The sequence below is a fragment of the Pecten maximus genome, chromosome 4 (assembly GCF_902652985.1).
Source record: "Pecten maximus chromosome 4, xPecMax1.1, whole genome shotgun sequence".
In the NCBI taxonomy this organism is placed as follows: domain Eukaryota; kingdom Metazoa; phylum Mollusca; class Bivalvia; order Pectinida; family Pectinidae; genus Pecten; species Pecten maximus.
Genome location: NC_047018.1, coordinates 10,204,486 through 10,316,851, shown reverse-complemented (window position 1 = coordinate 10,316,851; position 112,366 = coordinate 10,204,486). Strand labels below are relative to the sequence as shown.

At 38.5% G+C, this 112,366-nt stretch overlaps 1 protein-coding gene and 1 long non-coding RNA gene across 4 annotated transcripts; both read right to left on the bottom strand.

The window, feature by feature from the left end:
- Positions 1 to 25,900: 25,900 nt before the first annotated feature.
- On the bottom strand, positions 25,901 to 31,100 carry LOC117325195. 2 transcript variants are annotated; one of them, XR_004532212.1, is made up of 2 exons: positions 29,722 to 31,100; positions 25,901 to 29,690 (listed from the first exon to the last, which is right to left on the bottom strand). It is a non-coding gene; the product is annotated as an uncharacterized LOC117325195 (long non-coding RNA). The 2 variants fall into 2 exon arrangements; XR_004532211.1 differs by having other exon boundaries at positions 25,901 to 29,669.
- Positions 31,101 to 33,809: 2,709 nt separating this feature from the next.
- Positions 33,810 to 110,153, bottom strand: LOC117325193 (muscle, skeletal receptor tyrosine protein kinase-like). 2 transcript variants are annotated; one of them, XM_033881217.1, is made up of 9 exons: positions 109,676 to 110,153; positions 79,183 to 79,482; positions 74,499 to 74,626; positions 73,461 to 73,680; positions 66,554 to 66,590; positions 53,736 to 53,996; positions 44,550 to 44,725; positions 35,591 to 35,833; positions 33,810 to 35,423 (listed from the first exon to the last, which is right to left on the bottom strand). In XM_033881217.1, exons 1-9 carry the CDS (start codon positions 109,731 to 109,733, stop codon positions 34,249 to 34,251), a joined length of 2,598 nt encoding a protein of 865 aa, XP_033737108.1. In that variant the 5' UTR covers positions 109,734 to 110,153; the 3' UTR covers positions 33,810 to 34,248. The 2 variants fall into 2 exon arrangements, with proteins under 2 accessions (XP_033737108.1, XP_033737109.1); XM_033881218.1 differs by having other exon boundaries at positions 66,554 to 66,587.
- Between the last annotated feature and the right edge of the window lie 2,213 nt (positions 110,154 to 112,366).

The window sequence follows — 112,366 nt, the reverse complement described above, 5'->3', positions numbered from 1 at the left end:
CAGGAGTTGTCTTTCTTGCATCATTTTCACTGGCAAACTTTGTTATTGTTTGTAAAAAAAAATCCAACATATATATTAATATTCTATAAATATGTATAGGTTGTGCCCTTGACAATGACCTGTGTATCAATTTGTAAAATCACCGAGAAGACATGTTCTATAATATGATTTGTCGTTATCACCAGATTAAGGCTTATCATGTAAACATACCCTAAATTATCATACTTCATAGATATAATGTAACAGAATTAACTTTGTTTGTGACATGATGTGGTGAGATTCCTCCCGATAACTTCAAAATACAACGGCTACCTTAGTTTACACTCGCCAGTGCAGTTAGTAGTGTAGACATATAATTAGGTGGTGTAGCCTACTAGTAAAACGAAAGTATCATTTTATATACAAATAATGACTGTTTACTGGGTAGGTTTTATGTTCACTCTATGATTACTAAGCGCGGTGGTTACTGCAGTCTCTGGTAGCTTGACAGACTTCGACATTAACGTCTGACGAAATGTGGTAATCTAAAACGCTGTGCACGTTTTCAATAGAAGATTTATATAACCGAACAGCAAAGTCTTGTTTACTAATTATCCAGAACCTTGTAAAAATTAAAGTTTAAAATGACATTTAAATGTGCAAAAAGCTAAACACACTGCCTACTCAACCTGATAGACGTGAGGTGTATTTGTCGGGTATGACATCTGTCGGGTATGACACTCACTTATCACAGGTATAATCACAGCTCTGGCACGCCAGGTTTTCTACAATCAAATACTTGCACTGAATAATTGAAGAGTTTTGCTTCAGCAAAATGCATTTATTCTAATTTTACTAACAATGCAAGTGAAGGATTTCTTTTTTTTAATTTTTACATTAAAATGCAGTGTTTGTTAGCGATATCTTGCGGTTCTATTAATGCACATTCCATTGTTAATGGTTTAGTGAAGCGATGTATTTGTTCCGTATAGTTTGCTTTGCTGTCCCTCCCCCAGTCTCTCTGGGTCCCTAGGGTTACCTCCGGGGCGGGGCAGTCTGCAAACTGACATTGTCATAGGAAACCCGATCCCTCTGTGTCTGTCCGGGCGGGGAATGGGTAATTACTATAATGGGTCTGAAGTAGCCTTGTGTTTTAGGGAAACATTAGTAGGCAACAAACATTGTATTATTATGTAATAAAATTATCCTTAGTGGTTCTCTCATTGAAATTATTGTTTTATTACATAATTACAGAGTTTATCGTTGTATCTAACTCTCCGGAGGCGATACTCGTGCTTTTGTCGACAGAACTGCATAATGATGTATTAGTGATGCTATTGGTCGACTTTACAATGGTTTTATTTTAATCCGAAACAGCTGATGTGATCTCATTAATCAATGCTTTACTAATTACACGCCCAATAAATTACCATGATTAATGACAAGTTGACACGCTTTCTTACTTTGAAGGTTCTCTATAGAACACTGTAGCGTCATATTTTCAATATCAAAAGCTTGAATAAATTCAATCTTGGTGTACGTACCCGAAATGAAATAGCTCTTCTGTGGTTAATGTCACGTGGATTAAAAACCATTCAGCTGTAGCTGTTCCAACGCTGTGAAGTCTGAGTGTCGAATCTGTTTTATTGTATTTTAATGCATCTAAATAAATATTAATTAGATAAGGAATATACCAACAGATAGACATCCAGGCCGGTCAGGTCACGAGTCAGAAATTATCTCCCGACATCGTGTTACTATGTTAAAAACCTAATTATCAAACTTACGTAACAGGTTAAATATCTGAATTGACATTGCTATCCAGGTGTTCTTCGATATCAGATTCGTGAATTTCGACTGGCTAGACCCGATCAGGCCACGAGTTGTCTCCCGCCTCATCAGTAGATTAGATTATTATTGTGACAGTTCTTAAACATTCAGCATATTTTTATGAGGGACTTCAGGATGAAGTATACTATTCACATCACCTAAAATTGCATAAAACAAAGTATGAAGCAACCGAACTGTTTTGAAACCAAAGAAGGCAAAACCGGTTGGGCTGGTGCTGGTCAAATGCTAGTTATGTCAAACTAGTAAGAACTTAGGGAGAAGAAAGGAAAAGGAGAGAGGGGGTGCTGGGGTCAGCTATGGTCAGTTCTCCCGGGAATACCCGGAAAGAGGGAGGGGGGGGGGGGGGGTCAGCTATGGTCACACAGTTCTCCAGGAAATACCCGGAAAGGGGAATACCCGGAAAAAAGGGGGGGGGCAGCTATGGTCACACAGTTCTCCCGGGAATACCCGGAAAGGGGGGGGGGGGGGGGGGGGGGGGGGGTCAGCTATGGTCACACAGTTCTCCCGGAAATACCCGGAAAGGGAGGGGGGTCAGCTATGGTCACACAGTTCTCCCGGAAATCCCCGGAAAAAGGGGGTGGGGGTCAGCTATGGTCACACAGTTCCCGGAAATATTATTGGTCGTCTTGCTTCCTTATTTATAAGTAGGAGTGTAAAGTGTTTAAAACTATTCATATTCAGAACTCTAATTGCCAATGATATCATAAGTTGACTCTTACAGCAAATACACGTGTATCTAATAAAAAACAAGTGATGCAGGTCAATCTTTGGTATGTTGATTTCTGTCACCTTGTTCCTTTCCTTCCATCAATCCTCTTCCGCCCCCATTCCTTCCCCATCCTATTTTCCAGGAAATACCCGGAAAGGGGGGGGGGGGGGGTAGCTATGGTCACTCAGTTCTCCCGGGAATACCCGGAAAGAGGGGGGGGGGGGGGTCAGTTATGGTCACACAGTTCTCCCGGGAATACCCGGAAAAAAGGGGGGGGGGGCAGCTATGGTCACACAGTTCTCCAGGAAATACCCGGAAAGGGGGGGGGGTCAGCTATGGTCACACAGTTCTCCCGGGAATACCCGGAAAGGGGGGGGGGGGGTAGCTATGGTCACTCAGTTCTCCCGGGAATACCCGGAAAGAGGGGGGGGGGGTCAGTTATGGTCACACAGTTCTCCCGGGAATACCCGGAAAGGGGGGGTGGGGTCAGCTATGGTCACACAGTTCTCCCGGGAATACCCGGAAAAAAGGGGGGGGGGCAGCTATGGTCACACAGTTCTCCAGGAAATACCCGGAAAGGGGGGGGGGTCAGCTATAGTCACACAGTTCTCCCGGGAATACCCGGAAAGGGGGGGGGGTCAGCTATGGTCACACAGTTCTCCAGGAAATACCCGGAAAGGGGGGGGGGGGTCAGCTATGGTCACACAGTTCTCCCGGGAATACCAGGAAAGGGGGGGGGGGGGGTCAGCTATGGTCACACAGTTCTCCCGGGAATACCCGGAAAGGGGGGGGGGGGTCAGCTATGGTCACACAGTTCTCCAGGAAATACCCGGAAAGGGGGGGGGGGTCAGCTATGGTCACACAGTTCTCCCGGGAATACCCGGAAAGGGGGGGGGGGGGGGGGGGTCAGCTATGGTCACACAGTTCTCCCGGAAATACCCGGAAAAAGGGGGTGGGGGTCAGCTATGGTCACACAGTTCCCGGAAATATTATTGGTCGTCTTGCTTCCTTATTTATAAGTAGGAGTGTAAAGTGTTTAAAACTATTCATATTCAGAACTCTAATTGCCAATGATATCATAAGTTGACTCTTACAGCAAATACACGTGTATCTAATAAAAAACAAGTGATGCAGGTCAATCTTTGGTATGTTGATTTCTGTCACCTTGTTCCTTTCCTTCCATCAATCCTCTTCCGCCCCCATTCCTTCCCCATCCTATTTTCTCTTCCTATTAACCATTTCCACCTCTTCTAGTATAAGGCATCGGCCATTTTATTACTGAAGCAAGGTGGAGCCGGGAGGCTGGTATTAAAAAATATAACCCCCGTCTTTGCTGAAGATAAACTGATTGTTCATCTTAAGTAACAAAAACATTTAACAAGTTTTAAAAAAATGCACTGTTGAATTTCTGATCCTGTCGATTCACGGTGGAATTAAGGTCTCCTTTTCTATTCTCTGTGGTATTGAACCCCTGTGTGGATACAAAGAAATATTTCTATTGTTTTCTCCATTGGTCACATAAAATGGAACTTGAAGGCCTAGAATGATATGGTGACAGTCTCGATATGAAGGGTTTTGCACCATTTTTTCAAGACCTTGGGCTTACGCGGTATTTGGCGCTGTCCCACGTCCCTCCATGCAAGTCCTGAGCTGATGGGTGGGGCCAAAAAGGGTCAATAAATTAATTTAAATGCTTCAAAACCAAGATGACCATTGACCTCTTGTTGTTTGATACATTTTACGTTCTTAATTGATATATTCACAATCCACAATTTCCGTCTCAGATTAACTATAATTGTCAAGAACAGCGGGTAATGACACAGATTTAGGAGTAGTGACGTGGTCGAATGTTCTATAGGAACTGTACGCCTCAGCCGCTTGTTCACTCATTTCCGCAATCTCTAGTTAAGTTTCTAACAACGTACTCACTTGACATTAGCTTTTTATACAGAGAACATCGGGTAACAGGAGAATACGCTAAAATTGCGTTGATCAGTCCTTTGAAAATGGCACCGTCTAGTTGACGTTCCGGTAACGTCACAAGGAGACGACGTCATGATTATGTTACCGATTCCCGCACTTGCCGTGTATTAATCCGCTGGACCTTTTTTCACCGCGTTTGTGTGACCAAATAATCTCGGCTAGGGAACGACCGTATACTCGTAAAGCTGTTTGTCTAAAGAAAATTTTCTCCATATTTTCAGTTTTGTGCTAGGTAATTTTAATGAGCGGAAACTAAATGGCCTTTCAGAATCTAATACTTATCAGGAATCACACAATATCAAATTCGCAAGCTGAAAATCTAGCAGATTTGTAAACTAGTGTCAATTTCTGTCGCCAGATCATGCCGTTCTTTGAGCATGGAATCGCGAAATGCCGGCGCTTTGTCGAATAATAGACATGATAAAAATGATATGATGGAGATTGAACTCGCTCTGAAAGTTAAATCTAACGCAGCATTGTCTTCGCTTATTCCTGTTCTGGTCTTGTCAGTACACGGGGTTCAACCTTCGGATCGCTTCATAGATAAATCTGTCGTGACATTGTATAATGATACAATAAGACCATTAAATATCACGTGTACCGTTAGATCATAGTTCACGAAAGAATATACCAAAGAAGGATTATTATAAAAAAAATCTAGAGAATTCTCTGATAACTCGAAATCGATAAATTAAGACAAAGTATATATTAACATGGAGACCATTGAATTATTCGACGATATCCGCACGGAAAGCGGGGTCCGGAAGAGTAAGCGTTGTATGTATCTGGGTCAAATTCTCGCTCTCGCTTACGTTGTCCTAATTCTCGCTCTCTCTTACGTTGCCCTAATTATCGTTCTCGCTTACGTTGTCCTAATTCTCGCCCTCGCTTACGTTGTCCTAATTCTCGCTCTCGCTTCCGTTGTCCTAATTCTCGCTCTCGCTTACGTTGCCCTAATTCTCGCTTACGTTGTCCTAATTCTCGCTTACGTTGTCCTAATTCTCGCTTATGTTGTCCTAATTCTCGCTCTCGCTTGCGTTGTGCTAATTCTCGCTCTCGCTTACGTTGTCCTAATTCTCGCTCTCGCTTACGTTGCCCTAATTCTCGCTTACGTTGTCCTAATTCTCGCTTACGTTGTCCTAATTCTCGCCCTCGCTTACGTTGTCCTAATTCTCGCTTACGTTGTCCTAATTCTCGCTTACGTTGCCCTAATTCTCGTTCTCGCTTACGTTGTCCTAATTCTAGCTCTCGCTTACGTTGTCCTAATTCTCGTTCTCGCTTACGTTGTCCTAATTCTCGCTCTCGCTTACGTTGTCCTAATTCTCGCTCTCGCTTACGTTGTCCTAATTCTCGCTCTCGCTTACGTTGCCCTAATTCTCGCTTACGTTGTCCTAATTCTCGCCCTCGCTTACGTTGTCCTAATTCTCGCTTACGTTGTCCTAATTCTCGCTCTCGCTTACGTTGTCCTAAGGTCTTATCAATTCACTTGTGGCTGGTTTCTGGCAATTGAAAAGTTTGGATGCATTGATACTGCAGGACATTTTTGTATAGATAGTACGGTTTATGTAAGTTTGGCAGACTTGTTTAGGATATGACTTTAGCCTATATGCATAAAGTGTCTAGTTGTTGGAGAGTTGTGGCTATTCATACGTTCAGACATAATAGGCCAAGTCATCAAAACATCGGCTGATTTAGAGTGATATACATGTAATACAAGAAATTGTTGGATAGAGTTTGAAAGTGAAGACTAGTGTTGATAGCGATGTCAATGCCATATCGATCGCCGAGTTATCAGTGCCCCATGACTATCCATACGAACAGTAGTTCTTAAATTACTATGTTAACCTTAAACGATATAAAACAGGTGGCAACAGTCGATTCTGCAAAATCCATTTCTAAATAGTTTCCATAAGGGTGCCTAACCTTGATGAAATGTTGAGTTGAATTGATAAGTTCCAGTATAATCCAGATAGTATATAAGTTGTGTATGTTAGTCTGGATACTCAATTGACCCATTTGCTTTAGAGAAACATATTTTTTGAATCGGCAAATTTACAGCCGCATACAGAAGTGTATAAGATGTATCATCTCGCAATAAAACACTGTTGACTGAGCGACTGTGATGCCTTTTTTACGACTTGTGATATGTGTATAATGTACGTTGTCTGACCTATCGTTTGATTGGTCTGTCAGTAACAATGGGAATCAGACATTGATAGGGAATTGAGGGGTTTATGTTTTGGCCTTAGTGCTAGGGGGGATGTTTGACTTGTCAGACCTGGGGGGTATATAAATCACTTATACAGGGTCAGTGTACACACACGGTGCTTGTTTAATATCCACGATTGACTGTTTAGTTATTTGCCCATGCTTGTTTTTATTAGGTTTTGCAGTTGACTCCATTGACGGGCGTCTGTTTGTACGATTCGTCATCATGTTTTGGTTGATGTTAGTGCGGACTTTTTAAGATGTGTATTTTATTTGGGATTCAATTTCTGTCTGACTTAACTTATTAATCATCTCCTCTGTCTTGGCCTCATTTACTCTGGTAGAGAATCATTGCGTCAGGTCTTCCCCAGTAGCCAGCATAAACCTGATGTGTGTTGTGCCATGCAGCGAGCTTTAACGGCCGGCGTGCCTACAGACTCAACACTACCTTTGATGCCGCGTCTGTCCTTTCTAATTTGCGACAATCATATTCCTAATTACGTATCTCAAAGTTGATGTCGGGAATGTTTTCCTCACTTGGTGGGTCTGTTTGTTTATTTTTCTTGGCCAGCCTGAGATAACAAAATCTTAAATGTTTAGTTTTCATCAGCTGAGTCAAACGGATTGTTATTTCTCTTCCTGTCAAGGTCATTTGATAATTTGTATCTGATTATATACCCAGCTGTTCCTAATATCCAACGTCTCTGATTGGCCCGTATATATCCGTATACATCATTTCAGTCGGGCTCAGTCAATCTAAACTGACCACGTTTCAAATGAATTTAGAAAAACATAAAATGTTAATCTGTTTTCTAATTACTATGGTATTTTAAGAACAAGTACAAACGTCCTTTTGTATTTCATATTGCTTAAAATCTATTTATGTCCAAAGTTTACGAAATGGATTAGATCATCAATCAGATTGATTAACTTCCGTTTTATCTTTAACCTTTGGGATGTTTCTGACTTTCCTTCTGGGATTCCATAGTTCTGTTTCCTGTCGTCAATGATGAGGCCTTCCTTCTAAGATTCCATACTTTTGGTCAAAGCCCCTGTCGTCAGTGACTAGTCCTAGGCAGTGGCGTAGGAAGTCGTCAAAAAGTGGGGGGGCAAAATTTTTTTTAACCTTAATTTTTACGCACTAAACAAATCGTATGCCATCTTCGCAAAATTAGCCAATAATTATCATTTCAACATCCCATGATAATTTTGATAATTTATGTAGTACAAAATAAGTTATTTACGCAAATCAGGATATATTATTTATAGCAAAACATGAATCACCAGGCCCGGCCAGGATTTTCGAAAGGGCGGGGGGTCCAATAATTTAGTGATAATGCGAGCGCCGTAGGCGCGAGCCGATTTTTTTTTTGCTTTTTTTTTTTTTTACGAGGGGTCTGAGGGGCCGCCCAGCGGGTCCAGGGCAGCGCCCTGATAGGGGGTTCAAGGGGGTCTAAGCCCTCCGCGGAAAATGAAATATAACACATTTCCAATAATTCGGAATCAGGCGCGGATCCAGGAGTTTTCGAAAGGGGGGTGCAGTAATTAAGTGATCATGCTCGCGCCCGATTTTTTTCCCCTTTTTGCGAGAGGTCTGGGGGCCGCCCAGCGGGTCCCAGGGTGGCGAAGCCCCCCTGTGGATCTGCAATCGAAAGGGGGGACAGTAATTTAGTGATAAAGCGAGCGCCATAGGCGCGAGTCGAATTTTTTTTGTATTTCCTCGTACCTGTCGGTAATTAGTATCACTCTATTCACGTTAAAACCGCGCATTCTTATTCATGTTGTGTTTCTGTCTGGTTCTCATTATGAACTCAATTAACTTCACAAATTATCATCAACTTATTGAATCTATGTGATGAAGTTAACCAAAATTTCGTATTAAGATATAAATATTGACTTACCAGGCTAGTGCAGACGACCGACACACAGGTCTGAGGATTGATATACTAGTATAAAAGTCGGAATGTTCCGGATGTACAAGATAAAGTTTTTATCGTTGCCTTCAAGAAAACATTATCGGTTCGAAAATATACAGATATTTATCGAAATGAATATAGAAATTTGTGTTTTTTCCCCTTTTTTAGATTTTGGATGTCAAAAAGTGGGGGGGCAAAAAGATATGTTTGCCCCCCCACTGTAAAAAGTGGGGGGGGGGCAATTGCCCCCCCTGCCCCCCCGCTTCCTACGCCACTGCTAGGAGGACAAAACTGCTGTTTGATGTCCCTGTCGTCAGTGACGAGTCCTAGGAGGACCAATCATCTGTTTGATGTCCCTGTCGTCAATGGCGAGTCCTAGAAGGACAAAGTAGCTGTAGGATGTCCCTGTCGTCAGAGTGACGAGTCCTAGGAGGACAAAACAGCTGTATGATGTCCCTGTCGTCAATGACGTGTCATAGGAGGACAAGCAGCTGTTTTATGTCCCTGTCGTCAATGACGAGTCCTAGGAGGACAAGCAGCTGTTTGCTGTCCCTGTCGTCAATGACGAGTCCTAGGAGGACAAGCAGCTGTTTGCTGTCCCTGTCGTCAATGACGAGTCCTAGGAGATCAAAGCAGCTGTTTTATGTCCCTGTCGTCAATGACGAGTCCTAGGAGGACAAGCAGCTGTTTTATGTCCCTGTCGTCAATGACGAGTCCTAGGAGGACAAGCAGCTGTTTTATGTCCCTGTCGTCAATGACGAGTCCTAGGAGATCAAATCAGCTGTTTTATGTCCCTGTCGTCAGAGAGACGAGTCCTAGGAGGACAAGCAGCTGTTTTATGTCCCTGTCGTCAATGACGAGTCCTAGGAGGACAAACAGCTGTATGATGTCCCTGTCGTCAGAGTGACGAGTCCTAGGAGGACAAACAGCTGTTTTATGTCCCTGTCGTCAATGACGAGTCCTAGGAGGACAAGCAGCTGTTTGCTGTCCCTGTCGTCAATGACGAGTCCTAGGAGGACAAGCAGCTGTTTTATGTCCCTGTCGTCAATGACGAGTCCTAGGAGAACAAGCAGCTGTTTGCTGTCCCTGTCGTCAATGACGAGTCCTAGGAGGACAAGCAGCTGTTTGATGTCCCTGTCGTCAATGACGAGTCCTAGGAGGACAAAGCAGCTGTTTTATGTCCCTGTCGTCAATGACGAGTCCTAGGAGGACAAGCAGCTGTTTGCTGTCCCTGTCGTCAATGACGAGTCCTAGGAGAACAAGCAGCTGTTTTATGTCCCTGTCGTCAATGACGAGTCCTAGGAGATCAAAGCAGCTGTTTGCTGTCCCTGTCGTCAATGACGAGTCCTAGGAGGACAAGCAGCTGTTTGATGTCCCTGTCGTCAATGACGAGTCCTAGGAGGACAAACAGCTGTAGGATGCAGTTCTATATTCGTACATATTCTGTATCTATTACTACCTCGTATCTATTAAAGTGTTATTCACTTGTATATCTTCACAATCCTTTTTATTGATGACACACACGTCTATGACACTTCATATCAAGCTAATTGAAAAGCTGGAGAGCAGTGATTCATGCACCTCTTAAGAATAACGACATTGTTAGGTTTATTGGAAGATTATATAATCACACCACCTTGCAATATATGCAAATGAGCCATGAATTACGACTAGGACTAGAGAATGAAGATATATAATACTGTCGGGGTCACTGTTCGGGACTCACAGTAACAGATATACCCTGTTCCTATACAGAACAACACCCTCCCCTCAACTGTCACTGTCAGTAACCAGACTGTTGACAGACTTTGGTAAACATTGTCATATGCTATATGATATGACAAGTCGTGTCAAAACGGGTCATTTCATCAATTGTTATTTATAAAGTTTAAGGCTGGTCAGTTGTTGGTTTGTATTGCCAGGTGGCCAGAGATACACAGAACTCGAAGTGGACGTCAAAGTGACCATCCGTAAAGTCATACGATACATCATTATATGATTTAATGAAGGTCAGGTGGTGATCAGGTCATTGAGTTTTGGATTTGGATGCTATATCTAGCTTATTGTAAAACATCCCCCCCCCCCCCCCCTCCCCCTTACACACACAAAGAGACAATGTAATTTCTATAACACAGTATAATTATGTTCAATATTCAGTTCAATTCTTTTGTAACTGTAAAGTAGTTTGAAGACAAAGAATTAATTTTATCGATACAACAACCATTGGACTATAATTCGGTAGGATTATTAGAACTGAATGTAGATAACTTGAGAGATGATTGACGGGTGATATTCATAAACAGATCGCCATAGGAACATGAAGGAAAATATGTGGTAGAATGTGTAACATGTATAAGCGTTATGAAATGGTGTTTGTTTAAGTAAATACTTAAATTTAAATGATGTTACATGTACATGTCTAAGTGGATCTAGTTTTCTCAAATCAAAATCAATTTGATGGCTTCCATTCATAAAACCCTAAACATATTTTCTGCTATATTGTGTAGCAACAACCTTGAAGGTTGATTCCAAATAGGTTGGCTCTCACTGCTTTTAAAATCAAGGTTAAGAGCTTACACAGGTTTTAATTATTAGAACCCATTATGTATATCGGTACATGTACGTTGGATGTGAGCTGTGAGAGGCTGAGATACCCACTCCACACCCTTTACACGGATATCAACGGCCTGGCAGACTTCCCGCCTCGGCTGACACTCGCCTCTGTATCCAGCGTTCTCACCACCTGCTAATTGCAACAAAACAATGAAAGCGAGTTCAACTTATCTTGAGTCTTTGGCTCTAACAATAAAATTGAGGAATTTGGGATGGTCACTGTGAAGGTCATTCAAGGTCATCTGAGGCATCCTGACACGACATGGTATCAGCGCTAGGTCTGGGGGCGAGATATCTTCACAAGAGGCCATACCTGGGAGGTCTGTGATAGGGCAGTACCAAGAAGGGAAACACCGACCTGATAACGTTACAATACTATATCATAGTTAACAGCCTTCTCGCTCTATTCTAAGCAGCGTCCATGTAAAGTCTAAATAAATAACAAAACATAACGTTACACATCAATCGGACCACAAACCGTATTGATAACAAGTAAAGGTGTGTTGAATTATCTGACATAAGATTATCTCCGACTAATGAAGAATAGGTCTGCTGTACTGCTATATATTTCTGGCGCTGTCGGAGAACGTTTGACCCCCGACCTTACTTCTTGTGGGAACCATTTCAGGGAGACAATGGGAATGTTCAGTACGGATAAGTCCTCGGAAACTGACTGGTGATAACGCGTAGAAGATCATATTTTCCTGAAGTGAAATTGAATCTTACCACACGAGACTGGCTAGCCTTCCACGGTATTGTTTGACCTTTCTTAGGATTCGGTTATTCTGACAGTTCGCCACGAAGACTGCCGACAGCCATGTGATAACACTTCTATACTAGTAGTGACCCATCCTTTGGCTGTGATGGTTTGTAATGCTTTCTCATACTCCAGACTTTAGCTTGACAACTCTTTAAAACAGATTAGAGACTGGAAGTCAGAAGCCATGACCGCTATAAAAGTATCAGCTATCCTAACCTAGCCGAGGAGTCATTCGTACAAGCTATCCTAACCTAGCCCAGGAGTCGTCCGTACAAGCTATCCTAACCTAGCCCAGGAGTCGTTCGTACAAGCTATCCTAACCTAGCACAGGAGACGTTTGTACAAGCTATCCTAACCTAGCCCAGGAGTCATTTGTACAAGGTGTCCTAACCTAGCCCAGCAGTCGTTCGTACAAGGTGTCCTAACCTAGCCCAGGAGACGTTCGTACAAGATGTCCTAACCTAGCTCAGGAGTCGTTTGTACAAGCTATCCTAACCTAGCCCAGGAGTCGTCCGTACAAGCTATCCTAACCTAGCCCAGGAGTCGTTCGTACAAGCTATCCTAACCTAGCAGAGGAGACGTTTGTACAAGCTATCCTAACCTAGCCCAGGAGTCGTTTGTACAAGGTGTCCTAACCTAGCCCAGGAGTCGTCCGTAGAAGATGTCCTAACCTAGCACAGGAGTCACTGGTACAAGCTATCCTAACCTAGCCCAGGAGACGTTTGTACAAGCTATCCTAACCTAGCCCAGGAGACGTTTGTACAAGCTATCCTAACCTAGCCCAGGAGACGTTTGTACAAGCTATCCTAACCTAGCACAGGAGTCGTTTGTACAAGCTATCCTAACCTAGCACAGGAGTCGTTTGTACAAGCTATCCTAACCTAGCCCAGGAGACGTTCGTACAAGATGTCCTAACCTAGCTCAGGAGTCGTTTGTACAAGCTATCCTAACCTAGCCCAGGAGTCGTTTGTACACGGTGTCCTAACCTAGCCCAGGAGTCGTCCGTACAAGGTGTCCTAACCTAGCCCAGGAGTCGTTTGTACAAGCTATCCTAACCTAGCCCAAGAGTCACTGGTACAAGCTATCCTAACCTAGCCCAGGAGTCGTTCGTACAAGCTGTCCTAACCTAGCCCAGGAGTCGTCCGTACAAGCTATCCTAACCTAGCCCAGGAGACGTTCGTACAAGCTGTCCTAACCTAGCCCAGGAGTCGTTTGTACAAGCTATCCTAACCTAGCCCAGGAGTCGTCCGTACAAGCTGTCCTAACCTAGCTCAGGAGTCGTCCGTACAAGCTATCCTAACCTAGCCCAGGAGTCGTCCGTACAAGCTATCCTAACCTAGCTCAGGAGTCGTCCGTACAAGCTATCCTAACCTAGCTCAGGAGTCGTCCGTACAAGCTATCCTAACCTAGCCCAGGAGTCGTCCGTACAAGCTATCCTAACCTAGCCCAGGAGTCGTTCGTACAAGGTGTCCTAACCTAGCCCAGGAGTCGTTCGTACACGGTGTCCTAACCTAGCCCAGGAGACGTCCGTACACGGTGTCCTAACCTAGCCCAGGAGACGTCCGTACACGGTGTCCTAACCAGCTAGCTGAGGAGTCGTGGAGACTACGTCCAAGTCTTCACACTATGCAATGTTCCAAATTGAATGTGTTCCAAAATCAATTGATACTTTAACGACATTTACTTTCATTACACTTACAGTCGAAACATTTGTATTGATTTAGAACTGTTAAATATTAGACTACCTTCAGACAGGGGAAGGAGGAATTTATCTAGAGAAAACGGAGAAAAAAACATGTGTATTTGATCCTTTAGGACTAGTAATTGTCTGGATGTTGATACTGTAGTAATATAAGGGAATAAACTCGGCCAGTATCGTCTTAACAAGATCCCTAAAGAATGAAAACCCACCCAGTGTCGTCATAACAAGATCCCTAGAGGATGAAAACCCATCCAGTACCGTCATAACGAGATCCCTAGAGGATGAAAACCCGCCCAGTATCGTCATAACGAGATCCCTAGAGGATGAAATCCCGCCCAGTATCGTCATAACGAGATCCCTAGAGGATGAAAACCCACTCAGTATCGTCATAATGAGATCCCTAGAGGATGAAAACCCGCCCAGTATCGTCATAACAAGATCACTAAAGGATGAAAACCCACTCAGTATCGTCATAATGAGATCCCTAGAGGATGAAAACCCGCCCAGTATCGTCATAACGAGATCCCTAAAAGATGAAAACCCACTCAGTATCGTCATAACGAGATCCCTAAAAGATGAAAACCCACTCAGTATCGTCATAACGAGATCCCTAAAAGATGAAAACCCACTCAGTATCGTCATAACGAGATCCCTAGAGGATGAAAACCCGCCCAGTATCGTCATAACGAGATCCCTAGAGGATGAAAACCCGCCCAGTATCGTCATAACAAGATCCCTAGAGGATGAAAACCCGCCCAGTATCGTCATAACGAGATCCCTAAAAGATGAAAACCCGCCCAGTATCGTCGTAACAAGATCCCTAAAAGATGAAAACCCGTCCAGTATCGTCATAACGAGATCCCTAAAAGATGAAAACCCGTCCAGTATCGTCATAACGAGATCCCTAGAGGATGAAAACCCGCCCAGTATCGTCATAACGAGATCCCTAGAGGAGGAAAACCCGCCCATTATCGTCATAACAAGATCCCTAAAAGATGAAAACCCACTCAGTATCGTCATAACGAGATCCCTAAAAGATGAAAACCCACTCAGTATCGTCATAACAAGATCCCTAGTGGATGAAAACCCACTCAGTATCGTCATAACGAGATCCCTAGAGGATGAAAACCCGCTCAGTATCGTCATAACGAGATCCCTAGAGGAGGAAAACCCGCCCAGTATCGTCATAACAAGATCCCTAAAAGATGAAAACCCGTCCAGTATCGTCATAACAAGATCCCTAAAAGATGAAAACCCGTCCAGTATCGTCATAACGAGATCCCTAGAGGATGAGAACTACATTTACTAAAGTTAGAGGATGAACTATACGGATTCTGTTTCTCAATCTTTATATTGTACTGTCAACTCTGATTCCTTTAACACTGCTGACATACGCCGACATTTGGTTTGGTGATTTTTATCATATCCTACTCCGACTTATGAGATATTATAAGATAAAAAAGGGGGTTTCCTGGGGTTTTGAGGCAGGGCCCCCCTGCCTGGTGTGTGTTCCTCTCCGCCGTGTAACCTGGCACCAACGCTCTCTCATAGATTTGTCAACTTATATTTCTGTTTAAAAAGAAAGTCGGGTTAATTTCCATCCAAATTTCTTAGACATGAGTACATATAGAACATTACAGTTTGCAAAACATTCCTGTACTCATATCTAATATAACCTTGTTCACTCCATCCTCCATCAAAGTTCGAGTAAAACAAACCTCGTGAAAAACAGCGGAATACTTTTGTGTTACGTAAGTTGGTGGCAGGTTTGTTGTAACCAGTATATGGTTGATACATGTATATGGTTGATACAGGTATATGGTTGATATAGGTATATGTGGTTGATACAAGTGTATGGTTGTTACAAGTGTATGGTTGTTACAAGTATATGGTTGATATAGGTATATGGTTGATACATGTATATGGTTGATACAGGTATATGGTTGATACAAGTATATGGTTAATGCAAGTATATGGTTGTTACAAGTATATGGTTGATACAAGTATATGGTTAATACAAGTATATGGTTGTTACAAGTTTATGGTTGATACAAGTTTATGGTTGTTACAAGTATATGGTTGATACAAGTATATGGTTAATACAAGTATATGGTTGTTACAAGTATATGGTTGATACAAGTATATGGTTGTTACAAGTTTATGGTTGTTACAAGTTTATGGTTGATGCAAGTAAATGGTTGTTACTTAAGCATTAAACTGTATTCTGTTTCGATTTTTAGGCATATGAACGCACACTGCATTACAGGAAAATAAAACATGAACCGCTAGCATGCTATTTTCCTGTAATGCAGTGTGCGTTCACATGCCTAACAATCGATACAGAATGCAGTTTAATGTTTTAATGTTTGATACAAGTATATGGTTGATACAAGTATATGGTTGATTTTTACATTCACGCCACGAAACAGATTTTGAGATTATGCCCTGTCCTCCTTGCCCTGGGAAAATTGTACAAAATCCACAACAGTTATAGTACAATGTCCTGATGGATTTGTGATAGATAAAGCTGTACATGGCTATGTCACCCCTATAGGACTTCTCAATGGTTAGCCATAAGTTATCGTTTATTTGGAGATATTCTTAACAAAACTTATTTATAATTTATGTATCTGCGTTTTAAATAGTCACGAAGAATTAGTTTTATAAATATTAAAACAGACATTATTGGAGAAAATGGTCTGCATATCCAGGCCTATGTATGGAGCCTTGTCTGTGTATAAACTGATATATAATGGACAGGTAAAAAGACAACTCATACTTTACATTACAAGTCAAAATATTTGATTTATTTGGATGTCTCATAAATCTTCATTACAACTCTGTACTTTCAGGACGAAAGTCTCATTTAGTTTGGTATGAAATCTACTCATTTTTATCGAGTTCAAGAAGGAAAAAATCCACGATTTTACTCTAATGATTTATATGTAAAATATCGAAAGTAACGCTTGGAACATTGATCAGCTTGTAATGATACATGTCTATTTATACGCTTTGTTTTAAACAGCTTCTTGAGATTGTTATGTTTGTAGTGAAATGCCATGTGATTTGAGTAGTGAAGTGTCATGTGACGTGAAGTGAAGTGTCATGTGACTGAGTAGTGAAGTGTCATGTGACGTGAAGTGAAGTGTCATTTGACGTGTAGTGAAGTGTCATGTGACGTGTAATGAAGTGTCATGTGACTGAGTAGTGAAGTGTCATTTGACGTGTAGTGAAGTGTCATGTGACGTGTAATGAAGTGTCATGTAACTGAGTAGTGGTGCAATGTCATGTGATTGAGTAGTCGTGAAATGTCATGTGACTGAGTAGTGGTGAAGTAGTGCACCTATTTTTTGTTGAGTAGTGATTTGGTTCACGGAATTTAGTTTAATTGCTACGTTGGGAGAATTTGAACTTGACAAGCTTACCTTTGTAAGTAAAGAAGGGATAAACAAGTTCCCCAACGAGTGGAGATTGTTTATCATTTTTATCCAACTCGAGTTAGTTAATTTTCTAATTTCAAAAAGACAGTCGCTAAAGCTCGTGTCTTTTCAAAATTAGAAAATTAACTAACTCGAGTTGGATAAAAATGATAAACAATCTCCACTTGTTTGGGAACCTCTATGTGACTGAGTAGTGGTGAAGTTTCATGTGACTGAGTAGTGGTGAAGTGTCATGTGACTTGTGTAGTGAAGTGCCATGTGACGGAGTAGAAGTGTGTCATGTGACTGAGTAGTGGTGAAGTGTCATGTGATTGAGTAATCGTGAAGTGCCATGTGACTTTTGTAGTGAAGTGTCATGTGACTTGTGTAGTAGTGAAGTGTCATGTGACTTGTGTAGTAGTGAAGTGTCATGTGACTTGTGTAGTAGTGAAGTGTCATGTGACTGAGAAGTAGTGAAGTGTCATGTGACTGAGTAGTAGTGAAGTGTCATGAAAATTGTGTAGTGAAATGTCATATATGACCTGAACAGTGAATGTCATGTGGCTAGCGTATATAGCGCATGTGAGTGAGTAGTGAAGTGTCATATGACTTGTGAATTGAAGTGCCATGTACATGTAACTGAAAAGTGGTGAAGTGTCATATGATTTGCGTAGTGAAGTGCCCTGTGATTTGTGTATTGAAATGCCATGTGGCTTTGTAGTGGTGTAGTATCATGAAAATTGTGTATTGAAGTGTCATGTGATTTAGTAGTAAAGTGTGTTGTAAATTTGGTATTGAAGTGTCACGTTATTTAGTATTTAAGTGTCACGTGACTTGTTTTTTCTAATGTGGTTTCATGTAGTTGTTGCTTTTATCTAGCGAGAAGACACGTGACTGTTGTTATACCTAGTGAAGTGTCTGTATGACTTGTGATCTTTGATTTGATTAAGTAAGATATGTCACATGACGTGTTACATACAGTTTTATAAGTCAAGGTTCTCGGTGTAACATTTTGTTCCTAGTTTGTCCTCACTCTATTGATTTTTAGTTAGAACTGCGGTTTCGTTCGCATGTTGGTATTCTCCTCTTCTTACTGAAATCTTAGCGAATGTACATCAAGTTGAGCTGGGACCTTCACAACTACTCCCTGTATGTGTGCCAACATGACAGAAAATCACCTTCCTCAAAATCTCTAAATCAAAGTATGATACACCAAAATCTGCACCCAATACAGCCTGTATCTTTACTGTATCAGATGTGTGCATGCTTTATGTTTCCGACTCCATATTTTATACAGGAAGTTTGTATTCAATTCCATCTACTCTTATCTGGAGTAGACTTGTGTAGACAATGAGTAACACATACACAATCTCCTGAGCTTCGGGTTTACTCTTTGCGGTGTTGAAATTAATATCAAAACATTAAAAACAAATGCTCTTCTCTTTAAACAGCCATATCAAAGAATGGGAACAGTATCTTATCCGAATCTAATCTTGTGCCTAGGAATAAGTGGTGGCCTCTTTGGGAGGTGGTTAATAGTAGTGTTATTGAGAGCACAGCACTACTCTCCTGTGTTATCACCTCTGTGAGCAGAATCTGGAGAATAAGTTAAAATGTTATCCGATTTAATGGGGTACGGTTTACAATACTACACACGAAATCAAACGTTACAGTGGTACCATGTGTAAATACTGAATCTTAAAATGAGCATAATATTGTCGGAAGGTAACCTATTGATTACGGCCATAGTATGGCACACCACAGGGTCTGTCTTACCTGTCCGGGCAATCATACCCATTTATAGCAGGTATATCTTACGTAATAACTTTTGAGACAATGATTCGTTGTAAACATATCGAAGAGACAAAGCCATAAATTATATGGACAATGATGGTTGAGATGGAGTACAGAACTACAATTTCATAAAATCTTTGTGACGCGATAAAAAACAAAATTGACTAAATAGTCCTTAAAATGTATGTGAATATTAATCTGTAACATGGTATCGTAATCTTTAGTTCAAATTAACTCAAGTTGATGTTAACTCATGTTAACCCATGTTAAGTTGATGTTAACTCATGTTAAGTTGATGTTAACCCACGTTAAGTTGATGTTAACCCACGTTAAGTTGATGTTAACTCACGTTAAGTTGATGTTAACCCATGTTAAGTTGATGTTAACTCATGTTAAGTTGATGTTAACTCATGTTAAGTTGATGTTAACCCATGTTAAGTTGATGTTAACTCATGTTAAGTTGATGTTAACCCATGTTAAGTTGATGTTAACCCATGTTAAGTTGATGTTAACTCATGTTAACCCATGTTTACCCATGCCGAATTAAAGATACTGTACAGCTGTACGTCCTTCAAGTAACGATATCAATTTTTGAAATCAAAATAACAAGGATTGATGGAGTTTTTGGTGGGTTTCCAAAACGGAAACGATTAGATAGTCGGATATTTTCCACCCAACAACCTGTATTATCGGCTTTATATAAAAGTGATTGAAATATTTTAAATTTTACATAGTGATTCAACAAGGCCTACTGGAAATAGATCACCGTTGATGGACTTTTTTTTATTTGAGATACTTTGTGTTAAATACATGATAATGTGTCCAAACGTTGGCACGTGTTACCTGGACCTGATAGTTCTAAGTAATAATAGAATTTTAGCCGCGTGATCTGTGATATTTAGAATTCCCTTTTGTCCCGGGAGGTCTATAAACAACATTTTTACCCTTGCAGGTTTAACATTGTCACTAGATATTACCATTCTTGGATCACACGTGGTCATCAGCTGTTTTTTGGTATTTGAACAATTCTTCGGCACAGGACAAGCTCTCTACTACAACTACAATTCATTTCGTGAAACAACACAAATGAACATTTTAACTGTCAGAGCGTTTGGCACAAGTAGTATAACACTGCCCCTGTAAGTCAACAAATATGATGTAGTTGACAGGGGGAGACATCTTTATCAGTATCCTCCAGATGTCCCGGCCTCGCCACGCGCCAACTATCACCACGGTTACGTTCCTTAACAGTGTATGGACTCGTTTGCTTCCTTTTCGATAATAAATTCATGCACACTTCCACAAGCATAGCTATTCATTGTGACACCACTGTTTATGTTAAATATAATACCATTCACATGTTCACATGTTCCTTATATATAAGCGAATTGAACTTCGTACAATTTAACGTTTTGAAAATAATTATCATTGTGAGGTTATGAATTCACCCCAATTCAACTTAGACTTGCATGACGGGTGTCGTCGATGAACCAAAGACGAAGACGCTTACACTTCCGAACCCCTGGTCTTATCTCATACCTGTTGAGTTCATGTTGATTAAATGTGTTGTATATTATCGATCCTCTGTCTCGAAACCGGAAACTATTACCAAAAAAATTTCAGACGAACACATACATGTAGATTTGTAAAATTAGTGTTTATATGAGTATGTGTACAAGCAACAGACAAAGAGAATTTAATCAGCCGTAAGATATCGCCATGGTCATCTATTGTATGATGTGTATACGTACAGTAAGTTAAACAATTAGTCTACAGGTAAAGTGTTAACATCAGTTCATTGCATGGTATGGGTAGATGGCTTTGTTTTCACACAAAAACATTTTTATGATGCGATATATGTCATACTTGTATTGCTATACATGTATCGTGAGTAGTTGTTCATTAGCTTTTCGTATTACATGTACCTATCGGCATTTTGGCCGACAGTTGCCAGGCAATAACCAACGTTACGCACCAGTCGTTACTCTCTTGAGTTATCAAGAGTAAATGGCGGTTGGAACGGAAACTATTGGGGAAATTGAAATTTTCGCCTCGTTTTATTCGGCGGTGTTAAAATTTGACGGGTTAAATTTTGGCGATCTTTACACGGACCCGCCAAATCGCCAAATTAAAGCCCCGCCAAAATTTCCCGCTATACGGTAGTAACTTTTAAGGATTTTTATGGTAATCTTTTGTTATATTTTGCCGTTGTTTGATTGATTTTTAGTTAGAATTACGGTTTATATGTCAATAGTCTCACAAACGTTTCCCGACTTAAAAATGTCCTTAACTCACCCCACCTATCCCACAGGAAAGTATTAAGGGAATGTCCTTACCTCACCCCCACCTATCCCACAGGAAAGTATTAAGGGAATGTCCTTACCTCACCCCCACCTATCCCACAGGAAAGTATTAAGGGAATGTCCTTACCTCACCCCACCTATCCCACAGGAAAGTATTAAGGGAATGTCCTTACCTCACCCCCACCTATCCCACAGGAAAGTATTAAGGGAATGTCCTTACCTCACCCCACCTATCCCACAGGAAAGCATTAAGGGAATGTCCTTACCTCACCCCCACCTATCCTATAGGAACGCATTAAGGGAATGTCCTTACCTCACCCCACCTATCCCACAGGAAAGTATTAAGGGAATGTCCTTACCTCACCCCCACCTATCCCACAGGAAAGTATTAAGGGAATGTCCTTACCTCACCCCACCTATCCCACAGGAAAGTATTAAGGGAATGTCCTTACCTCACCCCCACCTATCCCACAGGAAAGTATTAAGGGAATGTCCTTACCTCACCCCACCTATCCCACAGGAAAGTATTAAGGGAATGTCCTTACCTCACCCCACCTATCCTATAGGAACGCATTAAGGGAATGTCCTTACCTCACCCCACCTATCCCACAGGAAAGTATTAAGGGAATGTCCTTACCTCACCCCACCTATCCTATAGGAACGCATTAAGGGAATGTCCTTACCTCACCCCACCTATCCCACAGGAAAGTATTAAGGGAATGTCCTTACCTCACCCCACCTATCCTATAGGAACGCATTAAGGGAATGTCCTTACCTCACCCCACCTATCCTATAGGAACGCATTAAGGGAATGTCCTTACCTCACCCCACCTATCCTATAGGAACGCATTAAGGGAATGTCCTTACCTCACCCCACCTATCCTATAGGAACGCATTAATGGAATGTCCTTACCTCACCCCACCTATCCTATAGGAACGCATTAAGGGAATGTCCTTACCTCACCCCCACCTATCCTATAGGAACGCATTAAGGGAATGTCCTTACCTCACCCCACCTATCCTATAGGAACGCATTAAGGGAATGTCCTTACCTCACCCCCACCTATCCTATAGGAACGCATTAAGGGAATGTCCTTACCTCACCCCCACCTATCCTATAGGAACGCATTAAGGGAATGTCCTTACCTCACCCCACCTATCCTATAGGAAAGCATTAAGGGAATGTCCTTACCTCACCCCCACCTATCCTATAAGGGAATGTCCTTACCTCACCCCCACCTATCCTATAAGGGAATGTCCTTACCTCACCCCCACCTATCCTATAAGGGAATGTCCTTACCTCACCCCCACCTATCCTATAAGGGAATGTCCTTACCTCACCCCCACCTATCCTATAAGGGAATGTCCTTACCTCACCCCCACCTATCCTATAAGGGAATGTCCTTACCTCACCCTCACCTATCCTATAAGGGAATGTCCTTACCTCACCCCACCTATCCTATAAGGGAATGTCCTTACCTCACCCCACCTATCCTATAAGGGAATGTCCTTACCTCACCCCCACCTATCCTATAGGAAAGCATTAAGGGAATGTCCTTACCTCACCCCCACCTATCCTATAGGAAAGCATTAAGGGAATGTCCTTACCTCACCCCACCTATCCTATAGGAAAGCATTAAGGGAATGTCCTTACCTCACCCCCACCTATCCTATAGGAACGCATTAAGGGAATGTCCTTACGTCACCCCACCTATCCTATAGGAAAGCATTAAGGGAATGTCCTTACCTCACCCCCACCTATCCTATAGGAAAGTATTAAGGGAATGTCCTTACCTCACCCCAACCTATCCTATAGGAAAGCATTAAGGGAATGTCCTTACCTCACCCCACCTATCCTATAGGAAAGCATTAAGGGAATGTCCTTACCTCACCCCCACCTATCCTATAGGAACACATTAAGGGAATGTCCTTACCTCACCCCTACCTATCCTATAGGAAAGCATTAAGGGAATGTCCTTATCTCACCCCCACCTATCCTATAAGGGAATGTCCTTACCTCACCCCCACCTATCCTATAAGGGAATGTCCTTACCTCACCCCCACCTATCCTATAGGAACACATTAAGGGAATGTCCTTACCTCACCCCACCTATCCTATAGGAACACATTAAGGGAATGTCCTTACCTCACCCCCACCTATCCTATAGGAACGCATTAAGGGAATGTCCTTACCTCACCCCCACCTATCCTATAAGGGAATGTCCTTACCTCACCCCCACCTATCCTATAAGGGAATGTCCTTACCTATGTAAGGACTGACAAGACTAAGTTTACCAAGTTCACTTTAGTTTGGATTGAAAATTTAGAACAACTCCATTTTTTTCTTGGCCTCCTTAACTGAGCTTTTGATTTCCCCAATCTGTTGGTAATTCCTTATGACACCCTTCTTTTGATGTTACCAATATTCCAATGTATGTTAATGTTTCTAGGTCCTTAACTAGGACGTTTTCAGAGGGTCGTTACCACAGTCGTGAAACAAGTAATGAGGGCTGTTACCTCAGTCGTGAAACAGGTACAAGAGGGCTGTTACCTCAGTCGTGAAACAGGTACAAGAGGACTGTTACCTCAGTCGTGAAACAGGAACAAGAGGGTTGTTACCTCAGTCGTGAAACAAGAACAAGAGGGCTGTTACCTCAGTCGTGAAACAAGTACAAGAGGGCTGTTACCTCAGTCGTGAAACAAGAACAAGAGGGTTGTTACCTCAGTCGTGAAACAAGAACAAGAGGGCTGTTACCTCAGTCGTGAAACAAGAACAAGAGGGTTGTTACATCAGCCGTGAAACAAGAACAAGAGGGCTGTTACCTCAGTCGTGAAACAAGAACAAGAGGGATGTTACCTCAGTCGTGAAACAAGTACAAGAGGGCTGTTACATCAGCCGTGAAACAAGAACAAGAGGGCTGTTACCTCAGTCGTGAAACAAGAACAAGAGGGCTGTTACCTCAGTCGTGAAACAAGAACAAGAGGGCTGTTACCTCAGCTATGAAACAGGTACATGTACCAGAGGGTCGTTACCTCAGTCATGAAACAGGAACAAGAGGGCTGTTACCTCAGTCGTGAAACAGGAACAAGAGGGCTGTTACCTCAGTCGTGAAACAGGTACAAGAGGGCTGTTACCTCAGCCGTGAAACAGGAACAAGAGGGCTGTTACCTCAGTCATGAAACCGGAACAAGAGGGCTGTTACCTCAGCCATGAAACAGGTACATGTACCAGAGGGTCGTTACCTCAGTCGTGAAACAGGAACAAGAGGGCTGTTACCTCAGTCGTGAAACAGGAACAAGAGGGCTGTTACCTCAGTCGTGAAACAGGTACAAGAGGGCTGTTACCTCAGCCGTGAAACAGGTACAAGAGGGTTGTTACCTCAGTCGTGAAACCGGAACAAGAGGGCTGTTACCTCAGTCGTGAAACAGGAACAAGAGGGCTGTTACCTCAGCCGTGAAACAGGAACAAGAGGGCTGTTACCTCAGTCGTGAAACAAGTACAAGAGGGCTGTTACCTCAGCCGTGAAACAGGAACAAGAGGGCTGTTACCTCAGTCGTGAAACAGGAACAAGAGGGCTGTTACCACAGTCGTGAAACAAGTACAAGAGGGCTGTTACCTCAGCCGTGAAACAGGAACAAGAGGGCTGTTACCTCAGTCGTGAAACAGGTACAAGAGGGCTGTTACCACAGTCATGAAACAGGTACAAGAGGGTTGTTACCTCAGTCGTGAATCAGGTACAAGAGGGTTGTTATCAGTCGGGAAACAGGTATCAGTGGGTTGTTGGATTTAGAGTTTCCTCAGTTGCCATTAAGATATCAACACTGTAGACCCTTAGCATCACTGACAAGTCTGGGAAGGAGGAGACAGTTGTATGATGCAGTGTATTTCATTTTTGACTCTACTGTTATAACCTTTATAATTGAAAAATGTCTTCAGTAATACCAAATATATTTTCCTCATGTGGCTAATATTTTGATATTTTCATGAGCGCGTATAGGACTTGTTAGTGATACAAATGTACACCAGGAGTGTGGAAATCTAGCAAGGAAATCAGGAAACCCCACATAAACCTAAACTAAAGTAAATACCTGATGATGCATATCAGTGGACAATAATGTAACAACACTACATTGTTACACATGCAAAACAAATTCAGAGGTCGGGTAGTCTTGTAAATTTGCTTAAATCAGATATCACTGGCCATCAAAGCAGACGAGACTTGCCAATCATATACCAGTATTTCATTGAAAAATTGTCCATTTATGGAAGGACTTGAAACAGTCCTTTTATACCCCAGAAGTCAAAGATCTCGATATTGAAGAATTATAATCCCATAAGAAAAATGACTGTCACATAGTATAGGCCAATTCATATTTAGGCCAAGAATACTTTTGCAGCTTTAGTTTAACCATACATTTACATGATACTTTCATATAGAACTGTTCACTATGTTTTCCCAGATACCTCAATATCAATATTGAAGTCTCTGGTTAGCTATACCGAACCAGAATCTATATCCTTTGAACTGGATTACAAATGATTTTGATACATCATCAGAAACTGTGGTCATTAGTAGGTCTTACTTCATTGTAATGTCAAAATGACAGATGTCCTTCAATACTTTTTGTCAGTAAATTTGATTCAATAAAACAAACAGTAAGATATATTTTCATACTTTATTCTCCAACCAGTCCTCCTCTTGTACAAAGTTGTACAGGTACACAACACATAAATGATGAGTAATCAAAAACAGGCAAAAATCTTAATTTATAAATGAACAGCACCAAGCAAATGATAACACAAAAACTCACAGAGAGACATTAGACTTGCACAGGCCCCTACAAGTATGTGACAAACATTCCCCTATAATGAAGCGGTGTCCTGTTAACACATATCATGACAACACTTTGATCAATGTTATGTTAAATGTATGCTAAATGTTCATATAAATATCGACATAAATTAAAATGAAACAAATTTTTTGAAATTTGAAATGTAGTGAACCATGCCTGGACTTGTGCAAGTCTATGGAGACAGTGAAAGTAGCACTATATATATAGCTGTGTTGTAGAGATCACTGGTGTTATTGTATACTCACAAACTCTATCACATACACACACCCTCAATCACCCTCACCCTTACACACACCCTCAATCACCCTCACACACACACACACACACACACCCTCTGACACTCATAAACTATAAGTGAATCAAGTCAAATTGGTGATATTCCTAAATATATCATGTGCCTGATGACTTTTTTTTTCAAATTTAGTATTCAAATTTGACAAATCTTTCTAACTCTCAACACAAAAAACACTTTCATTCATAAAAACAATGTGAACTCACAGAGTGACAAGTAGCACTTTGTCATGGTACCCATCATATACTATAGATTCCACACTAGTGAGGTAACCCCTCTTTAAGAGAGCTGAACAACCTCTACTCTAAAACATGTCAACATCTTCTGGATGAACTGTTCTAGTCAATGGTGTGAAATAGACATCAAGTCAACGTTTTTACATTTAAAAATATTCCCCGGGATGTATCACCAGGCCTACAGTGAGACTATCAGCTCAGCAATCTGTGTGTAATAAAAATATCAACTCTGCTAAACGTATAGCACATTTTTATCGGAGGCTTTGCTGCAAAAAGTGGATAAAATGGTTGCTTATCTGAAGCTCTATACATCTCCCGAGATAACCCGTGGAATACCCGATGTAATCTCAGCCTACAGGACATGCCAGGGGGCTCCGTACACCATAATTAAAAGCAAATTGAATTTTATGTGTTGATTCAAAAGTCTGATCTAAGGACTTGAACAGATTAATATTTATGCTTTAGAACATATCTTTTAGTGATATAACCTAGATAATATCTATATCCTCTCCTCTAAATCTCATGATCATATTTCTCGGCTCCGTGCTGCCATGTTTTGCCTCCAACATTCCCAGGCACTTTGCTGAATGTTCCTACCAATCAGCAGTAGACCAAGTGTCCTTCAGTGCTATCAAAAAAACTTGAGGTCTTAAAAAAACGACTGTAAAGGTGATTAATTTGGGGAAAAGGATGGTGTAGAAACACATCTGAAGCCAGCTGACATGTTACTGGGGATTCCCTTGGAGATTTCTAACACTACACATCCAAATGAACCACTTCTTGAGTAGTTTAGTTCTACACATACTATCGTCAACCTTTAAAAATGTTCAATTCTTCAAATGATAAAAAAATCTCAGGAGAATTCTGACTCTATACATACAATAAGACCTGTACATGTGTAAGACCTACAATGTATTCATCACATACCCATCTGAACACTGCAATGTTCATGCCTCACAAAACCTTTTTTTTTTACAATTTTGAGCACATCTTTTCCGTTTTAACTTTTGTATATCTCACAAACATATAAAGATGTCAATGTTTCTTTTCTTATATGATTTTTGTAAACCATGTATACATCCCTGATGATTAAGGAATGTGTAATCATGAAGACATGCAGGCAAGCAATGTGGTGTATAGACAGTATGGCGAAAGGCCAAGTGGTTACAACATCACCATTCAGAACAGCATGTCACAGTTAAGAAGTCTTGCTCATTGACAGTTCACTAACTAGCAAAGAAAAACACTGACCATCAGGGAATCACTAACTAGCAAAGAAAAACACTGACCATCAGGGAATTTCTTTAAGGGTTCTTTTTGAGACAGGTGGTTAGAACAGTAGTGTTAGAACAACAGTATTTGTATTTCAGAAATATGTTTGAACATCCATGTTGAATGAAGACATCGGTTTGGTAACAGCAGTACTGATATGACTAACTAGCTATTTGGTGGAACAGGAAATCTCAGGATAAGGAAAGCATGTCTGACAGAACGGTCCAAATGTTATAGATGTGGAGAAAAGTTGATCTGAATGTACTGAACAGCTGACTAATGATGTGGACAAGCATGTGATATGTTAGAAGTGGTAATTCACCCTTGCTGCGTTAACATTTCCCAGGATTATATTGACAAATACCCGTTAATTACCACTAAGTCAGCCCTGCCCTGGATATTGCAGCTAATTACATAACCAGTGGTTAGAGCTGTGGGGGACAACCTTTTTATATAGCCTACAGATGTTCACTATCATCTACCAATTTATGTTAATTGTGTTGATCAAATTTACATGCTTTCAAGACATCATTAGTCAGCACTTTTATCTAATTAGTATTTCTTTGATGTAACATACTGTATAAACCATTTGTCTATCTGGCAGAGACCTCCCTAACAGAAAAACTTTTGTTTTATCTCGTAGTAACACACTGCCAGAATGGGCGTACCACAACATTGTGTAGAATAGATTTATTCATATTAATTAATTTATATCATATCCCTTTTTTAAAGATTTTGCCAAGATAAGAAATTTGACTTGTCCATGCCAAATTCAAATTATACTCCACTGATGTTTCTGTGAAACTATTGTTTTGGTGAGTTTAAAACCTAAACATTTTCATATCCTTGCTGGACATTGACAAATGAAACTGTATTGGGTCACCCTACAATACAAAACAAAACCAACCAGCTGGGAAGCCTTGACCTGTCCAGTAAATGAGAGGAAACCCCATGTTTTAACAGTCCTCCTCAGACATAAAGAATCCAGTGGGAGAACGCTCCTTAGAACATAGGGAATCCTCTAAGCAGTTTAAGAAGTCTGTTGTTATATGTATGATACAACCCCAGAGAAATCCGGGAGTGTACAGTGGTACCTTCTGACATTTTTTTGGTTAAGAAAAGAATTTATCTGAAATAAAACATTTTTTGGCTAAGAAAAGAATTTATCTAAAATAAAACAATGTGATGTAAGGAAGTAATGGAAGATGTCATTGACAGATACACATGTCAAGTTTAGACTGGTAACCATGGTGATATACTTTGCTCTGATGCTGGGTGATGTTTATGTTTGACCTTATAATAAGTAATGTCAAGGGGTAGCCCCAAATCTGTGAGGACCTCCAGCACGGCCTTGTTTCCTCTGTAACGTGATGACTATGTAGGATGGAGAGATGTAGGATAGAGCATGACAGCAGTGTAATGCCAAGATCATCAAAATGTAAAAATGGTGACAGGTTCATAGACACACAAAAAATATACCAAAAAATTTCTGACAATATGGCTAGGCTACAGTGAATGAAGGGCTCTGTAAAACTCTTAGTGTCAGAAAATCTCAAAAAGGAATTATGTTAATTGTATCTACTAATGTACAGCACATTTTCTGTAATGATGTTTCAATAAGGTCTGCACACTAACCTCTATATCAATTTAAAGATATAAATGGACATTGGACTGGTGTAAACTCAAACTAACAGTGACAGTCTTGGAAGGAGCCCAGGTTTTCCAACGACTTCTCCTCTGTGACTGTCACAATAGTATGGACATCAGTTAACTATAACCTTCACATTGTTAACTATAACCTTCACATTACCACATTCTGTTAACTATAACCTTCACATTGTTAACTATAACCTTCACATTACCACATTCTGTTAACTATAACCTTCACATTGTTAACTATAACCTTCACATTACCACATTCTGTTAACTATAACCTTCACATTGTTAACTATAACCTTCACATTACCACATTCTGTTAACTATAACCTTCACATTACCACATTCTGTTAACTATAACCTTCACATTGTTAACTATAACCTTCACATTACCACATTCTGTTAACTATAACCTTCACATTGTTAACTATAACCTTCACATTACCACATTCTGTTAACTATAACCTTCACATTGTTAACTATAACCTTCACATTACCACATTCTGTTAACTATAACCTTCACATTGTTAACTATAACCTTCACATTACCACATTCTGTTAACTATAACCTTCACATTACCACATTCTGTTAACTATAACCTTCACATTACCACATTCTCTTTTTTATTGGGAGACACTTTACTAACTATTCATTGTCACTATACATTGGTGTGTAGGACTTTGATTCCTTGACAAGTCGGTTACCAAGATGATTTTAATTTTAGAGATTTGCAGTATTCTGAAAACTTGAAAATTTATAATCACACTAAGAATTGGTTTTTATCTGTTTCAAGCTAAGTTAATACACACAATCTGAATGATAACACATACTGGTACTTGAGACATTGACCGGAGAAAGATTGATGTGACAGTGTGTATGTGAAAGGAAAGCAACATTTGGATCTAACAGATTTCCTGGTGGTATTGGAGTTTTGACATCAAGAATAACATTGAGGGTAGACATGCAGTTACCATGGTTACATAATAACTTCTGCTGCCTTTTGTTTGAATTATTAATTTAATGGTTAAATGGTCTAAGAAATAATAACATAGCTTAATCTACATGTTGTATAAAACTACAATGAATTAGAAACTAAATCATGATTGTAGTGATTTTCAAAAGAAAACAATTCCCGTTCTGTTGAGAAGGTAAGTCCTTGAGTAACATTAGGGTACAAGTTATGTTGCCAATCACTTGCTCTCTGTATATCACAGCTATTTACAATATCACCAGCAACATTTTTTATGTAATTCTATTAACACTACTAACCTTATTTATTACCAAGCCAAGAATTTGAACACACTTTAAAAAACAAACAATAGCACAAATTCAATGAAATATCATTCTACACAGAATTCTAAGGTATTATATCAGATTTTTTTTTAAAAGCTGATATTTGAGACATAGACAAACTTAATTTGTAATCGGACCTCTGTGTAACGGATCTTATGTGAAGAATTAAATGAAATGTTTTACAAGATCTAATTTCTATACAATTAAACCTTTACATATAATAAAGTAACCTTTTGTGTAGATTAATTATTGAACTTCATAACAAGAGATCCCAGAGGGATCTTGGCGCCCACCATTGAATGTTCTTTATAGGTTCCATGTCAGATTGATCTTTTCTCTACTTTTCTCTTCTTCTAAGTCTTACTAATCTGTGTAAACTCAGAAGAAACCTCTAGTACTTTTCAAACAAGGGAAACCTATATATAAAATTTAAGATTTAGGCACCAAGTGGAACCTATATATATGGAATTTGAGAAAGATTCCTTCAGTGCTTTCTGAGAAATAGTGATAACAAACTTCAATTGTCAAAATCCAAGATGGCTGCTTGTCGGCCATGTTGTTTTCCGATTGGTCTCAAAATGCAATATGCATAACTAGGCACCTAGGGGAACCTACATATGAAATTTCAGGAAGATCCCTTCATTAGTTTCTTAGTAATAGTGATAACCAGTTTCAATTTTCGAAATCCAAGATGGCTGCCTGTCGGCCATGTTGTTTTCTGATTGGTCTCAAAATGCAATATGCATAACTAGGCACCAAGGGGAACCTACATATGAAATTGGAGAAAGATCCAATCAAAACTGTCTCAGAAATAGCGATAACAAACTTCTATGGTCAAAATCCAAGATGGCTGCCTGTCGGCCATGTTGTTTTCCGATCAGTCCCAAAATGCGATATGCATTACCAGGCACCAAGGGGAACCTACATATGAAATTTGAGAAAGATCCCTTCAGTACATTCTCAGAAATGGCAATAACAAACTTTAATGGTCAAAATCCAAGATGGCTGCCTGTCGGCCATGTTGTTTTCTGATCGGTCCCAAAATGCAATATGCATAACTAGGCACCAAGGGAAACCTACATAACAAATATGAAAAAAATCCCTTTAGTACTTTCACAGAAATAGCGATAACAAACTTCAATTGTCAAAATCCAAGATGGCTGCCTGTCGGCCATGTTGTTTTCAGATCGGTCTCAAAATGCTATATGCATAACTAAGCACCAAGGGGAACCTACATAACAAATATGAAAAAGATCCCTTTAGTACTTTCACAGAAATAGCGATAACAAACTTCAATTGTCAAAATCCAAGATGGCTGCCTGTCGGCCATGTTGTTTTCAGATCGGTCTCAAAATGCAATATGTATAACTAGGCACTAAGGGGAACCTACATATGAAATTTGAGAAAGATCCCTTCTGTGCTTTTTGAGAAATAGCGATAACAATCTTCAATTGTCAAAATCCAAGATGGCTGCCTGTCGGCCATGTTGTTTTCAGATCGGTCTCAAAATGATATATGCATAACTAGGCACCAAGGGGAACCTACATATGAAATTTGAGAAAGATCCCTTCTGTGCTTTTTGAGAAATAGCGATAACAATCTTCAATTGTCAAAATCCAAGATAGCTGCCTGTCGGCCATGTTGTTTTCCGATTGGTCTCAAAATGCAATATGCATAACTAGGCACCAAGGGGAACCTACATATGAAATTTGAGAAAGATCCCTTCAGTACTTTCTTAGAAATAGCGATAACAAACTTCAATGGTCAAAATCCAAGATGGCTGCCTGTCGGCCATGTTGTTTTCAGATCGGTCTCAAAATGCTATATGCATAACTAAGCACCAAGGGGAACCTACATAACAAATATGAAAAAGATCCCTTTAGTACTTTCACAGAAATAGCGATAACAAACTTCAACTGTCAAAATCCAAGATGGCTGCCTGTCGGCCATGTTGTTTTCAGATCGGTCTCAAAATGCAATATGTATAACTAGGCACTAAGGGGAACCTACATATGAAATTTGAGAAAGATCCCTTCTGTGCTTTTTGAGAAATAGCGATAACAATCTTCAATTGTCAAAATCCAAGATGGCTGCCTGTCGGCCATGTTGTTTTCAGATCGGTCTCAAAATGCAATATGCATAACTAGCAACCAAGGGGAACCTACATATGAAATTTGAGAAAGATCCCTTCAGTACTTTCTTAGAAATAGCGATAACAAACTTCAATGGTCAAAATCCAAGATGGCTGCCCATCGGCCATGTTGTTTTCCGATCGGTCCCAAAATGCAATATGCATAACTAGGCACCAAGGGAAACCTACATATTAAAATTTGAGAAAGATCCCTTCAGTACTTTCTCAGAAATAGCGATAACAAACTTCAATTGTCAAAATCCAAGATGGCTGCCCGTCGGCCATGTTGTTTTTCGATCGGTCCCAAAATGCAATATGCATAACTAGGCACCAAGGGAAACCCACATATCAAATTTGAGAAAGATCCCTTCAGTACTTTCTTAGAAATAGCGATAACAAACTTCAATTGTCAAAATCCAAGATGGCTGCCTGTCGGCCATGTTGTTTTCCGATCGGTCCCAAAATGCAATATGCATAACTAGGCACCAAGGGAAACCAACATATGAAATTTGAGAAAGATCCCTTCAGCTCTTTCTCAGAAATAGCGATAACAAACTTCAATGGTCAAAATCCAAGATGGCTGCCTGTCGGCCATGTTGTTTTCCGATCGGTCCCAAAATGCAATATGCATAACTAGGCACCAAGGGGAACCTACATATGAAATTTGAGAAAGATCCCTTCAGTACTTTCTGAGGATTAGCGATAACAAGAATTGTTTACGGACGGACGGACGGACGGACGGACGGACGGAGGGAGGGACGGACGGACGGACGGACGACGGACCACGGACGCAGGGCGATTTGAATAGCCCACCATCTGATGATGGTGGGCTAAAAATATATATCTGAGGAAAAAAACACTTTTTGATCATACAAATTAAATACTTTAAGTTTCATAAAAGTATTTCACATTTAAGCTTCTCCCCAAAATGTTTTCCCTACAGATACTAAATTTACAACTTTCGGACAGATTTGACCTTCAAACTTTGTCGGTGAATTACATAATAATATCAGTACTACAGTTCTATACAAGATCAATAGGATTGTTAAAAATGTACTGGCAGTCCTTTTGGGTTAGTAAAACCTGAGCTAAACCCATGGAAGTCTATAACTGTATGAACACCATCCCACCAATTTCCTCAGTGAAGTATATCATACTCTCTTCCAGTTTTGTTCATTAGTTTACAGATCATACTTAAATAAATCACATTTTCTCTTCATCTTTACAAAGTTGTATTTTCCCAATAAATCACAAAGTTGTTTGCCTCCTTTTTTGGTCACACTTTTTCTCGAATTTTTTTCTTTTGCAATTCATCATGCATGACCTTGATTGAGCTGTACAAGGTTGGGAATGGCGGCCTATGCATTGGTTTGCGACTCCAGCAAAGGCGCATCAAGTCATACACCTGCTTTGGTGTGTTTTCAGGACATGCCAACATCTTACCATCCTTTATGAATTTGATGACCTCTTCATGTGTCATACCATAGTATGGCTGAAGGGCAAATGAGAAAATCTCCCATATGAGAACACCAAATGACCAGACATCAGACTCTGCAGTAAACTTGTTGTAGAGAATGGACTCCAGTGGCATCCACCGAATCGGGATTGCGTCATGTTCGCTACCTTTATAGTAGTCAATAGTGTGCACACTCCGTGCTAGACCGAAATCTGCGATTTTTACGGTCAGATTTTCCCCAACAAGACAGTTCCTTGTTGCTAAGTCACGATGAACATAACCTCTCTCGGAGAGATACACCATGCCTGCAGCTATCTGCATTGAGATGTACAACTGGTCAACATTGTCCAGTAGTGGTAACTCCTCGTACACATTCACAGCAGGACGCATCACAATATAGTGCTCTGGACTGGAACGTCTTAAGTACTCATTCAAATCCCATTTTGTCATGTACTCAAACAACAAACACATGGGTTTTCCAATTGCACATACTCCCAACAGTTTGACAATATTTGGATGCTTGAACTCGGCCATTAAGGAGGCTTCTCGGCTGAAGTCTTGCAATAAGTCATCTGAAGCATCATCTTTTAGCATCTTTACTGCAATGATTGAGTCATCACCATCCTTTGAAAGATTTGGAGCTTTTGCTTTGAAAACACGTCCAAAAGCACCCTGTCCAATATCTTTGATGTACACAATATCATTCCTTGGATATTCTAATCCTTCAAGCTTTGGACTTAATTTAAGTGTTTCAGACACCTTATGGTAGGAGATGTTTGGTGTCAACTTGTCAATGTCAATATCAAGGTCATCAGTAGGAGTGCTGTTGTACTTGACCTGTTGTTTACGCTGGCTAACGATTTGGTAACACAGCACAATTATGAGTCCAATCACAAAAACACCAACTGAGGTTACTATGGTAACAATCAATATGGCCAACAAGGTAAAACGAGGCTGTTCCTCCGTCTCCCTTTCATCCTGTGGTACAGGGTTTGCTGTAACAGAAAGACAACATGTATACATCACTTAATAACACATAAACAATATTCTTCAAGGACAAGAAAAAGATATCTACCAGCATTTGAACATCTTACTTATCATTGATAAGTTATCACAATAAAACACCAGGTTTGAGTATGAATTTTTCTACTGTCACACTTACCACACTTTGGAATATCACACAATTCCCAACGTGAATGTTTCTCCATGGTGTAACACCATGGGGAACTCTCCTCTGCCCCAGGATTCCGACAGTAGTTTTCAGAATTCTGTAGTGTTGGGAAAACAGAGGGTGGTCGACGATGAGTATGAGGGAAGCTGGCTGCCCAAGCCTGACAGGCCTTGCCGGACCTAGTCACATTGAGTGTACCATTGTACCACTGTCCTCGACCTTTGTAGCATGTACCTTTAAAAAAACAGAAGTTTAGAATAAAATAGCTTAGGTATTCGAATGTGTCCTAAACTTTTAGCATGAACCTCTAAAATGACAAACTTAAAATAAAGTATAATAAACTATAATTGTAACAAAATAACTTTCAACAGCCTCAAAATAAATTGATTATTATACAGCCTCAAAAGAAAATGCCTTCTTCAATAGCCTCAAAACAAAATGGCTAATTGTATAGTCTCAAAACAAAATGGCTAATTGTATAGTCTCAAAACAAAATGGCTAATTGTACAGTCTCAAAATAGAATGGCTTACTATCCATTCAATAAGTTAGATTAAGTGTCATGAACATAGGATAAAATCCACCTCTATTAAAATCATATCAGTTTATGGAATGCAATAGACAACTTTGATGATAGATTTATTGTCAGATTTCCTGTCAGATGTAAACATCATGACATAACTAGGGAAGTAATAATTGAAGTCTGTGGCTTCTTTTACCTGTGATTGAGGTACAGAGATGAAATCATTAAGATAATAATACTACCGTACACTCCTGTTTCACCACTCTATATCATCATAAATCACACATCCATTCACAGCTATTTCAAAATGTCAAAAAGCATTATACTTGTAAATGTAGATTTGATTACACCATGTAGGAAGCCTGAAACCTTTGTAGTAATATAAATGTTGATATATGCTGCATATCTCAAGTGAATTTCATATTAGTACAATTTACAACAGGAGAATACCCATCAACACAGTCGGAGCGCCACCCATCCTGACATGCTATGCATAAACCTCTTGCCAGCAAATAATAAGCCCAGACAAGGATCTGATGCGCATCAATAAGAAGTACAAAGACATTCTTTTGGTTGGTGGCTGTGTAATATCTGACCACTTTATGAACTACAAAATACATAAAACAAACAACATAATTCTTACTGACCAAAAACAACTGTTCCTATATAGATATCATTCCCACTGACTCCAAATCTATATTCCTACAATCTATTATTCCCACAGACTCCAAATCTATATTCCTACAATCTATCATTCCCACTGACTCCAAATCTATATTCCTACAATCTATCATTCCCACTGACTCCAAATCTATATTCCTACAATCTATCATTCCCACTGACTCCAAATCTATATTCCTACAATCTATCATTCCCACTGACTCCAAATCTATATTCCTACAATCTATTATTCCCACTGACTCCAAATCTATATTCCTGCAATCTATTATTCCCACTGACTCCAAATCTATATTCCTACAATCTATCATTCCCACTGACTCCAAATCTATATTTCTACAAACTATCGTTCCCACTGACTCCAAATCTATATTCCTACAAACCATCGTTCCCACTGACTCCAAATCTATATTCCTACAAACTATCGTTCCCACTGACTCCAAATCTATATTCCTACAATCTATCATTCCCACTGACTCCAAATCTATATTCTTACAATCTATCATTCCCACTGACTCCAAATCTATATTCCTACAATCTATTATTCCCACTGACTCCAAATCTATATTCCTACAATCTATTATTCCCACTGACTCCAAATCTATATTCCTACAATCTATCATTCCCACTGACTCCAAATCTATATTCCTAAAATCTATCATTCCCACTGACTCCAAATCTATATTCCTACAATCTATTATTCCCACCGACTCCAAATCTATATTCCTACAATCTATCATTCCCACTGACTCCAAATCTATATTCCTACAATCTATTATTCCCACTGACTCCAAATCTATATTCCTACAATCTATTATTCTCACTGACTCCAAATCTATATTCCTGCAATCTATTATTCCCACTGACTCCAAATCTATATTCCTACAAACTATCATTCCCACTGACTCCAAATCTATATTCCTACAATCTATCATTCCCACTGACTCCAAATCTATATTCCTACAATCTATCATTCCCACTGACTCCAAATCTATATTCCTACAATCTATTATTCCCACTGACTCCAAATGATGAAATCTATATTCCTACAATCTATCATTCCCACTGACTCCAAATCTATATTCCTACAATCTATCATTCCCACTGACTCCAAATCTATATTCCTACAATCTATCATTCCCACTGACTCCAAATCTATATTCCTACAATCTATTATTCCCACCGACTCCAAATCTATATTCCTACAAACTATCGTTCCCACTGACTCCAAATCTATATTCCTACAATCTATCATTCCCACTGACTCCAAATCTATATTCCTACAATCTATCATTCCCACTGACTCCAAATCTATATTCCTACAATCTATCATTCCCACTGACTCCAAATCTATATTCCTACAATCTATCATTCCCACTGACTCCAAATCTATATTCCTAAAATCTATCACTATATTCCTACAATCTATTATTCTCACTGACTCCAAATCTATATTCCTACAATCTATTATTCCCACTGACTCCAAATCTATATTCCTACAATCTATTATTCCCACTGACTCCAAATCTATATTCCTACAATCTATTATTCCCACTGACACCAAATCTATATTCCTACAATCTATTATTCCCACTGACTCCAAATCTATATTCCTACAATCTATTATTCCCACTGACTCCAAATCTATATTCCTACAATCTATTATTCCCACTGACTCCAAATGATGAAATCTATATTCCTACAAACCATCGTTCCCACCGACTCAAATTCCCCAAACCTCCCTTGTATAAGGTATAACATGACCTTAAAAGGAATGAATATTTTCCAATCACACTTTGTTGTATGTTTTATTATGTTGTATTGTAATCACACTGATCAATCTATATAATTATCAATATAACAGGGGCATGGCCTAAGTTAGGGACTGCAGGAAATATCACAGGGGCCCAGCCCAAGTAGGGGACTGCAGGAAATATCACAGGGGCCTGGCCCAAGTAGGGGACTGCAGGGAATATCACAAAGGCGCGGCCCAAGTAGGGGACTGCAGGGAATATCACAGGGGCCTGGCCCAAGTAGGGGACTGCAGGGAATATCACAAAGGCGCGGCCCAAGTAGGGGACTGCAGGAAATATCACAGGGGCCTGGCCCAAGTAGGGGACTGCAGGGAATATCACAAAGGCGCGGCCCAAGTAGGGGACTGCAGGGAATATCACAGGGGCCCAGCCCAAGTTAGGGACTGCAGGAAATATCACAGGGGCCCAGCCCAAGTAGGGGACTGCAGGAAATATCACAGGGGCCTGGCCCAAGTAGGGGACTGCAGGGAATATCACAAAGGCGCGGCCCAAGTAGGGGACTGCAGGGAATATCACAGGGGCCTGGCCCAAGTAGGGGACTGCAGGGAATATCACAAAGGCGCGGCCCAAGTTAGGGACTGCAGGAAATATCAAAGGCGCGGCCCAAGTAGGGGACTGCAGGGAATATCACAGGGGCATGGCCCAAGTAAGGGGACTGCAGGAAATATCACAGGGGCATGGCCCAAGTAAGGGGACTGCAGGAAATATCACAGGGGCCTGGCCCAAGTAGGGGACTGCAGGAAATATCACAAGGGCGCGGCCCAAGTAGGGGACTGCAGGAAATATCACAGGGGCGAGGCCCAAGTAGGGTACTGCAGGAAATATCACAGGGCATGGCCCAAGTAGGGGACTGCAGGAAATATCACAGGGGCCTGGCCCAAGTAGGGGACTGCAGGGAATATCACAAAGGCGCGGCCCAAGTTAGGGACTGCAGGAAATAGCAAAGGCGCGGCCCAAGTAGGGGACTGCAGGGAATATCACAGGGGCATGGCCCAAGTAAGGGGACTGCAGGAAATATCACAGGGGCATGGCCCAAGTAAGGGGACTGCAGGAAATATCACAGGGGCCTGGCCCAAGTAGGGGACTGCAGGAAATATCACAAGGGCGCGGCCCAAGTAGGGGACTGCAGGAAATATCACAGGGGCGAGGCCCAAGTAGGGTACTGCAGGAAATATCACAGGGGCATGGCCCAAGTAGGGGACTGCAGGAAATATCACAGGGGCCTGGTCCAAGTAGGGGACTGCAGGAAATATCACAAGGGCGCGGCCCAAGTAAGGGACTGCAGGACATATCACAAGGGTGTGGCCCAAGTAAGGGACTGTAGGGTAGATATCTGTACCACACCCTATTTAAATCAGGATACAGATAGGATGGTAGCAAAAACAAAAATAACATCTTGTGAGATACGACTGAAATCTGATACATTGAAAGATAAGTCATTTGTCTAATTCCTGTAGACATGCAACTGTACCTAATACTTCTGATCTACAGTTACACATTTAAAGCCATCTAAGGACGTCAGTAAAGGGATAGTGTTACATCTGTACAACACTCTCTATCTGTACATCACTATATGTACATTACTATATGTACATCACTCTGTCTGTACATCACTCACTATGTGTACATCACTGTCTGTACATCACTGTCTGTACATCACTCTATGTGTACATCACTCTATATGTACATCACTGTCTGTACATCACTGTCTGTACATCACTGTCTGTACATCACTCTATGTGTACATCACTCTATATGTACATCACTCACTATGTGTACATCACTCTATATGTACATCACTCTATATGTACATCATTATATCTCTACATCACTCTATCTCTACATCACTCTGTATGTACATCACTCTGTATGTACATCATTCTATATGTACATCACTCTATATGTACATCACTCTATATGTACATCACTCACTATATGTACATCACTCTATATGTACATCACTCTATATGTACATCACTCTATATGTACATCACTCTATATGTACATCACTCTATATGTACATCATTATATCTCTACATCACTCTATCTCTACATCACTCTGTATGTACATCACTATGTATGTACATCACTCTGTATGTAAATCATTCTATATGTACATCACTCTCTATGTACACCACTTTATATATACATCACTCTATATGTACACCACTCTATATGTACATCACTCACTATATGTACATCACTTTATATATACATCACTCTATATGTACATCACTCACTATATGTACATAACTCTATATGTACATAACTCTATATGTACATCACTCTATATGTACATCACTCTATATGTACATCATTATATCTCTACATCACTCTATCTCTACATCACTCTGTATGTACATCACTATGTATGTACATCATTCTATATGTACATTACTCACTATATGTACATCACTCTATACGTACATCACTCTATATGTACATCACTCTATATGTACATCACTCTATATGTACATCACTCTATATGTACATCACTCTATATGTGTACATCACTCTGTCTGTACATCACTCTATCTGTACATCACTCTATATGTACATCACTCTGTCCGTACATCACTCTGTCTGTACATCACTCTATATGTACATTACTATATGTACATCACTCTATGTGTACATCACTTTATATGTACACCACTCTATATGTACATCACTCTGTCTGTACATCACTCTGTCTGTACATCACTCTCTATGTACATCACTTTATATGTACACAACTCTATATGTACATCACTCACTATATGTACATCACTCTATATGTACATCACTCTGTCTGTACATCACTATGTGTACATCACTGTCTGTACATCACTGTCTGTACATCACTCTATATGTACATCACTCTATATGTACATCACTCTGTCTGTACATCACTGTCTGTACATCACTGTCTGTACATCACTTTATATGTACATCACTCACTATATGTACATCACTCTATATGTACATCACTCACTATATGTACATCACTCTATATGTACATCACTTTATACGTACATCACTTTATATGTACATCACTCTATATGTACATCACTCTATATGTACATCACTCACTATATGTACATCACTCTATATGTACATCAATCTATATGTACATCACTGTCTGTACATCACTGTCTGTACATCACTCTATGTGTACATCACTCTATATGTACATCACTGTCTGTACATCACTGTCTGTACATCACTCTATGTGTACATCACTCTATATGTACATCACTCTATGTGTACATCACTCTATATGTACATCACTCTATATGTACATCATTATATCTCTACATCACTCTATCTCTACATCACTCTGTATGTACGTCACTCTGTATGTACATCATTCTATATGTACATCATTATATCTCTACATCACTCTATCTCTACATCACTCTGTATGTACATCACTATGCATGTACATCACTCTGTATGTACATCACTCTTTATGTACATAACTCACTATATGTACATCACTCTATATGTACATCACTCTATATGTACATCACTTTGTCTGTACATCACTCTGTCCGTACATCACTCTGTCTGTACATCACTCTATATGTACATTACTATATGTACATCACTCTATGTGTACATCACTCTATGTGTACATCACTTTATATGTACACCACTCTATATGTACATCACTCTGTCTGTACATCACTCTGTCTGTACATCACTCTCTATGTACACCACTCTATATGTACATCACTCACTATGTGTACATCACTATGTGTACATCACTATATGTACATCACTCTGTCTGTACACCACTCTCTATGTACACCACTCTGTCTGTACATCACTATATGTACATCACTCTGTCTGTACATCACTATGTGTACATCACTATGTGTACATCACTATGTGTACATCACTCTATGTGTACATCACTCTGTCTGTACAACACTCTATATGTACATCACTCTGTCTGTACACAACTATATGTACATCACTATATGTACATCACTCTATGTGTACATCACTCTATATGTATATCACTCTATATGTACATCACTCTGTCTGTACATCACTCTATATGTACATCACTCTGTCTGTACACCACTCTGTCTGTACATCACTATGTGTACAACACTCTATATGTACAACACTCTATGTACATCACTATGTGTACATCACTATGTGTACAACACTATATGTACAACACTCTATGTACATCACTCTATATGTACATCACTATATGTGTACATCACTATGTGTACATCACTATGTGTACAACACTCTATATGTACAACACTCTATATGTACATCACTATGTGTACAACACTCTATGTACATCACTCTAGATGTACATCACTATGTGTAAATCACTATATGTACATCACTTTATATGTACATCACTCTGTGTACATCACTCTATATGTACATCACTCTATATGTACATCACTCAATATGTACATCACTATGTGTACATCACTATGTGTACATCACTCTATATGTACATCACTCTATATGTACATCACTATGTGTACATCACTATGTGTACATCACTATGTATACATCACTCTATATGTACATCACTATATGTACATCACTCTAGATGTACATCACTGTCTGTACATCACTGTCTGTACATCACTATGTGTACATCACTCTATGTGTACATCACTATGTGTACATCACTCTGTCCGTACATCACACTGTGTACATCACTATATGTACATCACTCTATCTGTACATCACTCTGTCTGTACATCACTGTCTGTACATCACTGTCTGTACATCACTCTGTCCGTACATCACACTGTGTACAACACTCTATATGTACATCACTCTCTATGTACATCACTCTATATGTACATCGCTCTGTGTACATCACTCTATGTGTACATCACTCTATGTGTACATCACTATGTGTACATCACTCTATGTGTACATCTCTATGTGTACATCACTATGTGTACATCACTCTATGTGTACATCACTCTATGTGTACATCACTCTATGTGTACATCACTATATATTTACCATTGTATGGCACTGCCACTATATAACCCTACCAATTCAGTTGCGAGTTCACCAGCCTATGAACTGCCAACAGGAAGTGATCTCTGCTACTGGTAAGCGCGGGAAATTTGAATTTGAAAATTTCAAAACAAAAATCGCATGACAAATAAAAAAAATCGCAGATGGTAAATATAAGAATTGAACGGCTTTCAGTTGGAATTCATAGTCAATATGAATTCCAACTGGACAGAGGCAAATTCAACATGAAGCGCTAGCGCGCTTCATGGAATTTGCCTCTGTCCAGTTGGCATTCATATTGACTATGAATGCCAACTGAAAGCCGTTCAATGCTTAAATGTACATCACTCTCTATGTACATCACTCTATATGTACATCACTCTATATGTACATAACTCTATATGTACATCACTCTATATGTACATCACTCTATATGTACATCACTCTCTATGTACATCACTCTATATGTACATCACTCTATATGTACATCACTCTATATGTACATCACTATGTGTACATCACTCTGTCTCTACATCACTATGTGTACATCACTCTGTCTCTACATCACTATGTGTACATCACTCTGTCTCTACATCACTATGTGTACATCACTCTGTCTCTACATCACTATGTGTACATCACTCTGTCTCTACATCACTATGTGTACATCACTCTGTCTCTACATCACTATGTGTACATCACTCTGTCTCTACATCACTATGTGTACATCACTATGTGTACATCACTCTGTCTCTACATCACTATGTGTACATCACTCTATATGTACATCATTATGTGTACATCACTCTGTCTCTACATCACTATGTGTACATCACTATGTGTACATCACTCTGTCTCTACATCACTATGTGTACATCACTCAATATGTACATCACTCTGTCTCTATCTGTATAAAACTTTATCTAAAGGAAAGAAATTACTTACTTGTCACCTCTTCATCTTTCCTCATAAAAAGCTGAGAATCTACACAGGAAGCGTTGACTCCGACTTTGCTAGGTAGTTCCTCACACTCGGGAAGAGAGTACTGGAGATTTTCTTTGTTCATGACCAGTAACCATTGGTCAAAACATAACAGCTCCTTTACACCCAAACAGCTCTCCCTGTAAATCAAAATACAATCAAATTTAGGTTTACAAAGGGGTCTTTATTTTTATCATTAGACAATGGAAAATGCTGTTGTGTTTATTTTACTTATTTTGTATATAATTCTATCATAATTGATTAACAAATAAATTCATACTAACTAATAACCCATTAAATTCTTTATAACATTATAGCTTTGTTCATTGTCATGGTAAACACCTGACGGAGTAGTTTCCCTTTGCCCAACAGGTAAAATTTCTTTGTGTGGTCTGGTATATCGGGTTTGATGAAGGCTATATAGGTCTAGGCATGTTTACTAACAACACTTATGTCATCCAATACCTTAACTACTTAAAAGAAAAATACATTTTCAGTACAACATAAAATGTAATTGTGTTATTTATAGCCACAATGAGAAATAATTCAGGATCTATGACATCACAGGTCATCTAGGTATATTTCAGCTAATATTTGTCATCAGTGACATTGTCCCCACATCAAACTTAATCTGCCTGACCAAGTGGAAACGACAGGTAATCACACATACACGCACATCAACTATAGGTGTAAACTTTCAAAACAAAACCGTGATGGATGTGTATGTGGTGTTGATAAAGGGCTGTACTGTCTGTTCTGTAGGCATGTCACCCTATCCTTCAATCATAATACTGTACCTATAAAATGTCCTTCAACTTAAAAACTCAGATCAATAAACAACCATAATACAGACTTTACCCATTCACTTTAATAAACCATGTTTTTATTATTCAATCAAGAAAGTTCAGTGTTTTATCAAAATATCAAGTAACAGCAAGGTCAGACAAGTTCACAGTGTCAACTTTTTTAAAGCAAGCTAGGTCATCATAGAGTTTGAGACATTTATACAACAACAACTTTTATACCGCAATGTCAGCCTAGGTCTGAGTATCCGACTTTTACAAGGTAATGTCAGCATTGGTCTGAGTGTCAGACATTTATACAGCAATGTCAGCATTGGTCCGAGTGTCAGACTTTTATACAGCAATGTCAGCCTAGGTCTGAGTGTCAGACTTTTATATGGCAATGTCAGGCTAGGTCTGAGTGTCAGACTTTTATACAGCGATGTCAGCATTGGTCCGAGTGTCAGACTTTTATACAGCAATGTCAGCGTTGGTCTGAGTGTCAGACTTTTATACAGCAATGTCAGCCTAGGTCCGAGTGTCAGACTTTTATATGGCGATGTCAGCCTAGGTCGGAGTGTCAGACCATTTTAAGGTCGTCCTAGGTCAGAATATCACTTATACAGCAAGGTCGTCCTAGGTCAGAGTGTCAGACCATTTTTAGGTCGTCCTAGGTCAGAATATCACTTATACAGCAAAGTCATCCTAGGTCAGAGTGTCAGACCATTTTAAGGTCGTCCTGGGTCAGAATATCAGACTTATACAGCAAGGTCACCCTAGGTCTGGATGTCAGACTGGCTGCCTGGTTTTTCAGTGATTTATGATGGTAGAGATAACATAGGGATTAGGCAAACATGGGGTAACACCAGCACCTGTATGTCAGGGACCTATAAAACATGTTACCCTTATCTGTAAACCAGTGTTCATAATTACATCTGTCAGTCCATTCAAAGTCTCTATCAAATAACGACCCCCACTTTAACCATATTTAAACAGCTTTAAAGGAATTATGATCTTTTTTAATGCAACTCATTCAGAAATATCATCTCTTTAACAATCTATAATATCCTTCACTAGAGAAAATGGTATTATTATGTAATTAATATCCATGATTTAGAGAGAGATCTGAGCTCTTACCTAGGTTACCATCTCACAAATCAGAGACCTGTCAAAAACAGTCTGGCTTCTATAGCACTTGTCTGGTGTGCTTGATTTAATCTTTAACCATTTTAAAATAATTAATAAAAAAAAAAGGTGCCCAATCTTCTGAGGAACAAAAATGGTTATCAAACTTCAACCCTTTTATTTGGAATATAGATTTAATTTCCAGAAAAAAAGTTTCATGTATGAGAAAAGGAAGTAGAAACTTAAGATAATGATAATTATGTAATGTACAAGTATAGAGGTGAGACAGTACACCACACACCCAGTCACCACCTTGGAGCATTAAAAACTTACACAACATATACTACAATTCTAACACAGACTACATGATTCATACTCCAATCTAACATCTATGTGACAGAATGTTGATGATAATTGGCTTCCATCCTTACACCCCTAAATCTAAATAGTTCTAGCACAGGTTTAAATTGTTTTGAGAATCCTAAGGGACCTCTGACTGTGAATGAACACAAACCAGTCTTAGCTAAAATCAACATCTGCAATGAAAACCAAAATAATTTTGACATCTTCTAAACAAATATCTGAAACAAGTTTGGCCCTCTATCAGATAACAGTCCGATTAGGGTAACTTAACCGTCAAGTCCAGATGTGTGAAACAAACTCCTGCTACTTTACGGACTATACAGTTTTTGCTATCCTACATGAGATATTATGGTAGACTATCACCAGTACCTGATGTTAATCTCCCGACTATCATCACACAAACCCGATCCAGAATCTAGGAGGTTGGTCATCCCCTTCACTGAAGGGGCGGAGCCTCCTTCCCTATCAGACCCTCACACCTCCCTGTACTATCTTATTCCCCACACATGGCTGGCCTGGTGCCGGCCTGATTCCTCCACATATCATTTTTTGTACCAAAATGTGTTTTACAGGTCGAAGTGGGGGTGGGGGTTCGGGGAGTAGTTATTTTCAGAGCTTACAAGTCAAGTGAAATGGAACATTCCCAAATCTTTTTGAATATGAATTCAGATGAATACTAAGTTCTTGAACTCAAAAGCCATAACAATTAAATCTAAAGAAAGACTCATGCTACTAACACCAATAGAAAACCAGTAAATGAATGGCCATTACTGGTACTTAGAATAAGTGCCAAAAGTTTTCAAAATAACACAAAGAAAACCTTTGACTTAGATTTCTCGGTTGTTTAACTTAAAACTATTTGTTTCAAATACAGCATTGTAAGATGCAGCTACCTGTGAAGTAACGGGCCACCATCATCAATCTTTACTGGGTACCTACAAGCTAACTGTATGACTGACAAGTGAGAGACGTTTAAGTGTACTGACGATCGATTCCAACATGCACCTGTACAGGTGTGTATCGATGTAAGACACCTGGATTGTTGAAAAACTTAACAGGTCAATCATTTTGAAGTCAATGTAATATATGGAGTTAAACATGCACACACTTTTGGCCAAACATCTAAGGTCCTTATCAGAACAAACAAAGACGGATTGGTCAAGTGTTTGCCCGGCACACCTCCTTGGGTCAGAGTTTTCAGAATCAACCTCTCACTAAAAGTCAATATTTTGCACCCGATAAGGATTACCTGAACTGGCATGTCCCTTGTACTCTTATAAAATACTCTTAAGAAGTTGCCCCTTGTGTTCTTATAAATACAAATGTAGTCTAAATGGGTCTATTCTTGTCTTAAACAAATAGGTATACTTGTGGTTATAAATTGGTATTTGACATTTTTTTGATAAGGAAATGACAAAATTTGTCAGGAAATGGGATATTTATTTCAGGTTTTACGACTGCACCTTTAGTCTTTAATCTGATATGATTTCAAACTTGCATAAATAGTGATCTCATTGTTGTATAATTGACAAGCATATCAATATGATTTATAATCTTGTGAATTATCTGAATATATTAAGATTGCAGTATATATCAATGACTGTCTCACAAAGGGATAGAATTAAAACAGTTTTAATTTCATACCAATAATTTTTTGGACATGTTTACTGGGAAATCTTGACCTTGAAGTGGGCAGCATTAAGGAAAATTTTTGGAAGTAAATTTAATTTTTTTCACACATCAGAAAAGAAAAATACTGTAAAAAGTTAATAACATGACCACCAATGCCTTAGTAAAATTACCCAAGTACACCCGTCTAGAATCTTCAAAGGGATAGGAAACACTTGGGACTGTGGAATCACGCTTCAAATCAAGGGAGTAACTGTTTTGACACATTAACACTCATCAACCACATATTTTACTTAAGACATTATTTCAAGAGAAAATCACACTCTTTTCCTTAATTGTTAACAGAAACATAATTTCATTTGCAAGCTGTCTGTCTCGACTCCAATGTCAACAGGAGCCAATTTCCCGCCATTTCTGTCAACACTGACAGAGAGGGAACATCTATTTACCAGTGTCAAGGTCTGGATAAACGAAGTATTGTGTTGTTTTTTAATTAACCGAGGTTTCAACAGGAACAAATATTTCTTCGCATGTGTGTCCTTCTTCTTTGGTTATATTCCTACTTTGAAGTTATCTTTCTAAATATTATGTGTCAGCCATCACTAGATAAAGCATATTGTATCAGCTCCCTCCCCCAAATCTTCTCACTGCCCCCCCCCCCCCCCCCCCCCCCCCCAAACTTTTCATTGCTATCAAGGTTGCTTGAATACAGTTAACAGAATGAGATCATCCAATTCAGATTCTGAATTTAACTTGGATCAAAACATTTTCAATAACATCATTAACTACATGTGCCTGAATGTGTGTAGACATTTCACCCCAGCCCCCACAATGGAATGGCCTACAATAGGATTTACACCAGATACAGGTGGTCTTCCTGCCAGACAAGGTGAGATCAGGCTCTATGAACTTCCCCTTTTCAGAGCTTTTCCTCGTTAGTCTGGAGATCTGTATCTGGTCATATCTACACTTTCATCAATACTAACTTTAAATCACAACACAGAGCTTCTCAAAATTTCACAAAAATAATGTAATTTTGCGTAGTTTGAGAACTTATCAAATTTCAAATTCCTTCCCTTAATGTGTTTGAAACTGTAAGAGCCAATGCTCCAATAAAAATACATTTATTGAGAATCTCATGTCATCAAATTCCATGGCAACACATTTTAAAATTCATGGTTGCTTTTAAGTTTCATTTTCATTGATTCTTTGTCAAAGAGATGCTTTGCAGATAAAACAGCTATCTGATAGAGACTGTCTAAAAACAGCTTGATCACCAGGACTTCTTTTCTCCTTTATGTTTACCATAAATCACAGCACAATTCACAGTGAGGCTATCAAACTGATCTGTGTAGTGTGAAGGTCACAATGACCTAATGTATTCTACTCTATACCCTAATGTCAAACCATACCATACAAATTCTAACAAAAAAACTACATAAAACGGTGACAATTACACCAGATAAAATGCAACATCACAAAATGGTCGCATTACAATATTCCACTTTTACTCTACAACACGGATAATGATTACACAATGATGCTATTGTACAAGAAAAACATCACATGTTTTCAGATTTAACATTTTCTAAACAGGACATAAAAACTCGCCCCTCGTCCACAGTCAGTAGGATCAACATAAAACATGAGAAATGAATAGGTTTCTCATCCTGTTACAGATGTATGTATAACACAGGAGATGTTTTTATGACCTGGTTCAAGAAATAAAAGAATTGTATGAATAATTCCACTAGTGGAAACACACACAAAATAGCATTACTATCCTTTGTGTGGACGTGCAAGTTCAAGGATTAAAGACAGGTTCAACAGAAATGATAAGTTTTCATGTCTAATGTCACAGAACAGTAAAATGTCTGAAGCTGTCAACATGTACAAAATTGAAGTGTATTGGTGTTTCTTTTGAAATCTTAGCCCCACATCATTGACAGACAAGCTGTTGAACACAAAACTACAATATTTGATCTGTAAGAGAGTTCAGATTACATCTATGGCCTTCCAAATCAAGGGTAATGTTTATGAGAATGTCAAACTACTTTGGGAAAGTTTTAATTCTTGAGAACCTTGCTGTAATTTAGATCTATAGCCTTGAAAGATAAACTTGTGAGAAATTCACAGGAAACGCCCATTTTTTCTTAATGCCCTATCTTCTAAAGCAATTAAACTGTATATCATATTGCATAATACTTGTTGTGTTATCATGCTTGTTCTGTGTTGTAACCACAATTACATGTGTAATAGAAACCAGGGAGATTTACAGAAAGGATTCCTTAAGTAACAAATTTTGTTTTCCTGAAAAGCAATACTGCAATAAATAAGTAATACAGATATTAATGTAAGAGAAAACATTCCAACTCTGATTGGAAACTTTGTAGTAACATCTGTTCATTAGCCCTTCAAAATCAAAGGTAGAAATGTGTTATAACATGAGATGTTGACACAGTCCACTGGTCCAGTCCAACATCTGGGAGGACGAGTAAGACCACACGAGATGTTGACACAGTCCACTGATCCAGTCCAACATCTGGGAGGACGAGTAAGACCACACGAGATGTTGACACAGTCCACTGGTCCAGTCCAACATCTGGGAGGACGAGTAAGACCACATGAGATGTTGACACAGTCCAATGGTCCAGTCCAACATCTGGGAGGACGAGTAAGACCACATGAGATGTTGACACAGTCCACTGGTCCAGTCCAACATCTGGGAGGACGAGTAAGACCACATGAGATGTTGACACAGTCCACTGGTCCAGTCCAACATCTGGGAGGACGAGTAAGACCACATGAGATGTTGACACAGTCCACTGGTCCAGTCCAACATCTGGGAGGACGAGTAAGCCCCAATAACAAGGAAGTACTTTTCATATTGATACCAGTGTCCCAGGAGAAGACAGCTATGTAACTGATGTCTACTGGTAGAGTAACATGTCATCCCTCATCCCAGCTCTGACATTTATTGTTGTTTAGTTGTAAACGGTTATACATCTCGGTGCATGCCGAAAATGACAAGTTTTGACATCTGACCAATCACAATGTTTCTTTAACTGTAATCACTTGTTATTCATGCGGTATTGTGTCACCAAACCTATTCCTATCAATCTTCATCATGCTATCATAAAATTCCTCACATGTTTGAAAGTATGAGTAAATCATAGGCTAGTGATAGTTCTAGTTCCTCTCAACTATATACCTAACTCATAATGGCAAGGGCAACTCATATATACCTAACTCACAATGGCCAGGGCAACTCATATATACCTAACTCACAATGGCCAGGGCAACTCATATTTACCTCACTCACAATGGCCAGGGCAACTCATATATACCTAACTCACAATGGCCAGGGCAACTCATATATACCTAACTCACAATGGCCAGGGCAACTCATATTTACCTCACTCACAATGGCCAGGGCAACTCATATATACCTAACTCACAATGGCCAGGGCAACTCATATATACCTAACTCACAATGGCCAGGGCAACTCATATTTACCTCACTCACAATGGCCAGGGCAACTCATATATACCTAACTCACAATGGCCAGGGCAACTCATATATACCTAACTCACAATGGCCAGGGCAACTCATATTTACCTCACTCACAATGGCCAGGGCAACTCATATATACCTAACTCACAATGGCCAGGGCAACTCATATATACCTAACTCACAATGGCCAGGGCAACTCATATATACCTAACTCACAATGGCCAGGGCAACTCATATTTACCTCACTCACAATGGCCAGGGCAACTCATATTTACCTCACTCACAATGGCCAGGGCAACTCATATATACCTAACTCACAATGGCCAGGGCAACTCATATTTACCTCACTCACAATGGCCAGGGCAACTCATATATACCTAACTCACAATGGCCAGGGCAACTCATATTTACCTCACTCACAATGGCCAGGGCAACTCATATATACCTAACTCACAATGGCCAGGGCAACTCATATATACCTAACTCACAATGGCCAGGGCAACTCATATATACCTAACTCACAATGGCCAGGGCAACTCAATAATCATATATACCCAACTCACAATGGCCAGGACAACTCAATAATCATATATACCTAACTCACAATGGCCAGGGCAACTCAATAATCATATATACCTAACTCACAATGGCCAGGGCAACTCATATATATCTAACTCACAATGACCAGGGCATCTCAATAATCACACATACTTAACTCACAATGGCCAAGGAAACTCATATATACCTAACTCACAATGACCAGGGTAACTCATATATACCCAACTCACAATGGCCAGGGCAACTCAATAATCACATATATCTAACTCAAAATGGCCAAGGGAACTCAATATAATCACATATGCCTAACTCACAATGGCCAGGGCAACTCAGTACCCATATATACCAAACTTACAATGGTCAGGGCAGCAGTAGTGCACCTAATTACTCCTACTTCCGACTAACCAATCACAGCATACATTACGGTATGCAGTACCATAAAACAGCTGACCAATCACAGTTTACCGTCCAATAAAACTACCTGATCACAGCATACCTTGCATATCATAAAAGCATAAAACTGACCAGTTACAGCATACCTTGTTTACCATACATGACCCAGAAAAATGACCTATCACAATACACACAGAATATAGCAGGACTCACAAAAATGACCATTTACAACATACAATGCTTATGCCATATCACAGAGACAAACCAGAGGATAGGCCATTACTTATTACATATACCTGAGACACTGAGTGAAAAACTAGTAATAGTTGCTCAAACTCAACTAATAGAATGATACGGTAGAACAACGGTCAAACACAAACCTGTAAAACTGTCCAATTTCTTGAAACATAATGCTAAAAACCAAACTATATATGGCTGAATGCCAAAGAGACATGAACATTTATTTGTATCAAAATAATTATAAAAGAAACATCTAACAGAAAATATAATAATCAGCCTATTATGTCTCAAAGGAAATCAGCCAAAAACAGAGAGAGGACATCTGTGGACAAGGACAAAATGCTAAAAAACAAATTCCTAATGTAATTTTTCAGAATTTGTCAAATTCATTGTCACTTGATCAAGCACATTTACTTGTCACAATAATGAACTCTACGAAGTTTCCAAGATTCTGGTACAAAAGAGGAGATTTCCACACATATAGAATTATACAATACCAATATGGGTCCCATATCAAGACGAATATAAAACATGTGACCAGCTTACCTGCAGAGATGTTTGGGTGTTGGCTTCTTTTCTGGTTCTTCTGCTTCAATACACTCTGGGAAGTGGAACTGACATAGGATTTTCTGTGCTGCCTCATGACAACGATTCTCTGTAGATGGGGCATGTGATGTTGTCAAATCATGGATAAGTGCATGGACACGATCCTCAAGTTCATGGATGGACCGCTGGATATACACCTGGCGTGACCCAAGGACTGAGGCACACACACTGCCGTTATAGGGTAGACATTGGGGGGCTTGTCTGTAATATAGAAAAAAGATTTTTTGTTATTGATACAATAAATCTTTGATTGTCATATGTGACATTCAGTTCAAATTTTCTCCTGGCTTGAAGTGATGTTTTTGTAGCTACATGTAGCATATCAGTGCATCACAGGTCTGAGAACAATGATATAGAGACAACATTACAAAGAGACTGGTAATATGTGTTAATACAGACAAATCTTCTGTAATATAGTACAAGTCACAACAACTTGGGCCACCATCTTAACATAAAGACATAAGTGTGTGAATGTCAGTGATGATGTCAGACTCATTCATATCAAACTTAATTAACCTATATCTATACATTAGATAAACTTATATCTATACATTAGAAAAACTTATATCTATACATTAGATAAACTTATATCTATACATTAGATAAACTTATATCTATACATTAGAAAAACTTATATCTATACATTAGAAAAACTTATATCTATACATTAGATAAACTTATATCTATACATTAGATAAACTTATATCTATACATTAGAAAAACTTATATCTATACATTAGATAAACTTATATCTATACATTAGAAAAACTTATATCTATACATTAGATAAACTTATATCTATACATTAGAAAAACTTATATCTATACATTAGATAAACTTATATCTATACATTAGAAAAACTTATATCTATACATTAGAAAAACTTATATCTATACATTAGAAAAACTTATATCTATACATTAGAAAAACATATTTACATGAGTTGTTACAGTCATACATTTCACTCTTTGTGATAAAAACATTGATCCTTACAGATAACCTTTGACCTCTGAGCGGTAAAACAGACCTCCTAATGTTTTACATCTGTTTTACCACACGTTTCCAGTTACCACAGTGATGAAGACAAATGGTCTGTATTTCCATTGGAGGATTAAATTTTGACAAAGTTTCATATCTACTATGATAAAGCTGAATCTGTGTGATATGTTATTACAGTCTGGGATTTCGTCTGGAGACATGTCGGGGAACACATGTTCGGGATTTCGTCTGGAGACATGTCGGGGAACACATGTTCGGGATTTCGTCTGGAGACATGTCGGGGAACACATGTTCGGGATTTCGTCTGGAGAAATGTCGGGGAACACATGTTCGGGATCTCGTCTGGAGACATGTCGGGGAACACATGTTCGGGATCTCGTCTGGAGACATGTCGGGGAACACATGTTCGGGATCTCGTCTGGAGACATGTCGGGGAACACATGTTCGGGATCTCGTCTGGAGACATGTCGGGGAACACATGTTCGGGATTTCGTCTGGAGACATGTCGGGGAACACATGTTCGGGATTTCGTCTGGAGACATGTCGGGGAACACATGTTCGGGATCTCGTCTGGAGACATGTCGGGGAACACATGTTCGGGATCTCGTCTGGAGACATGTCGGGGAACACATGTTCGGGATCTCGTCTGGAGACATGTCGGGGAACACATGTTCGGGATCTCGTCTGGAGACATGTCGGGGAACACATGTTCGGGATCTCGTCTGGAGACATGTCGGGGAACACATGTTCGGGATCTCGTCTGGAGACATGTCGGGGAACACATGTTCGGGATTTCGTCTGGAGACATGTCGGGGAACACATGTTCGGGATCTCGTCTGGAGACATGTCGGAGAACACATGTTCGGGATCTCGTCTGGAGACATGTCGGGGAACACATGTTCGGGATCTCGTCTGGAGACATGTCGGGGAACACATGTTCGATTGCTGTAATATCATCAGTGCATAAAGTACACTTCCATATGGATTTATTTATTTTTGATTAAACAAATCAATATCCTCTCTGACAACCTTTTAAACCAAAGATATTTCACACCAACGTAGATAGCAGTTTGACTTACTTGAAAACTTAGACCTAAATCTTGATAAAAAATCCAGATCTTATATGCAAAAGTATATGTTTATTCAAACTTGAAATATCTGAGATTAATTCTAGCATACCTGTACCAACTATTCTCTTTCATCTGGAATTTGAATGTTGTTAACTCAGCTATTTATTTTGATAACATTTATTTTTGTATCACTTTAAAGATTTTTAGCATTAAGTAATATCTACACAAGACTAAGGAAAAGCTGTTTAAGCAGTGTGACGACCAGTGCTTTCTGATCCTAACCCAAGTCCTCAAACAGTAAGAACCAGGTCAAACACACTTCAAAGCAAGGCAGAGCTATTTCTGATAAGTCTGTAGGATATTTCTTGTCAGAAATCAAAGAAGTATTCACTAGAAAGCAAATACAAGTCTGTACAATCAATAACGGCCAAGTAAATCCCTTGTAATTTGATTTTGTTACTTTTGTAATCTACAAAACATAACAGGGCATTCTCCTTAACCTTAATGTAAGGTGTCTGCATAAATATCAAGGGGATTATAATGACAAATATCAGTTTTGACCTAAATATTTCACAGACAAAAAATGCTACGTTTGCTCCCCTTTTGTGAACTTTTGTGAAGTTTTGCATGCGGAGTTGTATAACAGGATCAATAGTAACTATATAGCTACTGAATGTCTTTACTGGATAGCAAATGATACTTCACTGAAATTTTTTGTCTGAATTTCCAAAACATTAAAGGAAATCCCTTACAGAACCTTTATAAAATCCAGCTTGGTTCAGAATAAGTATTATTGTACAATTACATTATGTAGTGCATCTACATGTCGTGTGTAGATTTCAGTTATGGCAGAGAGCAGATTTAGAAATAAGGTATCGAAATCAGTTACTAGCCATGGGGTACCCCTGTGAAAATATGCAAGGAATAAATACACCATCAAATAATAATTGTCAAACAGATATAAAATGTAAATTTCTAGAAATCATCTTCTGAAATTTATTTCTAAAATTGATTCAGTCAATAATTGAAGCCAACAGCTTAGTAAGTTCTCTGTATCACACAGGATCTAGGTTAATAACACAGTCTGAAGGGTCATACAATCTAGTATGGACCTCAATGGTGGTCCATAATGGGTATACCATGCTATGAATCATTTTTGTGAGAGAATGACCGTCACAAAAAAAGTAAAGTATCCTAAAATGTCTACCTAGTTTAGCATTACAAAGTTTAAGTTAAAAGACACTTTATACATTAACAAAAAATGGCTAACAACGGTTTCATTGACATATAATTATGTAAATGCAAAAGCATTGTTGGAGTTTAATGAATTAGGAGTTATAAAGTCATAAAACCGATTGTTCAATATTACCCCCAGGCTCCACCACAAACTACCCACTCAAAGGTGACACGCAGCAACTCGACCTTCCTTAAAGTCAATATTTACACATGCATTATAATGTATATTGAATGTCAGCTATAAGAGAATGAGTTCACTAAGGCATACTGAAATAACAGTATAATTACTGCTTTGTGACCAGTTACAGTCTGTCTCAAAGTACTGGATGACTCAACACTTTACCAAAGCTACCTCAGCTCCAGCAAGTCAAAACTTTGCCTCCTACTAACTAACTTAGAGTTATCGGTCCATTGTGCTGTGGAAACGACAGGCAGGATACACATACATGTATGTGATGGAATAAACATCCATCTTTTCCATTAGTATGATATTAGAATAGAGACCCTGGGGAAGAATTCTGTGATACCAACCAGTACAGGGTATTTATACAGCAATGTCACCTGTAATGGGCCAGTCGAGATATTTATGAGCACCCTGGACCTTTGGTAGCTGGACTTGTGTTATGGTTCTTTGTTCTGAATCAAATGGTCAGTTATATTTATATAAACAGGAAGTCTGAAAAATCATCTGGTCTTTCACAGAGAAATACTATATTTTGCAGACAAAGAAAGTTGTACCATCACTTATCCTGGGGACAAAATATGGCATCTATGAAAGTATAAAATGTATGCAAGAAAACACACATAGCTTACACAACAATGAGTAAATGTCAAATGAAGTATTTTATATACTCAGATGACCTTGGTCACATGTCCAAGGTCATGTATCATCAGCCTTTAATGAAGACATTGCCAATTCTTCTAAAACACTACTCCCTACAGCTTCTCAACAAGATCAGCTGATGGGATTTGTACTCTGTTAAAAGCAACCCCAAACATATCTGACAGTATGCATGTCATCTGCGTCATTAGTAAATGGTCACTAACTTACAAAACAACACAAAAACAACTCAAAAACAATCAGCTAGTATATAAAGTGTGTGTCAATCATTTTTTTGACTATAGTACATATCAACTGTCTAACATTTCTGTTATAACTAGAGGGATGTAGCCTATACTCCTTTACTGCTGAGCGAAGGAAACTTGTAATAACATTACAACAGTTTCTTCTATCCAACAGATGAATATATATGTTTGGAAAAATCACAAACAAAAAGTAAATTGTAGGAAATATAATTAGATTCTTGGAAGCTGTTTGCATTACTATAATGGCTCTGTGGTAGAGCTACAGTATATCAAACAGAGTATCTGTTACTTGTTCAGCATGTTTACTGGGCATGTTGTCTGGATTCTGTGGAGACATGGAAGGTCCAACTCCAGCATGGTACAAAAACATGTCTTTGTCCTCTAATGTAATTCTACACAATTTCTACAATATGGCCTCATAAAATGTCGGTCTTCTTTAATATGTGCAGGCAACACAGTCTCAAGGTCATTCATGTACATATAGATGTTTCTAATGCTCAAAGTCAAGGTCATCCGTAGGCTGTATCTAACAGATGATTGTATATCAGGACATATGGCTACCTTAACAGTATTCTTTACAATAAATAGTCAAGGAAATGATAAAGAGTCGACATGACTCTGGGTATCTGGGATCTGAAATGCAATAACAAACACATACAAGACATTGAGATGAAATTTTCAGTTTTGTCAAAGTGCAATAAAGACATCAGATCATTTAGACAGGATCATGATAACAAATACCCTCAGTTCCAGACATGTATAACCCAGCTGAGACAAACCACAGAATCCCCCACCAGAACTCCGACCCCACCAGAACTCTGACATACTACATTACACCAAGGACCATTTGGAGTCTAATATAGTCAACCAAGAGACTTTTTATCTTGTAACATATTCCTAGTGTTACCATGCCTCACAGTTGTAAGTGTAATGAGCACAACATGCATCACATCACAATACTGTCTTGTAACCCACCCACCCCGCCTCCCAAAAAATCAATAAGTAAAACTGTCTCGTGTTCCTATACAAATACATGTACTCCTTCTCTCAAACTCACAACAACCCCACCACCACCCAACCAACCAAACAAGTTTTCTCTGGTGTTTTTTGAGGTACACTGGTACAGTGTACATCTATCAGCCAATACGATGACTTAAAACGTGTCTGTACATGTTTCACTAGTTCACATCCTGTTCCAACTCCTAAACATGCCTCGGTGCATTCCAGAATGCACGAATTCCAAAATGAGGACACATTTAAATGATACAATTTGCAATTACACTTAAGTGACATTCAAATTTTACAAGGCAATTATGTAAATGGTATAATGTGTGACTGCTATATCCTTATCACATTAATTTACTAATAGTTAGTTTGAATTGAAGCAGATCCCAGGCCAACTATAGCCAGTCTCCATGCTGTGATAAAATGTTCTGACATTATCTGTAATAACAGGATACATTAGTCATAACTTTGAAAATGTATCATTTTTTGTCAATGTAACCAATATTTTATCTAAAAAGCTGGAGATAAATAGAAATGTAAATCCAGCTCATGCTTGAGATAACTCACTTATTTATATGGGAGCTTGTTTAAATGTGGTTTCTATAAAGCTCAGTTGTAATACGTACCTAAAGTTTAATGAAACACCATGTTACAAAATTTGTACTGAATAGTAATTCATTAGGTCCGTAATTCATACTTAAATCTATCACTAATTGATTTCTCATCTACCTAGAAACCACATATGCTTCCTTCACCTCTATGAAAAATAGAAATTCAGATTCTGACAGCTTCCTGGGCTCTATTCTAAATCTGAAGTATTTTCTGTGGCTCACACCTGTTAACATCCACAAATATTCCATTCTCAGTCTGGGTTATGATCTGCTTCCTAAAGTTTGTTGTTACTGGTGGCCAAATGTTTCCAATCAGTCTATAACTGCCTCCCCCTCGTCTACAGAAGTGTACAGGCCGTGCAGGTCTGCCTCCCCCTCGTCTGCAGTAGTGTACATGCCGTGCAGGTCTGCCTCCCCCTCGTCTGCAGTAGTGTACATGCCGTGCAGGTCTGCCTCCCCCTCGTCTGCAGTAGTGTACATTGCCGTGCAGGTCTGCCTCCCCCTCGTCTGCAGTAGTGTACATGCCGTGCAGGTCTGCCTCCCCCTCGTCTGTAGTAGTGTACATGCCGTGCAGGTCTGCCTCCCCCTCGTCTGCAGTAGTGTACATGCCGTGCAGGTCTGCCTCCCCCTCGTCTGCAGTAGTGTACATGCCGTGCAGGTCTGCCTCCCCCTCGTCTGCAGTAGTGTACATGCCGTGCAGGTCTGCCTCCCCCTCGTCTGCAGTAGTGTACATGCCGTGCAGGTCTGCCTCCCCCTCGTAGTCAGAAGTGTACATGCCGTGCAGGTCTGCCTCCCCCTCGTAGTCAGAAGTGTACATGCCGTGCAGGTCTGCCTCCCCCTCGTCTACAGAAGTGTACATGCCGTGCAGGTCTGCCTCCCCCTCGTCTACAGAAGTGTACATGCCGTGCAGGTCTGCCTCCCCCTCGTCTGCAGAAGTGTACATGCCGTGCAGGTCTGCCTCCCCCTCGTCTGCAGTAGTGTACATGCCGTGCAGGTCTGCCTCCCCCTCGTCTGCAGTAGTGTACATGCCGTGCAGGTCTGCAGACATGTCAGACAACACCCCCTTTACCCACAGGTGTTTTCTACAAATTATACATGCAGATCTGTATAGATGGTGAAGTGTATACTTATTTTTAATTAAGTGACCTTCTCATCTACACAATAATGTTTTGCATGACTGTTTTATCTACTACACCACAAACCCTAGCAAAGCCAACTACTGTATACATGTGATGGTGTAGGAGGTGATCATGTGATGGTGTAGGAGGTGATCATGTGATGGTGTAGGATGTGATCATGTGATGGTGTAGGATGTGATCATGTGATGGTGTAGGTGATCATGTGATGGTGTAGGATGTGATCATGTGATGGTGTAGGATGTGATCATGTGATGGTGTAAGAGGTGATCATGTGATGGTGTAAGAGGTGATCATGTGATGGTGTAGGATGGCATCATGTGATGGTGTAGGAGATGATCATGTGATGGTGTAGGAGATGACCATGTGATGGTGTAGGAGATGATCATGTGATGGTGTAGGATGTGATCATGTGATGGTGTAGGATGTGATCATGTGATGGTGTAGGATGTGATCATGTGATGGTGTAGGAGATGATCATGTGATGGTGTAGGAGATGATCATGTGATGGTGTAGGAGGTGATCATGTGATGGTGTGGGAGATGATCATGTGATGGTGTAGGTGATCATGTGATGGTGTAAGAGATGATCATGTGATGGTGTAGGATGTGATCATGTGATGTGTAGGAGATGATCATGTGATGGTGTAAGAGGTGATCATGTGATGGTGTAGGAGGTGATCATGTGAAGGTGTAGGATGTGATCATGTGATGGTGTAAGAGGTGATCATGTGATGGTGTAGGAGGTGATCATGTGATGGTGTAGGAGGTGATCATATGATGGTGTAGGAGGTGATCATGTGATGGTGTAGGAGGTGATCATGTGATGGTGTAAGAGGTGATCATGTGATGGTGTAAGAGATGATCATGTGATGGTGTAGGATGTGATCATGTGATGGTGTAGGATGTGATCATGTGATGGTGTAGGATGTGATCATGTGATGGTGTAGGAGGTGATCATGTGATGGTGTAGGAGGTGATCATGTGATGGTGTAGGAGGTGATCATGTCATGGTGTAGGAGGTGATCATGTCATGGTGTAGGAGGTGATCATGTGATGTGTAGGAGGTGATCATGTGATGACAAATTTTTATTTTCTACAAGTCTGCACTATTAACTGTAATTATCATCGAAAGGAATTAAGTAAAAGAAATATATTTCTATTCTGTCAGAGTTTCATACGCCATCATTAATCTTGCAGTATGCACTATGCACATAAATATGCAGCAATTATAACTCTATACAAATTTTTGAAAGATGGTTATGTAGATGGTAAAGATGACAATACTCTTTTATCATTATAACAATGAAGATGGTTATTGGGACAGATGACAATACACTCTTATCATTCATGTATCAGTCTTTGCTACAGTTTGTCAAGTAATTAGTTATCCCAAGAGATCATTACAAGTTACATCATACCTGATTGTATGTACCACAAGAGGGAGTGCTGGTAATGATGATCAGTCACATTTCAGCAATATCCCCTGAAAGTCACCTACATTACACCTCAGGTGTCCCTGGTTATTCCTCAGGTCTCTCAGTGCAAAACATAATACACAGTTACAACTACTGTCAATGGTTTTCCTACCCACTTTACAACTACTGTCAATGGTTTTCCTACCCACTTTACAACTACTGTCAATGGTTTTCCTACCCACTACACAGTTACAACTACTGTCAATGGTTTTCCTACCCACTACACAGTTACAACTACTGTCAGTGGTTTTCCTACCCACTACACAGTTACAACTACTGTCAATGGTTTTCCTACCCACTACACAGTTACAACTACTATCAATGGTTTTCCTACCCACTACACAGTTACAACTACTGTCAATGGTTTTCCTACCCACTACACAGTTACAACTGCTGTCAATGGTTCCTCCAATAAATCTCCCAAATCCAGATGCATTACTTAGTATGAACATTGTCTTTTTAAGATCAATATTTTCGAGTTTTAAATGCAGCTCAAATAAACCTGTGAGGATGAAGGTCTCTCCAGTAGGGATTTCGATGATCAATGTGAAAGTTGTCTCCTCATTTTGGACCCAATGACAACAAATCTTGTTAGGTCATCATTTCCAAGATGTTTTGGCTGTGTTATTGCCTCCCCTTTTCCCCCCTCTAACACCAATATTAGTTGATGAGGGAACCGGCACCTCCAGCTACTGCAGTATATTTACATTAGCCCCTTGCCATGTTTTTTAGAGATGTCAAACATGACAAAAAACAAGACTCATAGACACCTCCAGTTTTGCAAGGAGACGGAACCAAACCCCACTTATGTGTGAAAGGATCAGGCAGCCGTGACTTTCCCACGAACACCCTCCTTACCAGTTTAGGGATGCACACTATGTGTGTAAGGCAGGGAGTGTGGAGATACATATCTCACCTAGGGTCCCAGTATTCAGGCCTTGCTTGATGGCCATCAAATATAAAAAAAACACATTAAAGTTAATTAAGAAATTCCAGCATTTTTCATCCTGAATTCCACATCAATTTCTGCATATTGTATAGCATACTAAAGTGAACGTAACAAGTTAATAATTGGTTTAAAAGACTCATTCCATCAATTATCAGGAAATAAATGCTATTAACATGATATAAATGCTATCAGCCTATCACCATTCAAGGTTCGAGTGTCAGATCAGTTGTTATTTCTCTCTTAAAGCTACATCAATATACCAACAGCTTCTTTATTGATCTGTATCACAGATTCCTTCAAGATTCGCCTCATAAGATGTAACTTTCTAAAGGAATTTTCACCTAACATACTAACATCACCTCAAGTCCTCCGTCAAATCTCTCACAGCTGATCTTGACATACGTTAGGTAATGTCACTTTCTTGAAAACATAAAACATGCTCCCTAATATTTCAAGATGTCATCATCAATTTCAAAGAAACTGAGATCAAATCTTGCTTTCAAAAGCTACAATCATGATCAATCATGAGGTGCTCACATTAACTTTCCTTAAAAGACAAATTGCCTATAAATCATGTATGCATTAATGTCAAAGGCACGGAATGATAAATGTAAGTGGGGTTTATATACCCAGTATAAGGTGGGGTTTATATACCCAGTATAAGGTGGGGTTTATATACCCAGTGTAAGGTGGGGTTTATATACCCAGTATAAGGTGGGTTTTATATACCCAGTATAAGGTGGGGTTTATATACCCAGTATAAGGTGGGGTTTATATACCCAGTATAAGGTGAGGTTTATATACCCAGTATAAGGTGGGGTCTATATACCCAGTATAAGGAAGGTGGGGTTTATATACCCAGTATAAGGTGGGGTTTATATACTCAGTATAAGGTGGGTTTTATATACCCAGTATAAGGTGGGGTTTATATACCCAGTATAAGGCGGGGTTTATATACCCAGTATAAAGGAGTGGGGTTATAGATCACAGTGTAAGGTAGGGGTTTATATACCCAGTAGTAAGGTGGGGTTTATATACCCAGTAGAAGGTGGGGGTTTATATACCCAGTATAAGGTGGGGTTTATCTAACCCAGTTATAAGGTGGGGGGTTATATATCCCATATAACGTGGGTTTATATACCCAGTATAAGGTGGGTTTTATATACCCAGTGTAAAGGTGGGGGTTTATATACCAGATCTAAAGGGTGAGGGTTTATATCCCATGCGTATAAGTAAAGGTGGGGTTTATATACCCCGTATACGGTGGGGTTTATATACCCAGTAGTATAGGTGAGGGTTTGATATACCCAGTAGTAAGGTAGGGTTATTATATACCCAGTTATAAGGTGGGTTTATATACCAGTATAAGGTGGGGTTTATATACCCAGTATAAGGTGGGTTTATATAACCAGTATAAGGTGGGTTTATATACCCATTATAGGAAGGTGGGGTTTTATATACCCCTGTATAAGGTGGGGTTTATATACCCAGTATAAGGTGGGGTTTATATACCCAGTATAAGGTGGGGTTTATATACCCAGTATAAGGTGGGGTTTATATACCCAGTGTAAGGTGGGGTTTATATACCCAGTATAAAGTGAGGTTTATATACCCAGTATAAGGTGGGGTTTATATACCCATGCAGTATAAGGAAGGTGGGGTTTATATACCCAGTATAAGGTGGGGTTTATATACCCAGTATAAGGTGGGGTTTATATACCCAGTATAAGGTGGGTTTTATATACCCAGTATAAGGAGTGGTTTATATACCCAGTGTAAGGTTGGGTTTATATACCCAGTATAAGGAAGGTGGGGTTTATATACCCTGTATAAGGTGGGTTTTATATACCCAGTATAAGGTGGGTTTTATATACCCAGTATAAGGTGGGGTTTATATACCCAGTATAAGGTGGGGTTTATATACCCAGTATAAGGTGGGGTTTATATACCCAGTGTAAGGTGGGGTTTATATACCCAGTGTAAGGTTGGGTTTATATACCCAGTATAAGGTGGGTTTTATATACCCAGTATAAGGTGGGTTTATATACCCAGTATAAGGTGGGTTTATATACCCAGTGTAAGGTGGGTTTTATATACCCAGTATAAGGTGGGGTTTATATACCCAGTATAAGGAAGGTGGGGTTTATATACTCAGTATAAGGTGGGGTTTATATACCCAGTATAAGGTGGGGTTTATATACCCAGTATAAGGTGGGTTTATATACCCAGTATAAGGTGGGTTTATATACCCAGTATAAGGTGGGTTTATATACCCAGTGTAAGGTGGGGTTTATATACCCAGTATAAGGTGGGGTTTATATACCCTGTATAAGGTTGGGTTTATATACCCAGTATGACCTGTGTTATATCATAATATACCACCATAACCAAAGGTACATCCACCATAACTAAACCATAACCTGAGTTACATTAAATCACATGTGTTCCATAAAACTTCCTCTATCCATAATCTGTCCATAAACAGTAGCAGCTTAATCAATTATCACACAATCACAGAACACCCTGCATTCAGTGAAATAACACTTTATAATATGGTTTTATGGTAAGGTGATTAAAGAGGTCATACCCTTTATCTATGTGCAGACAACTCTTCCATCCAATCATTTGATTTGATCAAACAGACAAATCAAACAGACATGGTAGGAATTATGTCTGGATATTGTTAAAGGAGTATCATATGTTCTGCATTATTAATTATATAGAAACTGTCTGTGGTTCAAGAAAGTGAAAGATATTATCCTACAATTGTACATTATTTATTTGACAAAAAAGTTGAAAGTGCACATGATTTTTAAATCTTCATTTTTCAACCAAACAATTTTTTTTTAATCCTGCCAGTGACTGATTATCACCTAAAGTCTGACTGGTTTGTGTTTGTAAAAAGCAAAATTTATCAATGAAATACATCTCTCATTTCTAAAACAGTAGCAAATCTTTTTTTATTTATTTACTTTTTTGTTGTCTCTAAATATTGTTGACATCTTTATGTTGAAAGGCAAAACAGAGAAAAGCGTTGTTTTTAGAAATTTTATAAGATAACACAAATGTTAGTTTATTTCCGTTATCGACCGTGTATGAGGCTTTACCTCGCAATGTTACAGAATGGTGTAGAATAACAAGGTCTAATGTAAAAGAATGGAGTTTAAAATTGAATAAAATGGTACTCACCCTTGTGGAGGCTTGGCTGTTCCAGCATGGACTTCTACTGAAGTAAAAGAGATAAATTCCAGGATAACAATGATCCAAACCACAAAACAAGTTTCTACAAATCCTTTTCTTCTCAATGAAATATTACATTTCGGAGCTAGGAGATGATAACCATGTTTCACCCCCATGACGAATCAACAAATACACGCTCTAAATCAATTTTTCTCTTTATCCCGATTAACACACGGGTTACAGCAGACCCGGAGACACCCTTACATCAGCTGCTAGAGATTAGTCCGTGTGTGTCTATGAAGAAATACTTTCATAACCTAAGGAACAAGTGTTTTAGAACTCAAGTGGTGCCAGCCCTTCCTAGTTAACACACAGGTTGTCCTATGATGCCGTCTGCTTTTATTTCACTCCTGGCTGCACATGGATGCCATCACAATGAGCTCTCAAATCTCACTTCTGATACTTTTCTCCAAGACTTAAGAAGTAAGTTCTCCTTAGAGTGAAATTCCTTTGAAAACTCCTGTAAAAATTTTCTCCCTCTGCATGTGCTTTGCTAAAACTTGTCAACTCAAAAACCACACAATATAGAACAGCTGCGCCATCACCAGCGTCTACTCTCACTACAGCAAATTGTCCTACACAAATAATCCCAAAAATTTGGGAATGATTGGAAGTGAGAATCTGAAGCGCGGTTCAATATTTATACAGAATTTCGAGAAAATTTGATTTGTACTGAAACTGGTCTGCAGTATTGACAGTGTTAATCCTGTGTACATATAGAAAGGGAAGCAGAGATACGGCTGCCTACTAATACATATGTACGGTACCAGCAGGTTGGCTGTCTCAAAGCAAATGAAAACTTCTGTCATGAAAAAAACACCCTTGCAGCTGTCACGCTATGCACTGAACTTGACTGTATTTGTTTTATCTTAATTGAGAAGTGGTATTTAAATCCAAAACTTTTTTACTGAGTCTCAGAGAAGTGTCTCCCAATATGCCAGAGGTCTGCTCTCCTATGTTGCTAGAGATGTTTTATTTGCAGTAAATACTCAGCTCTTTATCTGCCGTTCTCAGCCAGTCATTAGTAGTCTGCTAATCTCCCAAAAGTTTCATCAAAAATTTGATATCTGACCTATATCTCTATTTCCTGGACTGAGTAAACGATGGGGGCTACACTTAGCCTCAAAGACTCTGAAGAAAAATAAACATCACACATGTCATCTGTATCTATGTGAGCTGCTGAGGCAATACTGATAATATCAGCTTCATCTATCCAGGGGTTTTCAGCGTTCCTTCTACAAATATCTTCTATGTATTCACGCTCTTGCACAGCAGGGCATCAAAAAACCATATCCTACATAAATATCTATGTATTTCTATTCAAACCCACTTCAATGTGATTCATGCTAAAATACATGTGGGAAATACCGAAAAGGTTATCACTTGTAATCAGTAAATATCCATCCCCTATACCAAGAGGAAATAACTGCTGATAAACCGTAAATATCGCTCCAATCCTTTCTACTGAATGAATGGAGTTCCTTATGTTCCCACTTACGTCCTTATCAATAGTAAAGAAATTGTTTTTTATCTGATGTACTTGAGGAAAATGTATCCATTTTTAACTTTAAGACAAGACTGTTACAAGAAATTCCTTGTGAGTGCACAATCTGAGCTTTTTTTAGGGAAAAATCCAAATCTGTCACTGTTTTAAATGTATTTCAAGTCACTCAAGAAAGCTCTCTTGGCACAAAACCTGAGGTAGGAAACTTCTCAAAACCGAAAATCTGTACCCCTAGTGACTAATACTGATGATGGGCTACAGTAAAATGTCTGTGTCTCCCTAGTGACAAAGGTCTGTATCTCCCTAGTGACAAAGGTTTGTATCTCCCTGGTGACAAAGGTCTGTATCTCCTTGGTGACAAAGGTCTGTATCTCCCTAGTGACAAAGGTCTGTATCTCCCTAGCAACAAAGGTCAGTGTCTCCCTGGTGACAAAGGTCTGTATCTCCTTAATGTCAAAGGTATGTATCTCCCTAGTGACAACACTCTATATCTCCATAGCAACAAAGGTCTGCATCTCCCTAGTGACAAAGGTCTGTCTTTCCCTTGTGACAAAGGTCTGTATCACTAACAGAAATGGTCTGTAGCTCCCTAGTGAAAAGGTCTATATCTCTCTGGTGACAAAGGTCTGTACAACTAACAGAAATGGTCTGTAGTTCCCTAGTGAAAAGGTCTGTATCTCCCTAGTAACAGATTTTTTGTATAACGGTAAATCCCTTAATGATGACTATTGATAAATATAAATCTCTTCTGCGACTTCCTGTATCTAATGTATCTCACTATGTTCCTACAAATTGAATGTCAAACACAAGCCCTGGTCAGCCTGTTACGAAACTGGCTGAAGGTCTTCCAAATCACATCAAGATTTCATCAGATTTCTCTTACACATTTGATCCAAATGAAACAAGTAAGACATCAAGTTATATAGCCATCACCTTCTGTCAATGAGTTGCCAGTCTCTATCATTTAACGGATAAAATCACTTATATATATATATAGGCCTTATTGCACAACTCAGCTGCACAAATGAAAGCTCCAGAGACCTATAAGCTTAAACAGTTCACGACCTTCCTTGGTAATTATCCCAGGCAAAGACTGACAGTATCTCTCCTCCTTCTGCACAATCTATCTACACAACACTGAAAATGACTTCACTATTGGCAACATGAACATACATGTAGTGCTCCGTCCAACTAAATCCTTGTTTGAGTCATAATGTTATTTATTTATACACAACAATGTCCTTGGGGTATGTTTTTCATTTAAATCAAATGGCCAGTGTTTAAATGTCCCATGTATTAGACCATCGGTCAAGCTGGGGGGAAAGCAGGGGCCATAGGGGATCCAGGCACTGTGGTCAAACTAATGATAAATCAATACCCAGTATCTATATATACTGAAATATTGTGAGATTGTTATTAACAGATCTTGTCTCCACAAATAATCTGATATAAAGATGATCTACATATAGTTTGGGGAAATGTAACGGTCCTTTACCAGAGCCCCAAGCATGTGTATAGTATGTGTGTTTGTTGTAGTTCTTAACTTAACAAAAGGGAGAACAAGTTAAACCTTAAACTCAACACAGGAACTAAATCAAACAACACAACTATTGCTATAAAACTCAGTTGAATATATTTGTGTAAGAGGAAGGAATAATGCAAAATTCTCTCAGGCAAAGTCATTGAATTGTTGCTGCCATATCATGCTTAATTGCTATATAGGCAGTTTCCAGGAAAATTGATGACAAAGTAGTTCTAAACAGATGCCTTCACTGTACCAAAAAATTATCATACCATGCATGTCATTGAAACACCTCTGTCCATATACCACAGGTACTGTTACAATACCTATAGTCCCTATACAAGGTGTACAGATATAATACCTATAGTCCCTATACCAGGTGTACAGATATAATACCTATAGTCCCCATACCAGGTGTACAGATATAATACCTATAGTCCCTGTACCAGGTGTACAGATATAATACCTATAGTCCCTGTACCAGGTGTACAGATATAATACCTATAGTCCCTATACCAGGTGTACAGATATAATACCTATAGTCCCCATACCAGGTGTACAGATATAATACCTATAGTACCTATACCAGGTGTACAGATATAATACCTATAGTCCCCATACCAGGTGTACAGATACCTATAGTCCCTACACCTGGTGTACAGATATAATACCTATAGTCCCTATACCAGGTGTACAGATATACATAATGTAATACCTATAGTCCCCATACCAGGTGTACAGATATAATACCTATAGTCCCCATACCAGGTGTACAGATATAATACCTATAGTACCTATACCAGGTGTACAGATATAAAACCTATAGTCCCCATACCAGGTGTACAGATATAATACCTATAGTCCCCATACCAGGTGTACAGATATAATACCTATAGTCCCCATACCAGGTGTACAGATATAATACCTATAGTCCCCATACCAGGTGTACAGATATAATACCTATAGTACCTATACCAGGTGTACAGATATAATACCTATAGTACCTATACCAGGTGTACAGATATAATACCTATAGTCCCCATACCAGGTGTACAGATATAATACCTATAGTCCCTATACCAGGTGTACAGATATAATACCTATAGTTCCTATACCAGGTGTACAGATACAATACCTATAGTCCCTATACCAGGTGTACAGATATAATACCTATAGTCACTATACCAGGTGTACAGATATAATACCTATAGTCACTATACCAGGTGTACAGATATAATACCTATAGTCCCTATACTAGGTGTACAGATATAATACCTATAGTCCCTATACCAGGTGTACAGATATAATACCTATAGTCCCTATACCAGGTGTACAGATATAATACCTATAGTCACTATACCAGGTGTACAGATATAATACCTATAGTCCCTATACCAGGTGTACAGATATAATACCTATAGTCACTATACCAGGTGTACAGATATAATACCTATAGTCACTATACCAGGTGTACAGATATAATACCTATAGTCCCTATACTAGGTGTACAGATATAATACCTATAGTCCCTATACCAGGTGTACAGATATAATACCTATAGTCCCTGTACCAGGTGTACAGATATAATACCTATAGTCCCTATACCAGGTGTACAGATATAATACCTATAGTCCCTATACCAGGTGTACAGATATAATACCTATAGTCCCTTTACCAGGTGTACAGATATAATACCTATAGTCACTATACCAGGTGTACAGATATAATACCTATAGTCCCTATACTAGGTGTACAGATATAATACCTATAGTCACTATACCAGGTGTACAGATATAATACCTATAGTCCCTGTACCAGGTGTACAGATATAATACCTCAGTCCCTGTACCAGGTGTACAGTGATAATACCTATAGTCCCTATACCAGGTGTACAGATATAATACCTATAGTCCCTATACCAGGTGTACAGATATAATACCTATAGTCCCTATACCAGGTGTACAGATATAATACCTATAGTCCCTATACCAGGTGTACAGATATAACACCTATAGTCCCTATACCAGGTGTACAGATATAATACCTATAGTCCCTATACCAGGTGTACAGATATAATACCTATAGTCCCTATACCAGGTGTACAGATATAACACCTATAGTCCCTATACCAGGTGTACAGATATAATACCTATAGTCCCTATACCAGGTGTACAGATATAATACCTATAGTCCCTATACCAGGTGAACACTATACAACTACAAGCCTTCCCTTGTCTTTTAATACAAGAGCATAAAATATAAATTATTAGCTATATATACTAATGGGAACTTGTTTCTGAAAATTTCTCGCTTCAAATTTCTGATTACCTCCCTTGAATGATCAATTTGAGTATGCATGTATATAACCATAGAAGGTGGTATAGGGTGTCTTTGTGTGTCTTTGGTTGGAGAAGGGAGAAGTTTAGTGGGATTGACTTGCCAATCGAAATGCTGGTGGCTATATGTAAACTCAAATGGCATCCATCGAGTGTTTAGAGGTCCTAGGTTTGAGTCCCGTCTGGCCGTGCATTTTTTCTCTCCTAGCTATTACAATGTGTGCCCTATATACTAAAGATAACAGGGAGGAACGAGATAAAACTGGACTTGGGTCTATACCAGTACATATCTAGAGTTTGGTAGTCCTGGGTTGAAGTCCTGAGTTGAAGTCCTGCTCTCGCCCTATTACACATATAACAAAGTGGGGTGTACCCCATAAAGGGATGCCTTTATGAACATCATAATTTCTGTATAAATAAATTAGTACTTGGTGAATAATTTAGTGTAGAATACCGCCTCAGTACAAATCACTGTACTACTACTAGTGTGTGATGTTGACAGTACAGCCAGGTGACGAGGAATTCCTTGGCCAGTTAGGTGTGACTACATTATACAGAAATTAAACACAACTATGCCTGGGGCACACAACACTGCTGTTATCCACTGTGTAATGGCCAGTCAAATGGGATTCAATCATCAGTATACAGCATTTTAAATACCTCAAATTCTTGTGATATTTGCATTATTTATTTTTTATACAATTCCTTTTTACACATCAATTTACCCCTGATAACAGTCTGGTACAGTATACATAAAAAATTATTTCTTGTTATCTTTAAAATTCCTTCCTATAAGAATTTGTGAGTTTATATGGGTTGATGTCAGTGATAACATTATGATTTACATGTTATGCTATATATAAATACTCATGATTGACATGCCGTATATGCTGGGAAAACGACCCAGTCCTGACCTTTCTAAACAACATACCTGTCCCAAGGTAAATTCAGGTAACATGATCAGGCACTTGGTGCATGTTACACATCTAATGTATTAGCTAAACAACATAACTGTTTATCAGACATATTTGGATAACAATATAAACATCACTTTTTTATTCATTTCCTGTTTTTAATTTTGAAAAGTTACCTAATTGTCAAACTTTAAGAATGTATATCAATCACGCTGGAGAAATTCTAGACAAGGCTTCCAGCATGTCATTTATATTGTAGATGATCTTAAGTTAGACAAGGAGTCAGAATTATCACTGGTTGAGAGACAAGGATCAGAGGCATCCATGTTTTTATTACATAACTCATTTATCTCCCTGTCTGAGAAATGGCAGCCTACCTCATTCATTACTTTCCAGATTCACACGATACAGTTCTGATAAATGATATATCCCTTACCAATCCAGAACCATAGGTTATAGATAAGTCTACATTGATGCTCAAATAATCATCTAAACATTGAAGTGGATGACTTAATTTGATCTAATAGTAAATGCATTTAATTACAATGATTTTAGTATTCAATTAATATACCACATTTACCTGTATTGACAGGGATAGGTACAACCCTCGCTTCACGGTGAATTGGAAATGGTCTTCCCTTTGGTGTGTTCACAGCAGTACAGTTGTATATCGCTTCCTCTGTGACATTCCCAATCCAGAGCCGAGACAATTCTGTTTCAGTTCCAGTAAACTCTACGGAGGCTGTGGCCTTGTACATGTTGTAAGTGATTTCCATCCCCATGGGGTAGGGCTTATGTAGCTGAAATCACCACAGATATTATTCACACTTAAACAGAATTCAATGAGACTGAAAAGACATATTGGGAATTATATCACTCTGTTCAATAACATGCAAGTGTTATGATATTTTTTTTATATATGGGATCCAAAATGAGTTTTCAGTTAAGATTTTATGTAACAAGTCTTACGAGGTTTTTTTGTAAGCCTTAATGATGAGATACTTTTATCACACAAATAAGGAAGCTTCCATTTTGACAGGTTTTATAGACAAAATGTGGAGGTATTAATCAAACGGAGACAGCAATTTTGTTGCATTATCCACAGTTCATGACGTCTATATTATGCCATCACACTAGTGACACATGTAAAAACATCACACAGATTAATTCACTGGATAACAGGCTGATTATGTGACAAATATGTGTAAGTTGGAAATGTTTATGAATTACACAAAATGTTTAACATCAAATAAAAAAATCATTCTGCTGATAAAAGCTATAGCAAAACAAAATCCTGAAATTGTATAATTTCTCTCTAAGAACCCTAACATTCCTGAGTTGTGATTAAGCAGTCTTCAGGTACATGTGCACCTGATGCATAGATATAGAGATAATGTTTACAACAGACAAATCAGATAGCACCTATTTATTAACACTTCAAAGGCTGTAGTAAGCTTTTTATTACAAGGGAGATAACTCTTATTCAATGTGGGTGGCTCAGCTATGATTTAAATTTCAGTCAGGAAGCAGATGAAAATAGAACTATGTATGTTTATTTCTATAATTATGATCACAATAATATACTGATGTATAAGATAATTCAGGAATTGTATGTTACCCAGATGCCATTTTTGAACCACTTGATCGTAGGCTTCGGTACACCAGTCACAATACATGTCAGTTCCACAGCCACTCCAAATTTGACATGGCGGTCATGGGGACCCTTCTCTATGAAACGTGCAGGTACTGTAAATATAGAATAACAGGTGTGGATAGATCAAAGGTGAAGTTATAGGTGTAGACAAATCAACAGGTAAAGTTACAGGTATGGACAGATCAAAGGTAAAGTTACAGGTGTGGACAGATCAAAGGTGAAGTTACAGGTGTGGACAGATCAACAGGTAAAGTTACAGGTATGGACAGATCACAGGTAAAGTTATAGGTGTGGACAGATCAAAGGTAAAGTTACAGGTGTGGACAGATCAAAGGTAAAGTAACAGGTATGGACAGATCAAAGGTAAAGTTACAGGTGTGGACAGATCAAAGGTAAAGTTACAGGTGTGGACAGATCAAAGGTAAAGTTACAGGTGTGGACAGATCAAAGGTAAAGTTACAGGTGTGGACAGATCAAAGGTTAGGTTACAGGTGTGGACAGATCAAAGGTAAAGTTACAGGTGTGGACAAATCAAAGGTAAAATTACAGGAAATTACAGGTATTGTCAGATCAAATGGCAGAATTGTAGGTGTGGTCAGATCAAATTGTAAAATATATGTTTGGTCAGATGGAAAACGAAATTACAAGGTGAGGTGTGATAAAATACCTGGTATTAGTATCTTATTAAAGTACATGTAGCTGCAGGTGTGATGATATTAAGATTGTCATCAATGTCTCAATTTATACAGGAGGGCATTGTTCTCCATACAGTTTGTGCAGGTTATAAATGGATTGCTCAGATTTGTAGATTATGACCTACAGAGCCACATTTTCTGCTGGGAGATCCATCAGATGTCTAAACCTAATCTGACAAATTACAGGTACCTTGTACGATAACAGCATGTGTTTACCATGTGAATTTTTACAGATAATTCAATGTAGGATCTAACTTACATGTAACATCCATCATCACATCTGACATAGATTTTGCTACCTAACAGGTGCTGTATGTACCCAAATATAAATTGCTGTACCTATGTACCCAAAGGTAAACTCTGCATGTCCCCAAAAGTAAATTGTGTACAAGTCTTTACCCAAAGTTTAATTGCTGTATTTACCAAAAGATAAATTGTTGTATATAACCAAACGTAAACTCTGTAAGTACCAAAAGGTAAATTTTGTATGTACCCGAAGGTAAATTGCTGTATGTACTACATTTGACATGTGTGCTCCTGTCAATTTTGCAGGTAAATTGTGATAAGTATGACACAATTTCCTGTCATTTTACAGGTCGAGTACACATTCTGTTATCAGCGAAACCACTTCAGTTTATCATATGGGAAACAATTTATTTGCAGACTTTGGGGTTTTGATCCTAAAATTCACTGTATAAATAAACAAGTATGTGTAAATGAAGAATACACTTCCTATACAGATACACAGGCGTACACCAGATCACCTGTTTCTTACCAGCACCTGTTATTTAAGGGGGCACAGGTAATTAGACCCCCTTACTCACAAACTGTCTGAAGTTTTAATCATTAAAAGCAGTTCAGCTGTCCGATCATACCTCATTACATGTTCAGATTAGAAATAATTTTCTTTGGCTTGACCAATATGGGCATGTTTACAGGAAAACCTGTTTAACCTGGCGAGGGTGACCAAATGTTTACAGGAAAGCCTGTTTAACTTGGCAAGGATGTTTTGATTATGCACAGATGTTTAAAGATCAAAACACTAATTAATCCATCTTTAACTGGATTGATGAAGTAAACGAGATTGATTTTATGTTTCAGTATCAAAGATTTTCAATACCAAGGTCACTACATCCTTCCATGTATGAGGTAAATCTAGCTGCCATTTTATTACCTAAAATGATCTCCATAAATAATACTATCTCCTTACCAAATGCTGTATTATCTCCCTTGTAATACACTGTCTTCCTCTTTGAATGTTATCTCCCTTGTATATTATCTCCCTTGAATATTATCTCCCCTTGTATATTATCTCCCTTGTATATTATCTCCCCTTGTATATTATCTCCCTTGTATATATTATCTCCCCTTGTATGTTACATGTATAACCCCTGAGTATTATCTCCCCTTGTATATTATCTCCCCTTGTATATTATCTCCCTTGTATATTTTATCTCCCCTTGTATGTTACATGTATAACCCCCGAGTATTATCTCCCCTTGTATATAGTATCTCCCCTTGTATGTTACATGTATAACCTCCGAGTATTATCTCCCTTGTATATATTATCTCCCCTTGTATGTTACATGTATAACCCCCGAGTATTATCTCCCTTGTATATATTATCTCCCCTTGTATGTTACATATATAACCCCTGAGTATTATCTCCCCTTGTATGTTACATGTATAACCCCGAGTATTATCTCCCCTTGTATATGACCTATAATTACAATTTGCCTGCCTCATAACATCTTGATACCCCTAATCATAATAAGAAGTGATTCTTCTAGTCGATAATATAATGTATACCATCAGTACTGTGTACTAGTACGGTAACAATATAGGTTATAATGTCATTGTTAGTTGTACAGGAGGTACACACAAACCAGGATATGACAACGACATATCCCATCAATGTCACTTAACACATCTTTTAAGTTTACATGTTTTTGGATTGTTTTTTCATTTTTACAAGAAAGAGCTGTATTGATGTAATCATTATATAGTTTATAATAGATACCAATTTTATGTATGAATGACAACAACCCAGAAAAGGACATTTATTTCTCTCTGCTGGTGATATTTTATGAATCATGCCATGAAAAAATGCATTTCAGTGTCCTGTGATAGTGTATTTACATCATCTTGTACAAATTCCATCTAGAGTAGTCATATCTTTGTGTGTATATCGGAACTGAACAATATCATCAGTTTTTGCGATTTCCCAAGACTGTCAACTAGAAGTGCTGCACATAGGGTCTGTCATGCCTTATATATGTTTGCTCATAAACAAATTTATCCATAAATGGATATACCCCACTAATTTGTTTAACACCAGCCGGACTGATGGAGAGATTAGCTAGTAAAATGACTCCATCATCACATGGAGAGATGTTAGAAAATGTAAACATTAAATATCCATAAAACTCAACGAGAAACGAAGTGCAAACTACTCCAACAAATGTTGACACAATGTACCCCGAGAGTCCCTTCCCTGTTAAAATCCCCACCTGCAAAGATCAAACTGAGAAATACATTAGACATTCAAACACAAAGTGCAGGATATATTAGGTAGGAAACAATGGTGGATCATATCAGTGGTTCACGTAAACACCAGTTAGTGGACATATGTCGTATGTCGTTCATCATCATATAAACATCACTTCCATCTCTCTCATTGAGACAACACTTGTGCATTGAACTTGATGTAACTATCATTTTTATTCTTCCATAGATAATTTACACCTCCAAAATAAATGAATGACGTCATTTGCCAATTAAGATTCTGAATTCTATTGAGACGAAAATCCAATATTAAGTGGTTTTGTGGTGGAATATGCCCACACATAGTGGCAGGTTGGACATTTAATACTGAGGCATTGTCAGATCACTCAAATTCCATTGCCTATTGCATACCTATATACAGTGACTTTTGTCTGTTTTCTGTGATCCATTCTGTATGAGATAATCATAAAGGCCGTGATGAATGATGTAGGACTGCGGTATTAATAGCAGGCATTATCTCCCCAGAATCTGTGACGATCATGATGATATCTTTAACGTCACAAGGATATTAGTTTTGTTCATCAGTCTTAAGCTATTAAAATCTGAATGTAAATCATTGCAGGTTGATTGTCTAATTAAAATCTAACTTTTATAAAATCATACCCCACGTCGTGTAATACTACAATACCTTTTTAATATTCATGTTTGTTATATTAAATTCTAAATTTAAATATTACACATGGTATTCCTTTATAAAGCTTTCATCTATTTATCTAATATAATATAAGTCAACCTGAGATTTCAACTGATATGACTCTCTTGCACTCAGAAAAAACAAGATGCTCTTTGGTCCTGCAACACTCTCCTATTAGAAACACTCAGAGTTGGTCACTCACAAATTTATCTGATTAGTGTCATTGATCACATATTTAATCACTACACCTCATATCATCTATATTGGTCAGAACCATCCATACCTTTAGAGTACAGTTTATGAATTAAGCTAATTTTACACCCATGCTCTTGGCCTATTATTTAAAATATTCATTTGAAGATTTCAATACAATTGTCCCCTAGCTGTGACCTTGAAAATAGTCCATACCTAAGTAAACTTTCATTTCAGAATGCTATTGACCCAAAATCATGACTCTATGCTGCTTATTTATTTGGAAGTATTTATTTGAAGATTCAACACCTGTGACCCATGCATGTCCCCTTGAAAATGGGTCAAGGTCATTCATCTGAACAAACTTGACAGTCTTTAATCTCGACATGCTATTTCCCAAACATCATGACTCCAGGCCATCTTTGTTATTTAGATGTCATTCTAAAAAAGTTAATGTTAGATAGAACTAATGAAGATGAGTTAAAAACTGGTCAGAATGTCCAAGATATAAAACACCAACACCACTGATCATGAGTGAGTTAAATAATGACAAGTAACTTACCATCCACCTGGAGGTAGGCCTTCCCGGACAGTGTGTACAGTCCAGTAGTATCACTGACATTACAGTAATAAGACCCAGTATCCTCTACATGGGTGTCAATAAAGATCAGGCGGCCATTTCTCTTAATCTTGTAGTTGATGTTGATGTTGTTGCTGTTGTTTTTGGGATGAGGACGCATGCGTTTGCCATTGTGATACCATACTGTCTTGATTTCACCAAAACCCTGTGCATCGCAGTGCAATGTAGCACGATGGCGTTCTTCTACTGTGATGTTGCTAGGGTGACGGGTGATGTCCAATGCTGAAAAACAAAGAAAACAGAATAGTAGAAACTTTATATTAACCTGGAACATTCAAACTTTTCAATTACATATAGTAAATTGAAACAATAATGCATGTAATACATACACCTTTGCTTGATGTCAAGGGGACAGGAATGCAATGAAGTTATAATAAATAACAGGGATTGGAACAGGAAGTTGATTATAAATGACATGACAGGTTCTGCTTAAATGAAACAGTTGTTCCCTCCACATATTGTATTACTTGCATATAGATATAATGTATGTATAAGAGGAGAGATAGATATCAACTTTGCCCCACCACATATTGTATCATATTTTTATATGACATGGAGAGTGGATATTCTATCTCAGACTGATAGTAGTCATTATAGTTGGCCCCTGCGGGTCTCCCTCCACAGATATCTAGCCTCAGACACACTAATGGTAGCCCCTGTGGGTCTCCCCCCCCCCCCCCTCCACAGATATCCAGCCTCAGACAGACTGATGGTATCCAGTAGTGGGCCCCTGTGGGTCCCCCCCCCCCCCCCCCCCACCCCCCCAGATATCTAGCCTCAGACAGGCTGATGGTAGCCAGTAGTGGGGCCCCTGTGGGTCTCCCCCCACAGATATCTAGCCTCAGACACACTAATGGTAGCCAGTAGTGGGGCCCCTGTGGGTCTCCTCCCACAGATATCCAGCCTCAGACAGACTAACCGTAGCCAGTAGTGGGCCCCTGTGGGTCTCCCCCCCCCCCCACAGATATTCAGCCTCAGACAGACTGATGGTAGCCAGTAGTGGGCCCCTGTGTCAACAAACCCCAATGTTTTAGCTCTAGGTGACAACACTATTGCCCCATTTCATACTTCTCTGTTGTCACCTAGGGTCATTTCACATCAATACTGGCCTGGTTCTGTCAATGACTGATACCATATAAATACATTACATTATAGGTCTATAGCAACTTAACCTGGTACACCATTCTATAATACATAGCCCCCTGATCGCTGCCCTGAACTAATCCTATCCCTAACCCAGAAATCAGTTACAGATCTAGAGACCTCTAACCTTAGAGATCCCTGTCCTGTGTACATGTCCTCCTGCCCTTTCCCTAGTCTCCTAAGACCACTAACCTTAGCGATCTCTATCCTGCCCTCTCCCTTTACTCCTAAGACCACTAACCTTAGTGATCTCTATCCTGCCCTCTCCCTTGACTCCTAAGACCACTAACCTTAGTGATCTCTATCCTGCCCTCTCCCTTGACTCCTAAGACCACTAACCTTAGTGATCTCTATCCTGCCCTCTCCCTTGACTCCTAAGACCACTAACCTTAGTGATCTCTATCCTGCCCTCTCCCTTGACTCCTAAGACCACTAACCTTAGTGATCTCTATCCTGCCCTCTCCCTTGACTCCTAAGACCACTAACCTTAGCGATCTCTATCCTGCCCTCTCCCTTGACTCCTAAGACCACTAACCTTAGTGATCTCTATCCTGCCCTCTCCCTTGACTCCTAAGACCACTAACCTTAGTGATCTCTATCCTGCCCTCTCCCTTGACTCCTAAGACCACTAACCTTAGTGATCTCTATCCTGCCCTCTCCCTTGACTCCTAAGACCACTAACCTTAGTGATCTCTATCCTGCCCTCTCCCTTTACTCCTAAGACCACTAACCTTAGCGATCTCTATCCTGCCCTCTCCCTTTACTCCTAAGACCACTAACCTTAGCGATCTCTATCCTGCCCTCTCCCTTTACCCCTAAGACCACTAACCTTAGTGATCTCTATCCTGCCCTCTCCCTTTACTCCTAAGACCACTAACCTTAGCGATCTCTATCCTGCCCTCTCCCTTTACCCCTAAGACCACTAACCTTAGTGATCTCTATCCTGCCCTCTCCCTTGACTCCTAAGACCACTAACCTTAGCTCTCTCTGTCCTGCCCCCTCCCTCGTCTCCTAATACCACTAACCTTAGAGATCTCTGTCCTGCCCCCTCCCTCGTCTCCTAATACCACTATAACCTTAGAGATCTCTGTCCTGCCCCCTCCTTCGTCTCCTGATACCACTATAACCTTAGAGATCTCTGTCCTGCCCCCTCCCTCGTCTCCTAAGACCACTAACCTTAGAGATCTCTGTCCTGCCCCCTCCCTCGTCTCCTAAGACCACTAACCTTAGAGATCTCTGTCCTGTCCCCTCCCTCGTCTCCTAATACCACTATAACCTTAGAGATCTCTGTCCTGCCCCCTCCCTCGTCTCCTAATACCACTAACCTTAGAGATCTGTCCTGCCCACTCCCTCGTCTCCTAAGATAACCTTAGTGATCTCTGTCCTGCCCCCTCCCTCGTCTCCTAATACCACTATAACCTTAGTGATCTCTATCCTGCCCCCTCCCTCGTCTCCTAAGACCACTAACCTTAGAGATATCTGTCCTGCCCCCTTCTCCCGTCTCCTAATACCACTAACCTTAGAGATCTCTGTCCTGCCCCCTCCCTCGTCTCCTAAGATAACCTTAGAGATCTCTGTTCTGCCCCCTCCCTCGTCTCCTAATACCTCTAACCTTAGAGATCTGTCCTGCCCCCTCCCTCGTCTCCTAAGATAACCTTAGTGATCTCTGTCCTGCCCCCTCCCTCGTCTCCTAAGATAACCTTAGAGATCTGTCCTGCCCCCTTCTCCCGTCTCCTAAGATCATTTTACCTAACTGATGCCTCAGTCATACTTATAAAATGCAAAGATTGATTTTCCAAAGTGTTACCAAAGTCTGATGCAAAAATGATATATCTTTTTACAAAAGCAAAAAGTAGAACCATTCAAAAATAACATTTAAGGTAGTATGTGAGTGCATTGAACCAGTGAAGACATCCACCAAACAACAACCATCAGAATGTGAAATGTACATACTTCTATCATAAATGTCTATGCAATAAATAGAAGCTTCCACAATAATTTCATAGCTTGTAATCAAAGGGAAACTCTAAAAGTATGATGATGATTATCACAAGTTCTGAAATGTTATGGTCGATAAACTGGTAAATATTCAGACCATATTAATCACTAACTGATTCAAAGTAACACTTTACAGGTATAAAGCTACACCTTCCCTCGTTTATATTACACAACATCACCCTTTAATGAAAAATAATGCTATATTGGTGAGCACTCTGTGAGCACTTTGTTCATGTACATGACTTTTGAAGATGACTTTTCTTTTAAATTGGAGTTAATGTGAAACGATATCTAAACTGGCCATGACAAATACAGGATGATAGCAGTCAGATACTACAGAACATAAAGAGACAACTAAGGCTGTACCTGTTTTTATCCTACTGAAATATACAACACAACAAATGTGTACCTTAAGTTCTAATGATCAATGCACCTGTATTAGTATAAAAGTAACCTGTATCACACCTGATAGATATAAACAGGTAACAGTTTTAACCGTGATATCACACCTGATAAATATAAACAGGTAAACATTTTACCAGTAATACACATCTGATGATATCACACCTGATAAATATTAACAGGTAAACATTTTACCAGTAATACACGTCTGATGATCAGTAAGCTCTATTGTTTTCTGTGTAGTTCATTTGTTCAGTTTCAAGTGTTGTGTATATTAATTGACATCTGGTTTATTCAACAGATCTGTTAACAGCAGTAACTAATCAAAATGAGGGAGAACTTTAAACTGTAGTTCTATGACATTTTATTGGACTAGTTAAGAAGGTTGTTACAGGTATATATTGGAACAGGGCTGGATGATGACCCTCTAATCATAAAGACAGCATCCATCTATAGCTTGGTGATTTTAATCCTAATGTAGCCACATATCATGCTTCCTGTTGAAGTAGTCTGTCAAAAGGTGGCCGAGTGGTTAAGGTGTCCCGACACTTTAACACTAGCCCTCCACCTCTGGGTTGCGAGTTCGAAACCTACGTGGGGCAGTTGCCAGGTACTGACCGTAGGCCGGTGGGCTTTTTCTCCGGGTACTCCGGTTTTCCTCCACCTCCAAAACCTGGCACGTCCTTAAATGACCCTGGCTGTTAATAGGACGTTAAACAAAAACAAACCAAACAAACCAAACTGTCAAAAGGAAAACTGAGTTGTTAATAGTGTTTTGGGGGATGATACTGATGAAGGTGTGCAGTTGGAATGTCAGGTGTCCTGGGTGACTTCTAGGTAGCTCAATTGGTTAAGGGGGTCTGTCTAAGAGTTTGGAGGTCACAGGCTGGAATACTAACATAGCCTGCTACATTTGTTATACATGTTACATCTGTTAAATTACAAAACAAAACAAATACCCTGACCATAGCAAGAAAGGCATCAGTATTGCATCCTTTAATATACTTTCACAGTTATGAGAATAGATACATGTGATTTTCATTCTAGAGAATATACATGTGATTTTCATTCTAGAGAATATACATGTGATTTTCATTCTAGAGAATAGAGACATGTGATTTTCATTCTAGAGAATAGAGACATGTGATTTTCATTCTAGAGAATAGAGACATGTGATTTTCATTCTAGAGAATAGAGACATGTGATTTTCATTCTAGAGAATATACATGTGATTTTCATTCTAGAGAATATACATGTGATTTTCATTCTAGAGAATAGAGACATGTGATTTTCATTCTAGAGAATATACATGTGATTTTCATTCTAGAGAATAGATACATGTGATTTTCATTCTAGAGAATATACATGTGATTTTCATTCTAGAGAATAGATACATGTGATTTTCATTCTAGAGAATATACATGTGATTTTCATTCTAGAGAATATACATGTGATTTTCATTCTAGAGATACATGTGATTTTCATTCTAGAGATACATGTGATTTTCATTCTAGAGAATAGATACATGTGATTTTCATTCTAGAGAATATACATGTGATTTTCATTCTAGAGAATATACATGTGATTTTCATTCTAGAGAATAGAGACATGTGATTTTCATTCTAGAGAATACATGTGATTTTCATTCTAGAGAATAGATACATGTGATTTTCATTCTAGAGAATATACATGTGATTTTCATTCTAGAGAATATACATGTGATTTTCATTCTAGAGAATAGATACATGTGATTTTCATTCTAGAGAATAGAGACATGTGATTTTCATTCTAGAGAATAGAGACATGTGATTTTCATTCTAGAGAATAGAGACATGTGATTTTCATTCTAGAGAATAGAGACATGTGATTTTCATTCTAGAGATACATGTGATTTTCATTCTAGAGAATAGATACATGTGATTTTCATTCCAGAGAATATACATGTGATTTTCATTCTAGAGAATAGATACATGTGATTTTCATTCTAGAGAATAGAGACATGTGATTTTCATTCTAGAGAATATACATGTGATTTTCATTCTAGAGATACATGTGATTTTCATTCTAGAGAATATAAAGATACATGTGATTTTCATTCCAGAGAATATACATGTGATTTTCATTCTAGAGAATATACATGTGATTTTCATTCTAGAGAATAGAGACATGTGATTTTCATTCTAGAGATACATGTGAGTTTCATGCTTCAGACACCAACTTTCTCTAATTGTCTGTACATCACACAGGAAGCTTATTAGCCTATAAAAATGTATATCTATTTCATTGTCAATAAAGAAATGTAGTCATAAAGACAAACTACTAATGTGTGTATGTTGATGGATCATGCTTTCAATGTCAATGACCGATATCTTTGTAAACCGACCTGTCTGGATAGCATGGGATCTAGTTTTAAACTGTTACCCTCAACACACAAAAATTCCTATACTATGTTTCACTTGTCACCAGCCCACCGACAAAGACCGAGACAAGGATTTATACTGAAACACTTTTACAACAGTAAAACAGATGCAATCTTCAGTGTCACATAATGAAACCGATGGATTCCTTATATGGGACCCATTGATTGATCTCTCAGTTCTTAGCTTATTGGATTCGGAACAAAAACTTGTTTCATTCTGTTTAAGATCGATTACAAATTTAAAACAGAACATGTAAAACTATTCACAGATAAAACGGAGATTTGCATGTTGAACAATAATGTTATTGTATGTCGTATAGAGTAGGATTACATAATTACACATAATGTACAACTGTGCTGCAGCATGTGCAGTTAAATTTAACGATTTATATACACAAAGAGAATTATTATAACAAAACCTGCTTGCCAAGCAAAATTTGAGATATGATGATGTTTTATAACTGGAAGGTCAGTAAATCTGAAAAATAATTTTATTGTTTTTACATCAGTCTATAGTAGATAGATAAAACAGCTGATATATTTACTTAGTGACAAAATTGATGGATTGGTCTTCTGTGACACAGACAAGACACTCAATCAGACATATGATACATAGCAAACAGAATATAGGTACGTAGGTCATACTCAGGTAAACACAGGTAGACAATCCGATGATTGAATTATCTTTTACCTGTGTAATTTACCGTGTTTTACTAGATATTCTCACACTTGTACGATCACAGAGAAATTTATAACTGTGTGATATGGAGCTGTCATAACTGCTCAACATTTACACTTGTAGAGACATATAAGGAAACAACTTGTCTATTCACTGTCAACAGGATGTGGTAATACTCGTTAAACAACTTAACACTAGCATATATAACTTAATGTCACTCCATAAAGTCTCCCCTCAAACAGGTACACAAGTTATTTTCTTTTCTCTTAAAATCTGCCACCATGAAAATTAAACTCATCATAAAACACACATATGCGTATATACATTTTATCTCATACATTTTTATTACAGCAGGACTCTTACCAACTGTTTTAATAAAGTTTCTATAACACCCCAACCTTTATTACAGTTTTTTGAAAAATGACGATGACAACTTGTGAGTATACGTATCAACTGAACACTTCCTGAGTGCTAGTACTAATCATTTCTAAGATTACTACAAATCATTTCTAAGATTAATACAAATCATTTCTTAGATTTAATCCCATTTCCTGGAGTGTTCATACATACTAATCATGTAATTCTAAGATTACCAAAATTTTCTAGGAATGTTCATACATACAGATCATTTCTAAGAATAGTATTTACTCCATATGACTTGTATATCTTCATCAGACAATAAATGGCCAAAAAAGTACAGGTACAATATGAATCTTGAACCTAGGAAAACATCACATTAATGACACAAGTTCCTTTCCTCAGCAGCAACATTCCTTTCCTACAGTTGTTTTAATAGTATAAATGGTTCAGACAGGTTATACTTTATACAATAAGTGATTGAAGAGTAGTAAAAACCAAATGATTATAGACTTTGGTGGTTAAATATAAAATATTGGGTAGGTAGTGGGCTAGCTGTCAACTTTGGCACCAACTTCCCAGTATTTAGTATTAACATATTTCATACCATAAACTGGAATAAAAGTAGGTACTTTAAAAGTGGAACTTATTCAGTTCATAGAAAATTATTCATTAAAAGAAATGAAGATAAAAAAATGTACGTTCATCAAATGATTTCCCATTCCTTTGAAATGTATAACATGAGAAAGTGCTTTATGTCTATATCTATAACCTTGTACATGGTGTGGTGGTCTACACACAGGTGTGGTGGTCTACACACGGTTACATGATTCACTAGGCCTTTAATATGGTCAGTCCCTTCTAGCATGGATCTAAAGCTGTCCTAAAAGATACCGACTGAAAGGGGAAAATCGTGAAAGGCTGTGATAGTGGAAAAGGTGTATAGAGTGAGGAATAGAGCCCTGGTGACAGAGACCACCACAGAGTACCAACCCAACTCTCAATGTTGACATTTTGGATGGTTTTTTTCTTGTAAATAAATAAATAACTAATAAAAAAAGTACCAAAATATAAAACTGAAAAACTCAATTTCATTTTATAGTCTAACTTGAGTGCATCATACACTTATGTTTATTGTAAAGAACTTTTGCTTTAAATCATTTTGTTCTTTTTTCTTTTCTTTTTTTTTACAGTATCTAAATCACACTGATTTAATTTTTTGGAAGCCATCTGGCTGTGATGATATATGATTGCCACAAAAGAGAGAAATATGTCCTTATTCCAAAACTGACACGAAACATACAAGTACATATACCAACATTGGCAAGAAAAACATGTCTTATGATAGCCACAAACAGTGATTATATAATTAGTACATGGCCTGGTATGTATATATAGTCACTGACTGTCACGGAAAGTACGTATTTATTGTTGATTTAAATCGGTGTAAAATATAAAACAGCTGATACTACCAAATTCATTAACAGCATATATGTATCTATTGCTACATAATGAAGTAGATGATTGTGAGGATAGTATAAAGTAATTATCTCCTAATATGTTTGTGGGCTCTTGACAGTGTTAGTGTCCCCCACTCCCGACCACATTCCCAACCTCACTTTCACTTGGTCCGACCCATTATTCCCTGGTATTGTGTGTTTCTGTAACAATCGCTGGCCTCCACCAGATACAGGAATCTTCATAGTGTCACCTTGTGCAGTGACAAAAAGTTCAAAAGACAACAACAATGGTGAAAATATTTGTCGCAGCTGGTTTAACGTGGGGGTAGTGAGACAGGTTATTGGGTATAAACTCATGCCAGGACACAAGATTGGAAACCTTAAATCATCATTTCTAACTGATAAATAATACATGTTCTCTATTACAACCTTTCCACCTTAAAATTCAACTTCATGACTACTGAGAATGTGTAAATGTTTATATCATCAACTAATTTAGGCGCTGCATTTCCGACAATAGAATCAGATTGAAGCTGACTAAACCTGAGTATGTGTCTCCAGTCTGTGGCCTAAGGACAACTTGTGTTTGTAAATGGACCCTGATCAGCTATTGGATCACTTTATTGAACTGTTGAAGTATTGTTAAAGCACCAAATAGCATACCACGGATTCCTAGTCCATTGTTTCTCTGGTTGTCTCCCTTACTTAGGCGATCACCCGTACTGAGCTGCATTGTTTCAGTGGCACCTGATTACAACTACGAGTGTGTAATTACGCCAAAACACACACAGCCCCAATTATATTTCTAAATCTGGATAAGAACCAATGGAATTTTATTATGTCAACTACTGGAGAGATTCCAAGCTTTTTGACAGATGTGTTTATTACTACAGTTCTTTCTGTGTACACAGAAGAACATACATAAATCAAAAAAGGCCATTGTATGTACTTCTATATATATTACCCAATAACTAACAAATATCCTACTCTAATCTGGCATGGTTCTCCGTATTGGAAAGTGTATCGATCGCCCGTCACAATCAACATTCTATGTACATGTGGTCTACATGAGTAAGTAGCTATATAATGGGAAATCTTTAAAGCACAATTTCATTTGTGTAAAATTTCTATGCAATCTTACAGACTGTCAGGTAAATGTTTTAAATCAGTCCCAACAATGAGCGCCATTATTTCATATGTTTTATTTTCGAGTGAGTATAAGATAAAGTGTTGATGAAGTTTTACACTAACGGCCTTACTGTACTCATTATTCTGTATAACGCCACCACTTGAACTTTTTCAATTTATAAATCACTTTAAAAAGACTTTGTTCCTACAAATTTGCTATGGTCTGAACCAGTTCCGTTTTATATTTACTGTATATTAAATTTGTTTGTATATTTCCTTGACAACCAATTTCACCTGGCTGATGTTGCTGGGTAACCGGGCTGGAAATGGTACTTTACGAACTGACGGACCCTTTTATGTCGGTGAGAAATTGCTACATATATCAGAATTTCCCTACATGTAGTAACATGTACATAAAGGATCTGTCTAGCCCTATTCTTTGTACCTATATGACATCAAACACTGTTGCACCAGTACACTACAGAACACCTTTCTTTGATTCAGTACACCAGCATGCTGCATTTCTCTATGTAACTATACACACGTTTAATTGTAAAATAAAATTAAGATTAAAAGATCTTTCGATACATTAAAACTCCACATAAATTCCTTTAAGCTAGGACAAAATTGTTAATCAATTATTACTTTGATGGCTGCAATAGTTTACATATCACTGAAATTTCATGGCATTTCAAAATGACATTTCATGAGAGCCCTTATGTTTAATTGAGAATTAAAGTAAAATCTTAAGTTGTTTTTTACCTGTACTCTTTTCTTCTTTGCCCTACTCAGCAATTATCATTTTAATTAAAATTGCCCTATTAAGAATTTTTTATTAGTCGATTCCATACTTCAAACACAAATTGAAGGCTATAAATGTCAAAATCAAAGTTTTCTTACAATGTTTGTATGGTGTTCAAAAGGACACAAAAGGTAAGACGATACATCAAGACATTAATAAAGTATGATTTAATTCTTTACTTTTTTAACGAGGATTGTATACAGCCCGGAGGCTACTAGATGTTTTCCTCCATATATACAAAAACAATACAATATATACAATGACAAAATATGACAATATTACAATGACAAAATATGACAAGATATGACACTCATTCACACACTTCCACACAATTACAAAGAAAAGGGAAGAGAGAAGATAGGTAGATTGAAATGGAGACATCAGCCCGACATTAATGGTTTCAGATAACACATATGTGGGTTATCATGGCTGATAAGCTCGACAAATCTCCAAATATTTAGATATATTGCACTGGTCAGTCAGTGTAGAATCCCATGAACAGATGCTGAGAAGCTGTCTACAGAGATGGACCTTTAACAAACAATTTATATTATAAGATGGAGAAGACTGACATTGATGATACCTTGTGGTCAGTTATACTAACATTTAGGTTTATAAGGTCCAGCTAAAGGCGGTGGAATGTTAATCTCACTTTATAGGCTGGACATGTTAATGGAGTGATGACCAGAGATGTAGGTGTGATAATTCATGTGTCGGGATATCAAAGGACTGACCACCAGGAGGCGCTGTCAGTGCCTTCCGCAGTCTGTCAGTCCATGACTGGCTACAGCTGCTGAGAATAAGGCGATAGGGCTGAGATCTGTCTGTGATTGGCTACAGCTGCTAAGAATAAGGAGATGGGGCTGAGATCAGTGTCTGTGATTGGCTACAGATGCTGGGAGTGAAAAGAGAGGCTGAAATCTTGTCAGTATCTCGCTTATAGAGACTAGGAAATCATGTCAGGATGATCTGCTAGTGATGAGCTGGAACACCAAAACATGATAGATTTTTGTTTATGTACAGAGGAGAACACCAAAACATGACAGATTTTTGTTTATGTACAGAGGAAAACCTATCATTTCTCAGTTTGTTACATCTACTTGCTGGTTTGTTTGTGTACTCTACCTAATCCTAAATTTAAAACAGATTAACCCTATGTATAACACCACAAATTCACACTGACTACATTACCCAGCTTGTTTTGTCTTAATTACAGCAAGTCAGGCACAAAATCACCTTCATCATGCATCATAAATCAGATAATTAAATCACATATGGTATCTGGTCCTCATCATACGGCCACACAGCAGGATTGACTTTACAATTGATAATAAAACTGAGTTATCAAAACCTCCTTAGAGAACCAGACATCACAACACTGAAAGTGTATACCACAAGTCTTCTCTATAATTTATTTAGAGTTATTATACACTGGAATCCCCTTATAGAGCCATATCTGTCCCTAAATCCTCTGTATCCTTCCAGCATCCCAACCTGGCCATAAACATATCATTTTCAATGGAAAAGCATTACTGGGTCTTAAAGGGGGAAAATCTTGGTTAAGGAACTTTCCATAAATTCTGGAGGATATTAAGTTAAGGAGTACTGGGGGCAGCACCCCTGACCCCTATCTAGGTAGACTGGAGCAATCAGAGAAGCTATACCTCATCATTTATATCTATAAGGCTAGGGTTAACACATCACTGGATACCCTCACCTGTTTGCACTATGCTATGCTACACTTACAGTCCTCGTTTCAATAGAGACTATTTGATTGGCTCCCCCACATTTTCCAATCGGAATTACGCTTTACAGAAGCTGCATATCAACAACAATGGCAATGAGTGATCTGGAAAACATGTCTAAGAAATTTAAAATCAACAGGTTTAAACCATTTCAGCAGAATATTATATCAATATCCTTTTGTCTGACAGAGATGAAGAACTGTCAATTCAAAGAGGCCTGGGTGATGGAGAAGTTGTTCATTGTTTTAGCTTGCTGTCGTACAAATTGCATGCTACACACACCTGGGCTGTTCCTAAAATCTCAAAAACATTGCCGTACTAGGCTATACTTATTTAAAACACTAAAGAGCTATAGGACTATACGTCCATCACAGAATCTGTAGGCCTTCAAACCCTCCAAACTTAAAATTTCTTATTCTGAAAGGGTTATGTTTATTGGTTTCTATTTTTTAAGTGATGTCATTGAAAAAAGCATACCTGCCAGGGGCGGATACAGGATTTTCAGTAAGAGGGGGCGTGCCAAATTACTGGGGGTCCGGGGTACTCCACTAGAAAAATTTTTAGCAAGTAAATGCAAAATCCTGATTGATACAGGAATTCCATTTTAAGATACTCTTACTTTGACAGTTTTAGGGGGGTGTGGGGGGCGCATGCTGATCCAAATTGTTGATCAAAATGTCGGCACATCATCAAAAACAGAAATCTGCAGATTCATAAAATACCTATTTCTAACGCTACATTACAATAGACCAATGTTGCTATCCAGGAAAGGTAAATGCTGTCAAAATAAATGATAAACACCTTTCCAAGGTACGCTGGATAAACTTCGATTTTGGATATCAATATATGTATACTAGAGATTGTAAGGTTGCCTTGCTAATATGATTACAGCGACACTTACATTTGAGGAAGGGGTTCTTTTTAATTTCTGTGACTACTGTCAGGTCATCATTTGAACTTATATAGCGATTTTTGAATGGAACACTGACTTGACCTGATCTCATGCCATTTCAGCAGAAAAAACATAAACAAGATGTTGGCATTTTTTTTCCTTTGAAAGCAACAAAATAATTAGGTCTTAAACTTCCTCCTTGAGTATATTTGAAGAACAATAAAAGTATACACAGTAATATATGTGTACACACTTCTGCCAACATGTACTTCAGTTTTCTGATCAAACATACTTTTGAATATATAATTCAACATTACCAAAAATAAAAAACGTATTTAATTGGCCTATAAACCTACATTCTGTATGTCAAGATGTTTTTCAACAACGAGTTTAATGATTTTTTATACAGGACATGATCAAACGAAAAGATTTTCTCAATTCTGTCATCAATTGACAACTGAAGCTTTCAAGAGCAGGCCATCCCACAATGCTATCCCCACAATACTAGACAATACCTTCTTTGTATAGTCTTTAATTTCGTCATGATATCAAACACTAGGAAGGTGTTAGGGGGTCATTTCCATCAAAAACCCACTAATCACACCGTCATGTGAAGGATCTGTTTCTGTCAATTTTAGAGAGAAGGACAAACTCAGAAATAAAAGAACTTCTTTAATTTACCTTTCACATTTACTGAAGTACACTTCATACATTGATAAGTACTCTGTACCTAGCTTTAAAGTTTACTTTCTACCTGTATAAAACTCACGTTTTACCGTAGCTTCAAACTTTACTTTCTACCTGTATAAAACGTGTTTTACCTAGCTATATACTAGGGAAACACAATACTGCTTACTGTTTACAGGTGTAGACAAAATAAAAGTATTTGAATCAAACTTATTTGTACCAGTCCGCATGTCAAATAGACCTAATTCACACCTGGACAGACCTGCAGTGCCATCATATATATTGGGACACTCCGGCCACCCACTGTATACCTGCATGTTTTGATCATTAGCACCCATTTTCTGTTGTCAGTCATACATTATGTGTGCAGTACCTATATAATAGGATTCAGGTAGGTGTGAAGCAAATAAACTGGTTAACACAACATTACCACGATATTTCTTATTATGATCATTGTATAGAAATATTACAGTCATATCCCTAATATAATTATAATGAATGATGATGAACAACATGTAGGTATAAACCTGATCTACACATTCATATGACTTATTAAGGGATTATTTCATCAGATACAAAACTGGAATTCATCAGGAAAACAAAAAGTCTAATTAAAACAAGGACAAAACTGTAGGCAATAACGAAGTTAATTGTATTAATAATTATGATTCTGTGTTTATTCAATAATTCTCCCTCATTTTTACGAAGGAATATACTGATCAGCCTGGTGTTTAGAGTGTAGTAAATAGAGGGTGTTAAATGGTTTCAGATTGAATATAACTTATATTTCACGAGTACAACAGAATATCAATATTTTCATGAGTGCAAAGCACAAGTGAAAAATATTGATATATTCTGTCATACAAGTGAAATATATGTTATATTCAACGGGAAACCTTTCAATTTTCTTTTTATTGCATTTTTATGTTAAAAAACAAAATTAAAAACATCGAAAAATTAATTGTCAAAAAGTGCAGGAATCATGTACATAATTCATGACGTCGTCTTTGTGACGTTACTCCATGTCAACTTCACAGCACCATTTTGAAAGGACTGATCAGCGTAATTCAAGTGTTTTCTGCTGTTATTAGAGAATGCTGTGCGTTAAAAGCTAACGTCAAGTGAGTATTTTGTCAAAGACTAGTCTGAATATTTCAGAAATACAGCAAAATAACTCATCAATATCTCTTCGCTTCAATTGGAAAAATCGGCAAGTTTCAATGAGGTGAATACAAAACTTCGCTCTGATTGGTCAAAAACAAAAACTTATATTTTCACTGCAAAATCTTTTATTTTCACTGCAAAATCTTACTTTTTTACTGCTCATCGATGCATTGAAATTATAATTAGTTTTATCAGTTTGATAAATTTCAAATAACCCTGTCCCTGTTCCAGTTTTCTCATCATCCTTCTTATATATATGGTGTTAGGTAAAAAACAACTCAAATTCTGAAAGGGTGTAAAACATAAGACATTGCCAGGTGTTCATTAAACCAGTACACAGGTACACTTGTATATAAGTAGTTAAATTTCTGTTCAGTAAATCCAGGACAAGGCTACTTATGCGAGACTGTCCTTAAACATGTACAAGTCAGCATTGAGACCGTATCCTTGACATAACACTAGGATTAAAACATTTCAAAACTAAAAAATCCTGGGGTTATCGGGTGTAAAGATAGATTTACAAAAACATATGACCTCATGTTGTTTGTCATCGACGGTGTAGTTATAATGATACCGTAATGCATACTGAGTTTGAATCATGGAGTCCTTTGCTCACTGCTGCGACATAGACTCGCTATTCAATATGTAGATATTAATCACATTACAGCTAAGCTTTTTCCAACCTTAAAAAAAGTTCCGCTCCCCCATTTCATACACGCCATCCCGAGCGTGGCAAATCAGTCGGTAGTCTTACACCTACGAACATTTCCAACTGCGTCATACAAACTATCAACACAAATTCATGAACAATGAGGAATAGGTGTTGGTAAATTTAGGCCTATCATACCTATTGAATTTTATAGCCTTATTCCTCTTTGTCTCCATACAAAGAACCAAGCTAAGGTACACCTAATGATGTGAGTTTTTTTCTGTTTGAACTCCAAAAGAATTTGCATAAATCTTTAGATCCTAGATTTCCATTAGATGGGTCAGTTAATGGTCTGAGATCCTTCAGCATTAAGCTATTTTCTGTTATGAAAACAAAAGGCTCCTGACCATGAGCAGGGATTTAAAGTTCACAAAGATGTTTTTGAACAGATCCAAAGCTGTTGCACCTCCTTGACAAAAGAGTTTATCTATAATCTGGGTATAAACCTGGGTTGGGTATACAATCTTCTCAAACATAGCAGGATTGTGTGGGAGACTTAAAACCAAGCTGACAAATCCCTGTGTGTCTGTACCTCAGCTTAACCACTATATATCTCATCATACACAATAAATTGTACGCTATACAACTCTATTTTTTGTGCATAGTACCACTTGAAACATAGATTTTAAATGAGATTTACTGAAATTCTGCTGTGTTTATTAAGGAGCGATGTGAAAGGATGGTAGGTAAATCCTTGACCAGCCCCACCCATCACCAACCGTGAGAAAAAAATCATCTACCTTTTTATGGAGTTTCGGTGAATGCAGTTTAACTGTCAGTGTAAACATGTACAATGACATTTTCACACCAATTATGAAAACACTGATAATGTTTCTCAGGGAAATGCATAAAAGATTTGTTTCTCAAACATAAACTTCACAAAGACATCAGGTGTACGATATAACCATTAAACTTATCAGAGTAAAAAGATTGGAGTATTTTGTAGATTTATAATAAAATTTTGGCTGATAAATCTTCAATGTTAAGTGATGTAAGACAAATCCTGGTCTGTGACAAGTTTGTTTTCTTGTTTGTTTTTGTAAAAAATGTAGTGCTTACAATTTCGTCTCAAGAGGAAGTTTGATTTTCATTTGATGATGACCATTCTACACCTAGATTAACAGGCACAGTCATTTTCAATAAAGAACCCGGTACACCCATGGCAAAATAATCTTCCGAGAATCCTTCCTCTCCATTACCCCCACCGATTCATACTCAATATTCGAATTGTGTGAGATCTGGCTCTGCAGGGAAGGACAGTTTTATGGTGAGTTCTGCTGTTACATCATTTACATGTCAATTTCAGTAGAAGACACTTTAACAACCTGTAAGTTAAAGACAAGGCCATATTGACCAGGGAACATGGAGCCTTGTAGGTGTAAATTACAGCACCCCATCAATCCAATCTTAAATTGACCGAACTGTTCATCAGAAAACTTAATTAAATTTAAGATGAGAAAATTCATGATATTCATTATTTCCATACTGTGTAAGCGATTCAAATATCCACAGCTGGAATTAAATATCAACAGCTAGTATGTGCTAGTATCCTTCTATAAACTTATATGGTAAAAAAAAAACAATTTCTACAGTAAAACTCGGATTCCTTTCAAAAGTGAAATGTTAGATAAGGATTGAAGACATCCACATTCTAAGTGCAGTCATATACTGTAGCAGATTAACGTGAACATGTTTCGTGAGTTCTTTTCTTACAAAATGGATGTGGGAAAATTCCAACTTCAATCCATTATAACCCAAAAAATTTTGAAATAAAAACCTTTTTAGACAGATTAGAATTTCTAAAAGTAGTTGTTTTAAGTTTTTAAAAAAAAAGTTGTTTACTTTTCATTTCTAGATAAACTCAAACAAAATAAAATAGATTTTACAGATTGTGTACTCTCATGACCTCTCAGTAAAACACACACCCTGGTGATAAGTAGCTTAAATTTGAGTATTGTTAGAGAGCCCTGACAATGGATCTTTCACTGATGATGTGGAGTGGTGCCAACACATACAGGAGGCGGGATAATTAAGGTACCCCAATCAGTACCTATATCTCCTGGTCACTATCCTCAGCCTCACCCCCAGGGATAGAGGATGTTATCAGTCTCATGAAGTCATCCCTGGGATAGAGGATGTTCTCATCCTCAGCCTCACCCACAGGGATAGAGGATGTTCTCATCCCAGTCTCCCCACAGGGATGATGTTCTAGTCCTCAGTCTCATGATGTCATCCCTGGGATAGAGGATGTTCTAGTCCTCAGTCTCATGATGTCATCCATGGGATAGAGGATGTTCTCATCCTCAGCCTCACCCACAGGGATAGAGGATGTTCTCATCCTCAGCCTCACGACAGAGATAAAGAATATTCTCATCCACTCAAACTTTAAAAGTTGTTGGATGGGATCCTGATACCGGGGTGACAGCACTACAATATTAGCTCACAATTACAAATTATCTAAAAATAGAGCATTGCTTAAGTGTTACAAAGCTCCATTTTGAGGAAAAAGATAACACTTCTGTATTTTTTTTGTCAATAAATTGTAACAGACACCCCTTATTATGCTACAGCATGGAGTCCTGCTATTAGTATTCATTGTGCTTCAGTTATTAGGACATGTACCCTGTACTTTATGTTACAACTCCATGTCACAGTTAGTACATGTACCAGGTTAAATCTGGTACTCAACGTTACGACACTGTACAACCAAATTACACCATGATAATATCAATAGGAAAAATCTAAACATTTCTTGAGTACTTGTTGAACATTACACTGACAATGAGATTGTCATTATTTACCTGTACTTGCAACACAGACACTGCTACATTTGTATTGTAAATGCACGCCAAAACCACAAGTATTAAAAAACTCCTGCCGCACCTTAAAATATTTTTACATATTAAATATCAGGTCAATTGTAACATCTGATAGTCCTCATGGAGTATATTGCTTTTTAATTTCACTGAAAACTCCACAGATACATGAAATCTGAGAGGCTACTACAACAGGGGCAGCTGACCTGTCCTTGTGTTGGGGTTTCATTATCTCAGGAAGTGATATAGAAATATATCAGTCATTTATCATAGCACCAGGCACCCACTACCAACATGACAGAATTCAAACTTAAAACAGTTTGATGTGGTCTTCAATGTCAAAGAAAGGCTTGTAAATCTACAGATCTGTCATCTTATATCAAACATATCTAGGAATTGACACCAAAAATGTATGAATCATAGAGTGTGGTTGTCATTGCTATCCAGGTAACCTGTATTGTTCATTTCTGTCTGTACCTATGTATTTCTCCATGTATTGTACTATTTACTAGGGAGATGTGGTAGGATGGTGATGGTCATCATCTAAAACATCATCTAAGCTTACAAGTTCACACCAACACAAATGCTAAATTTACACTTAATAAAAAATAATTTATCAAATTTCCTTTCTAAGTATAATCACACACAATGTATTAAATGAAACATGGTCTCGGAGTCTAAGTGTCTGATATTATAAAACAGAGAGTGGTCCCTTTTTATTTCAAATTCAGAAGGTTTTTTTCTGAATTTTACCCCTATTATAATGCCTTATGAAGACAAGACCTAAATGTCTAAGGGTACAACTGTTTTAGGGGTGATTTGTTTGAACACTGACATGCTCCTTTTTTTTATAAGGTAGAGTAGGTATAACAACATCTTTGTGATAACAACAAGGTGAAAATCTAGTAGATATACATCTTAACTCTCACCAGATACAATATATAGAACTTTCTAGCTTGAACAAGGTAATGTATGCTAATGACTTAAAATTCTGCCACATCATTGTTAGTGACAATGAATACAGATTATTGGTACTTGGTCATGCTCAGTAGCTAACAGACTGTAAGATACAGTAGCTAACAAAGTGTGTCATACAGTAGCTAACAAAGTGTGTCATACAGTAGCTAAAAAAGTGTGTCATACAGTAGCAACAAAGTGTGTGGTACAGTAGCTAACAAAGTGTGTCATACAGTAGCAACAAAGGTTGTGGTACAGTAGCTAAAAAAGTGTGTCATACAGTAGCTAACAAAGTGCGTCATACAGTAGCTAACAAAGTGTGTCATACAGTAGCTAACAAAGTGTGTCATACAGTAGCTAAAAAGTGTGTCATACAGTAGCAACAAAGTGTGTGGTACAGTAGCTAACAAAGTGTGTGGTACAGTAGCTAACAAAGTGTGTCATACAGTAGCTAACAAAGTGTGTCATACAGTAGCTAACAAAGTGTGTCATACAGTAGCTAACAAAGTGAGTCATACAGTAGCTACACAAAGTGTGTCATACAGTAGCTAGCAAAGTGTGTCATACAGTAGCTAACAAAGTGTGTCATACAGTAGCTAACAACTTGTGTCATACAGTAGCTAACAAAGTGTGTCATACAGTAGCTAACAAAGTGTGTCATACAGTAGCTAGCAAAGTGTGTCATACAGTAGCTAACAAAGTGTGTCATACAGTAGCTAGCAAAGTGTGTCATACAGTAGCTAACAAAGTGTGTCATACAGTAGCTAACAACTTGTGTCATACAGTAGCTAACAAAGTGTGTCATAGAGTAGCTAACAAAGTGTGTCATACAGTAGCTAACAAAGTGTGTCATACAGTAGCTAACAAAGTGTGTCATACAGTAGATAACAAAGTGTGCCGTACAGTAGGTAACAAAGTGTGTTATACAGTAGGTAACAAAGTGTGTCATACAGTACCTAACAGACTGTAAGATACAGTAGATAACAAAGTGTGCCGTACAGTAGGTAACAAAGTGTGTTATACAGTAGGTAACAAAGTGTGTCATACAGTACCTAACAGACTGTAAGATACAGTAGATAACAAAGTGTGCCGTACAGTAGGTAACAAAGTGTGTTATACAGTAGGTAACAAAGTGTGTCATACAGTAGCTAACAAAGTGTGTTATACAGTAGCTAACAAAGTGTGTCATACAGTAGCTAACAAAGTGTGTGGTACAGTAGCTAACAGAAATGAAATATTCAGACCTGCCACTACAGATGAAAAAATTGCATTAAAGTTCAAGATAGAATCGCTTGCATCTCCATTTTTGTGTACCAAATACATACCTGCAGACCTAGTAAGGAATGCAGGGGGATGTCCCCTATCCATTTAAGGGGCTTGTCTGTATCCAAATCCTTTCAATGTTCTTTGATGAAACTTTAAAACTTTAAATTATTTGTGTAATTCATTTGAATATAAATACTGGCAAGGCAACTGGAGGCAGGGGTTCATTAAAGTCTGTGTTAGGAAGACATCTGTAAAGCTATCCTTGTATCAGAAGAATGCTGGTGATGAATTTGTTCAATTTCCTTTAGAAGTCTGTTTCTACCTGTGGTGTAACAGGGAAATGATCTAAATCTCTATCTTTATGTCTGTCCCAACTCCCTGTGAGTTCTAAACACTGTGTGTCCCTTCTTCTATCAGTCCCTACCTGTACATTCCTAACTGTGTATGCCCTTTCCTCTGTATGTCCCTACCAGTATGCCCCTACTCTACTCTTATGTCCCTACCAATGTGTCCCTACCTGTGTATGTCCTTTCCTCTGTATGTCCCTACCAGTATGCCCCTACTCTTATGTCCCCACCAATTTGTCCCTACCTGTGTGTGTTCTTAGCTGTATGTGTCCCTACCTGGGTGTCCCTATACTACCTGTATGTGCCTAACTACATGCATGTGTGTTGTTACTTTATGTCCTAAATGCAACAATACAATACATAATACCTTTATGTCCCTACTGTTTGTGTCCATATCTGCGAGTGTCCTTACCTGTCTGGTTCCATACATGTATGGGTGTTGCTCTCTATAGCTATATGTCCCTACTGTTTGTGTCTCTACCTGTATGAGTCCCTACCTGTATGATCACTATATACCTGTATGTATCCCTACCTGTATGATCACTATATACCTGTATGTGTCCCTACCTGTATGGTCACTATATACCTGTATGTGTCCCTACCTGTATAGTCACAACTTGTATGTGTGCCTGCTACGTGCATAATCCTCACCTGTGTATGTCCCTACCTGTATGTGAGACAGTATGTCCCTACCTGTGTATGTCCCTACCTGTGTATGTCCCTACCTATGTATGCAGTCCCTACCTGTGTATGTCCCTACCTATGTATACAGTCCCTACCTGTGTATGTCCCTACCTATGTATGCAGTCCCTACCTGTGTGGGTTTGTCCCTACCTGTGTATGTCCCTACCTATGTATACAGTCCCTACCTGTGTATGCAGTCCCTACCTGTGTATGTCCCTACATATGTATGCAGTCCCTACCTGTGTATGTCCCTACCTATGTATACAGTCCCTACCTGTGTGGGTTGTCCCCTACCTGTGTATGTCCCTACCTATGTATGCAGTCCCTACCTGTGTATGTCCCTACCTGTGTATGCAGTCCCTACCTGTGTATGTCCCTACCTATGTATGCAGTCCCTACCTGTGTATGTCCCTACCTATGTATACAGTCCCTACCTGTGTATGCAGTCCCTACCTGTGTATGTCCCTACATATGTATGCAGTCCCTACCTGTGTATGTCCCTACCTGTGTATGTCCCTACCTGTGTATGTCCCTACCTGTGTATGTCCCTACCTATGTATACAGTCCCTACCTGTGTGGGTTTGTCCCTACCTGTGTATGTCCCTACCTATGTATGCAGTCCCTACCTGTGTATGTCCCTACCTGTGTATGTCCCTACCTGTATATGCAGTCCCTACCTGTGTGGGTTTGTCCCTATATTTATGTTTGTACCTGTATGTCCCTTCCTGTACACTATCCGAGGTGAAAGAGAGGAATGCTGGAATGATGTAATGGTCTGCCTCCCTGGATGATATAAAGTAGACCCATTCTTCCCATCGTGTCCCTAAATACTAATTAAGGTAAAGTATCACCTGTGTTGTAATAACTCTCTATTTAGGATCAGATTGAAAACCCCTACTCAAAGGAACCCCATGAAGATATGTTTAATGAGTTCTGAATCTGATCTCTAGAGCTGACTGGTAGAAAACTTGCCTAATGCTTTATATCACTGACCCCAAAATATATTTGTTACTAATACCTTTTCCACCTCAAAAAATGTCACAAAAATGTTGACAAATTCAAACTTAGAAACTATTGCTAGTTTATAACCACGAATAAAATAAAAGTAACAAATTAAAAGTGCCAGGTGACTTGTAAATTGACTTAGAAAGCAGACAAATACCTTGAAGGGACAGATTGGTTTAATTACAGGTATATAAATAGGTTGTTTTAATTAATCACCACGATATATAGATAAATCTATCCAAATTTAAATAATAGCACAATAAAATGAAACTAATACGTGCAAAAAATTAATATTGATAAATTACATGTGCTTTTTAATGAACATTCTTTACATTTTAGTACCAGCTCGAGATGACATTCAAGTTTTTCACATGATACACACACTACAGCGTGTTATTGGTTTGATTTTTTTTTTCATCAGTCACTGTATGTTGTATAACTTGAAGTATACTTGTCTGTATCAGGTGTATATGTACTTCAAGGTCAACAAGGTTATTTGCTGTATCTAAGGTTGTAAGTTGTATCTGGTTGTTACACTGACAGGTCAGACAGATATCTATGAACACCTATATTTAGCAAGCTGTCAAACATGTTTTTACTTTGATTCTTAATCTAAATGTTTTTCATGTGTATCCAATTAGTCAAATTGCTGAATTCAACACTTATCAGGCGAGCTTGACTTTTTATCTATGCATAACTTTATATCCAGAAAAGTACTGGTTAAGTACCGACATCCAAAACTGAAGGCAGTGTTAAAGTGTGTGTGTATTGTTATCTATTTGTTTACTATTGAACTGTCTATATATTGTGTGGTTTTTTGTACTTATTGTTTATGTATATAAATATACATGTATATATTGCTGAGGATAAGCAATAGCTGTGAAAGCGCTAGAAAGTTTGTTTTTAAGGTTTTTTTTGCCTATTAGATATTGCTATGTAAATACATCATTACAGGAATATGTATTAAAACTACCTATAAATATCATCAATAACATAAGCATGCAACGATAAACACACTAGATGATCGTCCTGCTTTATAATGAAGTGGTTTGAGGAACAAATTTACATGCCATAGATATATAAAAACATTATAAATATATTATAAACATATAAAAATATTATAAATATGTAAAAAATACTATAAATATGTAAAAAATATTATAGCAACAGGCTTTATTTATTACAGTCACTTTAAGACAACAACTCCAGAAAATTCAAAAACACAGACTGGAATTCTTTCTTATCGGAGATAATTTTATTAGGATAGAGTGTTAATACTGTACTTCGGAAAGTAAGGCTAAATTCTTACTTATGGTAGCAAAATTGTAACTCTCTTGTTGAAAAGCAAATAAACTTCTGTTATCAGTTATATTAGTAGTTGTATAATATTTGGCACTATGCCTCCCCTACACCTACTTGGTAAAATACATTATCAAGAATACCATCATTAATTAATTGGATCTGTCAACCTCAAAGGTATCGAATCCCAATATATGTCTCTTGGTTAGTGGCCGTCTTTTGTATCAAAATTACAGTTTCAAAATAATACTTATCTGTTATCTACTACATAATTTAATGAAACACTGGCTATGAGACTGACACATTAATAGAATTAGGGATATAAAGTACAGCATTTAAAAAAAGTGTGGTTTGATCAATTTAATTTGGTTAAAAAGAAACCTTGTCAAGATTGCAGACATATCTAATGCAGGCTGAAGGAGTGCATGATAAACTACAGGTATGTGAGGTTATATAGTATACAATGATCTTAAAAACCTTCACAAACACGTGATTTTTGTCTACAAATATATAGCATTACATGGGATTTCCTCCTTATTAATCATACACATATGTGTAGGTTACACATATTACCAGATATATCTAATCACACTGTCTGCAATACCATATGTACATGTGTATAAATAAATCTAATATGCATTTAACTAATTATACATTCATAAAGTCTTGTCATAGACAATTTAATACCAAAGAATAACAAGACATATAAAAACAAAGATCCATGTTCAAATACTGGGGTTTTTAATTGGCAGTGAAATTCTAATGACAATAAGAATTGAAAAATTTATTTTCTATGTAAAAATATTTAACTTTGAAATGTTTAGTGAAGGTAAGTGGAGGCACATTCCATCACACACAGGTGTTAAAATGAAGGATCATATTTCACTTCACCTGTACATGTGCAACAATCTAAATAACATTTAGTCCTCATTAGATGTTTTTGAAAATTTATAGTCTGCACAATGGCATAATCATTTTGCATGATTATATTCAAAATGAAAGACAGTGTGATGTGATCATATCTAAAATGAACGACAGTGTGATGTGATCATATCTAAAATGAAAGACAGTGTGATGTGATCATATCTAAAATGAATGACAACGAGTGTGATGTGATCATATCTAAAATGAACGACAGTGTGATGTGATTATATTTGAAATGAATGACAGTATCATGTAATTAATCATATTTAAAAAATACAGTCCCCCACATCTCCACTACACTGTCATTAACTGTCCCCCCACACCTCCACTATACTGTCATTAACTGTCCCCCACACCTCCACTATACTGTCATTAACTGCTGCTGGGTCCCCCACACCTCCACTATAACTGTCATTAACTGTCCCCCACACCTCCACTATACTGTCATTAACTGTCCCCCACACCTCCACTATACTGTCATTAACTGTCCCCACACCTCCACTATACTGTCATTAACTGTCCCCCCACACCTCCACTATACTGTCATTAACTGTCCCCCACACCTCCACTATACTGTCATTAACTGTCCCCCAACCTCCACTATACTGTCATTAACCTGTCCCCCACACCTCCACTATACTGTCATTAACTGTCCCCCACACCTCCCACTATACTGTCATTAACTGTCCCCCACACCATCCACTATACTGTCAATTAACTGTCCCCACACCTCCACTATACTGTCATTAACTGTCCCCCACACCTCCACTTATACTGTCATTAACTGTCCCCCACACCTCCACTATACTGTCATTAACTGTCCCCCACACCTCCACTATACTGTCATTAACCTGTCCCCAACTATACTGTCATTAACCTGTCCCCCCACACCTCCACTAACTGTCATTAACTGTCCCCCACACCTCCACTATACTGTCATTAACTGTCCCCCACACCTCCACTATACTGTCATTAACTGTCCCCCACACCTCCACTATACTGTCATTAACTGTCCCCCACACCTCCACTATACTGTCATTAACCGTCCCCCACACCTCCACTATACTGTCATTAACTGTCCCCCACACCTCCACTATACTGTCATTAACTGTCCCCCACACCTCCACTATACTGTCATTAACCGTCCCCCACACCTCCACTATACTGTCATTAACTGTCCCCCACACCTCCACTATACTGTCATTAACTGTCCCCCACACCTCCACTATACTGTCATTAACTGTCCCCCACACCTCCACTATACTGTCATTAACTGTCCCCCACACCTCCACTATACTGTCATTAACTGTCCCCCACACCTCCACTATACTGTCATTAACCGTCCCCCACACCTCCACTATACTGTCATTAACTGTCCCCCACACCTCCACTATACTGTCATTAACTGTCCCCCACACCTCCACTATACTGTCATTAACTGTCCCCCACACCTCCACTATACTGTCATTAAACTGTCCCCCACACCTCCACTATACTGTAATTAACTGTCCCCCACACCTCCACTATACTGTCATTAAACTGTCCCCCACACCTCCACTATACTGTCATTAAACCTGTCCCCCACACCTCCACTATCCTGTCATTAACTGTCCCCCACACCTCCACTATACTGTCATTAACTGTCCCCCCACACCTCCACTATACTGTCATTAACTGTCCCCCACACCTCCACTATACTGTCATTAACTGTCCCCCACACCTCCACTATACTGTCATTAACTGTCCCCCACACCTCCACTATACTGTCATTAACTGTCCCCCACACCTCCACTATACTGTCCATTAAACTGTCCCCACACCAGAACAAATCCAGGTACATTAACACCCCACACTCACGCAACATATCCGTCCCCCACCCTCCACTACTACATAAACTACATGCATACTCTTCCCCACACCTCCACTATACTGTCATTAACCGTCCCCCACACCTCCACTATACTGTCATTAACTGTCCCCCACACCTCCACTATACTGTCATTAACTGTCCCCCACACCTCCACTATACTGTCATTAACTGTCCCCCACACCTCCACTATACTGTCATTAACTGTCCCCCACACCTCCACTATACTGTCATTAACTGTCCCCACACCTCCACTATACTGTCATTAACTGTCCCCCACACCTCCACTATACTGTCATTAACCGTCCCCCACACCTCCACTATACTGTCATTAACCGTCCCCCACACCTCCACTATACTGTCATTAACTGTCCCCCACACCTCCACTATACTGTCATTAACTGTCCCCCACACCTCCACTATACTGTCATTAACTGTCCCCCACACCTCCACTATACTGTCATTAACTGTCCCCCACACCTCCACTATACTGTCATTAACTGTCCCCCACACCTCCACTATACTGTCATTAACTGTCCCCCACACCTCCACTATACTGTCATTAACTGTCCCCCACACCTCCACTATACTGTCATTAACTGTCCCCCACACCTCCACATACTGTCATAACTGTCCCCCACACCTCCACTATACTGTCATTAACTGTCCCCCACACCTCCCACTATACTGTCATTAACTGTCCCCCACACCTCCACTATACTGTCATTAACTGTCCCCCACACCTCCACTATACTGTCATTAACTGTCCCCCACACCTCCACTAACGTCATTAAACTGTCCCCCACACCTCCATTACCTGTCATTAACTGTCCATTACCGTCCCCCACACCTCCACTATACTGTCATTAACTGTCCCCCACACCTCCACATACTGTCATTAACTCGTCCCCCACACTCCACTGTATGCATATAACTGTCCACCACACTCATATACTGCCATTAACTGTCCCCAACCCAATAACTGTCTTATGTCCCCACAATCACAGTACTGCATTAACTGTTCCTCCTCACCTCCAATATGTGTAGCTTATAAATCATTCCTTACCTTTCCACATCTCACAGTCATATTAATACATTGTATGGACAACTCGCCTGTATAAGGTGTCTTGGTTATTGAAGAGTGTGACATGATGGTGTTTATTTTTGTTGCAGTCATTTTTTAATAAGAAAGCTTTAACTAGTACAATGTATTTATCCAATTCTTTGAAATGATTTTCATCAAAGTTATCAGGTTTTCCTTTATAGTCATAGAGGTGTTATATACTTATAAAACATTAATCACAATACTGACCTCTCCATAAAGCTTGACAAAAGTAAAACTGGACACAAACTGATCATTTAGTGTGTCCCAACATCCCTATCAGGATCTGAGGATGTGCAATGCCAAACAATCACTTTCAAACAGATGCAAATTGTCTCTCACAGGTCGAGTAATATCAAACTCCAAAATTAATTAAAACTTCTTTTATTTGGCTCACATATTGTGTTTATAGAACAACCTGGTATATAAATAGTTTCAGGATAAACAGTCTTATCTATTTTGAATTAGTATTTTGACACTTACTGACCAGAAAATCTTAAATTTGCAAATGCTAAATTCCAAAAGAAAACATAATTTTAACCCAGAGATGTCCAAATACCCCTTCCAACCGGCCTCTTTATGCTACTAATCTCAATATCTCCTACTCCTAAACTACTACACTGCAGTCCAAGGTTCTCACTAAACCAGATAGAGGAACCTTGTCACAGGAGTTATTTTATCTGCTCATCACCTCTTTAAACCCAGACAAAAATGGCTTGTGATTTGATCTGTTACAACTAGTAGTGACCTTAATGACTACTCAGAGGATCAAATCAATAAATCTACGCCCTTATAAGGATCTATCTATTAAACTGTGGACCTTATCCAGATACACCAATTAACAATTAAGTCCTTATGAAGATACAGAAATACTCAATCCTCTGTACTAAGGACTATCAATACAGATTTAAAAAGTCCATAGTTCTTAGTCCATATAAATAAAACACATGAAGTGGTAAATTCTAAAAATTCTGATTTTCAATTTCGGTGCGACATTCATGTTGTAATCAATTGTTACATTTGCATAAAATATTTTTCAAATTTTAATATTTTAGTATTTCAGATATTAATTCTAATCAAAAGCATTTTTTTTCTAAATCAGTGATACTTTATGCTCTATTCCTGTCGATGGAGTCCCACTGGCTGCTTCCGAGGAAAATCCAAAGAATGCTGATAGATTACAAAACTGCTGTTTTTAAATTTAACATTCAAAATTTATCTAAACTTTCATATGATTTTATTTCCGGGTACAATAACTGCAGCTATGCTTCAATAAAAATTACAACATGTTCATATGTGAAAATCTATGGTGTTATTGATTGGTGTTATAGACCCCGATATGGAACATCTATAGAATGTCTAAACCAGTGTGATGAGAACAGTAATTGTTGTTTACATCGTATGTATTAGAGGTATGCCGTCAATATCTAGTCACAATAGATCTCCGATCTCCCACATGGACATTGTGCAGTCGCACTATGATGTAATCAAGCACAGATTAATCATCCAATCTGTCCTTGGATCACAGCATAATATCCCACTTTTTCACAGAATTTTTGTGTGAAAAACCTGGTCCAGTTACACTGAATGTGTTACATTGTATTGTGTAGATTAGTTGATAGGCTGTCCGGCTTTATATGAGGTGTTCCAAAACCTACAATTCCTAATACTTACGATTTATATCTCAGTACTGTTGGGTTGTTACAAGGACAATCCATTTTCTCACACAGTAATATCTACATCTAACAATTAGTCGCAATTAAATTCTGCAGAAACATTGCAATTCTTTTTATTATTATATACCTTTTTTTGTGCTGTTTCTAATGGATCAAATATATTATGGATTTATTTAATTGTATATACATTTTTAATAGGAAATAATTTTGATAAAAGTGATACGATTATATCACTTATCATGTGTCAATATATTGATCAATTAATTTTGATTTGTTTACCTTATTGGTGTTTAATTTTAAAATAAAACATTTAAAAAGGATATTTTATATTATGGGGACGTTTATTGGATAATTCTAAGGTATTTGTATAATATAAAAGATAGCCATCGTTGTGTGGATATATGGTCACCCTTATCAATACCAACGGGTAAATTACGAGATTAATTCACAAATATTGACATTTCCAACTAAGTATGTTGAATAGATGGAAGTAAATCTCAACAATGAAATTCACTGAGAAATCACCGGTTAGATTGAACCATCAACTCTATGTAAATAATTTTATCTTAAGTTAGAGCTTGAGTCATCATTTTGGTGAAATTGGCTTACAACAACGCAAGACTTCTCAATGTTTACACCTGTGTGCGAGAGGTTAGGTACCGGGCTACTCCTTGTTTGGATAAAATAGTCGATTCCTAAATCTGTCCAATTATTATTTTAAGAAATGTGAACTGTTGACATTAGGTTAAGGGATAAGACCCACTGTTACTTCACCGATAAACACGTATAAATGTATCTTATGTACATACGAAACATAGATTACAATGTATCAATTATAAGTGTAATCGCCCGGCTTTGAAACCAAAAGTAAACTTATGACAACTTACCATGGCCAGGGGCTAGGCTCCACACCAACACAACGTACACACAGATAATCCAGTACATTGTGTGTAAGTCACATTGTCCACTTATACCTAGATATATAATACAACATTTTGTAGAAAAATATCATCCGAGATTTGGACGGCGAACTGTCACTGTATGCCAGTCACATGTGTACGACTACTGTGGGTGTTCTCAACTTTATATTAGACAGGTACACATACCTGTAATCAATTTACAGGTAAAACTCCATCGGATACAAAATCCACAAACAGACGTCTTTGCCGAGTACCTAACAATCACTTAATATGTCGTAGTATGTTGTTATTCACCTAACACCCGCCAAATACACGGGGACATATATATAACCCAGCGCTCTCTGTAATAACCACAGGAATCACGTCCTGCGCAATGTCCTCGCAAGCATAGACTTGTCTGCGCATAACAAAAGCACATGGCTACATGCTCCGACTGACACGGCTGTCAAACAAGCACACAGCGTGCTATCCAACCAGCCAGCTTTGTGATAGTCATATATCAAACGTGATGACGATTTCCCATTTCCATCAATTCTTGTTTTCCCTGTATGTATATTTTGATTGACAGAGTGGCTTCCGAATATGCAAATACGTGTATTCGGTAGTGAACTAACCCGCTTTTATCTGATATTGATTTAGATTAGGTACGAAAAGAGGCGGGGCCTTAGGTTTTCAGATACTACACCTCTGTCAAGTATGTGAGCGATACCTTTGATGTTGGAATATGGTCGTTGATAACTGAGCTCATCTGAATATTTAATACTATGATGTGTCGTAAGTACGGCTGATAAGATGGACATGCAGGCTTCTAGACATACACATCGTCATAACTTTTTCTTGTGGTACATGTTGTGGGGTGTATCATTTCCGATTAGACTGTCCTTGCTAATATAAGTAGAAAGTAGGGAGACAGCTCATTATCATAGGTTTGGTTCAAGGACGGCCACATTGTCTTAGTGTTGGATTATTGCAGATCGAGGGGGAGGGGGGCTGCCTAGTAGCCATTGAAGCGACAGAAAACAAGCTGCAGTGTTGCTGTATATTTGTCATTCGTTGGTGTCTACTAGGAACAAGTCATTATCTTCGAACCCTTTGTGATACCGGGTGCTGTGAGAAAGACGTGTTATACGTTTTTTCTTCATTCACTTTTCTTCTGTCGGTACCTCAGCGGGGATTTCACTTGTTTCGTGTGACGTTTACAGCCCAGATAAAATATTTTGATAATCTTTTATCAATACTCGACCTGCAAATGCTAGCTCAGTTTCTGCTGTTATGAGGGTCTGAGCTTCTCCGCCGTCTGATTCTGATGTTGATTTCCCAAAGGGAAACGACCGCGATCGCAATGATTCAAATGCCCTATTCCTTGTCGACGCATTAATACTGGCTAGTGATAAACTTACTGGGCCCAAAACTGTGTCATCCTGCTGTCCTTTTGTGAACACTTGCTAACCAAAAACAATTTTGGAGCAAGAGCATAAGTTTTGAACAATACGTCATTGCGACCTCTTCCCACAATAAGTCTAAGTGCCATTTCTCATCGACGTTATTGGCTTATATATGATCCTAGACTACCGGCTTCATAGTTCCAACGACAGTCCCCGAACGTTTCGCGCGGCCTCATTCTGACCAGAGAGAATGATGACATTTGTGAAGTCACATTCTTTAGAGTTAGGACAACAGTCGTAAATCTAAATCAGTTCTGTCTGGAAATTGTTTAAAACAATTAGTTAGATATTTTAAGAGGATTTTTCTGTATTATTTTTTTAACGATTCTTCATTGTAATACGTGTAATTAGGAAACACTCTGCTAGATTAACCCATTGTCGGTACGGTGTTTCGATGTCTTCAGTCCAAAGTATTCTTGGCTGTTAACGACACTACTGGGCTAAACGGCCTGGTATTGATGTTGGGCAAGGCGATTCTATATTTTTTGAAGAAACATTTCCGTCTCTTCGCTGGTAGGTATATGATCCTCTGTATGCATATAAATGGTATAAATATATCCACGAGTACCCCATAACACTGTTTTGGTAATTATTTAGGGATATCACATTTCAAACGGTAACAGAAATTCTTTTTCGCTTCCTAAGACATAAACACCTTGACCCAATTTGATGACAAAGCTTCGCAAGCTTGATAAGGTAGACGAGATGCACGGGTTAACTTGATATCGATATTTAAAGTTTATTTAAAGAAATCAATCGTAATTGAATATCTATATTTCAATACCTATATTCAATTAATAATTTCTTAAGCAAACTAGATTATTTGAAGATGGTCCTTTTATTAAGAAAATTTACTAAAGTTGACTTAACTTTAGCCCGTATTTATTACCTCGACTGCTTCTATATGTGTATTCGAGCGAGAATTGGGCGTGTTCGCCACCCCGAGGACGCCTGGTAGTCGCTACTTGGTCCAGATCGACGTTGCAGATAGCAGTCAACATCAAACGGACTGGCCACTTGTTGCACCCGAATCATTATGTGTGCCGATGTGACCAGGCTTTAGCGGCACCACACAACTAAACGGGCAAATATATTAAAACTCTTAGGTTACCTCTCAAATAACACTTAATTACTACTTAGTATAACGGATCTGTTTATTATTGAAAAGTCCGTGCCCTCCAACCCGTACCTGTACCGTTATACAAAGGCTTTC

Excerpts from the sequence above, each read along its gene's own strand:
- LOC117325193 (XM_033881217.1), bottom strand. The coding sequence starts at position 109,733 with ATGTACTGGATTATCTGTGTGTACGTTGTGTTGGTGTGGAGCCTAGCC. Across the intron at positions 44,726-53,735 it reads ACACCCAAACATCTCTGCAG|GGAGAGCTGTTTGGGTGTAA; the intron begins GTAAGCTGGTCA and ends TTTGATTTACAG. Across the intron at positions 35,834-44,549 it reads GAAAGATGAAGAGGTGACAA|GTACATGCTACAAAGGTCGA; the intron begins GTAAGTAATTTC and ends GTTTTTTTAAAG.